Raw genomic sequence first — 144,179 nt, 5'->3', positions numbered from 1 at the left:
AACAAATGTAGAATGACCTCAAAAGGGAAAGATTTTCTGGTGTCTAAACACTTCATATCACACATGTCAGCCTTCTATTCCTGACAACAGGATGCTGCTAATGCTGCTGGGTCAGAATTGACCTCAAAAGTAGCAAGCCAAGGTAGCATGTAGAGAATACCACATTCCATCTGATATGACATGTGCACACAGATTTATAAATCACACATCCTACATGTACTTGAAAGAATAGAAAGTTGAAAAATAAAAGAAAATAATGTGAGGAGGAAAAGGAAGAAAGACGGTTCTAGAGGAATGAAAATAAAAAGAAATTGCACCTGTATGTCCATCCTGCAATGGCTGCAAGATGCTCTGGCTGTCTGGTGAACTGCACAAATACTGCTACAAAATAGACTGCAACAGGAAAAACAAACAAGCATGCAATAAATATGATCTGGAGAGTGAATAATTTTCAAAACTTCAAATCATTTCAGTGTCCGAGGCAAGCCCTTTAAAACAAATCAGTTGCATCTTCATGTACCGACAAACTTGGTTTCTCCTCACGACTTTGTTTTCTATCTTTTCATGATTTTACAGTTACTCATCATTCACACTCAGCAAAAGGCAGTCAAAAAGAAAAAAATGAGAGAGAGAGAGAGAGAGAGAGAGAATTTTAGCACTCTAAAGTACAGATGAAGAAATACATTGTACATCAGCGACACAAAAGGATATCTACTCACCAACAATAATACTCAGTTTGCTTGCTGACATGGGGCCTGCAAGTGTGACAGTCAGCACTCCGAGACCAACGACAGCTGCCTCTAGTACCTCTGAGAGAGTCACATCAGGAACCACCGTCTCTGTGTGTTTCTTGGCCATGGCTCACAGAACTTGTGTGGACAGATGCTTATAAATTTTGATGTTGGTTCATCAACTCTATCACATTCTGATGTAAGTTAATCTGTTGATAAAAATAGAAAGTGTGTTTTATATATATACTTGTATATTCACATAATCTTTCAGGAATAGTGGAGATATTCTTAATTCTCATACAGCAAAAATAGCTACTGCTAATGGTTATTTCTGTAATTAAGTGTGTGCAGTCTTTAACATGTATTGTTATCCCTGGTACACATTTTCACATTCCTTCTGTCTAAGGCTGCGCTTATCATCTTTCCCCTGTTTAAACGGCTTTCAAAAGCTGTTTCCAAAGCCCTTTCCAAAGCCGTTTCCAAAGCCCTTTAGAAACAGCTTCCAAAATAGTTGCATTTATCAACTCTTCACGAACACGATAACTGGCCTGTCACTGCACAGCTGAATTGCGCAATTCGACCCGAGGAGAAGAGGTCATATAAGGCGTGCATGGTTCGTAACTGCAGGACAAAGCTGTTTCAAAACAGCTTTGCGTTTATCTCGCTTCAAAAGGCTTCTAGAAACAGGTTTCTGGAAACCTGTTTAGGAAACCTGTTTCGGGAAGCACAAATTTGCGGCTTTCGAAAAGGCTTTCCGAAGAGGCTTTCAAAACAGCTTTGCGTTTATCATCTCGTAAAAATTCCCTGAAAGCTGTTTTGAAAACCTGTTTCTGCCGAGAAAAAGAGTTGACAAACGCACCCATAAGGAGATGTAACAAGAGATCGGATGGACAATCATTTAGAATGGATCTAAGTCAAATTACCTGAACAAACTGTTCTACCTCTAAATAATAATGAAAGTTGTGGAATGATTGAATGCATGTTGCTTTAATACCAGCCCTTAAGAACAGAAGCATTTTATATACTAGAGGAAGAAGCCCTTATCAGTCTTTTTATCCACCAAACATATCTCGAGTACTACTAAACACCTCCTGAGTCCCATATTTTTAAGAAGCTGAAGAAAGACTCAAGAAACTCTATTTTGCTACATTATAGAAGATAGACACAGAAGGGCAGACTTATTTCAAGTTTACAGAAAACTTTACCAACATAGACAAAATCAACAATAGATCTGTTGCCGTGTTGTGTTAGAAATCTTCCAGCTTGCTAGACAGAGGACACTCAATCAAAATTCAGAAACAACATATACCGGTATATGAGAGTTGATGTCAGAAAGTACTCGTTTAGCCAATGATCATCCAAGATTGGAATAATCTCCCTCCTATTATGCAACATCTCTCAACAACTTAGAAACAGAAAAACAGTCATTTTGGGGCTTGGCAAGGCCAAGGGTCAGTAAACCCCCGCCTAACCCTGGCCTTGCCACACTAAATTAGTCTACTTTGCCCATCCATCTTTACGGAAGTGTACAAAAGTCTTTGGTACACTACCACAAGATGGAAGTGCAACGCTTCAGTAAGTTCAGTAATGCAAGTTCAGTAAGTCGTAACACCACCTCGACCTCTCTACCAATGATAATGGTTATATAGGCTATTCCCTGCATCGAAATTGAGTGAGAATTTACTGCCACATTCAAACTGCCTTAACACTAACAGTAAAATACATTTTATTTTAGATATTTCTTATCAAGTGGCCGTTGACGTTGTATTAAATACTGAATGAAGTCTGTATCTTTGACTTTGCAATGTAAAATTGCCAAAATCATATATTGATGTCTAGAAAACTTCAACATTTGTATCTATTAAGCGTAAACGGTATTGTGCCCTACAGCCCAGCTCCGTCGCGTCGTGTAGTCGTGTGACGTGGTACTGCAGTGTACTGCACACGTCTGTAGCTGTTCAAGCTGACTGTAAACTGTACCATGCAAGCGCATAATTCAATACCTGGGACTAATATAGTGAAGTATAAATAATCTGCCGAACGACCCAGATAGGCTCGCTCGGCAGTTAAATCTGACATTTACTTGTTCGATCACACAGTATGTAGTTTACTGTCGACAGCCATAATCACACACCAAAGTGTTCTATATGCACCATTACAGAAGTACGACACTGTGATAGTAAACAGTCCTACTTACTTCTCTCTGCCAACACCTCCACGTCGGTATCACCAACACTGCACTGCGCTGTGTTGTACATCATAAGTGGGCCATAAGCCAGGGAGCGAGAGAAAAAGCGAGGGATCAGAGAGATTGCGAAATACATACCGACACGTGTTCGGTTGCTGGCCAGCGCCAGCGCTCTTGCCACTACACCAAAACTAGGAACTAATGCGATCAGAGACTGTGGTCATTCAAGTTACAAAGTTCAGTGGCGGATCCGGGTGGGGGGGGGGGGGGGGGGAGGTTGGGAGCGCACCAGACGCGCCCCCTTTTTTGTAATATAAAACAAATAAAATGAAAAAAAAAGGGGGCGTACATCCCCATTTAATAATATTTTGTAAAGGCCCCACCCCTAATTTGCAGAATTCCTGGATCCGCCCCTAAAAGTTCGATGCGCTATGATCAGAAAGCCTAGCTGAGAAAAATAGCAACCCAGCAACAAAACAAAGAAAGGGGGCGCTACTGGGAACATGAAACAGCTACTATTATTTTTTATTTTCAGATATAAGGTGCTGCATGAGCAATAACATAACATAAAAAGCAGAATTAAAGCAGAATTAAAGCAGAATGTTAACTTTTGTTTTAGTTTCCTTACATTTTTTTTTTAATCCTTTACTTTTTCTATTTCCTTTGCTCTTCCTTCCCCTTCTTTGCTAAAGCTTCATCATGGAGTATAACTAAAGTAACTTTCTAACTGTTCTATCCAAGCAGCAACAATTTGGGAGGGGGAGAGGGAGAGGGAAGTAGCATTTGAATAATATTACCCCCCCCCCCCCACAGCCTTTGCAATTCCAACCTAAGTCCAAATGTAATATGGATTCAGTGAAAGCAGGAATATTAGTGGAATACATCAATGAAAGTTTGAGGAACATCAAGCAATTACGCACCCTAATTGATTCAAAGTATATGAAGTCTTAATGTTTTGTGATGCTGTGATTGCTGGATGAGACTGGACTTCAGGACATAAATTGCCAATAAATCAAAACAACAATAATAACAGTCATCATGGACAGCAATTATACAGAAATTATATAAAGAATTTTTTCACCTTTTTACATAATGAAAGAACACCTGACTTACCTCTTTCAGAAACGAGGGGAATATAATATTACCCTTAACCTGTTGAGGACGAGTCCCGAGTATACTCGGGCAGGTGTCTATGGGAAATGCGTGTTGTAGCAAAATCAAACTGTTCTCAACGGGAAAAGACAAGTCACCTTCTATATATGTGTGGATTAATTATGAGTAAATGCAGGAATATTATTAGTAGAACACATCAGTGAAAGTTTGAGGAAAATTGGGCAATTTCAATCAGTGCAAAAGTTATGTTTAGTTTTTTTATTTTTTATTTCAGGCTTCAGTGCCACCATCACTGGATGAGAATACTACAAATTCAGAAATTCATAACTTTTGAAAGGATTGTCTGATTTCCCTCAAACTTTTGCTGATAAATTATGTTCTACTAATATTGCTGCATTCACTCAATCCAAACATATATCAAAGTGAGGGTTTGTCAGTATCAAGTCGATGGAAACAGGGCCGGCGCAGCCGTGGGGGCCGTGGGGGCTCGGGCCCCCACACTTTTTGTGCACCATACAAAGGAATACATAAGGTGTCATTACTTTGGGCCCCCACACTTTTTTCAACCTGGAAGTACGTAAGTGGCACTAAAATAGAAATAGATAGAGATCTTGAAGTATGGCGGCGGTAAGGTTATGTGTTTTCTCTGAAGACCTTTTTTTTATAACACCCGGAAATGGGAGGGGAGAGAATGAGCCGAGGACCTTTTTTTTTTTTTTTTTTGCTTGTTAGCTCATGAAACCCGGAAGTGGGCCCCCACAATTTTGAAAACACTGCGCCGGCCCTGGGAAATGTGTGCTTTCATTTAAAAAGTGAGATGTTTGGGGTTTTTTTTTTTGAATTCTTCATACATGATCTTTCAATTGTTGTCCAAACTATCATGAACTGTATAGTACAGAATCTTCTTATTGCTTTCTTTGTGTGTTTCCTGGGGACTCGGTCTTGGAGAAATTATGACAGTTAGTCATCTTTGTAGAGATCGAGGCATTGATTGATACATTCTAATCAAGCGTCATTACCTCTGAGACACTGTGATTATATTCTAATCATAATAGTAGTGACCATACAACACAAATTTCCAGTACATCTTTACAGTCAAACCTGTCTTTGTGGATACCTACTTTAACAGCCACAAGAAAGTCTTATTGTAAGAAGTTACCTGTACGTGAGAAATAATGGGCACCTAGTTGTCTGCGCTTCAAAAAAGACATTCCTATGTGACAAGCACTTTATGAATATTGTAAATTATATGTATTAGTAGTAGCAATAAGGAATGTGGCAAGTGATCACCAAATCTGTTTCCTCTGAGAAATGTTTCACTGTGTATAACAGCCATGAACTCCAGGTATAGCCCTTCCTATTGAAATACATTTACACATCGTTATTTTTGAAGGTAAAATCTTTTCTCATTTCTGACATACTTGTGAATGACAATTTGTGGTATTTTGTGACCTTTTGCCTCAATGTGCATTGAAAACATGCATGTGATGTCTATTACTGTTACAGATATATGATACATGAAATAAATAATTGCTAACCTGTCTAGAGTGACCACCTATCTGTAAAGGTTACCTGTTAATGCTTTCTTGGAGGTTGCTACTGTATATGATATGCAGGTTTGACTGTACTTCATACACCAAAGCCGTCATGCAAATGAAAATCCCGTAACAAGAGATAGATAAGGGAAATTCCAAATATATTCAATCATTCATTTCCTTCTGTCAAATATACTTTTTGAAGCATCTAGTCTTGCAGACGGCTGTCTCCAAGATATACACTATGATAGTCTTTACTTTCTTCACTCAGGAAATACGGAAAACTTATTCATAAGTTGTATGACAATGCAGTTCTAAGTACAATGAAAGTGCTTATCTTACATAATATCTTCAACACAGCAAAATAGAGAAAAACACAAACATGTTCCATGGTATACAAACTGTAGATTATTCAGTTATCTATTCTAATATTGACAGTAAATATTTACTCTCAACATGCTTAAAGAGGCATATGTTATTTGTCCTTCCTACTATGTATTCCCTGCTTCCTAAATTGTAAGAGGCCAAGAAATACAATGGTTTCACGATGCCATACCTATAATTATTGTATACCAGCCTTTCATGCTACACATTTAGAGGATTTCTTCTATTAACTTTTCACTAAACTGCTGTTGTTGTTGGTAGTGGTGTTGTTTTATTTTATTATTATCATTTTTTTTTCGGGGGGGGGGGGATGGAACAGGGAGCGGCTGGTATAAGTATATTCACTTTGTAAAGAGCTTCCTTAACTACAAGATGGTATGTTATGATAAATTTATTATTCACATTCAAAGACAAATGAAATGCTACATTACTGTGAAAACATAACAAGAATATATATTTTCATGCAACAGAGGAAAGTAAACTCTTTATCTAAATCATTTCATATTTGACACAGTAATAGATAAATGTTAAAGGGTGTGCAATGTACATTGTACTCAAAGCTGACCCTTCATTGTGCAATGTCTTTCGCAATACTCACTATTCAACATTAATTAATATACTTGTACATCCACTCTCTTTATACGTTATCTGCTTTACAAGAATACTACCAGCAGTTTCTTTGTCATGTGTACTACAGTATGAATAATCAAAGTCTATATACTTTGAGCCCATAGCTTTTAAGGTACAACACATGTCATTGGTTACTTTTCCCCCGATCCTTTTATTCACTGAGCTGCATATGAAAGAGCAAACACTATAGACATGCTGTACCCTCATATTCGATGTATGAAACTAAATACTCCAACTTTGAATAGCAATCAATATACAGCTACAGATCTGCTGAGTACAACCAAACAAAACAAGCTGTGACACTGGTGCACAGAGTAAATGCATATCAAAAGAGACCAACAACAAAAAAGACATACACAAAAGAAAGGAATAAATCAGCAAAAACAGCATACACACATATAGAAAAATCTATCTAAATACTTTGTATGTAGTAAGGCACGACTGAAGTGGAGTATATTTGCGCACGATGCATGCACTAGCAAGTCTATACTGGTAACCTCTACTGAAGCTTTCTCCATATGGAACAAATCAGCTCTACAGTGTATCTCATTTGAAACAGCCTGACCCGTAAAAGCAATTCTCTCTTCACTGCATATCTGATGGGAGTTACTCTCCCAGTAGCTTTTTTCAGAGAGTTTATCCACTGTAGCAAAGAGAACATCCAAGACAGACTGGGGGCAGGTCGACCTCCCATGGGTCATCTTCTCCCAGTCAACCTCGCCCAAGTCAAAAACATGCCTACATCCTACAGTTGTATGGACTCTTTCCCTTGAAGCAGAAGTTAGGGTAGACAAGTCCAACTTACAGAGTTTGTATTGTTGAGGCAAGTACAAGAAACCCAGTACATACAGTCTTGGAAGAAGAAAAAGTCCTTCGCGTCTTCACAATCTACAATCAATCAGCCCTTCAATCAAGAATCAACAAGTTTGCTCTTAAGCCTTATCAATGAAGAAGTAACAGGAAACAAAACAAAAACAGAGACTTAAATATTTTGAAAAGTTAAACTTCACATTACTAGCATGAAAGCTTTGGTCTCAAAGGGTGATGATTATATAGTGTGTAGACTGCTACAACATATACCACCTACAATTAACAACACTTCATTACCAATACCACACCACATGGCACAAACCTAATGTGCAGTGAAGCTTCAGAGCCATACAATTGCATCTGCCACCAAACAATGGTGTCTGAATTAGATATAAATTATTACAAGCTGCTTATCTGAAGTATTTTCTATCTAATTTCATCTTTCATATCTTATTCATTACCTATCAGATATTCAGTTTCCAGCAATCATACAGAGAAGATAATTTGTGGCAAATCTGAATGCTTCACTTATGATACAATGTACATTGTATCACTGAACTTTGAGCATAATACATGTATACAAAGTCTGCCCTACATTGAGTTACATTTACAATGCGTACCTGTTAATTCTAGAAATTACAGTCAACACTTTTTTTTTTCTAAACGTTGCATCTAATTCACCAACACCTATATTTTGATGCACATGGAATTGACTGAACTGAATACATGGGCAAGAGAAAGTTTCTTTCATTAGACAATAAGCTCCATTAGGGACAAGTTTACTTGATCAGGGATGACATCTCTATTCATCTATAGAGACAGTGCATTACAGCAATAAGAAAGTGCAAAATCCTGAGAAATGACATGCATGTACCTAAATTAAGCAAGGAACTACGATTTTATGGTTCAAGATACGGAACACACATTGACAAAGTCTTCTTATGATTCAAATGTAAATATCTTTAAAGGACAAGTTCACCTTCATAAACATAAGGATTGAGAGAATGTAGCAATATTAGTAGAACACATCATTGAAAGTTTGAGGAAAATCAGACAATCCGTTCAAAAGTTATGAATTTTGGAAGTTTTTGTGCAGTACCCGCTGGATGAGAAGACTACTGCAGTGTATGAATAACTTAGATGTCACATGCGTACAACAATATAAGGAAAATATAAAGAGAATTTCACAAAATTCCATCTTTTGAAAAAAGTACACATTCCCCTGACTCGTTACCGATAAATGTTATGGGTAATATTATTCCCACTGCCTTTAGAAAGAGGCAAGTCAATTGCTCTTTTATTATGCGAAAAAAGTGAAAATATGTTGAATTTTCTTTTATATTTTCTTTATACTGTTGTACGCATATGACTCACAAGCTGTAGTAGTCTCCTCATCCAGCGGTTCCAACACAAAAATTTTAAAAATTCATAACTTTTGCATCGATTGTCCAATTTTCCTAAAACTTTCACTGATGTGTTCTACTAATATTGTTGCATTTTCTCAATCCTTATGTTTATGAAGGTGAACTTGTCCTTTAATAACACAAAGTATCTTTGGAGAGACTATTCATTTGCTGATTGAATTCTCCAAGTATTAATGAATTCAGCCTCAAAATGTCACATTCTCAGTTACAGCAGCTGGTATGGCAGATTGTACAAATGACCCAACATTTCCCTAAGAATTTTCTCATTATGCCCCTTTATCAAACCAAATGACTTACAACAATGTTATCAATACATGGCTCCTTTTCAAAAGTAGAGTAGGAACTTTAGAATACTGTGCTGTGATAGACGCCAAAGATTCTGCATGAGTACTACATAGGTTTGGGTACACAACAATTGTGAACATAAATATACATGTAACCAAAAACAGCAACAAGGGAACTAAGGGCACTATATTTCAAACATTTAATCAGAGTTTTCTTTGGAATCGCTGGTCCCTGAGTGAAGAGTCCCGCTTCTCCAGTTGATGTTGGATGTTTTCTGACAGCTGCGGCTTCGTGAACCAGTCTGCGGCGAAATCCTGAATATTTTCAGGCCGCCTGCTCAGGACGTCCCTGCAAGACAGAGGCAGATCACAGGTAACATGTACACTGTACTTATTACTTTCTTGCTGAAAGCAGGCCTGCATGTAGCATACATTATCATGTTTAAACGGTTTGGATAAAATCTCAACATCAGTTAATTAACATTAATTCACACTCAAGAATTCTAATACAAGGACATGTAAAAGACAGTCATACCTGTCTTTCTTTTCTCTATCTATTCACAGTGTTAGATGTATGAGCCATTTGCAACAAGCAAATCATCAACAATACGTAAATAAAAGAATACTTTACAATAATGATAATGACAATACTACTACTACTACTACTACTACTACTACATGTACAATTTGTACTACCGTACTACTACCGGTACTAATAATAATAATAACAATAATATCAATAATAACAATACAAATAACAAAAGCAAACTACACTGTATGTATAAATGTAGTTTGGGTTATAGTAAATTTATGCTTATAGAGCAGGCTCTTTTGAGTGTTTGCACTCTTCTGTAACACAGGTCTACTGTAATATTTGTATATGTATGTATATGTAATATGTATGCTTTTTCACACCAGGGTTACAAAAAATATCAAATCTTGTCCAAGTCACTGAATTACACTATGGGTCTCTTCTGATGAGTTCTTAAAATATTTTGACACTCCATCATTTTTGTACTATTTCTCTACATTACTGACAAGCCCGCATTCTGATCTGTATCTTTCAGAATCAGAGCAAGACAAATCTTTCACCTTTGACCTTTAGGCTTTGACCAACATACCTTAGAAAGCCTGCCAAGAGTAGATCCACCTCGGGATGGTCTCTCAGGTATTTTTCGTTTGCAACACGTGTCTGCATCTGTAAGAAGAGCGAAACATGATTACCATTTTAGAGATAGAAATGCAGAAGTTTCAATGAAAGTAGATGTAAATAAGGTCTCAGAATTCCATCATCATATCAAGACATATTTTCCTTTTCGATATCCATAAAACTGATCATTCTTAGAAGTCATGATGGATAAATTTACAATTGAAGAGATATGACCAAAAATAGAAATACATGTACAATTGTATATTACTATTAGACAACTTTGTGGGGGTTGCAAGGATTTCACAATTCTAGAGACGCATCCTCAACAACGACAAAACAAGCAGATAGCACATTTATAGTAGATGTGGAGTAGACTACTAAATGCCGCATTCTGGCTTCCACTCATACTGTACATGGTAATACTCAAGAGTACTGTAATCACTAGAATGTTCTGATTGTTGCCAATTGAAGCATTATTTTGTCAAGGTTAAGTGGACTTGCTCTAGAGACACAAGATGAAGAAAGCAGCATGGATACATTTCCTTCCATCTTTAACAGTGATGAATAATAACAATAAATAATACAATAGCAAGTTTTCCCTATTCTTCTTCATTTGATAAGTACAGGCCACCATGGGGTGTATTGTATTAGTGTATTGGTATTGGTCGATGCTGCACACTGCCACTGGTCCGACGCGACGGTCCCTGACCAGTAAACATCACTGTCGGACCAGTAACTTTTTTTTCAGGAATGGACCAGTAAAAGATGGACAAACTGGGCACCTACTGGTCAGACAGACAAGTCGGACCAAAAGAAAAGATGGGTTAGTGTGCAGCCCTGCATTGGTAATTACAGCATACTAAAGCTGTATACAAACAAGATCCTTTTACATGTTCTAAATAGTAGTCAAATCAGACCACATACGGATGAGAGAGCTTTTGGTTTTAGATTCTATTCGTAGAGAATTTCAATGTGCTTTCAATTCCAACTGGTTCAGAGTTAAGTTTTTTTTTCCACAAAAATATGATAAAAGAAGTATTGAGTTTGAAACTTTAACATAAAGGCAGGCAATAACTTAATTAAGCCAGTTCGTAATCAGCTCATGACCTAGTTTGTTTTTCTCAGATGGTTAGGCATTGCACTCATTTTCAAAGTGGCATTGCATTTATAGGAAGCTTGCACGATGAGCAATTCATGGAAATCATGTTCAAACAAAGAATGAACTTGCATTTACATCAGGTAACCAGAACAGAATACACGTACCAGGTACAATGTAGTCTCTCAACAACCGTCAGTTGACATTTTTACAATAGCAGGCAACCGTTTTACCATGTTCACTGTTTTGTATTGAATGCAATAGTTGATAACAGCCTTTTTCTTTTGCACTCTCGTGTCAGGTGCATGCCAATGGCAAGCACCATTTACTATCACTCAGTAAATCATATTAAAAACTGTTAGGTAAGAATCACACGAATAATCATCACATCACAGATGCTTATCTCACTTACAACTGTAGGTCAGCTCCCTCAGTGATTTAATATCATAACAAACTAAAATGCCTTTTAGTTGGTAGGTTACAAATGACCATTTTCTGCTTAAGTTTATGCGCAGAATGGAATTACGAATTGATCTAGATAGACAAAATCTACTGCAAGAAGAAAAGGGGTAATAATCACGATGATGTAAACATTGCATTGCAAGACTAGTGCCATCCATTCTGCGTCGCCGCCTGTGCCATGACGACGATTGCCGTTGCTCCTGATCCTTTGGCCTTTTCCCTCCGGCTTTCTTGTTCCGCATGTTCCGAGTAGACTGCGTATGCTCTGAATCTGAATCTGATCAAGGCATCACAAGTCATAACCAATTACTTAGTCAGCCTCACCTTAAAATTGTTCAGTTTTTCCTGCTGTTCTGGACTCAGAGCACCAAAATCATATCCTTCCATTCCCTGAGGTGGGTTGTGGTTTGGAACCGCCATGATTCTTAATCCTAGCCTCGAATCTGCGGCTAAAGTTTCGGAATCTGCTACCTGGCAACTGTTAGTGTTAGTGCTGTGTGTGAAGATAGGCGAGCTCGGCTTTACAAATCACAATACCAACATTGGCAACAAAGATTAACTCGACCTAAATTAATGTGACAAATAGTCACGATAACTGTAATCGTACGCTTGCTTGATGTTTCCGGTAATCTTCAACTCTTCTCAAAGAGTCTCATTTAATCTAAAAATCCGTATTTACAGCAGACATCTGAAGTGACATCTGCCCTCCTGTTTTCTTCTTGTTCCGTCTGAATCCAGAGGCCAGCTACACAAGTTCCGCACACAACACACACATCATGCAATGCATGCCTACGACGGACTATCTGCTGCAGCGAGGTCAACATAAATACAACACGAGTCACATTTTAAGTCGCTTACTTCAGGCCTGGCTCAGCTGCTAGTTGCGCGCAAGATAGACTGAAGGTGATAAACAGTACGAAGCATAGATTAGTCTATTGCTCTGACACTAATGAATCAAATTTATAACATAAAATGAGACACCTACATATATAACTCTTATCATTACTAAATTATAAGTCATCGCCACTATTTATTATCATATTCAATAAATGTCTCAAAAGAAAACAATAAAACGAGGAAGAATTCGATTCATTTTTTAGCGTTGTAAAACAAAGGGTAATAGGGTCTGAATACAATTCTAACTGTTGACTTGACTCTCGGGTTGCGTTTCATAGCAACCAGCGACGATCTAAGTGATTTTTTCTTCTTGTTTACAGATACCCATCGTTTATGAATATTTAGGATCCTAGAAGTGAATAAAGTGAGTATTTTTTGTTACAATTTGGGCAGTTATGATCATACTTTGGCGGAATGACCGAGAAATCTGATGTACCAACGGCATTTCCCGAGGGAGGAGTGAGAGCGAGTGAGCATTATTTAGTCCCATTCGTAAGGATCCACGTGAGCACAAGTTTTTGCTTAACCCGCCCGCGCTACGCGCAGGATTTCAGTAGCTTGTCACATCATCTATGACAACTTGTGGACAAGCTTTATGAAACGGGCCCCTGATTTCACATTCGTACACTAGTGCCAAAACTCATATGCACTCTTTTGTCTATTGTGCAAGATATCACATCACTGATTTTATCCTCAGTGCTTTGTCATTCAGAAAGTAGAATCTAAGACAAGAAAGATGTTACTAAAAAAGTGAGGTAGCGGTTAGACCAGACACCACTCTACAGCAATGCTGATTAAGTCTTCAACATTTTGTTGTAGATGGGGAAACGGATTCTTACTAAAGTTCTCCATCTATTCGGTTCTACATGTACATGTATTTTGTTCCCATTCACCCTTCTAACTGTCGGCTGTTTTCGATCCACAGAATGCCTTAAAGTTAAGGAAAACAATGGTCTCTACTTGAGTATGAGTGAGTTGTGCTCCAAGTCTGTGCTAGTGTGATAAGGTCTCAGACAACCAGAACCAGACACAACTTTAAAGATGGCGGGTACCCACATGAGGATGGCTAGCAATGCTTCCAAGCAGCACACAATCTACCCCATGGAGAAAATATCCTTTGGATCTGTAAGTTTAAAATTTCTTCCTTTTTACCCTTTAAATACCTAGAATGAGTTTCTTGTATGTGATCATAATGTTTCTGGAAATACATTTTGTTGTCAGTTTCCCCTCTGCTGTATCATCTTTTACCTGTCTATTTGTCACCCCACCTATATTCCAGGATCCAGTCCATACAAGTGACTAGTTCTATAGAGTTAAAGTGGCTGTGTCATCCCATGCTTGTACATTTTATTAGTGGAGGGTGATAGAACATTATATAATGTAGTAACACTACAAGATACTGAAAAATTGCATCAAGCTACTAGTAAGTGTCAAACTCTGCAGTGACAATGTTTGCGCATGACAGATATTGTTGTCATTAGTAGTACATTTTACCACAGATGATGACATGAATGTTTCCTAGCTACATGGTGATTTGATGTACCTGTTACTAACAGAATTATCCCAATTTGTATGTCATTGTGCAGTATGAGAACGTTTACTGTCCCGTTTTGACGGTGGACCGTGTGATATAAAGATGAAAATGAAATTGATACTATTCTTGTTTTTCTTTCACTTTTCAGCGGGAGCTCCAAAAGCGATATGAAGAAATACTTGGACCCCTCACACTGTTTGCACCAAAGTTTGATGAAGAAGGTGACATTGCTGTAGATTTGATTTAAACCGTTGAGGATGGGCTGATTTTGCTACAACACGCATTTCCCATAGACTCTTGCCAGAGTGTACTCCTGACTCGTCCTCAATGGCTTAACTTTAATGTTATAATTGATTTACAGATGGTTCCAGTCTTTAGTTGCAGATATAGATATTGGAAGAAAAAACAATGTTGTGTTTTGCAATAAGTAAGAGGAAATGTAATGATACAGTTGATGGATATTAATAGTGTGTGTATTCTTCTCCTGTTTTTTTTTTTACTCAATAGATCAAATCTTTTATGTGTATGAACACTTTTTATACAGAGAAATTTGATGGGTAGATGATTCACCATGTAATGTTGAAATTATGTTAGATTGTAAAAGAAAAAAAAACCAGGAGTATCTTTATTTGGAACAACGTGCCATAATTTTCTTTACAATTTGTTTAGTTGTTTCGTCTTTCTCTCCATGGTTTCAGGTGTTGTGTAGTCCCAACCTTTTCATGGTTTCATACTTCCACAAATCTATGTCGTGAAAAAAAAACCAAACCCAAGTATTAGAGTTAGGGACTGTTGTCAAAGCTATTTATGATTATAAGCATGCAAAGAATGTTTTCCATAATTTTTCAATACGAAACATTATATATTTGATATTTCTAATGCTTAACTGGGGGTACGTGTTTGAAAAGATGTGTAAATAATTGTGTTTTTTTTTCTTTTGTGTAATAAAAGTACACCTCTCAAATAAATCAATAGCTTTATGTAGCAAATCAAGCCAACATATGACTCTTTGCTTGCACAGATACCTTTGATTGTAGAAGAGCTCCAGTCAGTCCATCTTTGTTTGCTTGTTTGTTTGTTTGTTTGTTTGTTTTTGTTTGTGAAATGAGTTCTCTCTGTACAGATGTGTTTCCTCTGTTGTAAATTTGACTTGTCAATGCCTCAATGTCACCATCTTTATCTCAAATTCAGCTTCAGAGAAGGTTGATCTTGAAGTGGAGAGGCCAGTTACTCCAATTGATGTAAGTCATCTTATTTCAGTCTTCAGAGCTATGTATTCCTCTGTCAGAAAAGCTCTGCATCCACATTCATCACTGTGAAGAACTTATATAAAGCTATTAAAGTTATATTCTGTTCTGTGCCCCTGATACACAAAGGGACATTTTTTTTAAAGTTTCATGTCATATCGAAATGCAGTAAAAGGGGAATTGTCACACTTTTTCAGCAACATGAAACTAGCATGTAAATAAAAGCACATGAGTGTATTGCTTGTTATATGAAATACTATTTTATATCTTTGATTTCAATGCATGGAGTAGACCATTGTTGTAGTATAACTGCTATGTGATATGCAGTTGTCTTCAGATTTGTAGTTATGTAACATTAGTGAATTTGTTGTCCTAAGGCAGACCAGTTACATGAGTATGTGCTGCCAAAGCTCTTAACTGCTGTGGCAGGGGTAAGCTGTTTGAAATGCTAGCTCAAATGTTGTGAGCATCCACGAAATTAAAAACCTGCAAAATTCATCTTAACTGACTGAGTGCGAAGAATTACTCTCACAAAATTTCCACTCTAGTAGTTGGAAGGCATAAATGAATCAAAACTGTGGACATTCTACCTTTAATCAGTATCGTACAGAAGTGCTCTGTGTGCTCTCTATCATTATATCCACCACAACACTCTAGTGAGCGAATTTCTTTGGTACTATGATTCATAAATGTGTGATTTCTCTAACCCCCCCTTCATCTTTGCAGGAGAGCATCAAGGCTCCGCCCACCACCTTTTCTCAGCTAGCCAAGTTGATCCGGCGGCGGATTGCAGCTGATCCAGAGTACACTCATCTGACCACAGAGGAACAACAAATGCTGGTAAAGATGATGCTCAAGTTTTTATCTTTCAAACTAGAAAATCACTCAGAGAGGGCAGACCCCTGCTAAGCAGCTCATTTCCACTCATACAAGCATGCTGAAAATACAATTACCCAATTTCCCAAAATAAAAGCCTTTTGTTTACGTCATCAGCTTCCAGCTACGTGGTGCCAAACCTCAAAAAATGCACAGCTTGAACTCCCGAGTTCATTGACTCTACCTGCCAAAGTATTAAAAATCCTTCATAAAATATAAACATTTGCAGATTACTCACAAAATTTAATCATCTGTTCCTTTAGTCATTCTCAACCTTTCCTGCAAGTTTCGTCCAAATCCGTTCACAATATGTTGAGATATTTTGCATACACTTTGACAAACAAGCAAACAAACGATGTCGGCAAAAACATTGCAACCTCCTTGGCGGAGGTTGAAAAAAAAAACAACTGTGACTGCGGTGTAATCCCAAATTTCCACAGTCTTCCAGGTCACCTAGGCTGTATACCAAGCCCTTCATGAAGTGGAAGGCAATATGATATAAAACAATGATTGTTTGCTGTCTGCATCCCTTTCCCATGTCTTTTTCAATATTTGAAGATTCTGAATAGCATTGTCCTTACAAGGGCATAATAAACTGTTGTTTGGGGACATTTATTTTGCATTTACATTTTTCTATTATCAACATTCATATGAATCTCTATATTTGTTGTTTACTCACCCTATCAATCTACTAGGCTGGTGTGATCATGGGAGAAGTCAACTCCATCTGGCCCGACATCAGAAGGCAGGTGGACGACCCTTTCTTGGTGAGAATTGTCTTGTTCCCAATTATATATCACTGATAATAATGTAGCCAGATGTTTCATATACATGTACATGTAGTCAGAGAACTCTTCGAATATTCCAGGCAAGAAATATTTTTTTCCATTCCGTAGATCGTGACTGCCCTACTTTTCTCATTGACCATTATTGTTCATTTCTGATGTTGCCTTTGCTCTGTGTGTCTTGGTCCTGGATCATCAGATAAGAAATATTCTGTGATTAATTTTGCTGTGGCTTCATTTCTTTTAAGAAGGTCATTTTAAAGTGAGATTCCTCTATGAATACCAATTCTTGACTGCTGTAAAGAATTTGAATGTTCGTAATTGTCCTACGTGGTTATGGTAAATTGTCCCCTAGGTAAATTGTCCCCTAGGTAACAAGACCTCGTATCTCAAAATCATGAATTTTCAGGTGCACACACACATACAAAAAAAAACCCACCAAACTTTTAAGTTTGCAACATTTTCACAAAATAACATCAATGCTTATGTCAAATAATGTCAAAACATTTGTTTTATATTACATCAGTAATTAGAACATTCAAAAACTCAAATCAGTATTTTAGATATTCATACTTGAGTTATACGGTCTTTGAATATGCCCGTTGAGATATGAGGTTGTCACCCCATGTACGTTATGTTTGTGCTGATATCAAATGATTACCATTGATCTATCACTTGATATATTTTGTACAGACTTTTGAAGAAAACAAGGAGTTACAGCGGAGAATTACTGTTCACATTGTCACAGTCTGTCAGCAGCTCTTTCAGCATTATGTGGAAAAAGCAAGAAGTGAGTAAACTGATATATATGCCAGCTGTTACTTTTCTTCTTTTTTTTGCACTATTTTGTAGGTTTCATGGAAAATGCTCTTTTATCTAACTTGTATTACTGCACTCGTTCATTGCAAGAGAGGTAAAAATGTGATTTTCACCAAAATATGCCTTTTTAGCCCTCAGAATACTGAAATGCTGTATACAAGGTTGGCACCCTTGTTAAAATTTTAAATACTAGGCATTCATATTTAAATCTTGATATTGCAAAACATAATATCTGCTTCACTAGATACAGAGTTGAAAGAGGAAAATAAATCACCGAATTTGCAACATATTTTCACCACACAAATTTATATATTATTCTAACCACCCAACACAAAGTACTACTTGTTTTGTCTTGCAATTGCTGATTAGATGTTATGAAATATACAAGTTAGATACAACACACATGTCAAAAAATGTACAGCTGTAAAAGTACTATTGACAAAGTATTTTGTCTGGCTAATGTTTTGATTTGCCTGTATGGACACAATATTAGTGTAACATGATATGATTTCATTGCTTTTGTTTTCTTTTTCATTTTGTACAGTGCTACATGACAAAAACGTGTTCAGTGGAATTGCCAACATGAGTAGACTGAAGGCACAGGTCTCGCTGGATGCCAACAAATTGTAAGTTCTGACCCTTTCTCTTCATTTGCTTTGTAATTCTTGATGTTTGTTTGCCAAACTGTTTCCGTAAAAGCCATAGACTCAGCACTGATAGTTTCAATTTTGTTGAGTGATAGTTAAGAGATTTTCTTTAACACCAATATCCATTGAGTAGTTACTTATGAAGTATCAGCTTCAATAGCATTTTTTTTTTTTGGGGGGGGGGGAGGGACTGCAGATTGGGATGGAAGTAGTGTCTGAAATTAATGGTTTTGAGGTAATGAGTTGAATGCATGACTGTTTGATGTAGTGCTGTGCTGTAAGTTCTTGCAAAATCTGTTTAGAACTTAGTGTAAAGAATGTATAGTTAGTGCCAGGGTGTTTTTGTTTATACTCATGTTGCTTTGTTGGGCAGCTTGCTCCATGAGGGATGCTACTATATGTGCCATTGGTATGAGAGCATCACTAACTGACATACAGCCATGTTTGATCAGATTGAACAACTTAATGCATACCACTTAATTGGGCAATCTAGAAGGATTTTAATCTTTTCTTTTCTTTTGTCATATCTTCTATCTCTCCCTTCTTCCTAATGTGTATCTGTCACCCTCTCTTCTCCATCTCATCCTTTCTCCCTTCTTTTCCCCTCTCTCCTCCTCTCCCCTCCCTCTCATTCGCTCCCTCTTTCTCTCTCCATCTCTTTATCCTCCTCATCCGGCATCCCCCCCCCCCCCTCCATCCACAGTCTGAACATTCTTGCCATCCGTCGTCACATCGTGGCAGACATCAGGGGGGATTACCCGGAGTCGGAGGACAGCCACCCCATCAGGGCCTCCCCCAGACCCCCTTCCAGGCAGTCCAAGGAGGACAAGGTTCCCCTTTCCTACCAGAAACTGGTAAGATGACATGAATGCCACATATATCTCTCTTACCATCTCAACAATAAGTGGATGTACAAACATTTTGCTGGTTCTGATGATTATAATGGTAGTGATAAGGATGCTGATAATGATAATGCTCATGATTAAGATGAAAATGATGATGATAATCATAATATTTACAGAAGTTATCTTTTTGCTCTTAACTGTCTTTGAATAAGATTGTATGTGCGACCTGTATTATTATGAACACCAAGTGAAAAAGAAGGAACTAGTCTGGGATGCTTACTTGACAGTAGCACCACCACTCAGCTGAAGCCAGTTCATGGCAGTTACACAATGATGTTTGAAAAAAAAGTCCAATGCCTTACCTCTCTTTCATTCTCTCTTGGCCTTATTCATAATTTGTTAGCCTCCAGTATCAAAGGCAAGTTATATTTCAATCATCATTAATCATTAATTATTATAAGTCATAATATGTATCCATGATTTGCCATTTCCACTCTGTTTCATAGAATGCTCAAGGTGCATGAAAATTGAAGCAATGAGTAAATCAGAAGTTGTACACTGTGATATTTTTGTCTATATGGCAGACATCATACACTCAAGGTACATGAGTGAAGTAGAAAGTCATGGATAATGGATATCGTCCAGTAATACATGTATATGATTATTATTTGTGTGATAGAATGACAACAATGATGCAGACATGTCATGGGAAAAAAAAATACTACTACAGTTGAACCTCTCGTATCCGGACAAGTCGGGACCGGGGCTCATCCGGATAAGGGATTTGGCCGGATACGGGAGATTCAGTGTTTATACATGTACTACACATGTACTGATGTAGCCCATTGTAGTACCACATGTAGTAATGTGTATACTGCAACCTTTTCATTGTTACACTCAGTAACAGACCCCAAAATAGAGGTTCGTGTTTCCAAGAATGAAATCATTTTCTTTTATAAATTCTTGGGATGATTTACCTAAATAATTATTAAGAAATGTATCAAGTAGATCTTGAAAATAAACAGTACGAGTCGACGAAACTACGCTTCAAAATTCGATCATCACGGCTCGGCAAAGTCGACTGTAGGTCGCCATTGTTAGATGGTCTCCCTCTCTCTCTTTGTGTGTGTACTCTGTGTGAACAATTTTTGAGTGTTCAATGTCATTCGTTGCTCAGCCAATGACTCAAAACAATGCATGTCTATCTAGTCATATCGACGGCTGTGTATGGACCTATATGTGGCAATGCGATATGAGAGGACTCGAGCGCATAATCTGTCCATGTTCTTGCGATGATTTGGGGATGCTTGGGTGTGTTAAAATGTCTGAAGGTAAGCAATTTGGAAGGAAATTTGATGTAATGTATGTTAATCATGTTGGAATTAATATGTAATTCATGTGTGTTTGTGTAGGAGTTCTCAAGGAGTTGGGAATCCCCATTATTTAAAAAAAAATCACAGCGAGATTGCGTTTGTATAATAGAGAGGTCCGGATAAAGGGAGGCCGGATAAGAGAGGTTCAACTGTATGTATGCCAAAGTTGCATCATTTGGAAATATCATCCATGATCCATCTCTCCATCTCAGATTGAGACCAGTCGGCCCAAGCGGAGGAAGCACCACCGGCCCACTGTGGAGCAGCAGATCCGTGATATGACGTCCCAGTTCCCGGCCCTCCACACAGCCAAGGTGATGGATTTCCTACCAGACCTCCAGACCATGGAGAGGGGCATGATGGCATCACCCATGGAGGAGGAGAGAGAAGCCGAGGAGGAGGATGAAGACGATGAGGAGGAGGAGGAAGAAAGGAAGGCTGAGAAGACGGAAGAGAAGCTGCCCGCTGCATCTGTTGAGGTCACAAAAAGTGAAGACCTTTCACAGTGAGTCCCTTTACTTTTCATTTGTTTGTGTATTTTTATGCCTCCGCAACGAAGTGGCCGGAGGCATTATGTTTTCGGGTCGTCCGTCCGTCCGTCCGTCCGTCCGTACGTCCGTACGTCCGTCCGTACGTCCGTCCGTCCCGTTTTGTTTTTGTCGATATCTCAAGAACCGTGTGGTGGTTTTACATCAAATTTGGTATGAGGGTATATCCTTGGGGGATAATACTTTGTGTGGATTTTAGGGTCACAGGGTCAAAGGTCAAAGGTCACAGGTTATTTTGTGAAAAAAATTTGAAATTTCATGTTTTTCTCCATATCTCGCAAATGGTTCAAGGTATCTTCATGGAACTTAGTATATATGCTTGTACTGATGGGCAGTGATTATCTAGGGAAGTTGGGGTCGTGGGTCAAAGGTCAGGGGTCAAAGGTCAAGGTCAACTCCTCAAAATATCACTACTTTCCTTAGAATGCAATATGCCTGAAGGTTTTTTTTTTAAAAACTTGATGTATGGCATGTATTACCCAATATATATTTTTGGGGAAGTTTCTTGCCAAAAGGTCAAAGGTCAAAAGGTCAAAGGTCAAGTGAAAGTGCTAAATTGCACTTTTTCCTCCATATCTCAAAAGTAACTCCAGGTATCATCATGAAACTTACATATTTATGCATGTTCAACCTAACAGTGATTCTCTTTGGAACTGTGAGGTCAAAGGTCAAAGGCCAGGTTTAGATAATGCTATTTTCCCATTTGATACTGAAATTATACTTTTTCTCAATACCTTGAAAAATTACTCAATGCATAAACTTATAAAAGGGTCAAAAGTCAAGTAAAAATCATCAGTTCCCCAAATACCTGCACTCTGACATTTTAATCATTCATCCAATTGAACCTAGTTCTAGGAAAGTGAACATTCAGCACATTTGTGTCAAACCTGCCCTTTTAATATTTTGCCAATTGTGTGAAACTGTCATCACACATTGTCAAGACATTGTACTATAGACCTATTAGGAGAACCATGCATTATGGCGGAGGCATATCAGTAGCCGTAGCGATATGTCTAGTTTTTTCTATTCTTTTAAAATGAATGAATTTTGATGTGAAGCATGGAGAATTCTACTTTATACATCAATTATCTGCAACTCTTTCCCATAACTGTGGAAGTCAGACCACTTTTTATGCCTCCGCAACGAAGTGGCCGGAGGCATTATGTTTTCGGGTCGTCCGTCCGTCCGTCCGTCCCGTTTTGTTTTTGTCGATATCTCAAGAACCGTGTGGTGGTTTTACATCAAACTTGGTATGAGGGTATATCCTTGGGGGATAATACTTTGTGTGGATTTTAGGGTCACAGGGTCAAAGGTCAAAGGTCACAGGTTATTTTGTGAAAAAAAATATTGAAATTTCATGTTTTTCTCCATATCTCGCAAATGGTTCAAGGTATCTTCATAGAACTTAGTATATATGCTTGTACCGATGGGCAGTGATTATCTAGGGAAGTTGGGGGTCATGGGTCAAAGGTCAGGGGGTCAAAGGTCAAGGTCAACTCCTCAAAATATCACTACTTTCCTTATATTTATGCAATGAATGAAGGTTTTTTTTTTAACTTGATGTATACATGTATTACCCAATATATATTCTGTGGGAAGTTTCTTGCCAAAAGGTCAAAGGTCAAAAGGTCAAAGGTCAAGTGAAAGTGCTGAATTGCACTTTTTCCTCCATATCTCAAAAGTAACTCAAGGTATCATCATGAAACTTACATATTTATGCATGTTCAACCTAACAGTGATTCTCTTTGGAACTGTGAGGTCAAAGGTCAAAGGCCAGGTTTAGATAATGCTATTTTCCCATTTGATACTGAAATTATACTTTTTCTCAATACCTTGAAAAATTACTCAATGCATAAACTTATAAAAGGGTCAAAAGTCAAGTAAAAATCATCAGTTCCCCAAATACCTGCACTCTGACATTTTAATCATTCATCCAATTGCACCTAGTTCTAGGAAAGTGAACATTCAGCACATTTGTGTCAAACCTGTCATTTTAATATTTTGCCAATTGTGTGAAACTGTCATCACACATTGTCAAGACATTGTACTATAGACCTATTAGGAGAACCATGCATTATGGCGGAGGCATATCAGTCGCCGTAGCGATATATCTAGTTTTTTTTTGCAGTTATACTTAAGTGACTTGCTGGGTCATTATGGAAGTTCTATTTTGTTTTCATTAAATCACCTGATTTTTTTTATGCCTCCGCCAACGAAGTGGCCGGAGACATTATGTTTTCGGGTCGTCCGTCCGTCCGTATGTACGTACGTCCGTCCCGTTTTGTTTTTGTCGATATCTCAAGAACTGTGTGGTGGTTTTACATCAAACTTGGTATGAGGTATATCCTGGGGGGATAATACTTTGTTTGGATTTTAGGGTCACAGGGTCAAAGGTCAAGGGTCAAGTGAAAATGTTAAAGGGACGGGACAGTACTGGTTGAGGTAAGGATTCATGTTTTGAACATTCCTAAGTGAGATAATGAAAAGCCTTTTATGAAATATGAAAGAGCATGTAATTCTAAGAAGGATCCAACGTTTATTTGATGAAAATTGGTTTTCAAATGGCTGAGATATCCAAAAAAGTGCTAATAATAAAAGGCAACATGCCCCAACTTTAGTAGTATCTCTTTGTTTCACCTTGCATGTTTTTGGATATCTCAGCCATTTCAAAACTGATTTTCATCGAATAAACTTTTGATACCCCTTAGAACTGCATGCTCTTTGACATCTCATAGAGTGGTTTCTGAATATCTTACAAAACGTGAAAAGCTAAATCTTCACCTCGACCAGAACTGTACACACCCTTTAAAATTTAACTTTTTTCTCCATTTCTCACAAATATTTCAAGATATATCTTCATGGAACTTAATATATATGCATGTAATGACTGACAGTGATCATTTAGGGTATTTATAGGTCATGGGTCAAAGGTTAGGGGGTCAAAGGTCGAGGTCAACTCATCAAATTGTCATTATTTCCCTCTCATCTACTTTATGCAATGCCTGTAGAATTTTACTTGAAACTTAGTGTATGCATGTATTACCCAATACAGATTCTCTTGGAAGTTTCTTGTCTAAAGGTCAAAGGCCAAAAGGTCAAAGGTCAAGAGAAAGTGCTAAATTTCACTTCTTCTTTAAACTTATAAAAGGGTCAAAAGTTGGGTACAAATCCCTAAATACCTGCACTCTTATTAGACAGTATAGCCATTCATCCAAATAAACCTAGTTCAAGGAAAGTGAACATTCAATGCATTTGTGACAAACCTGTCATTTTTAATAATTTGCCAGTTATGTGAAACTGTCATCACACATTGTCAAGACATTGTGCTATAGGCCTTTTTGGAGAACCATGCATTATGGCGGAGGCATACCAATCGCCATAGTGACATTTCTAGTTTTTCCTGCTTCCTTCTTCTAGTATCATGCAGTGAACATTATTTCAAGAAACAATTTCTGTAAAAAGAATTCGTGTGACACTTTCTGTAGTACCAAAGAGTAAAGAACAATCATAAAATCCCTATCTTAGCTCTTCCTGAAGAAAACTTAATTGCTCTTTTAAATTAATTAAAACCTACACAGATGACACAGTAAATGTTTTTATACATAATTTGGACAAATAAAGAAATGAAATGACATCATAAAATGGATAACACTTTGCCTTTTCCTACCCCTGGAATTTCATAAGAAGTACAACTTCATACTGATGTCATTGAGGCTTATTTTCTTTTTATCTCTCTAAAGTTTTGTTCATCAACTTGTCATTCTTCATGTTATCATTATCTTTTTGCAGGAAAATGTTAGAGTCAGATACAGGAGAGTTCAGGCTGCCTCGCTCCAAGTCTCTGCCCGAGTTCCATCCGTACGAGTCCATCTGGGAGGAGGTGGGCTTCGAGCCCCCATCGGACGAGGGAAGGCCAAAAAGCGCCACCAGACATAGGCAGAAGTACAACCTGGAGGACCCAGACCAGGCAGAGGAAGAGGAAGAAGAGGTGGGGGTGATGCTGTACTGACTTACAATGACAATAAAATAGACAAAGCATCAAATCGAGCATTAATTGGAGGATTGATTACACAGAGCTGCCAAGTCTCCTTGATTGTGTTGGAGGTTCCCTGAAAACTTTAATACAGTCAAACCTGCCCTAGTGATCACCTGTCTATAGTGACCAGCTGCATGTACCTCATACGGCCAGTAAAAAATCCCCCCCCCCCCCCCCCCCCCCCCGGAGAAAAGCCATGTTGAAGACCCTGTTTACTGTTACCAACTGTCTATAAGGGCCACCTGTTTTGTCTCTTCTTAATGGCCATTTGAGACAGGGAGACTACATTTATATCTCTTTCCTTTTCTGACAAGAGAATATCAAAGCCTCGCTAATTTAAAGATTATTCTTACCAGTTTAGATGGATGTAACACACAAATATCTCCCTCATTGCTTTGTGACCCTTATTGATCTTGATGTGTGAATGTTTGCATGCCTGGAATACATCACTACAGAGTGATAAATGGTTTCCAATATTGATTGAGTCTAATTCAAACACTCTATTGATAGTTTATTGGATTGCAGTGAGATTGATGTAGATAGATGTCTATTCCTCAGAACTTATAATAGATGATAAATTTCATTGGGGACAGGTCACTACTGCTTCATCTTTTGAATAATTGTGTTTGTAATTAGGCATTTTGGGCTTAGTGTAATTTATGACAGAACTTGCAAAAAATTTACAAGTCATTTCACAGCAATATCTCTTTTTTTTTTCAAATTCTTATTCACGTAAAATATCAGTTGTCAGGTATGATCCATCATTATGTTATACATAATGCATGAAGATAAAATAAACTATGAATTATCTACACCTTAAAATACACATAATGTTCATGAAACAAAGCCAACAAACGATGTTTCACTCAGATATGCCAATAGTGGTAGCCTCAATCAAAACCTATCTTGCCGGTTTGTTGAACATGTTCATATATAAACGTTCCCTTGCAAACTGACAGTGGTTAACTCATGATTTTATCATGTTTAATTTGATTGACCCCACAATGCTGTGCAGACCAAATCCAAGCCCACGGCTGCTTCATCAGTCAGACCTCCGCCGACAGCAGGCAGGCCGGACTCTGGTTACCTCATCAAGCAAGACCTGGAGAGGCTGTCCACCTACCGGTCAGCCAAGACGGAGCGGAAGAAGGAGGCTCTTCCAGAGGAGGAAGACCTTCCTCCTTTACTGCAGGTATGCAGAGTCATCACCATCATTATCATCATTCTCATCTTCATTGTTATTATTGTTTTCATTATCATCATCTTCTTTTTCTATGTTTTTGTAAGTCCCTTTCTCTTCTTCTACTTCTTTGTTTTCTTTTTTTCTAGTTCCTATTCTATATCTACTTCTTTTTCTTTTTCTTCTGGTTACTTTTCTGTTTCAATGTCTACTTCTTTATTTTCTTCTGCTAGTTCCTTTTCTGTTCCTTCTACTACTTTTTTATGCCTCTGCCCAAAGGATGCCGGAGATATTGTTTTCGGGTTGTTTTTTCTTCCATTATGATGTTGCTCTTCCCTTTCTCCTTCTCTTCCATGAATAGACAAGAAGTAGTGATGTTACAGTCTTTTGTTCTATCTTGATGCGGATCCCAAACAAGATACCGTATCCTTATGCAAGGCTTTTGGCAGTGGGTTGGAACTGGGTATGAGCATTGTTAGCAGTGGTTATGTTCAGAGATATTTGGGTTACGTGAGGTTGTTTAAATCCAGTTTCCATGGCAATGAATGGCTATGATGTCACACTTCGGTACTCTACTGTAGGAATTTAAGAGCACATGCTGTATGCGGAAAGGTCATGTCAAAATTCAAGTACATGTAAAGTCAGTATTGGAGTCACATAGAAAGCTAACTTACAGTGGGAAGATGTAAGGGTACATACAGTGGACAGAAGAAAAAGATACTGAAATTTAGACATATTGGCTTTGGATGGTATCTGAGTGTGTGTGTGTACAGGTATGCAAATGTAGGTTTCATATTTTATATCTAATGGGCAACGCATGCATGTGTAGAAGTGTATGTGTTCTTTGTGCTTTCTATGCACAGGTTGAAATCAGTTGTCACAGTGACGTTACTGTACCAGTGACTCCTTTGCACTGAAATTGGTTCTGGTGTGATATCAAAGATGGGAAAGCAATGCTAGTCTTCTTTGCCCAATGCTCTATGGAGTGCAGTGTAATATATTTGCAATTCTTTTCACTGCAGGCTGTGGATCACAACGAGAGACAAGACAACAGAAGGGCTGAGATGAGGAGACTACAGAGGATAGCTGAGGGAGAGGCAAAGAGGAAAGAGGAGGAGGATGTGTGAGTCTTGACAAATACTGTATACACCATATATTTAGCAAGTTATTACCTCCGCCAAGGAAGGAGGTTATGTTTTCATTTTTCTTTGTTTGTCTGTTTGCAATATAGCTCAAAAAGTCGTGCAGGGATTTGAGTGAAACTTGCAGGAAAAGCACAAGGAACAGATGATTAGATTTTGGTAGTTATCCAGGAATTTGTGTGGATTTTTGAAGGATTTTTAAAAATCTTTTGGCAGATAGGGTTAATGAACTTGGAAGTTCAAGCTGCGCATATTTGAGGTTTCCATATGCACACTAAAGTGTGTGCTCTGCTCGCCAAGGCGCTGCGCAGCATGAAGGAAGCTGATGATGTAAACAAAAGGCTTCTGTTTTGGGAAATTGGGCAATTTTCAGCATTTGTGTATGGAAATCTAAAAGGAGTTGCTTGGTAGAGGTCTGCATTCTCCGAGTGCTTTTCTTGTTTGTGAATGGGGCTCCCAGACAATTTTGTGAGTGGTTAAATTCACGATTGTTGAGTACAGTAACGAATGGAGAAAAGTATGTGTGCATGACACATATATGTTGGGATAAGTGTTAATATTTTTTAGTGTTGTTAAATTTGCGAAGAGCACCCGACTTGCAAAATTCAGGAAATGAAAACCCAGTGAAATATATGGCGTATACAGTACATACACATGTATACCATGGCCTGGTGCTTTGCACTCATCTCATGTCTTTTGGCCTTGTTTCAAAGTGAAACGTGATTTATTTTCGTATTTAACCAGCTGCAACAATCATCGGTGATACTGATAGGGGCTTGTAGCTGATTGATTGTGGTCACATGTATCACTTGTAAACATTGAAAAATGAGCAAAGACAATGGGATTTCATCCTGATAGAATCCCATTCTCTTTGTTCATTTTTCATTCATATCTTATATATCTCTGGCCAGTTTCCTTTTGTTTGCATTTCCTTGTAAACATTGTTACACTTCAGTGGTACAGGAATCTTGAAGACATTTTAAGGTTGAGCAGAACAAACTCAAGGGCAAATTATTCATCAAGGGTACGTTACACTATCAAAAAGACGATTGAACTGGTTCAAAATTTGATGGTTGTGTATGTAAATACTTTCCAATGAGCATAATAAACTTTCACAAGAAGCATAAATTCTGATTTTTAGATACATTTATTCAGAATGATGACAAAAAAATGTTGTGTGTTGCTCTGTTCTCTGAGTTGGTTTGTAGACAAGACTGGTTTGATGTTGTCAAGCACTGCAATATTAAGTAACTTCATGCCTACCAGACTTTAGTACAGTCCTAATGTGGTCATTCTCGTGACGCAACAAATGTGCCCGAATTTTCTGTGCTGACCTGAATGAGGAATTCTCGCAAACTTTTCAGTGTTGAGATCCGAGAGCCCACCCACCCGCAGCCAGCGACGGTCACCACCAGGCTGCCAAACAAGGCCACAGTCAGGACGTCGGACATCAGGGTGTCCGAGAGGATCAGCAACACGGAGGTGACCCTCGACCTCTACCAGACTGTCTTCAACGAACTCAACAATGAGGTGAGGCGAAGTCTTGATCAACTAGGACAATGAGTTTCATACAGAGAAATAGAGAAACAAAGAAAAATAGAAAAGCATTCCTAGAGTGCGGACCCCCACCAAGCAGCTCATTTCCACCCATTATGCACACATGCTGAAAATAGCCCAACTTCCCAATATAAAAGCCTTTTGTTAGTACATCACCAGCTTTCAGCTCTGTGGCACCTCGCCAGAGCAGAGCATGCGCTTTAGAGTGCGTATGCAAACCTCATATACACTACAAATAAGTTCATTGACCTGAACTGCCGGGAGATAAAATTAATGTCCTTCAAAAATCCATAAAAAGTCCTGGATCACTACCACAATTTAATCATCTGCTCCTTTTGTCATTATCAATTTTTTCCTGCAAGTTTCATTCAAATCCGTTCACAACTTTTTGAGATACTTTGCAAACAGACAAACAAACAAACAAACCAATGCCAATGAAAACATAAGCTCCTGCCTCGATAGAGGTAATTAGAAACCAGACAGACACATAAACGCAATCCATGGGCAAGGCAGAGGAGGTCAGAGGGGTTTGACAGGCTTCATATGTACGTCAATGGTATTAGGAGTACTCTGCAGAATTGATTGCTTCTCAGCACGAAAGAGAAGATAGCCCATAATTAAGGCCATGGGTTCAACATAACAGTCATATGATTTCCCTACTCTTCCATGGAGCTACTTGAAATTTGCATTCCCTTATTCTTTCACCATGTCAAGTTTGACATCCAAGAGTTGCTGAAATATTGGAACTGATAACCAAGACAAAAGAAATTTATGTTTATGATTTCGATGGTAATTATAGTCGTTGTGTTGCACATCATTAATACTTAAATAATCTGTGTAATTATGCAACCTTCCATGAACCCCAGTTCTTCTAAAATTATGCATAGATAGTTAATTACAGTCAAATATGTCCAATAATCGGCTAAGTCAATTGAAGATAAAAAGGACCCTTTTTACATCCATTACCTGATGTATGCATCCCTGTGTACATGCAGAAGTCAAATATCGCCAAAGGCGATGCATCTTCTTCAGCGCCATCAAGATTGACTTACGTGGAGTTGACTGCATGTACGTGTGTTGTTTGAAGGTTTGCATGGTGAAGTAAATGAGGGAGAAAGATTTGCGGTGACACCGTGTGTATGTAGTCCTTAACCGGATCGTTGTTTGGCAGAAGAGCCTAGAAAGAGGAGAATTGAAGAGGGAAGCGACATATCGTCGGGTGCCCGTGCATTGGCCGCTAACGCAATACAAATTGTATTGCGTTAGCGGCCAATGCACGGGCACCCGACGATATGGGGGTTGTAAGGAGGGCAAAAAGTGAAGAGTGGGGGACAGTAATGGGCTAGAAGTTGAAGTTGCACTAGTGGAGACGGTAGAGAAAGGAACAGAGAGAGAGTGGTAGGGAAGAATAGAGTGAGAATCAAGTATGTATGTGATTTCCCATAAATTTCTTTACAGGTGGACGGTAACACTATCAAGAAGTTGGATGCAAATCTGTTCAGAGGCCAAGAAATCAAGGAAGTGTACGAAGAGATTCTCAAGACACTACCCACTGATCATCTGTTTTATGATACTGTAAGTAAAAGTGATGCTGTATTACAGTGTAGGTTAATCTTCTGATTGATGTATGTACGTGGTAAGAAGAAAAACAAAGTCAGTCATACATCATTAATGAGCGAGTATTATGTTCATTACAAAACTTTTAGTAGACACCTAGTCCATACACACCATGAGTTCTTACCAGTAGACTGACATAATGGAACATGGCAAGTACAAAATTGTGTTTGGTCTATTCTCCAAGTCACAATTTGTAATAACTCAAATTTGTATAATCCTTGCATTCTGAAAATGCATCCTTTTCAGGGCTGTGTATTTTACAAAGAGCCATTGAAACAACTATAATACGTCTTACAAATATCATCTATACTCGTACATCATCAGTGAAAAAACTCAAGTATGCTGCTTATTACATTACAATGTTCTGTTCAGTGAATTGATGCAAATGTTTTAGTCAGTCAAATGTCTGCATTTTTTAGATATGGTTGAGAAGAGCAGAGATACATTTTATAAGATGATTATGCTTTTTACGCATTAGGTGGACCAACGTGTTGGTGAAAGTATTGTTAAAATTGGAATATTCTGTCAACTGCAGAGGGAGTGCATCATCTAAACTAAATGCAAGGTATCTTGTATTGTGTGGAGTTATAAATGGCATCTGTCATGTATCACCCTGATTGAGATTATGATGATGTGCAAGTGGAACTCTGAGATCATTACCCATCTATCCCTGCCTTATGTTACACTCCATTGTGTGTTTATATTTTCTCTGTCTGTAGGATAACTTTGTTGAGACGGCAGCGGGTGAGCACTCCCTCCACAAGGCTCCCCTCCTGGCCTCCACCACCCTGAACAGGGGCAAGAAGGAGCGCATCCTCAACCCGGAGCTGGTCCAGAACCAGGGGGCGCCCTGGGGCATTGAACGGGATGAGTGGTGCAACAGGTAAGTGATTGGTCCCTTATAGTCCTGAGACACATGGCAGTAGTTTGTTATTTTTATAAAGTGTTTTGCATGTATTAGCAGCTTGTTAATCCTGATTGTACATACTTGATATGCTGATTGGCATGTCTGCTAGAATATTTTCTTCAGCAAATGGCACAGGTGTCAGGAGAGTAGCTGTTTGTCATACAGTTAGGTCGAGTTTGGACAGATAAACCAAATGCTGGTAAAATAGCATGTCAAGTTATAGCCGAGTGCCTATGCACATAATAGGGATAATGGATAAGCGTTGTAGTGATTGGAGGCTGAGCATATCTGCGTTTTTTGATAGCTTACCAAAATGTCAAACTGTACGAAAGAGTTTTCAGTGGGAAATGTAAGTTTCCATTCAGCTAGTGCTGTGCTGAATACTCTAACTCATTGTATCTGTTGTCTGTCATTTAGCATATTTTTTCCCCTCATTTTTGTCTCTTTCCCCAGTCCCATCTTCAATGCCACATTTGCCAGGCAGAACCCGGCCAAACCTCACCTGGTCAACAAGAACAGCCTGATGCACAGCGTCAACTTTATCAGCGACCTCAGCATGGGCAAGGGCGGGGCTCTGGGCGGGGCCGGTGGAGGGACTGGCATGGGGGGTGGCAGCTACGGCTTTAGTGATGGCTTCGGTGGAGGAGGAGGAGGAGGAGGAGGAGGGGGAGGGGCAGGAGGAGGGGGTTTTGGGGGCATGACGGAGAGTGGCTTCGGGAGACCCATGATGATGGATGATCGGAACGCGAGGGCGTACGCCTCTTGGCTCCAGTGGTGGAAGAGCACGGTCAGCGTTGATGACTACATCAAGTACATCTCCACACAGGTATTCTTTTTTCAGAGCGCCCTCTTGTGGCAACCATAATGATGCCAGCAGGTCTGGAGACAAGTCAAGAAACTTTACAGATTTTTTAATTCTTTTTTTTTTTTTTTTTTTTTTTAGTGAGAACTCTATAGAAGAAATTTGTCATTGTTAGAACATGTTTCCATGTATAGATAAGTTTTTATTGTTGAATGAGTAAGATACGGTTTTCAAGCAACACACATACGGAGCCAATCAATTTTCGGAGTATAAGCATTCAAAGACTTTTATGTGACCAATATCACAGGTTACAACATGGGTTTGAAAGATTTACAGTCAACTTCTCCTTCTCAGATGAAGTAAATACATTTGTACTTTAGATTAAGATGATATGGCCAACCCCATGTAACATTAAAATTTTATATCCTAATGTTTTGTTGATACTGTGTATTTAAATACTTTAAAAGATGGCTGGCAGCAGAGATTGTTCAGAAAGTGGGGAAAATCAAATTTTTTGGGCATTGTTGCTAGTTTACTATTCCTTGCACATTGGATTTATAGGTTGATTTCATTAAGATATCTCTCAATTATTGTGTAAAGTTGTGTAAATCCATATGGCAATTTACTAGTCACAGTATTGTTGTGTGCGATAGTGAGTGGTAGTACTGTTTATCCGTTACCTCTAAGATGTGGTGATACTTTCACGCAGATGTTTAATCCACCATGGTTGTAGTTAGCAATGAGTAGGAATGCTAGTAGTGGAGTTTAAACATAAGACATGGTTTTCTCTTCCCAATTGCAGGAGACAGATTTTCTAGGGGCAGTGTACCATTTCTATGACAGTGACACTGAGAGTGATGCTGACAAGACTCAAGAGAAAATCAGCTCCTCCAAGCTTCAGAGGCAGAGGTGAGTTCCTGCGTTACCTGGCTCTGTCCACCTTCCCCCCCCCCCCCCCAGTTCTTTCACTAAACTGCCAACATCGTGTTTCACTAAGCTTTAATGAGATATGTGATTGATACAGATGTGTATAGAATTCTAAGCTGCATGCTTTAAGCAAACTTAGCTCAATCATTTACTGGGACTAATCTCCACACTATGTTGTATGCTGTCATTTTGTATTCATGACTGCCATTAAACTTTGTATCTTAATTGGAGAGAAAAAAAACAACAACCCTGTTATAGAAAGTGCAGAAGCACTTGTCAAGAAAAGAAGAACCATCATAGATGTCTTTTAATGCAGATCATGATGATTTGTAAAGCTAGATATCAATATATTTATGATGAAACTGCTTTGCTGTTATCTTGTTATATGAGCCAGAGATGAGATCTCTTTGATGTATTACAGCTGAGCATCCCTGATTTCAATTCAAATATGTGCATAAGTTTAATTTGTGTGATGAACACGTGATGAATCACTGGTGTTACTTCATTTTAGTTGCTTTTCCATTTTGAAAAATGCCATAGCAGTGAGAAGGGCCGACCAATAGTGGGTGAGGGACAGAAAGGGAAATGGGTGGGGAAAACTGCTACTTTTTAACAAAGAAACCTCTTGCTGACACATGTGCATTTGCTGCATTCCTCTTCATCTAGGGATAGGGAGGCTAAGTTGGACGAACTGCGCCAGCAGAAGAACGAGTTTGTGCCCGGTCAGTGGAACGTCGGCAGCATCATGCTAGGAGGTCTGGGCAAGGACCCAGAACTGGAAGGTAAGCAAACTTTGTGCATGACTGTTTTTTGAACAAATTATTTTCAAACTAGAGAAGCACTCTGAGAGCACAGACCTCCACCAAGCAGCTCATTTCCACCACTGATCTTGTTCTTCCATAATGCATGCTGAAAATCCCCCGATTTCTCAATATAGAAGCCTTTTGTTACGTCATCAACTTCAGGCTGTGCGGCGTGGCTCACCCTAGCTTTAGTGCGTGTATGCAAATCTCCAAAAATGTGCGGCTTGAACTCCCATGTTCATTGGCCCTACCTGCCAAAATATCGAAAATCCTTCATAAAATCCATACAAATTCCTGGATTACTACCAAAATTTAATCACCTGTTCCTTGTGCTATTTTCAACCTTTCCTGTAAGTTTCATCTAAATCCGTTCACAACTTTTTGAGTTATTTTGCACCCAGACAAACAAACAAATAAACAAATCAACGCCGATGAAAACAACCTCCTCCCTTGGCAGAGGTAATTACACATAGATTATTTTCAGCCCAGGTTGATTGTGGATTCTTGGAAAGCAATCAAATACTAGAGCTCCAGTTATTAGCCTGAAAGAAATTCAATATCTCATTTCTTAATCACTTTTCTTGTATTTTTGCCTCAGATGACGACGAAGATACAGAGAGCATGTCTACCACCAACATGCAGCGGGTGATTCGTCGCACCCACTCCAGGGTCAGCCGCAATGCCTCACGGAACACTGGCTCCCCGCGAGGGGGGAACTCCCCTCTGCTCGGCCGGCAGTCCTTTATGCAGTCCAGGGGTACCTTCAGGACCGCCAGCCGTCTATCTATGACCTCAGTGAGTTCTACATCCCTTGATCCCCTTTCCTCTTTCCTTTGCTGGGTTCTTTCATAAAATTATGTTTTCACTATTTGCTGAATGATCTTGTGTATCATTACGATTTGACACAGAAGATTTTTAGCCATGTTCCATTCATGCCACATCATCTACTGTATACGCCATATATTTCGCGAGTATAAATTTTTCGCGAATCAGGAATTCATGTGTATGTCACATTCGCATCGGGATCATCAGAGTCAATATTTTTGCGCGTCTTTAATTTTGCGAATAGTACCTGACTCGTGAAATTCGCGAAATATTTGGCTTATACAGTATTTGGGAGAAAGCTACACTTCGTGAAATTAGTGCAATCACATTGCTTTTTAGCTTTTCCGAATTAAACAACAAACAAACAAACAAACAAACAAACAGTGACAAGATGGCTGCTTTATCAGATCATTTTTATGTTCTTTTGGAAGTTTGCAAGCTGTGCTATATTCTTTTTTTTTTCTTAAGTTAAAATGTTACCCACAAGTTATTTGGACTAAACTTTAAAGCATTCTATTCTTAAAGATAATAAAAAGTTTTGGTACCTCAAAAGTTTCCCTGAATTTCCTTGTCTTGGTTTGTGTTTCACGTTAAAGTACGTTGTCTGTGAGAATTACTCGCCCAAAAGTGCTCTCATGTCTTAGTAATCATGCAATAATGGTTTCGTACCAGAGCCGTCGCCGTACAGCGTCGATGAATATTGTACGAAACCACTGACTGCGACCAGCAGCGTGCAGCCCATTGTACGCATAGCTAACTGCGACCAGCAGCCCCATACGCATAGCGTAATGGGGCTTCGCATTGTAGCATTCAGGATCATGACAGAATTAGTAACGGCCAGCGCATGCGCACACAAACATCTTATCCGTTGATGGCTTTGAAATTTGTGCGCATGTGATGTGTTCGCATGCACTGGCTGTAGTATTCAGTGTATGTAGCTCTCCCAAGGTCCTCTCGGCCGAGTCACATTCAGTCATCAATTCGAACAGAAAGGGACTATAGGCAGAACCAAACGTTGCCCGAAGCCTGTTTTCAATACTTCACCTTAATTGGTAAGTCTTCAAATTGAAGAATTTTTGGGATTTTAAGTTAACATTTATCCTGCAATACTAAATCTGTCATGATCCTGAATGCTACAATGCGAAGCCCGATTACGCTATGTGTATGGGACTGCTGGTCGCTATGCGTATGGGGCTGCTGGTCGCAGTTTATTGCATGATTACTAAGACATGAGAGCACTTTGGGGCAAGTAAGTCTCACAGTGTTAGTTATATGAAAGGTACTTTAACCTGAAACACAAACTAAGACAAGGAAATTCAAGGAAACTTTTGAGGTACCAAAACTTTTTATCATCTTTAATGAAAAAAAAAAGAAAAACAAATTAATTTTGATGTACACACTAAAATGATATGATCTAAGCAGGCACTCATTAACCAGATGTCAGTCTTGTTTGTGGCTGATTACCAGATTAAAGTGGGTGTGGATGTACAATATCCTTGAATATCTTATTTTCAGTCAAATTTATAATAATACTCAATAGCTTCCTTTCCGTATTTGTGTCATATGTCCTCATAGCATCCTATGTCATTGAGTCACAACAAGGATACCTTTTCTTAATGGACTGCAAAACTGCTGTGATTCACAAGGTCTGCGTATGAGAAAGTAGAAAAGACTTGTATGTATATCTGTCAAATGGTGCATACCAAATTTAATTCTTTGAAGGTAAGAGATGGGAAGAGAGAATGGATAGAGAGTTTATTGAGTAGATAGATGAAGAGAGAGATAGAAAGGAGGATTATGTGCATGTTAAAAATGAACAGAATTGATCAATGAAGCTGTAGTTGTTTGTGAGTTACGCTGACATGTGACTAAAATTGGAAAGCCAGAACTCAATTTAGAGGGCTGAATCTCACAAACACACCACTTTTGACGTGCCAAATATCCCTGAAGCCACACACATCCCCTACTAATGACCATCTCTAATAAAGGATGGGAACCCTTATAAGCGCCAAAAGCCATACATTCACCCTGTCATGTTAATTCTGCAGCTGTGCATCCTGATTAGCTAGAAAGCTTCCTTGCATACAATTGTATGTATGTCAAATTTAACAAACACTCTTGCTCCCCCAACCACATGTATGCTCATTTAAGCAGCTCTACTACATTGCACTTGTTTTCCATATGTTTAAACACTGCGTAAGTAGATACATGTGTGTCTTGAGCCATCTACAAGACTTTATAGCAATTTTAGTGCTGCACATAATGAAGAAGTTTACTGTATGCACCATATATTTCGCCAGTCAAAATTTTCGCGATTCGGGAATACCCGACAATTTCGCAAGTGGTTGAATTCGCGATTGTTGAGTCCTGTACTGAACGGAGAAGTGTACACGCGTACGTCACATTCACATCGGGATCAGAGTCAATATTTTCGCGTGTCTTTAATTTCGCGAATAGCACCCGACTCGCGAAATTCATGAAAATAAAAACCTCACAAAATATTTGCCATATACAGTACTTTGTACAGCATTTCTCATTGACAGGTAAAGAATTCAATTTGTTTATAGCTGGCATAAAGATTTAACAAACGTGTATTGGCTGATCCAGTGACATTGTTTCTTAGAGGCCAAATGTACAGTATCAACCCACCTACCTCAGGTCAGACAGATTACCTCAATCACTTACGATTGTATGTCATATGTACAATTCTGGGAGGGGATTCAATTCATTTGTATTAGACTGACCTGCTTATCATCAGATGATTTTTCAGATCACGACCTATTAACACATAACAATCATGTACCTTGGTGAGTGAATCTTACTCGAGAGAGAAATGAAGAGGGATAATGCAATGTACAGGTCTCTGATGTAAATACACCAGTCAGTCAGATGTAAAGAAACTCAGAATGTGGTCTACACCCTTAACACATCCGTACGTAATACTTCCCATCTCACCATTTACCAGAGGTCAGATACTGGGTCGGCAGCCAAGCCAAAGATCACGACACAGACTCGGCTGGAGAACATCTGGATCTCCCTCCAGATGCCGGACAACCTTCGTCTGGACATGGCCATCAAGTACAGCTCTGATGAGTATGTCAGGCTCTTGGAAGAGGTTAGTCTTAGCCCAAGGATGCTTCTCCATCTTCCTAATTCAAATCATTCTCAAGCACTGTACAAAACAGCGTCACTACGGAATTTTTGTGACCATGCATTAGGGTATGCATTTATGTTTGGTTATAACCATGTGTAAATTTACAGTTGTCAACTCGGTTGGCCTTTCCAAGAATGAAAAGGATAGGACTTCGCAAAACCTTGCAGAAAGGTTCAACACACGTAATTCTTATAAAGGTTCAACACACGTAATTCTTATAAAGGAACTCAGTTTTACATCGAAAGCTTTCCGCCTTACCATTTTCTAAAAGTAAATGGTAAAGGACACTTCTGAAAGCCTGAAGAAAACAACCATTATGTGTTGGTCTATTGAAGCAAAAAGGTTGTGGCTCCAAACTTTATTCCAAGCACCTGTGCATATTACAACAGTCATATTTCTTCTTCTTCTTATCGTATGATATATGTGTAATTAAAGTGGTAAGTCCGTTCTGCCAAGCCAGGTAAGGACATCGTCTGTTGACCGTCACATTACTTCCTACATTTACCAGGTTTTGCAAATATCTACTTTTGTTTCCCCTTCCATTGCTTCCACATCATTTCTTTCTTGACTTGCTGTAATTTGAAAGCATGCTGATCTGCTCTTTGTAAGTTAGAACCTCTGACTATTTCATGCCTTTGTCTCATCAGGCCATTGAGGCATGGCAGCTGGCGGTGAATGCCATCACGGAGAGGGAAACCATCCTGGCTTCCCTCGAGGAGTTTGAGAGATACGCATCCGACCCTGACAGGTTCTTCCAGAAAGGTCAGTAACCCTCTCATCCCCCAATCCCCTGATATCTTCAACAGGCAAGCCTTTAATTTGATTTACTTTAGTGTGATTGGAAAGGAAAAAATATGTTGTCAATCTCAAATTTACTCTTAAGTCTTTCTGACAAATAGTCTCCCTGTTTATGGATAATGTTTGAGTTGGACAAAACTGTGAATGCATTGGTAGTGATATTACTTTTGTTAAAAACAAACCAAACAGGTATGTATATATATTTTAAGAGTAGACTAGAGACTTGTCCATATCCCCTTCATATGAAACTAAGCATTCAATCACTTTTTATATCACAAATTTTAATCTTAAGAAAAGTAATAATTACATCATGATTATGGAATTGTCTGCAGTATTGTTACATATGGCAGTTTGTCACTCATTTTATGTAGGTTACAGAGGTTCATCAGTGGCCCGTTTGGAGGAGGCAAAACACAGGAGTGATATCTATGCATCGCTGGCCACTGTGGATGCCAAGGTCAAGAAACGGGTGAAGAATATTGAAAAGAAGTTTGGCGACACCGTCACTTATCAGGTGAGTACAGTGGAACTTTGCTTCAAAGAGGTCGGATATAACAAAACCCTCTTACAACAAGATGATTTTGCATGTCCCAGCTATTTATATTACTTTGTTTTTGTCCCTTGATATAGTGAGAAACCTGATGGAAAGTAATTGTCATAGTTTTAGGTCCTCATTATAACAAAGTTCCCCTGTGCAAGGGATGGAGATATATTTGGTGTAATGAGACAGAAGGAGGGAATGAATTTCCTGCATACCAACAAAATCATCTACCCTTATGGTATATTTTGCCATCACATGTAAATACAAACAGTCTAGAAGCAGTGTTTTGACAAGGAGAGATCCTGTGTGTATCAAGAAGTCCAAATTCATCACATCAATACTTTCTCACTGTCATTTCAGTTGTGAAGAAAGAGCAAATGCAGTGTTTGTGAGGTGTGATGGAGACTTGTGTGCTTTTCATGAATGACAGGAATGAAAGTATGTGTTCTTTGAGAGAAAAGTAGCAACAACAAAAAAGATGAAGTCAACTTCATTGATTGTTTGTTTGTTTGTAATGGTATATTGTTGTTTTTGTGGGGTTATTCTTGGAATGTTTGGTTTACTCTCTTTTCTAGACACTGATGAACTGCTTGTTCGAACCTTTAGGTCATTTCACAGTGGTCAGATTACATGTCTAGCATTCCTGTTTCCGTTTACAGGGTCGCACATACTTGGAGAAGATGAAACTCGACTGCACAGAGATGCTGTACTGGCTGCAACAGGAGAGGCGAGAGAGGGCGCTAGAATATTCCGCCCTCATCAAGGACGTGAAGATACCGCTCACAGAGTTGCCTCCGATTCACAACCTCGCTTCCATCTCTCAATCCACTCTCTAGGAGCTCTGTGTCCCCATATGTGAACAGCAAGATAAAGTTGTCTGAGTGTAATAGCATCAATTTGTTTTTTGTTTTGTTTTGTTGTTTTTTTAATAGTTAACCACCCCGAAGTCAGTTCAATGATCCAAGGTTTGGGAATCTTCACACTTTTAATAAAGTGTGATATTCAGAACTGCAGCTTGTGTGTTATGATGAAGAGCTTGGCAGTATTGTAAAATGCATGAAGCACTGTAATTATGATGATGCAAAAAATGAGATGGAAATGCTGGAAATTTCCAGGCAGCATCAAATCAATGTGGGAGAAAATATAAAGTCTGTAAAGTTTACCAATCAATGTTTCCCTCAGGGAGACTATGTTGGCATATTTTACGCATTGCAGTAAAATTTATGCAGTAACTGTGATCTCGTTGTTCTTTCTCATTAATAACAAAACACATGAAATTTGTCTGTTTCTTGATCATATGTGACATTATCAAAATTAAAGTATATCAGAAGTGTATGGTCAAAAGTCTCTTTCCTGTAAGCAAAAACCAAATCTATCACGGTCCAAATCTTCCTTCAACATGCCAAAAAAAGAAAAATATGTGACTTAGTTCACATCTTTGAAAGCCTTGTTAAAGTTACTGTAGGAAAAAGATGTGTAGCATGTCACTAATGAAACTAAAACAATATACTGTACATGCAAGAGTTTTTGCTGAAGTAGAAAAACTCCAAAAGAAAAATTGAATGTCAGTTTATAGTCATCTAACGTGGCTTTTGTGGGAATCTCCAAGCAGCCATCTTGTCATTGTAAGTGATGTTGCTGGCATAGAAATCTTTTGTTTAGAAATCTAGAAAATAGATAGATGGATGGATTGATAGATAGAAGATTAAGCAAATAATCATTGACTACAAGGGTCATGGTACAATCAAACATCACCGACGCGATGTTAGATTGTATCCATTGCCCGAGAAATAGGATATGATTATTTGCTTTATATCTGACATCGATTGACAAACTTGAGATTTGATAAAAATGTACTAGGTATTTCATCAACCATGCATATTTTTATCTTATAATCGTGCTAAATATTACAACACAGGCGGTATACAACCGCGGTCCGCGGCAGTCGAATGAACGAGACTATCATTAGATCTAAGACTACCTTTATCGATTGCAATCGTGGGTACGGTAAAAAGTGCTAATGAAAAAGTATATCACACTTATGTGATAGTACCACGGCGTGGATGTTGGGAGAAAAACATCTCTCTGTCACGTGTTCCAAATTCGAGTAATTCCATTGGTCAAACATATTTATGTGGGATAGAAAGAGATATATTTTACATGTACTTGCCTTTTTACCAAGGGATAACTTTCCCTGTCATTAAACATTTCCAGTGACTTTCTATCCTTGACATGTCTTGAATACGGTTATTAGGAAAATACATCTGTTACAAAAATGTACAATGTGGGACATTACACATTGCACAGCTAAGTATTATGCAGATGGTGTCACAGTTGTGTGATGGTGAAGACTCTTTCCACACCATATTAGATGTCTTATTGATGTTTTGGATGCTCATGATTCATAATATTTTGTTCAACTATGACACAAGCTTTCACTGAGGTGTCGCTTTGTTTCTTTGGGGTACACCCTTGATCCTCTAAGTACCGTCCAGGATATTGTTGAAGAATATCCAATCTATTTTTGTTCAGTCTTAGTGGTTCCTTCTTTCTTGTTTTCATCGTAGGAAGAGATAAAATTATCTGATCAGCTTTTGTTCAGTCTTGATGCTTCCTTCTTGTCTCCATAATAGGAAGAGAGAGAGGGGAGGCTGGTTGTTTTGCCAGCTTGCTATGGCTTCCTGTCTAAAGATAGGTTTCATATTGCTTTGGCCTTCACACAGCACCTTTAGACCCGTGACCTTATATGTATTGTTCAGCAAGTATCTGGAGAGTACGTTGCAGGGCAGTGTTTGTAGTTATGGCTGTATTTTCATCCTGCAGTTAGATTGCTTGTAATGGCAACCATATCAAGACTGCTCTTAGTATTTTGCAAGTGTGAACGGGGCTCTTCCATGCCTCAAACAATGACTATGCCTTCCCAAAATGTTGTTTTTCCGTCCACCGCAGATTTGAATATAGGAAGTTGGTGCTGTGTAGATTCCAACTGCATCATTAATATCCTATCACTGTATGTTTTCCATTTAAAGCCATCAAATGAAGCCGTCCTTTTATACCAAAAATGGTCTCTGTATTCATTGTAATCTTTGTATTTTTATATGTGTGATTTTGTTACTTTGTTTTTAAACACTGAACAGTTCAAAAAAAAAAGAAGGAAACACAGGAAGATACATGGAATTTAGTACACGTTCTGTCATGTTACAGTTAATCTGTAGCTATCAAATGAATACATGTATATACTTTTGTGTAAAAAAGAATCACAAAGTTTGCCTTGAGCATTTGTAACGTATCGGTATGTTGTTTATGATTGGGGTTTTACAGATACATTGTATTTGTACATATTTGTAAATAATGATATTTATCAATGCCGAGAGTTATCTGACCCCTTCATATGTAAATATATGTACATACACAAATGTATACATACGACTTCTTTATGTAAATAAATGTTTATGTCAATGCAAATAAACATCCAGGCTCCTCGCAGATACTTTCCTCTGATTCCTTTGGGAGCATGCTGAAATTTCAACTTAAATCCCTCCTCCCTTATTTTTTAATGTTATATTTCCGTGTATTTTTTTTAATGCTCATATCATTGCATCATCAGGTATTCTTCATTCTCTTCTTGTTTCTCTGGCTCTGTTTTTATAGATAGATATGTAGATAGATAGATGGATTGATAGATAGATAGATTGATGGATAGATAGATAGATAGATGGATGGATAGATAGATGGATGGATAGATGGATGGATGGATGGATGGATGGATGGATAGATGGATAGATAGATAGATGGATGGATAGATGGATGGATGGATGGATAGATAGATGGATGGAAGGATGGATGGATGGATGGATGGATAGATGGATGGATGGATGGATAGGTAGATGGATGGATGGATGGATGGATGGATAGATACAATTGTAGATAGATGGATAGATGGATGGATGGATAGATAGATGGATAGATAGATGGATGAATGATAGATGGATAGATAGATGGATGGATGCATGGATAGATAGATGGATGGATGGATAGATAGATGGATGGATAGATGGATGGATGGATAGATGGATGGATGGATGGATAGATACAATTGTAGATAGATGGATAGATGGATGGATGGATAGATAGATGGATAGATAGATGGATGAATGATAGATAGATGGATAGATAGATAGATGGATGGATGCATGGATAGATAGATGGATGGATGGATAGATGGATGGATAGATGGATGGATGGATAGATGGATGGATGGATGGATAGATACAATTGTAGATAGATGGATAGATGGATGGATGGATAGATAGATGGATAGATAGATGGATGAATGATAGATAGATAGATGGATAGATAGATAGATGGATGGATGCATGGATAGATAGATGGATGGATGGATAGAGAGATGGATGGATAGATGGATGGATGGATAGATGGATGGATGGATGGATAGATACAATTGTAGATAGATGGATAGATGGATGGATGGATAGATAGATGGATAGATAGATGGATGAATGATAGATAGATAGATGGATAGATAGATAGATGGATGGATGCATGGATAGATGGATGGATGGATGGATAGATAGATGGATGGATAGATGGATGGATGGATAGATGGATGGATGGATGGATAGATGGATGGATGGATAGATGGATCATGGATGGATGGATAGATAGATAGAGAGATAGAGATAGATGGATGAATAGGTACACTGTACAAGGATAGAAAGAGAGGAGAGAGATTCATGTTCTATACATGAGTTTTGATGATCTTTTGCCTAACTTCTGTAGCTTGATATGAAAAAAAAAAAGAATGACATGGAAACAACTACCGGTAATAATATTTGTTTTTCCATATGTGCCCATGGTATTACATTATCAAATTACTGTAAAAAATTGCAGCATGAAATTTTTGCACATTGTAGCAGCCAACAGCCTTTTTCGAGTCGTGAAATTTTTCACAAATGGGCACCCAATGCGTTCAATGTGGACGAGAACATTTGTACGCATTTCAGTTTTACAAATCTTGAGTTGGCTCTCGCTTAATTTACAGAATTTAGACGCATGCAAAAACTTCTGGTTCTACAGTATGATACACTAAACAAAACAAAACCAGATGAAGATGGGGGGGGGGGGGATATATTACAGTAAAATGAAACAAATTACTGTAAGAATGTCCTCTCCAACCACATCTTCCAAACAAAACAAAACCAGGTGAAGAGAAACGGGGAGTAATTTTATTACAGTAAAATAGAACAAAATACTGTACTGTGAAAATGCCCTCCAGTTTCGACCACATCCCCCCCCCCCCCCCACACACACACACACACACAAACACGGGTACAAGGTGTGTAATGAAAGAACTTACGGTGGGTTTTTTTTCCGTCATGTCAAACAGCAACAAACACAATGGGAAGAGATTCCTTTTTCATTACTAAGGTCGTCTGTCAACACCAAGTCGTAAAGTCAAGATCATTTCGATCGATAACACTTTGGTAATCGATCTTCTGAGGAAACTACGGAACAACGTGAATGAAGGCTGAAGTGAGTACGATCTAGTGTGGGATTTTAAAAATATCTTGCGAAAGTGCATTATTTGAGTGTATGTGGATCCAGTTAACTGTTAGGTGGAAATGAGTTATGTTACCTCACTGGTTCAGTATTGCCCGAAAATGCTGTCTTTCAGAATTACAGTAGCAGAGAGTTGAACGTACCTGGGAATTCTTGTGCGCCGATGCTGTGTAGTCCCATACGTTAATATATGTGCTGTGCAGCTAGTACTCGTTATATTGCGGTGACGCCGACGTAGTCGTAGTAGTGCCCCATATCCATATAGCCAACCAGCGGCAATAGGGGTGTTCTTATTTTTCACAGCCCGGTGATCCAGCAATGGGTCTTCCCTTCCTTCAGTCCTGGGCACTACTCTTGGCCATACAGCTACTGAGTATCTACTGGAGTCCGAGACCAAGTGCAATATCACTGATGACAGGTTAACCTAGCTTGTGTTGATGTAGACAGAAAGATCCGTCTGTCCGGAGGACTCTTTTTTTATATTTTGCCATTAACGCTGTCCTCTGTAGACAGACGGAAGGTATCAGTACCCATTGCTGTGTGGATTTTCTTAACCACTGTCTCTATGGAAAATTGGGTGAGGTACCTCACCCTTCTCGATTGCGTCTAGGTCTAATTCACGGCCCTAGGTCGGCAAATTTAAGCTTGTATAGAGTAAAATATCCCGTTTGCGGCAGTTTAAGCATTGTTACGGGTTTTTCCAACTTGTAAACAAATCAGGCAAATTATTGTCAACAATTTCATATATCATAGATAAGATTATTCATTAACGCAATTGTTTTCATAAAAGAAATTTACCATTGACCAACGCAGTTTTCATGATTTACCAGGGCAAAACCCGGCACAATTTTCGCCGATAAGGGCGATATGCGACGTAGTATTTCTGCTTGCGGCACGATGTACAATCTCTATGCAATACGCGCGTGCTCCGCGATCTTTAGCTGAACACCTTCACATGTCTCGCGAACATTGCGTAAACGCCAATTCCCATTGCGAGAGCACGTGAAAATAGCGGGCGCACATGCATTGGCCGCAAACAAGATCGCAATTCTGGCGGTGTTGTTGATGTCTTTCTCGTGTTTTTCTGAATTTTTTCGATGGTAACATCTACTTTCCGAACAAAAATGGCGGCCCACATCGGCTCGCGAAAGTTCTATTTTATGTGAGGATATGTTTTCAAAATCCATGAGCATCGGGAAAACGACAAAAAATAAAGTTTCTTGGACCATTATTTCTTAATTGTTATGTTAAGAAGTACCGAAAATTTTATTTTGGATGCGATATGTTGTCATTTAGGTGAGAAAATTTCACTTTCGTCAGAGATCGTGCCCATTTTATCGGTTGGTTTTTGTTGATTGCTAGTGTGTTAGTATATGTGTAGTGTGCATGTAACAGTGCAATGCTGTGTTTAGTGGTATATTACCGTGTATGTTGTACCTGCCGCGAACGGCTGCACGGCCGCTTACTGACGCAGTTACTCTAGTGAAATTAGCTTTTTAAGAATACAGTCATTACACTCACCAGATTAATGAATAATCCAACATTTTAGTAGAATTTTCAACGTAAAACACAGCCTGTCGCGTCGTCACGTTCAAACTGCAGAAACATACACTATGAATCTATTAGCCAATCACATGCGAGGTAGTTTCTACGTGTTTGTTTTACTAAAACATGTATGGAGGTGTATCCTATTACCGAACGATTTTTATTTAATTTCTCCAGACGGGCAACATTGAGCTTCAATTTAGCTAAAGATCTCCCAGAAGATAATCAAAATTCTGATAAATTTAGCTGTATCAGTATTATTTGAAAACTAAGCCACGCACTTAACAAAATCTGTATTTGAAATAACCCTTCCACAAAAACCGTGTCTTTTTACCGACGCAAATCGTATTGTATTTACCGAACATGCCCCCTCTGTATGGGGAAATTTAGGCATTGCATTTTCGGTCAATGTTATTAACGCAGAATAACAAACACCAACATTTCAGCGATTATTACTAAAATTTTCTGTTTTTTGCTGCAGTTTAGCAATTTTCTGCACCGGCCTCCCTTGTGAGATAACAGCGCGTGCGTAGTGCTATGGATGCGCGCGTATACGAGTTGTTTTAATGGGCTTCCATTGAAAATGTACGCGTTCGGTAATAGGATACTGTTCGGTAATAGGATACCTGCGTATACCTCGCATGTGATTGGCTTACAGATTCAAAATGGCGGCTTACTGCTTATGAAAGGCGATGTTGCGATATCGATAAAATTTCTGCATTATAACCGAGTTTATGTGAGTATTTCGATTGCAAAATGTGAGAAATTTATCCCAAATATTGCTGCATAATGTGTCATGTCATGTCAAACTGTTTGAATGTAAAAAAGCTGTCTGAAATTTGGTTTATCGTAACGTTTGATCTGTGCGCGACTGCTCCACACAGGAGCCGCAATCATTGACTTCGGTCTGTATACGGAGGGGATCCGTGAAGCCAGACGCAGTCTCCGTGGAACATTCCCCGACGGACAGATACAGACCGATCTTTCGGTCAAGTGTTGATGGAGCTGCTATTCAAAATATCAAAGTGCCACCGGCGCCAGTAGGCCTGCCTAAACTAAACCAGTTTAGCTGTGCTGCAACCAGGGCAAAAGACAAAAGTTCCGGGCGCCAATAGCAATGGCAATGTACTTTTGTATTCATCCCATGTAAATGTATCAGATTTTACTAAACCAAACTGCACTAAAATCAGAGGATCATTAGATCTACTTATAGCTTATTTCCAATTCATCATGTGAATTTAAACCGAAGATGAAGTGGTTTTCAGATAGCATCAATAATAGACAACCAATAATAAATGGCAATATTGATGTTAACTTTCACCATGTTGTTGCTCAAAACAAACTCACTTTTCGACTTTGCACTTTTTGAGAGATCACAGCATACATTGCCTACACAATCTAGAGTAGACCTGATAAACAGGGACTCGACACAAGAGCTAAAGTTCAATGATTGTAGCTAACTGAAAAAAGTTGGTGAATACAGAAATGCATGGAGAAATGCATGTGTATGCTTTTCTTTCTGTTTACTTTATTCTTGAGCAATGTAGGAACTGCATTTTCTCTTCTGACTTCATCCAACTTGCCATAAATAATTTTGTACATTGATTTTTGATTGATAATATCAGACAGCTAACTTCGGTTTCAGATTGTGCAGGTAATGTACGCCTCGATCGCTTGCGAAGAGCAAGTTGTTTTCAGCAACGTCATGAAAGCCAACATCTATATTGACGCTCCCTGTGCCCTGATGACCAATTTGGTTCAAATTTATGTGAGAGATTGGACATAGGCAATTAAATGCATTCTGTGATTTTGATGCAAATAGGGTTTCTAGAATTTGAGATATCTACATGGATACGAAAGTAAATTAGCACGAAGTTCCATATGATTGTGACCATACAAAATAGAACATGTCTTTGAACACAAAGACTCTGACAAAAGGCATGAGATCTCCAAGTTTGACTCTATCTTTGAGGCCATCTTTTCAAAATCTCCCACTCTCCTGCTTGAGTTTGGATCATGCTCTAACTGTGTGTCTCGGCCAAAAGAAAACAATGATGAATGAACATGCCTTTATAGGTGACTATGATGGTATTATATACCCTACACCTACATGTATAAATGTGCGAAACTGTAATAGTTTGTAAAATGACAATCTTAGTCCTGTAGGCTGTTGGGCTTAGGGTGAGTTAGGGTCTAGGGCTTTTTTTTCATACATTTAGAATTCACCCTTCCCTCCCCACTCCCCCTTTCCACCCCCCCCCCAAAAAAAAAGAATACAAAATCCAGACTCCATTTTTTACCTAAACGCCTTCAAAGAGCCACCCATATCTTTTTCTGAGTTAGTCTACCGCATGTGCATATCAAAGCAACGTCTTGCATACAATGTATAAGATTATTATTATCTTTAATACTGTCAGAAATCATGTAATCGGCATCTGCAGTACATTTCTGTTGTATGTCATACCATGGTTGATCTCTGCTTATTAGGTTTTTGAAAACCTCATCTTACTAAATTATCTAGAATGGCTGACGAATCCAAGCAAGATGAAATGGAGACCAAAGGCAGTGATAGTGTTGTGGCTGAAGAAGTGACTGCTAGTGATGACAGGATAGAAGACTTACTGCCAGATGTTGGCAGTGCGACGCAGACTGATGTGGACGGCAGCCATGTATCTAAAGCAGCAGAGCCAGATGAGAAGGGTGATCACGGCAAGGAGGACGAACCCGCAAAGGAGGACGAAGATGAGTGGCTGGACGTCCTTGGCAGCGGCCAGCTGATGAAGAAGGTTCTGAAGGAAGGCAAGGGGGAGTCCTCCCGGCCAGAGAGAGGAGCGTCGGCCACAGTTCGAATGCTTGCTAGGCTTGAAGATGGGACAGAAGTTGAACAGCATGACAGATTCACCTTTACTCAAGGGGACGGAGAAGTTCTACAAGGTAAAAAGAAAAGTTTGTTTAGTGTTTTGTCCAGTCAGGTTGTTTAAAGTGTGACCTCCGGGTTATTTTCAAACTTTTACAATTGAACAACTGTAAATTAGTTATACTGGGTACAGAGTTTCAGAATCTGCAGTGATTTGGTTGAGAATAAGAATGTTTTTAAAATTTAGAACAAATTGCAATAAACAAGGATGATGGCATTACAGCCTCACCATAAGAATGTATGAGTTGGGGCTCAAGGAAGCAGAACAAAAGCTGTAGGCATGCATACATTATGTGTATACACAGGTGAACTTGTTAAGCAAGCGGTATTGTAATGGAATTACACTGCTACATTTCTGAAATATGTGAGGCTCTATGTCATCATCATTGTTCAGTGAGATTTGTGTAGTTTTTTCAAATTATTAGTTTCTCAGCTCACAGACCACAATAGATTCAACCAATCTATACATGGAGTTGTTGATTTATGTACTTCATGATGTGAAATTTTTGAAAATCGTCTGGAATACCCCTTTAATGATTCTCACTCAGCCTCAAACCCTACCCTGATAAATGTTCTCAGAACACTTGTTGGGAAAAGCCCTAAAAAAATACCTGTAGTCAATTAGCAGTTTTACAAGTACATTAAGCAGAGAACTTGACATCGTGAATAGCATCATGTCTCATCAAGAAGAAAGTAACAAACATTAATTTCCCAATTGTGAAATATAGTGTTGTCTGTCTACAGCCACTTGTGGATTTTGAACCACACACTTTTTGTGTGCCTGTTTCATTGCAGCTGTTGACCTTTGTGTATGTCTCATGGAACTTGGTGAGATTGCAGAAATCAGAAGCAACTCAAGATTTGCATACAGTGAATTTGGGAAGTAAGTACCTGAATGGAAAACAAGTAAGTAGCTCAAATTTTAAACAAAAAATCTGTTTATCTCCAGTGAGAAAGTCAATTCACCCTCTCTTGAAGTCCGATACCTGTTGTAGAATGCAGATTCCACTGTTTGAGTAAGCTCATCTCCACCTGTAGCTGCTTGCATGCACTTGTCTTTCAGCTCCCACTGTTAATCACGTGGAGAAATGTTTATTTCCATGACAATAAACACACTTATGTCATTACAATGCACTCTCGTTATATCGAACACAATTATAAGGAAATTCTGGTTACAATGGAATAGAAATTCAGGCCGCAATATTATCCACTCTATGTTTTTTATTGCTTATTTATTCGGTTATAACAAAATTTTGATATAGTGTAAGAAAACTGCCAGCCCCGAGGACTTCGTTATGATGGGAGTCTACTATACTTTCTTATGACCCACCAAGCAGATCAGAATGATAGCATTACTTTGGCAGCATGTTAAGGGCTAAACCGAGACTGGCCAAGCTGAAGACCAAATTTCTGTGACAATATGAGGTTTTTGATTTGAAGTAAATGTCAGTCATAGAAGTCTGCCTGCATATTGCACTTCATCATCTTCATTGGACATACAAATAGTAAACATGTAGGAGAGTAGTGAAAGTCACAGCATTTCATGATTTTTTTCATTCAAATGTTTTTTGCTGCAGAGAGCCACTGGTCCCTCCAAACACAGATATGGTATTTGAAGTAGAGCTGCTGGAAACGAACCTGCCACCTTCTGCTGCTACCATGACGATCGAAGAATGCTGTGAAGTGGCGTGAGTGTTTCACCAGTGTTGAGAAATGTCACAGATGAATGGGCACAGTGGCTAAATTCTGTGCTGCATACAGACTGGCAAAACTTGGACTGCTATAGCACTGCAGACTGGGGTACTACCGAGACTCCAACCCCAAACATCTTTTAAATCGGAGATTCTCCTGCCTGGACCCAAAACAAATTGGAGACTGATCACAGGAACATGCACATAATATTATGTGTGCATGGCACACATCATGAGCGCAAATTGCAATGTCTCATGCAGCTGGGGTTCATTTGTATATATCTGTTTAAACATATTCAACAATATTGTACATCATAAAAGCTTCCAAAAGTCATTTCAATTCTTATGGATTTTGTTTATCGTTTTTGGAATTTTTAAATGTATTTCTTTGGTTTTTATTGGAAATTGTTACTGACCACTTTTGTACCATAATTAGCATAGAATTAATCAGTCAAAGTGATTAATAGTAAAAATAGTCGGTTTCATGACAGAGCACTGTTTTCCATAGGGAATGTACACAAAATCACACAATTTCCCCACCCCCGGCCCTTTTAGGGTTAAAGGTTAAAATGTGTATGGCATTAGGTACAATTGTAAGCATGTAAAAAAAAATGCAAACAATAGTTTTTGAAGGAGATGGTTGTAAAATTTTTATGAATATTGAAGGAAGAAAGATTCATCAAAATACAGAAAATGAATAGGGACCTAAATATCAAAAGGCTCAATAAGCTGCTTTATAGAAGGCATGTAAGGGTGTTTGATAACACAACTAATGATTTGCCATCATTTTCTTCAGTTTATTTCCTGTAACTGCATCAAACTCCTTTCATGAGACAGTTCAATCATAACATAAAATACCCCCATATGATTTATTTTGATGATCTATTTGTTGTGAAACCAAAAGCTAAAAACTCAAGAGTATGTCAACAACAAGACTAATGTAAATGCATGAGTGTAGTAAGGTCTGCACATTTACTTTGAAATATTGACCAATGTGAAAAAAAATAGTCCATGACATTCTTTTCATTTTTCTACATGACAATTTTGTAGTTAGTCTGTCAACTTTGATTTGCCTTCTACTCAAGGTTTCAGTTTGTATTTTGTGAATTGTCATTTCTGTATTTATTTTCAATGGACTGAAAGAATAATACCATACTTGTTGTTTTCTTTTCATTGAATCCTCTTGTCTGCTTTGATACAGAGACAAGAAGCGTGAATATGGCAATGAACTTTTTGGCAGGAGAGACTACTCTGGCGCGATCAACTCGTACACTAGGTAAAGATTTCTTTATTCCATGATTTATTTTCTGTTGTTGTTTTGTTTTTTAATGTTCCTGCTCTGAATATTTATGTTATCCTTGTTTGCATACATGTGGATTAAGGCAACAACTGTAAGATTTTTATGAAATAGAAAATATGTGAAAAATGAAGCCACCCTTGTAGGTAGTCGGGGGATAAAAAGTGCAGACATCCTTGTGGCACAAGTATTGAATGAGCGTAGAGAAAAGGCTTTGGCTTACTTCAGCAGACGTGCAGTCACTTCCCATATACTTCTGTCCCTCTTTGGACTTCTTCCATTGATGTCTTTTGTAGTGTAGTTGCCATGGTGATGACAAATTAGTCTTTAACTCAATGGAAGTTGATGTATGTGTAGTTAAATGCACTAACCGCTGCTGGATGCTCTTCCATCATCGTTCTTGGAGTTTCGGTTTTCTTTCCCAATATGAGTCTTGTTTTACTGTCTAAATGTCTCTACACATTTTTTATTTCATACTATACCTGAGATACAAGTATTGCTGAGATGAGTTACCATCATACATCAAGATGTCTCACATGAGATGTACAGATGACTTCATATACATGTATTCCTATGTGGAGTCATTGAGCAATTTCTAATGTGTGAGTCATAAATAGTGATTGTGACATGTTTTATCTGTTTGTTTTTCATGCAGGGCCTTAAAATTTCTTGAGGATGTGCCTGTAAGTAATGTCCATTACACAAATTTATTTATCTCTTAAAGGGTGTGTTTACAGTTCTAGTTGATGTGAGGATTAAGCTCTTAACGTTTTGCGAGATATTCAGAAACCATCCATGAGATGTCAAAGAGCAAGCAATTCTAAGGGGTATCAAAAGTTTATTTGATGAAAATCGGTTTTGAAATGGCTGAGATATCCCAAAACAAGGTGAAACACAGAGATCCTAATAAAAGGCGTGGCCTGTCGCCTTTTATTATTATCACTTTTTTGGATATCTCAGCCATTTGAAAACCAATTTTCATTAAAGAAACGTTGAATCCTTCCTAAAATTACATGCTCTTTCATATTTCATAAGAGGTTTCTTATTATCTCACTTAGGAATGTTCAAAACATGAATCCCCACCTCAACCAGTACTGTACAGTACCTTTAAGCACTTTAATCAAATTGACATTTCCTCGCATTAACCTGTTAGCCATAGAGAGCAGTCTTATAATGCAAACTTGCCAAGTTTTCACCAGATATCATCAGACAAGTTATGATTACAGCTAATGTCAGATGTTATCCTAAATTACAAATGGGGAAGTTCATTATGAAAGTATACATGTACAGTTAATGTAGTACTCATTCTAAAATGTCTATTAATTTGCTGTGAATGCTTCAATTATTGTACACTCACCTTACAGCAAAATATCAAATTTGTAAACTTATCAGTAATGTTGAAGAGTAAACTTAATGATGTGGTAGCTTTACGAGTCATCTATTCAAGTTTGATACAATTACCGGTACTAGATATCATTTGAGATCCAAGATGTCTTGCAAATTCAGCTGCTTCCATGAAATGATTTCACTGTAACTTTTCACTATTCACTGTAACTTTTCACTATTCACTTGCCATGGTCGATTTTGACAACCCCCAAAAAGGCAAAGGATCCAGAATTGTGCGTGGCCAACCACTGGTATCATATTCATTTTTGATAAACTTTGTTTTATTTGTTGGTTCTTAGGCAAGTTCAGGAGAATCAAAAGAGCACCAGCTGAATGATGTGTTAATCAAATGTCACAATAACTTGGCAGCTGCACAACTCAAGGTGAGACTTGGTAATCCATGGTTCTGACCCCCCCCCCCCCCCCCCCTCCATTTGTACATCCTACCTCTGATTCAGTTTGAACTGTACTTGTCTGTTATACTGTGTTAAAACATGAATACAGGGGAATTCAACCTGTTATGCCAGGGCCCCGTTTTATCAAAAGATAAAATCAATTTTAGATTTTCTTATCACACAAGTTGCCATAGGCTTATAGTTGAAATCAACTTTATGATCAATTTTAACTCTTCATTAAAAACAGGGCCCGGGAAATATAAAGCAAGTGTCATGCAAAAATATGTGATATGCCTCTGTGAGTGGGAGACCCAAAATTATGCATATATGTTAAAGGCACATTTTTATCTCCTCATGCACTGTATGTGAAGTGATCAAATTTGTATCTTAACATATTCTGAATACCCCAAATCTGTAGTATGTTATGAAGAGGGTATGGTTTGCCTGTACAGTTGACAATATTAAATGTGGTACAGTGATTGATACGAAAAATAAAAAGTACTTTTCAAAAAAGGAAAGATACAGACCTACGGTTTGATCAGTTGTTTGTTTGAGTAGAATAGTACATGTAGTATTTTTCCACATTATGCTGTGAATTCTTTGATGAGGAAACAGGAAACAAAAATCTGCTGCCAGTGAAAGTGATGATGTATTAAATGCTGCCCTCTACAGGTGGAAGCTTACTCTGCTGCCCTCAAGTCCTGTAATGCAGCCTTGGAGCTGGATGCCAATAATCTCAAGGCACTGTTCAGAAAAGGAAAGGTCAGTCTGAAACATCACCAGTGCTTTCTCTCTCTATTTCTATGGAACACAACTCAAGAGGAATGTACAGCCAACCTTGCTTCAGTCGACCTCGCATAATTCAAATAATCTCCTACGTCGAAGGTCTTTTAAAGCCTTCTTCTCTTTATATTCTATTGATTTTAATCCCACATAAGTCAAATTTTCTTGAAGTTGAAGGTATTTTTTCAGTCCAAATAGAATCGACTTGGGCAAGGTAGACTGTAATTGACAAGCATGTGATAAGAATACAGTTTTGATATCCCGACACAAATACAGGAATACACATGCTCTCATGCACACACAAACATGCCCACTATTAAATGTGGTTTGATGTAAACAGAATATCAATACAATTGTAGTCTTCAGATTTTTCTTTGATGTTTTCAATAGAATCAAAATTGAATGGAATTCTTGCGGTCGGCTACACGTCACTTCCGGTTGACTGGAGTGAAAACAAACAGCTTGCAAGCGCTAAGCCTGCATAATGCGCATACTGCATGCTGTGCATGTGCGACGCGTATAATTTATGTGCAATTCTACGCAGACATGGGGACTGTTTTTCATTATTCATTTTGTCATTTGTGCCATCATTCATGAGATACATGCATCATGTCTTGCCAGCAATATTCTAATAATCTGGATCCTGTCGATCGATCGGTCCCGGTATTTTACCAAGTTGAAGGCAGTCGGACTGGACCTGTGCCCGTATGAAATCGCGGCAGGACTATGGATCAACGACCCGACAAAATGGCCAGATGTGCAGTAGAACCTCTTTGAGTAAGCCCTACCCCGATATCTGCGCTTACTTAGTACCTCATAGAAACTTCAGGTAGGTCTACAGGCCTAACGTTAATACTGTAGTAGGCTTAGGGTAGAGCCTAATTTAGGGTAGGCCTAGGGCCTAATCCTGCCGCCCGCACAGCTACAGTAGTACAGCTTGCGCTAGCGCTATGCTCGCGGGGCGCCCCGGCAGAAAACACGTACAGCGTTACCACTCCAGGCTCACGCGACTGTTTGTTTTCACTCCACCGCTATCCATGACCCCGTGACACGCAAAATACCCGGATGTCCGACCATGAGAATTGAACCCACAATCGCATTGACAGAATTGAGTAAAATGCAGAATGACAGGAAAATACACTGTAATGTAGCAATAGCAGAAGTGATTTATCGAGGGGGTAGGAGGTTTTTGTCTTGAAGTGCATGCCACGTTTCTTCTTTGATGACCTTCACTTGCTCTTGGCTCTAGTCGCTTGACAACTTTCAAACCTGCACTTCAGCATACATTGTAACGATGCCATGTAGATATTTTCTCCTTTCCCCCATCATGGCAAATAAACCTCATTTACCAGTTTAAGACACTTGAGGATCTGTTTGTAACATAAACTTTGATATGCTTCTCCCATTGATGCTAAAAGCGGAAGAATGGGATTCATTTTTCTTGGCATTTTTGTTGCTTACTTTCTGGGTTGCCCTGTGAACAAAAATAACATAAATTATGTTTATGTTTATCTCCTCTGTGGCCTATGTCTTTAGAATGCAAGTGATCAGTAACTCTGACATACTACTTGTTGTTTTGAATACTTACTCTACTTTTACCTCTTTTGTCTTCAAAATTATTGTCTCTTTGTCCGTAGGTATTAGCTTGCCAGAAAGAATTCAAAGAAGCGATTTCAATGATGAAGAAGGCCCTGGCATTAGAACCAGCAAATAAGGTATGGAAGGTTAATGTATGTTTTCTGTTTGATATTTTTTCCTCTCCCTTTTTTTTAAATTACATGTATGTGTGTCTATTGGAAGACAAACATTTACACAATAAAGTCTACTTCACTGGAAATCTTGATGTGTAGTTAGCAGGGGCAGATCCAGGAATTCCATAAATGGTGGGGGGCACGAAGCAGGTTATATTTCTGGTGCCACTTCAGGGTTAAATCAGGTGACGAGCAAAAAAGAAAAAAAAGGCCTTAACAGGTATTTTCTCATACCACTTCCGGGGTTAATCGGCTGTCAAGCCCCCCCCCCCCCCCCCCCCCCCCCCCCCAAAAAAAAAAAAAGGCTTTAAGCACAATTTTCTGATGCCACTACTACAATCAGCTGACAAGGATAATCGTGTGGATATCATGCATACCTTTTTGTTTTGTTTAGAAAAACAAAAAATAAAAGGGGGGCACGCCCGGTGTGCCCCCCCCCCCCCCCCCCAAAAAAAAAAAAAAAAAAAAAAATTCCACCACTGATAAGTCTATTTCCCTTTGATGTACATGTTGCTCATGAAATGTTTTCATGGTGTATAGAGAGACAGCTGGCAGCTTTGCAATGCAGAAATGATGCGGTGCTTCATTGTGTAATGTGTAGACCTAACTGGAGAAGATACTGATGAAACACTCTGAGGCTTTTTGTGTAGCAGCTATGATTGCCCTGAACACAGAAATGATTGTAGTTGCACCACTGGAAGAAAGAGTAGCAGTTGTATTTACACACAGTGTTAGTGGCAGTAGTAGTAGTAGTAGCAGCAATAGTAGCAGTAGTAGCAGAAGTAGAATTCGTAGTAGTAGTAGTAGTAGTAGTAGTAGTAGTAGTAGTAGTAGTACTAGTACTAGTAGTAGTAGTAGAAGGAGTAGTGTAGTAGTAGCAATAGTATTAGTAGTAGTAAAGAGGAAGTAGTAGTAGTAGCAGCAGATGCAGCAGAAGTAGTTGGTCATTATTTATTTATATTGGAAAACTAAATGCAGCCTCAGCATTTAATGTTGTTTGGAATATGACAAGAATATGAATGGAATTTGCATTTGCACATACATGTAGACTATCCACCAAGAATTGGCCAAGTTGACAGTGAGACAGGATCAAGAGATGCAGTCAGAGAAGGCCATGTACCAGAGAATGGTGGGCGACATGGCTGGAGCTTCTGCAGAAAAGCCAGCTGGAAAGAAACTTTTCAATGTAAGTGAACACTTAAAGGGGCAGTCCAGACGATTTTCATAATTTCACATCATGCAGTACATAAATCGACAGCTCCATATATGGATTTGTGGCATTTGTTGTCACCGTACCAGTGGTCCTTGAGTGGTCCATTAAGCCTCAATACTCTGAAAAATCTTAAATTACACTGAACAGTGTTCATGACACAGAGCCTCACATATTTCAGAAATGTAGCAGTGTAATTCCATTACAATACCGCTTGCTTAACAAGTTCACCTGTGTAGAATCCATGCATGCCTTCTTCTTTTGTTCTGCTTCCTTGAGCCCCAACTCATGCATTCTTATGGTGAGGCTGCCATGTCATCATCCTTATTCAATTTGTTATAAATTTTGAAAACATTCTTATTCCTCATCTCTATCACTATAAATTCTGAAACTCTGTACTAAGTATAAATGATTTATAGATGTTCAAATGTAAAAGCTGAAAATCATCTGGAAGTCTCCATTAAGCCTAAGTTTTAACATGTCATGTTCTTGCAATTGGCTCATGGCAGTGACAGGTGCTTAGTACAAACAACTCTCATAATAGGGAAGTCCTCCAAACCAGCAGTTTTCTTTGATTATGTTGAAATTTCATTATAGCCGAACACTAAAGTATGTAAAGAGATAAAGATGAAAGTGTGGGGATGTTAAGAATTACTTTGTTGTAACAAGAATTGTGTTATAACCATGTTTGTTTTAACAGGAGTGCACAGTGTGTCAGTTATTCATGTTTTGGTTCTGAAAGTAAGGTGTTTCATCAGTGTGGAGACGGTTTCACAATCATATCTATTCTGTTATACTTGTATGAGACCACTTCACAATCTTAAAAGATTGCCGTCTATTCAGTGCCAAGAATATGCCATCCCCTTTTCAGACAAACATTTAGGACAGAACTAGGCATAATGCAGTGAGGTATATTCTGTCCCTTTTCTTCCTTCCTTATGTAGGCACAGACAGTTCTCATTGGACTATCCATCGTCATAGTCATCGTAGCAGTTGTGGTAGCTCTCCACCTGACGTAGGCATTGGAACCCTCCAACGCACTCCAGCAGTGTGGACCAATTACAGATGCATGCAAACCAGCGATACAGCAAGAATTCAGCATGCACCCCAAGCATATGTTCCAGAAGATGTCAACTGTGTGTCCCCCCCCCCCCCCCCCCCCACTCCTTACCAACTTTTGAGTGCATGTCAACCATTTTAATTTTGTGCAATTGCAATGATATTTTACGATTCTGTTTACTCTTCTAAAGACTTTTCCATAATATAAGAGCTTTACTGTCTGTCCATCATTCCTTATGTACAGCTTATGTTTGCATTATTAGTCAGTGTAATGATTCATTGGTCCATAAATTTCACTTTTGTTCACATCTATTCTTAGGCAAAAGTCTACGGGTGGCGTAAAAGTGGAAATTTGTGTGCATTTGCGACATGAAACGAGTGCAAAAATAGAACATGCAAATTATTTACTTGTTGCATGTAATACTTTTTTTTTATATCTTAATTCTGTGGAATTAAAAACTCATAAAATTCGTCTTAACCGACCGAGTTGCAAAAAAAAAAAACCACTCATGCAAGAACTTCCTGTTTCACAGAAAGGAGAATGTTTTTGTCGTTGTTTTAATTTCTGTCTGGCATCTCCTCTCAAATACTTGTATATGTGCCTTCCAGGTATTTTCACACCAATTACACATCACACTTTCACATTCATGTGGTTACCAGGTACACTAGGCCTCAGGTAGATGAAACTGGGTCACTTTTCATGATAATTTCAGTATTTGTGGAAAAGTGAATCCTTCCAATTGCAATAATCAGAGAGTTCTTTTTTTTTAGGACAAACTTGACCATTTTGTGGATAATGCGAATAACTTGGCAGATGCATTGCTTCCTACACACGATAGCAGTGCATTGTGTGCCTCAAACATGTTTGTAAATCTTGAACAGGTGTAGTACGCCGTGTGCATTTTGTCTTTTGTCTTGCCGAAAATTGTTTTCAGAGTTTGCCAGGGGTACATTAATTGTATGTAAATGACTGTACACAGTGTTTTCTGCTGTGCCATGTGCTCTCTTGAATAGTGCATTGCTTCTCTGTGAAAGTATCTTATTTCAGTCTGATTAAGACCAGTAATGATGATAATAACTTTTCTTTTTCTTTTTTTTTCTTTTTTTTTTTGGGGGGGGGGGGTTTGTGTTTTGCTTTATTCTTTTTTTTTATAGAAAATTGCAGGGTGTCAGGGCTATCTTTTACTTGGGAACATCTTCTTAGTCAAACTGTGCATACGAAGATGATCCCCTGCATTTCCAATTATTTCCTCATCTCTTTATTTGACATGTTTTCTCTTATAGTACAGGTTTGTATACTTTCAATATAACATTGTTGTATATCTTTACTTTTCATGTTTTCCTCTGATTTTACGACATATAATGTATATTGGTGCATTTATTCATATAATTATGCAAACACTGTTAAATTTTGTTGTACTGTATTGACAGGGAATGCAGGGAAGGAACTTACTTGAACTGAAATTGTCCATGATATGAAGCTGCTCACAATGATTCTAATTTTTGTTGCACAACCTGATAACAAGAGATTTTCCTTAACCCATTGATGAGTCCCGAGTATACTTGGGCAAGTTTCTATGGGAAAATGCGTGTTGTAGCAAAATCAGTCCTTCTTAATGGGCAATCCACCTTGGAAACTGAACAATTCAAATTGATCAGACAGACCAACAAAGGTACAAAACAGGTGTAAGAATTTCAAACTGCTCGCGTCACCCGAGAGAAGCATCCATATATTTCAGTGCAGGGTGCTACATAAGCACTTGCCCGATTGCCCGGGGCAAGTAAAATTTAAAGTCAGGCAAGTGTTTTGGAACAATGAGAAAAAATGCTTGCCTGAATTGGGCAAGCAAAACATTTTGAAGTCACCTTTCCTTCCCAACACTTACATGAAGTAGTCCCAATGCAATCCAACATCAACACTCTATTAAACCAAGTTTGTTACTCCTCACATGAGCTGTTTATTCAGATGATTGTATTCTATCAAGCCCTTGACTTTACAAGCGATTTTCTATATCATTTCTTATGTCTTTGGACTTTCTTTTTGGGCAAGTAAAATGCATCTTTGGGCAAGTGTTCTGCGACAATTTGAAAATCTGCTTGCCCGGCCGGGCAAGTGGTAAAGAAATGTTATGTAGCACCCTGCAGTATATTGCAACTTTTCTTTTTATTTAGCTTTAACCCTTTCTTTGCCACAAACTTTGGACTGTGTGTACAATGTTATGGTGTTCTTTGTGCCAATTGGCTCCCAAAGCACTCAAAGGGTTGACTGGAAGTTAATTTTTGGATGTGTCAAGGTGGCCTCACACTATGCGGTTTTTTCTTGTGACTGCTTGCGGTTTCGAGAAGTCGCACGCGGTTCTCGACCGCATGCGACTTCTCGCGACTTGGAGGCATCCGCAAGCCTTGCGACCTCCTTGCGGCTGCTGTCAAATTTTGAACATGTTCAAAACCTTGCGATCGTCTGCGGTTGCCTCTGCGAACCCTTGCGACCGGCTGAAATTTCGCAAGCCTTGTGCTCACACTATGCGGCTCGATGATTGCGATCTGGCAACCGCAACAGATCGCAAGCACTGCGATCGAGAAAACCGCATAGTATGAGGCCACTTAAGATTTCTAATCTCTAACGATGTACATGTGCAACTCGATGAATTTGTGTGTAGAATTGATTCATAGAAATGGATTGGAATGGGAAATTGAGATTCTATGTCTAATTGAAGACATCTATGTTGTACGTAAAGAGAGATTTCGTGCCACATTTAAACAAAAGAAGAAAAGGAATGAGTGAATCATTAGGTAATCATGCATACCTCCTGATAATATTCTAGGTTTGCTCTAGGTGTGATGCGAGATGAAATGACCTGACATTACTGGATTATTTTCCATTCGTAACTTGGAGTGGATAAGTGTAAAAAATGAAATATAATGTTATTAACCACATGTCGCAGTTATTCAAAACATCCCTTGAATTTAGAGGTGCTCAGTGTTCAGAAAATGTGATGACATAAGTGATCGAAAGCACCTCATATTGTAATAAAAAAACACATGTTGTACCTTTTTGAAGACTAATAATCAAAACTACAACCAATACCTGTTTGAATGATAATAAACAAAACTGCAGGACTTTTGTAGACAAAAATGAATTCTTCTCTAAACAAAGGTACACAGAAACCTGTCATGATTACACAGCCTACAATCTGTCCAATGCATCAGTAATTAAAATATCTGTATGATTCTTTCACATCTCCACAGCCCTAACATAGTAAATGACGCGATAAAATTGCAAGAATCATGCATTTGTTTTGAATGACTGTGACAGTCACAAGTTTCAGTGCTTCCGTAATTCCCTTATTTACAGAATAAGGGACATCTTCAGACATTTTTGTTATAATGCTGTAGAGACTGCTGGCACTATGAAAAACTTTTTTTTTTTTTGCCGGTGTATTATTTTAGATAACATCATCTTATAGTGCCAGTAGAGGAAGTATAGGCAAGACATGTATAATCTTATGTGTGCTTGATCAAAAAAAAAAAATGGTCATTCCAGTGACATATCCCATCTGTGTGTGTATGTTGGGGTGGGGTGGGGGGGGGGGGTGGGGGGAGGTTGAGTGTTCTAAACAGTTTTGTTAGAGTGTAAATATTTACATTTCATTCTGGACCTCTATCTCCTCAAGTCTTTGGCAACTACTTTCGATACCAAGTTGGTCCTGCCAAATCCACCCTTAATGGAGTTTCATGCGACCGTGGAAATAAAAGATAGTGGTGAGTTCTGGCTGTTGTTGGTATTGCATGAAACAGTCAAGACATCTGTTCCGCAATATTTGCAAGGAATTCTGCTATTTGCTGGAAAGGAGATTTAAGTGACTTAAATTTGCTATTCTTCCAAGTCAATGATGAGGAATGAAAAGAATAGGCAAATGACTTGACATGCAGACTTTACAGCAACACTTGGAATTGATAATCAGCATATTTCATAAGTTATCTTACTGGCAAACAGTGTATTATTTTACATGCTGAATGATTTATATGTTACTGTCTTATGTTTGTCAACGCTATGTATCATTTAAGGCCAAAATAACCAACTCCCCCCTTTCCAAGTGGTCTTGAAAGCCCCAGTTCAGGGGGGGGGGGGGGGGGGGGGGGGGTAAAAAATGACATGACAACAATACCCAGTAGGGCAGCATGCAATGTGAGTATCATAAAGAAATATCATTTTTGTCTCTGGCTTCCCCGATTGTATGTGAAAGAGCCGGAAAAATAATAATAAAAGAAATGTAGGCATGTCTAATTTGCAAGTATTGATGCTCTCATTGCTATAGCCTTGATATTTATGGACAGTTTTGATATGTCATACAAAATAAAATTAAAAAACATGTAATATTGTTTATTTGAAGTCATTAAAATTGCAAGTTGTAATTGTAATTGAACATTTGTCCGTATTACTTAATATGTTCAAAAACAATGATGGAATAAATGAGCTGAAAGAATAAAAATATGAAGGAAATGTGGTTTTCAAACTAGTCAAATGACAGTTGGTTCGTATGCCAAAGGTCAATGGTGTCATTGCTCTCTACTCTTTATGACTTATACCATGTAAATGCACGTCGACCAATATGTGGATAATACCCATGATCATCACTTATATAGCCAAAAGAATTTCTAAAATACAAGTCATATGTTTTATTAAAATTTTCAATTACTTGTACTTTTCCTCAGATTACTTGGATATGCCCTCAAAATGCCTTCCAAACCAAGATTCTTGTCAATGACATTATTAGTCGATCATTACTGAAGTATTAATATAGGCGTTTTCACATCAGCCCGATGTTTCGAAATAGCGCGCTATTTTCTGACTTGGGAAATTAACCCGATCACGAATAATAGCGCGCTATTTGATAATGTGAACACAAATTAGCGCGCTGATTGTATCGCTCTGGTCGAGAAAATTTCTCGAGTCCAACTCGGGAAATTTCTGAAATAGCGGGATAATTGGCGATAATGTGAAAACGCCTCAAGAAATTAGCGCGATGCATCTTATCATGCCCAGCGTGTGTGACCCGATCAATCGAGGCAAACTGCACACAAAGCATGAGAAATTTTTGAAAGTGCACACATTACTGATGCTGTTTGCACATGCTCAGCTGTCGAATTAGCTCGGAAAAAATTTCGGGCTAATTCTCTTCGGGCTGATGTGAATAAGAAATGAAATAGCGCGCTAATTCGCAATCGCGAAAAATATCTCGAGCTGGGATTTTCATCGGGCTGATGTGAAAACACCTATTGATTAACAAAAGACATTGGAATGCTCCTTCCCCTACTTAGCATAACTTGTATATTTTTGTGCTTCTTCTTTTATTGATCATATTAGTAACTTGGTAACATAAGATGATATGTCAAGAATGTTTCAGATCACCTGAACAAGTAGTGGTGATATTGATTGTATGCTGGCATGCAGTGTTAATATGGAAAAATACATTGTAGCCTTTGTAATGAAAGGTATACATTGTGCTATGAAGGAAAAAAAATAGAAGGAAATACAGATGATGGAGGAACAATAGTAATCTGTACGTCTTGGTGTGATGTTTGGCGATGTGCTGGAAAAGAAAAGTGTAATAATGTGTTGTTTGGATATGTGATAAATATGTACAATGTAGATCAAAACAGTTGTGATGTACAGACCAATGTAGAGTACCAAAGTGATGGTGTCACATATCTTTTGTTACATCTTAGGTTGGAACCAAGTGTAAACATGGTTAGCAACAATAGTGTTTACAGATTTTTGGGCCAGTTGAGGTTGTTTAGAGCCAGTTTCCATGGTGATGGATGGATTATGGCATCACACGGTGGTTCTCTATTCCTTCAATAGGGAGCTTTAGATTTTGATGTGCGGACGTTTGAGACGACGAGTGCACGTTATGTTCTCCTGTCCCCTGCATCGCGTTGAAAAATAGCTTTAGATTACGCTGGGACGCAACGTATAAAAAATAAAATCGCGCCCCCATATGGTCAGTGCATGAAGTAGTTCTCTACGTTGCAAACTGTGCGGACGTAAAAATAGCCCAGTACGCGTAGTGAAAAACTCAGGCGACGCAGGCTAAAGATAGATCGACTAGACGCGCGCTTCTGCGCACGCTCAGAACATGTTTTTTCCCTCTTAACGTCTGCGTGTCTAAAATCTAAAGCTCCCTCTTAAGAAGTTGGAGTACTGTAGAACCAGAAATATTTGTGGCATGAAATTTTCATGAATTGGAGCTGATGCCTTTATTGAGGCCACCATGATGTGTATATCAGACAAGAACTTTCGTGTGCAGTTTTATTTTTCACAAATCTTGGCTCTTTGCCAAACTCACAAATATTTCATGCACACAAAAATTTGTGGTTTTACAGGCTTGTAGGCATGAGACCCGACTATCACTTATCATAACAGCACTCATGTGACAAACCAGTCGCATCATATGCTCACATACACATGTGCGAAGTACACATTTGAATTAGATAGGTCAAGATGTATCAACAGGCAATACTATATTATATCAACAATCTAAATAGACATCTATGCACACATAAAGTCTTGTGCAAAAAGCAGGCCGCGCACTGGCCAATACTGTTGAGTTCTTTAATTTGTGACCATTGTAAAATAAGCCAATTTGTGAATGTTTATGAAAAAATATGCATGCAAGGGGTGGGAGAGATTTGAAAATTAGACTACTCATGATAATGTTTACATAACAACAGTGCTGTATGAAAGACTCGTATTCTGGCCAAATATGTAAATACACCCTTATACATATGTACACCTGATCACCTTCATATACCCATACCCATTAAAGGTGCATAGTCCTGGTAGTGTAGAGGGCGCTGTTGATGATACTGTCGATTACCGTTAGCATTGATACGAAGATTACCGAAGTTAAGCTGTCATCAAGCGTAAAGTGCGTAGGTGTTGCTAAGTAACGTTGCCTTTGTTGTCTTCTCTGCGCATCGCGCAGTCTGTAGTAATGCCAGGGTGCGTGCATGTGCTTGTTATCATGACATCACAAAAGAAGTTTGCTAAAGCTGTCATCCCCCTCGGCCGAATCATGAGCCGAACTGTGATCCGACCACCGACTACAGTGAATTGGACTTCTTTGGACGCAGGGAAAGTGGGCCAAAGCGTAAGCGCTAAAGAGGAGTCAATAGCGTAGGTCTCTATAGGAAACTTGCGCCGTGCGCCCGCATATGCATTTGACTAAAACACCGGGACCATGCACCTTTAACCCTCATGCACCCAACCACCCTCACACATCCAATCACCCTCATAAACCCAACAACCCCAATATACCGAACCGTCCTCATACATGTACATCTAACCACACTCTACACCAAACCATCCTCATACATCCTACCACCCTCATCCACCAAGCCCGCCTCATACACCCACTCACCCTCATACACTCAATCACCTTTGTAGACACTAACATCCTCATGCACCCAACCAGCCTCATACACTTAAGGGCTCTTATAGTTTGGGGTGAGACCTAATTGCAGGTTTCTAGCATTTTTTGGTGAGATAATGAGAAAACTCTTATGAAATATGAAAGAGCATGTAATTCCATGAGGAATTCAATGTTTATTTGATAAAAATTTGTTTTGAAATAATAACAACAACACAGGGTACTTATAATGCGCCAATTCCACGTAACTAAGGTGCTCAAGGTGCAGTAGAAAAGAAAATTGACCTAGAGTTATGAAGTACAAAAATCACTACACAAACATGCACATAAAAATGAATGACACAATAATGATGAAAAAAAAGAACTTCAGAAATGGCCGAGATATCCAAAACAGAGTAATTCTAATAAAGTGTGGAACCCACCTTTTATTACATTATTGCTTTGTTTTACTTTGTTTTTGGATGTTTCAGTCATTCCAAACCTGATTTTCATCAAATAAACTTTGAATTCCTCTTAGAATGGTATGCTCTGTACTATTTCATAGGTGTTTTCTTGGTATCTTACAAAGAGTTAAAAGCCCAATTCTCATCTCCACCATTACTGTACCATCCCTTTAACCCCCTCATACACCCAAGCCCTCCCTTCATTCACCAACCACCCTCATACACCTACTCACCCTCATTGTAATGTTTGTATTTCTTTTTTACTTACCCTGTGGAAATACATAAATTGTAAACCCAACCACCATCATACACCAAAACACCCTCATACACCCAACCTTGATGAAACCACACGTGAGATGCAGACTTTAACAAGAGACTTGTGTGCTTCTACTGAATATCAGAATTTATTGAAGGCGTGTCCAGTCACTTGCTATAAACATAAGTTATCAATTATACACACATAAACAGTAAAGTGTTCAAAAACACACTTGGCATCTTAATATTCTAAAGATAAATGTAACACACGTCATAGAAGTTATTGATAATACAGACAAGATATATTTGCATACACAGTGCAAATGACCATGACATATGCAAGGTATGTGATAGTGTTAATTTCCTGTCTGTCCATTTCATTATCTTTCTCTCAGTCTCTCGTTCTGTCTCTCATTCTCTCTCTTTCTCTCTCTGTTTATCTCTTCTATATTGAAAAGTTTATTTGATTTACTAACACAAAATGATTCCTACCTGGACAACATGCTAAACTACAAATGTCTGTGTGTGTGTATAATGACAAACCCTTCACTTTATGACAATAGATTCCATATAGCTAAATACATATATTTGTACATTTTTTTTTTTGTTCACTTAAATCTAAGACATCAAAATGTAACACACTGAAGACACAGCTAAACATAAATAGAAAAAGTCAAAGCAGTTTGAACATATGCAAATAGCAGTGGCAATACTGAAACCAAAAAAAGCATTAAATAATTGTATATCAATACTGTGAAAAAAAAAATATGAAGGCAAATTATGAAAAAACAGCAATGCAACATACATGTACATATTTTGTATGGTTTGGATTTTTTTCCTCCTTTCCAAATGCCTGACCAGCTTCTTTCTGAAGCAGACATTCACACTGTATCAATAAATCACAGTTTACAGCATCAATACACATTTGTGCACAATGTATGTGATACATAGTTCATTGCATTTGGTCATCAATGCCCCCCCCCCCCCTGTATTAATACATGTATCATGTTTGCATCATTGCTTAGTCTGATTACTGAACCCACACTGAGTCATATTACCATGAACTCTTTTATATGTACAATACATCTCCATTTGAGTGTCGATTGACATGGAAAACCCCATAGCATTGTACACACCGTCCGAAGTCCCTTGCACAGGAAAGGCCAGTACAAGTTAGGTATGCTGCCCCACACAGTCCCAATGTCATACTAGGTCAAGACTATGATTCGATCATGGGCACAAAGTGGACGGCACTAAACAACAACCAAAAGAACAGAAAAACACAGCTGATTTATTCTATGCTGTTACATATGCTTCTCCTCTGGTAAATTCTATCACAACTTCAAGTCATCTGAATGGCCTGAATATGGTATAATAGCCGCGAGGTTGGAGCCAGCAAAGCAACCTATCAGATGGGAATTTTCTACCCTGTCTTCAAAACGTTGGGTAACATGTATCAATGTTACTGTACTTTACAACACCATGGCAGCCCGAAAGGTCACAGATAAGTACTCCTACCTACTTGTCACACGCACTTTTCTGTTTCATGACAATGATACACAACGAAACGTTGGCATCTGCCCCTCGCGTGGAGTCAACCCTTTGATAACACAAGCGTTTGTGGGTAAACAAGCAGCCCAAGGCATTTCTCAGTTCAGCTCACCTCTATTGAGAGCATTTCAATGTATTACCATGGTTATATACTTACAGACTGATAAATAATGATGGCACTGGATTACATTGTGTCATACATAAATGTGTGGATTTTGGGGTGGTACACATACATACTACAAAATAATATAAGGCTAAAATTGCTATATGTGCGTGTTGTGCTAATAGACTGTATACAATGGCAACACTTCCATACAGCATTCCACAATGCAAAACAGTTCACTCCTTTTTTCTTTTTCTTTTTTCATGGATGGGAGACCAAGCACAAACATACAATGTAGCTTAACTATCCTCATGAAGTCACCCACACATATTTACTATGACATGTCATACTTGTACGTCTTAAGGTCATAGAGTAGATACAATGTAGCAGAATTGGTGTTTACTACACGGTGTAGGGAGATGCACACTGCTTTATTAACTTTCTGGGAACAGTTCATGACCGACTTGAAATTCCTGTTGATAGGCCTTGATTCTACATGATAAAGCAGGGCGAGGTCTCAAGTATTAAAGCAATGATGTTGTTCAAATGTTTGAGAAGTATCATTTAAAAAAGTCATTCAACCTCGGCACTTGGTTGGTCATACACACACCTAAAAACACACACATTATATAAAAAGAAAGAAAGAAACAAAACAGTGTATGGTCTCCATGCTGTAAGAGGGCAAATTTGTTGATATTGTCGGCAGAATGAAACCCAAAGATGAGCATTGACAAATGATGTTTAATTGCTAACTCCTATAAATACAACAATCATAAACAAAAACATGCTGACACGTATGACTATTGCTACCAATTTTTACTGGGTGCTATGCTGTCTCACTTACTATGCCAAACATGGATAATTAGGTCACAAGTTTCATGACTGAAACTGTACCAGCAGCTTTGGGGTAGTCAACTGCATTAATGAGGACACACTTCATGCTAGCAATCCTCACCTCATAACATTCATTTCAGTATAGAGCAAGATAAACCTATAGTACTACACAGCTGAAAGAAAAAAAAAAGTTACAGGTCACTGAGCATGAAAATATTGCCTCGCACACTATGGAGTATGTTAAAACAGCAAAATAGCACTCACAAGCAGCACAAGAAGTATTGTCAAAAAAAAAAATCCTCACTTTAAATGTCACTAGTGTGGGAGACGGCTGTTGTGCATTAAACAATAATGCAAGCAGTTTCTTAATCAGATCCTTTGAAAATTGCACCAAAACAGTGTACATGGATTATTGTGTTTCTTATGGAAAGCATATAGCTTCAACCGTAATGAGCAAAATGCAGGAAAAAAAAAAACATGAAAAGAACAAAGAATGCTACAATTACTGTATTCAAAACCTCACATGAAACAACCAACATAAACGGCTTTTGGGAACTTCACTGGCTCTCAGAAAAAACATTTAGATTGAGAATAATCAGTATCTGTTATTTCTCTGCATTCATACTGTAAAACTTCATCATAATTGTAAAACCAGAAATTTTTATGTGCATGAAACTTTTGTGAATTTTGCGAGGAGCCAAGATTCGCAATTGTTTCTGGTTTCACTATACTTCAAGGAAAAGCAGAGGAAAAAACCAATGATTTCACCACCAAAGACATATTACCTACACTGTAGATTGACATTGTTTTTGGACCACTGGCAGTGATGTTTCACTTTTCGAGAGGAGGTAGTTTGTGTGATATGTACACACCATTTCTCTAAATACAGAATTCCTCAAGACTACCCCTACCCTCCCCCCCCCCCATTACGTCGAAGTCGTAAACTTCGCATCCTATTCTTTGCCCTAGGATTGAGGCAGTGGTACTATAATGTCGTAGCGAAGATGTATGTATCACCATTTGCGTGCGCTCACAGAATGCAGTTTGTCTGTACCAATTTGACAATACACAACTCTATGTTTGCTGCAGGCAAAATGCCACAGGGTCTTGAAATACAGACTGCTCACTCTTCCCACTACCCATCGTTCAACGACAGCGTGTCAAAAATAGCCTATCTGGCAGCACGCCATGGTCTCGTAAGTTCGATATTTAGTAAATTGCCGCCTAATGAGCTCAAGACATCTTGCATGTATCACACAAGATTGTAGGCCTACATGTATATGATATAGATACAAATTGTGTTTGTGCATGTATAATGTACACAAATCCAGCATCCGTGTTTCTGTACACACAATCTGTGTGTTATTCTCTACTAAACATATGCAATAATTTCTCTATTAAAGAAAGAAAAGGAGGAAAAAAAACAAAATGAAGCAAGATCTTGGCTTGTGATGCTAGTGGGGAAAAAAAGTGTGTGCAAATGTGAGCCATGGAAATCAACTGTATCCTACTTTTTTTTTTTTTTTTTTTTTTTTTGGGGGGGGGGGGGGGGGGGGGGGCTCAGCCATGTTTTCAGTTCATGCAACACACAGCAGGGTGAAACCGGTCCAGAAGAACTATTTTGTTCTTAGTGTTCTTTATATAATACATATATTTATATAATATACTGCATATGAACATATAAAGTACATACAGTGTACATAGGCCTACACGTCATATACCATATTGTGTGTGCAGGAGTTTGCTGGAGATAGCATAGGCAGGAAGTTTGACATTTTCACACACGTGCCAATCGCAGACTGCTTTAATATAGGGTGGGTCTTGTGGGCGGCTTGACCATGGCCAACCAGTGAGTCAGCATGATGGATCTCCTTGGTGCTACGTCACCCCATTGCCGCTCCAGTCCCTCTGGTCCACAAACCCAGGACCATCTCACATGGGGCAGACTTGGGTGTGGGGGGGGGGGGGAGGGGGAGGGGTCTGCAGTACAGGCAATTACTGACATTGACAGATTACATCAGCTTTCCTCTAGAAATGTTAGTATGCAGGACTGCTAATATTCTCTCATCAAAATAATGGAGGTTACAAAGAGGGAGATATTAGTATTTCATTGTGTGTATCTCAATGGGCAAAAATCAGTCAAAGATGGAGACATTAAGTTTATCTTGTTAATAAATTTAAGAAATATGTATGTTTTCAGGCAGCCTTCCAGAGAGTCGGAGAGACTCTGCTGCTGTGGGTATGTTCACAACAGCTCAGCTTTACAACAAAAAAATCATTTCTATTTGGGGCAGTGTGGGGCAGTCCACTTTTCCATCATATTCCAGGCATCTTGATGAATACATCAGTAGTGTTTTTCCTTTACTTTCTCAGTTTATCCTTACTTTTCTCAGTAGATACCAAAACATGATCAGGTTGACAACGATCAGACATGTATCTATTTGCAATACTTTCATTACATTCCACTCTTTCCCCACGACACCCCTACACCTTCACGTACCTCCTCCTCCTCGCCCCCCCCCCCCCCCCCCATAACCAAAAAGCAGCTCTACGGAGGCAAATCACTTCTACTCCCCCCTGGATAATGCATTGAACAGATCTGCGCACACATCCATGCATCTCTTACAAAATACAAACGATGCAGAAAAAAACATAACGATGTACCCACTAAACAGATGGTGGCGGCGAACACTTGAGACAGAGTGCTGCTCAGTATGGGAGAGGCAAAGAAATGACAGTTATCAGACTAGAGTTCCTCAAGTGTGACTTCCAATGTTGTACAGTCAAACACGGTATATGACGCAGCAGTCTTGGGGGGGGGGGCAGATATCCATGGCTGTGTGTGTGGTGGTAAGCGTTGAGGGTTGTGGCTCAGACCTGTTCCCATCCAGTCGATGGTATGGTCTGTCTGTCAACAAAATAAGCAACCTTCATTGTCTGGTGACTGATGGAGCATTACTCACTGGAGAAAATCTGCCAGGACTGGGGGAAGGGAGTTCCCCCCTCAGTAGGTGTTTTCTAGAACCCCTGTAAGCAGCTTTCAAAAGACTATATTGGGAATGCAGTCATTCAGGGGTCTAACATTTCACATTCTGCATGATACCCTGTAGCAGACATCACTATTCACAGTGTAAATCTTTTTAGGTGTAAGAAGAAAATGCTTACTGCTTTCCTGAAATAAAATGTTGATACTCATATTGGAAGTGCAGCTTTCTCATCAATATGCTATGACAAAATGTTGAGCTTCAACAAAGTGAAGGAAATATCATGACTACCAGACATGTTGCAGTGTTATGTGAAAGGACATGTGTGAAACGCACAAAGAGGACAGGCGCTCATTACACGAGTTAAGCCAGCTGCAGTATCGTCATTCCCTTGAATTGTGTACCCAATTTACGGCTTTAAAGTGATTATCGACACACAGGCGGGAGAAAACAGACAGGAACAAATGGTATTCCAATACACAAGTGATGAGAGTTGTGAAGCACTCGCGTCACGAAGCACCGGCACTGATAAGGGGAAGCAATTTCCATGGCAACAGATTGTTACGGAGGAAGCGCTAAAATGAGGTGGTCACAGAGTCACAAAGACCTTTGTGGGCAGTCCGACGGACGGGAGGTGGAATGATAATAGGATGAATGCCATGCCCAACGGCTGCATGTGTGGGGAATGCATGCAAAATTGTTCTTGTATGTCACGGCTCATAGCAGTTAATGAGTGTAAAATGGCAAGAGCCATGGGATGCTATTGGGGAAGAGGGGTAGCAGGGACAGGTCCCTGATGCTGATATTACGATGCCCCCAGCGAATCTGCTACGTTGAAGAGAAAAGCATCATGCTGGCTGATAAAGAGACAGAGACAGCAGAAGGGAAAGAGTTAAGAGAGAGATGAGAAAGAGAGGGAGAGAGATTACATAGAAAGAGACATCTTTAAAAGAGAGCTTGCTATTGGTGTCTTATTTTTTGCAACTGGACAAATGCACTGAAATTCCATAATCCTTTAATACCTCCACATCCCCCTAGCATGGATACCAGAATACACACTATTATGTTTTGAAGTAATTTCTTGTCATTTGTTAATACAGTCCCCACATTACAAGTGCTTCCTTTGTGGAGAGAGAGAGAGGGAGAGAGTTAACAAAGAAATATATCCCTGAATACTCCAATCCACAGTTAGTCTCGCGACCTTTAACATTCAAGTTGGGAAATACATCAACACAAGTGCTCTTGAGAAAAGGGTTGGCAACATGTAATGGCCACGCAGTATATTATTCACTGACCTCTTCCATGCATTTACAATTCACCACTTCTCGCTGCCACAGCATTCTGTACGAGAGCCGGAGCCAGCCACGTATACAACAGGATGCAATAGAACAGCCGGGAGCATTCTCTCCCCTTTGCGGGGAGCGAGGGCTCATCGCAAACTCCCCGGCTGATCGAGATTGAGGGTATCTCATTGGGGTTGTGGGGTCAGAGAGCAGCTTGGAGTGGTGTACATCAATCCACCTGTCCCTCAGTCAAGGACCGATGTTTAACCCTTTACATGCTGTGAGAGCTGATTGACAAAGAAAACCCATAGTGTTGTCCATACTGTCCGAAATTCACAGCACAGAAAGGGTTAGGAAGGGAGATTGCCACAATTAATGATCATGTTGACTGTACTGTGGGTTGACTTTTTTACACCATGAGAAGGAAGTCCATCGTATGACACAATACAACACTTCTCACTCAGTAAACAGCTTCAGGAAACTGGTAACAAGTTGCATTTTATCAGTGATATTACAGCCCAGGTTTTTGTCAGGATCCACACATGGTTTATATTTGTTATGTACTTAGAATCTCCTTTCCATCAAATCTAGTCAAAATAAAAATGCGAAGGATTTAGCAGGTGAAAGCAATTTGCTTACTATTATAAAGCAAATTCATCAAACCTTCTCTAATTGCATCCCTATGGTAAAACACCTCAGCAAATAATCTACAAATGGAAAAAGCACAGCAAAATGTCTACTTGTGATGCAAATACAGCTCACTCCAAAGGCAACAATACAATCTGCATTCAATACAGTTCTTCCTGTTGTTTTTGTTATCACTTTCTTTCTATTGCTCCTTGGGAGATGACACAGGATATGCGTGCTGGCTACGCCCCATTGTCCTGTCGCTGTCCTCTGTGAGGGTTGGGCAGATGACAGAAGCATCACACCGCATTTCCTGTCTACTCATCCTCCTCCTCTTTCTCATTCATGTGCAAGACTTCCGCTGCAGAACTCTCTTCAAAGTCTCTCATGGTGCACTTTAACACCCTCTCCTCCCCCCATTCTACTCTACTCTACTCCCCATCCCCATCCCCCCCCCCCTTTTTTTTTGGGGGGGGGGGGAGGGGCATTGTAAAAACAAAGCATGTACTCTGAAATGACATCAGTGTACTTCTCCATGCATGACAAAGACTATCAAAACTTTCCATATATATCCACTGGGGATGTGCTTGATTCTGCACAGTCTAAAACCTGCACCAAGGAAACAGGAAACAGCCCGTGGAAAGGGTAAAGATGGTTTAAATGCCACATAAAATTCATATTCTCCATCTCAGGTCTGCTGTACATACCACATTCACCTTCAGATTGCTCTGCTTTTGTTTTGCCCTGTGATGAATACCAAGATCGGTAGTTTCAAAAAGTCGACGTGCACTTATGCCATAATTCCCTATCATATTATGTAGCTGGAGACATTGTCATTGCACTGATAGCTCGGATACCAATGAAGATAACATCTGAATATCTTATCTGGTGATGCAGCAATTGCCATTTGTAAACACCATGTACAATAGACATTACAGAAACTGTAGCTGATGCAGATTGTTGGAACCGCACCACATCCGATATCCATCACAGTGATATGGAACGGAGTAAAATCAATCCAGAAATATGCCATAGCTCAGTCATTCCTGATATGGCTGATTCCACAGCTTGGATGTAGAACAAGATAGTTAAATACTATCTGTTTGACATAATATTACTGCTTCTTTGGAATGATACACCATACAACAATTAATAAAACCATAGTTTACACCGCCTCATCCAAAACAATGTCTCCTAATGAAATCATCAGGATCTAACCTCCCCTCCCCATTGTCTATTTCACGTGTGTTTTCGAGGCTTTGGGTATGCAACGCAGAACAAGAAATCATAGAGAGGGCTGAGCCAAGGAAACGGGGAGGAGCTGAACTTAAAGGACAAGTTCACCTTCACAGACATGTGGGTTGAGTGAATGCAGCAATATTAGTACAACATATCAGTGAAAGTTTGAGGAAAATCAGACAATCCGTTCTAGAATTATGAACTTTTGAAGTTTCTGCTCACTGAAGGCTGGATGAGAAGACTACCATAGCTTGTGATGTCACATGAGTACAACGATATACACAAAATATAAAGAAAATTCAACATATTTTCACTTTCCTCGCTTAATAAAAGGTCTTTTGACTTCCCTCTTTCAGAAGACAAGGGGAATAATATTACCCTTAACATATGTCCGTGACAAGTTGAGGAAATGTACACTTTTTTCAAAAAGTAAAATTTTACGAAATTCTCTTTTTATTTTCTTTATGCCGTTGTACGCATATGACATCATACACTGTAGTAGTCTTCTCATCCAGCAGTAACTGCGCAGATACTTTAAAAATGCATAACTTTTGAACGGCTTGTCCGATTTTCCCCAAACTTTCACTGATGTGTTCTACTAATATTGTTGCATTCACTCAATCCACATGTATATGAAGGTGAACTTGTCCTTTAAATAATTAACCATAAACTGGCTTCCAATAACATTGGGACTACATGGTGTACACAATGTACGATGCTCTAACACGTATCCACTGTACGGCACAACAATACCTAATTGGCTAACAGGGACGGAGTTTGGGGCTTAATGCATGTGACAGGGACCTGTGTTTCATTTCGTGCACGAAAGCAGCCCGCCGCACACTTTACACAGGGAGCGTGCACACACAGCTCTGTAAATGTGACATTCATTACCGGCCGATTAGCCGAGTGTGCAATACATGCTCAGCTTGGAATGCCGGTATACTGTTTTATTGTATCCTCAAAAATGTAGAATGCATATGTGGTCTGCTCCCCCGCATGATAGCGAGTTGCAAGAGAAAGCCACCCCCTGAGGGATGTACGAGGATATCACACTCGCCTACCAACAACCTGCATTATGTGTTATGCCTACTAATCTCCCCTTTTACCTCATGCAAGTTGCAGAGATTTTTGTCATCAAGTGGATAAAAAGGATGGGGGGGGGAGGGGCGATGGAGAGATGGCGGGGGAGGGGGGTGTGGTAGAGATGGGATGGTTATGGTAATGTCATTAAACCTGAAGCTATGCCTCCGTACTATTAGTGAGATATTCAATGCATCTGCCACCATGTGAAAAGTCAGGAAAAATGATTTCCAGGACATCTTACATACACCCGTGTATAAATTTCATATCTAACAGTAGGCTTCTACCAAATGTTGATAAATTAATGCATGGTAGAATGCAAGTATTAAAGAAGTAACCGGCTGCAAAATGATTTACACCCTAAAACAATCTTACAAAATTATTTTGAAATGATGCCACCAAATGTCTGTTATTTTGTAATATGATTGAATTCACCCAGAAATTATATTATGAAGATTTATCATACCTTAACCCGTTGAGGACGAGTCCCGAGTATACTCGGGCAAGTGTCTGTGGGAAATGCGTGTTGTACCAAAATCAAACCGTCCTCAACGGGTTAATATAAAAAAAAAAAAAAATCAAATGTCCTCATCGAGCAAGTTCTCTTGCAAGGTCTGATAGAATGTATTAACTGTCACATGAAAGAATAACTTGTAATATTTCTCATTATAATTCCTTTACTTCAAACTCCAATGCGTCCCTGACACCCACAAGAAATACGAGTTGTGTACTTTACCCACATTGTTACATGTGCAGTGTATACATACACAGAGAAACTTTCTCTAAAGACTAAATGATTCCAATAATCAATACACAGCACACTTCATCTACAAATTCAAATATATGCAAAATAATATCATTTTGATTAAGCATTTGATAATCTGTCCAGTCTTTGTTATGATAGCCATAATATATTCAGCTCATCGTACTCATATGAAATCAGCTCAATTAGAATAAAGCATGTTTGTGCTTTTTTAGACGTCCTTTGATTTTACAACTGAAAAATTGTGCTGGTCACACCCCCTGCCTGCATTTGGTAGCCATATGGACAAACGGACATCATTTCCTGTCAGGAGAAACTACCCAGTGCCAATCACTTTCCATACATGAATACATGTACGAGTACAATGTACACGTGTATGTACTATAATGAGGGAATAAATGGGGAATAATTTGTGGAAAACTGTGCCACCTGATGAGTGAACACATGCAAATCATACTTGAGCTTGGAAACTAAATACAATGCACACTCAAAATAGAAAAGGAAGCGAAACAAGGGCTTGGTCTTGCACACGTAACATCTCACCAAACACATTACAATACTAATGTACAACCTTACGTTACACGAAACTGCACTGTAACATCCCTAAACCATTCATGAATTGTTTCTCTGCCTCGTCATTTCTACCTTTCACTTTTCCCTCCTGCTTCTTCAAAGATGTATGATGAATGTGTTTCATCACCAACAGAGGAAATGTCAACAGTTGCATGCATACTTGAGCTTCCATGCCATGGCATGAGGGCATGTTTGACAAAACACAAATGTTTGGAGTTTTTCCAGCACTCATGTCTGACGGTAAGTAAGTATTCAATCTTAAAACAGCCATAGCAAGAGGGAGGTAGTTTGTATTGGATGGTAGTCAGCCTAAGCTACCACATACTCCAGAGATTTGTTGGGGGGGGGGGGGGGGAATGGTTGGAAAAAAGACTCCTCAATTTAAAAGCTTTGTAGGTGCCATCACAACTGATACTTGTGTACAATTGCATAAAAAATAGTACACTCAGATTTGCAAGTCCTGCAATGACACAGATTATAAGTGCACATCATAGGGAATGAACAGCAAATTGGGGCAGAGTAGCATGTGGGGTTGCAATTCATTAACATGAAACATGAGTGCAAAAGGTAATTGATTTGCAAAGAGAATGTAACCAAACTGCAGTATGCCAATATACAGTGCTACCCTACAGAAATAATATGACATACTCTTCATAACACAAGATCCGCACCTCAGTGTATGGCCATTTCTACATCTTTCATTGCAATAAATAATACTAATAAAGCAAAGTAAGACCATAGGGCCTACAGTGTGTACATATTTAACTAATAGGCCGTATCAATAAACTGCTTTTATTAATATTCACAAACCAATGTTACAAGTATACATTTATGTTTGATAGATTATATAAGCTTCATACAGGTGTACAGTTCAATGTACAAGAAGCAGGGGGGTGGGGGATGGGTGATAAAGAGGGGAAAGGGAGGGACCAACCACCACCCCTGCCCCCCATAACCATATTTACAGATGATACAAGGGATCCGGCTATGATCATGATGCAGCAGCGTGTAGACTGGGCAGCTCCTGAGTGATGAAGTTCTTGAGGCGCTCCAGGTACTGGCCGAAGAGCTCCACGTCGTTGTGCCCCGCCCCCTCCACCCACAGCGGCTCCACGGTGTGTTGGCAGCGCTCGTAGATGGCGAGGCCGTGGGAGAAGTCGATCACCTCGTCCTCCGTCCCATGGATGACCAGAACTGGTGATGCCACCTTGGACACCTTGTCAATGCTGTACAGAGACAGGAGAGATAAAAGTTACAAGATTGATATTATCATTAATCACGGTAGACGAGTGACAAATACATGTAATCTACAAAACTTTTTCTATGATCCCAAACTGTACTCGTCCTTGACACTTGAAAGCGGGCAATATTGTATAAGCTGTTATTTTTGGGAGGGTTTAGTTATTGCCAATTTCGAAAATCAGTATTGGACCACAAAATTCAACAACATGTGAAAATGTCACCATACGCTACGTATGGTAATATCATTAAAAGCACTGTTATATTACGGCATGTGTTAATTCACGAAAACAACATATTGTGAAAATGTCCATTATCTCCTAATTCGAAAAAATATCTGTACACGAAAATAACAGCTGATACAGTATCTAAATACATTACTCTGGCTTTTTTGTTTTGTTTTTTTACTTTGAGCTACTATCAGTACCATGAGGCAACTCTACTTGGTTTCATACTTGTGCATCTCCTTTTCAAGATATTGTGAGAGAAACACTTCTTGAATTTAATTCATTACAAACTACCATATTTTATAATAGAAAAAGAAAAATGATGCACTGAGTTTTTTCAAGTAAAAAAAGAAACCAGTTTCTCGTCCTCGCGCGCATCGATTTTGGCCACCGCATCGATTTTTTTACTATTTACTATTTTCAAAATGGCGCTGAAAATACCAAGAAATTCATAATTTTCGTCCCAGCCCGCTCCCCGCCCGCATCGATTTTCAGTTGCCGCATCGACTTTTTTTGATATTTACTATTTTTTCGGCCGCCGAAAAAAAAAGAGATCGACAATTCACCTACCAATCGTGACGTCTCATTTCTAATTTTTTACGCCTTGCGTCCTCTACTTAGCTGTAGACTGTAGTACAGCTGTAGCTTCTGTGTGTAGTGCGTATGTAATAACGCATGCATTTCACACTGCGAGCTCGGCCGATCGGCAAGAAGGAATGACCCACAAAGCAGTCGAACTGCACTGTAGTTGGATGGGCGGCGCGGCGGGCCGGCCTACTGGGCTGTGATGTACAGCGCACTCGGTACGTCGTGAACGCTATAGCGGCAACATTTTTGCGAACAATCGCTGATATTCCACGCATATTTCGCGCGTTGTTCGTATTTTTCCCCGTTTCTGATATTTTAAGCGGATGAATTGTACTGTACAAATGCTTGTGAGGATTGTACGGTATCGAGTTTGTATACATTTTCATGTCATTGTGACTATGTACATGTGTGTGCAGTGTCGGAAGGTACGGTGCCAGCAGGGAGGTCCACACCTCCCTGGTGCCAGCGCAGTGGCCGTGCCGCACCGTATATCGGCAAAGAAGACTAGTGTGCGTGTTTTGTAGCTGTCCAGGGTCCCCATCCCCTGGTCTGTCACGGCGATTCATTCTATTTTGAAGAGAAAATGAATGAGCTTTTCCAGCAAATGTAGAATTATTAAATGGGTGTATCTACAAAATAAATAACTTTTCCACGGATTCTGGTTTGTCTCGTATTTCAGCGGGATACTTTTCTTCACGATGTAAATTCACGGACACAGCCGTGAGTGGTATCATCTGTAGTGTGTACTGTTATACAATCATTCATCATCCAAATAATGAGTGATTATCAAATGTCTTTTTAGAACATGAAGAAACATCTTTAAACGTTTAATGCTAGAATGCCATATCAGTATCATTTTGACATCCATCTGCAATTGTACAAGCCAGTTTCCAGTTGAATGTGCTACAATTGTACTGTGAAGAACTGCAGCATACATACCAGCTGTGTGGACACAAAAAGTCACAAACACCAATAAATAAAGCAGTGTTTTGAATATCATGGAATTTATTTCAGTCGTACATTTGTTGAAAGACATGTTTTATACCTGTTTCAATTAATAGCACAATACATCAGAATTGCAAGTACACTGGTATCAGAAAAGCCATTACAACACTAAATACCAGTATTAAGATGGTCATTTTCCCTTGACATCTGTTATGGAAAGAAAAAGCAAATGTATTTTTGCATGCATGAAGTTTCATTTCAAGCATGGCACATATATCTATTTGTTTGAAAATGCACAGAGTGCAGGCAAGACGTACACTTGGGACCTGGTCTCATAACACAGCTACCAGAGTGATATTTCATTTCATAAATTGAATATAGAAAATTGTAAAGCCCCCTCTCGTTACCTTTCTCAGAATTACCGGACGAGAAACACATATTACTTTCATTTTGACGATCCTTGAAAAAATAGTAAGATATCAAATAGTAAGGACCTCCCTCATCGCCTTGCTCAAAAAACCCGGACGAGAAACTACTTTCTTTTTTTACTTGGCCTAATATGAATGTGTATAAACAGCATAGCTACAAATGTATGCACATTATTGACTTGTAGCAAATAGAAAGATGTCTCTTTCCAAAAAGTCTGTCTCAGAGTCAGTAAGTTTGAATGAATGTACTTGTAGCCATACTTCCTGTATGTATGTGAGTGACATATCAGAAAAGAAAAAAAAAATGAACATACACGTTGTACGGATACCTGTATCAACCACTGAAAGATAGGAATACTGGTACCTACAATGTAGTATGTATAGTCATGTACAATTGACATCACTTTAAAGGACAGGTTCACCTTCATAAACATAAGGATTGAGAAAAGGCAGCAATATAAGTAGAACACATCAGTGAAAGTTTGAGGAAAATTGGACAATCGATGCAAAAGTTATGAATTTTTAAAATTTTTGTGTTGGAACCGCTGGATGAGGAGACTACTACAGCTTGTGAGTCATATGCGTACAACAGTATAAAGAAAATGTAAAGAAAATGTAAAGAAAATTCAACATATTTTCACTTTTTTCGCATAATAAAAGACCACTTGACTTGCCTCTTTCTAAAGGCAGGGGGAATAATATTACCCATAACATATGTCGGTAACGAGTCAAGGGAATGTGTACTTTTTTTCAAACGATGAAATTTTGTGAAATTCTCTTTATATTTTCCTTATATTGTACGCATGTGACATCTAAGTTATTCATACACTGCAGTAGTCTTCTCATCCAGCGGTTACTGCACACAAACTTCAAAAATTCATAACTTTTGAACGGATTGTCAGATTTTCCTCAAACTTTCAATGATGTGTTCTACTAATATTGCTACATTCTCTCAATCCTTATGTTTATGAAGGTGAACTTGTCCTTAAAGGAAGGATAAAATGTAATGCGTTCACTCGTAAATTTATGATGTTAAAGTTTTATCACACGAACTCTCAGACAGGACAAAAAGAACATTGTCTGCACATGTTAACTATCTTTATGACAAGCACCTTCTATTGACGCTATCAAATTGAACCTTCAACCTACATGTACATGTATCTCTTTAATCTACATTGATAAGTGTTTTAATACACGCACATAGTATATTTTTGATAAATATGTTTGTTGTATGGTGTGTGTTTGTTTGTTGTTGTTGTTCTTGTTTTTGGGGGAGGGGGGTTCTCATATGTTTTGTGATAATATATTGTCTGTAATGCATATCCTATCAATTTTCTGGTCTTCACAGCAATATGAGTACTTTTTTTAGGTAGAATAAGCACTTGATAAGAGTCCAATGTTGTTCTTGTTATTATTATCATTATTATCATCATTTTCATAGCCCCACATGTAAAAATGATATTCTCATGACTTCACAGACAGAGCCCAGGACAAATAATGAAGTACATTATGTATCATGCTGATACACACCATACACTTCTACATAAGCATATGGCCAGCTGCTCTGATGCAGTTCTGCAGAAACTCACAGCAACCTCATAGTAACAAAGGACAGGCTGGGGTGAGCACAATTAATACACATGAAAGGATAGGAACACCACAAGTTGATTAAATTTAAAGTCATTGAAGTAATCACATCATGGCTAGATCTACAAAACAAATTATCTCTGAGTGAAAATCCGTGCTCCATCAATCACCCCATAATGTTATCGACAAGACAGACGAGGAATACAAAATTGAAATTAAAGACTACAGGTTGATGAGTTGTACTACAGCGCAGTGTACAATACATGTATATTTTTGTCCACCCATATGTTAAATGAAAAGCTGTCCTAAAACTCCATGATCTCTACATGTTCTGTGCAGGGGTAGCAGAAATGGGGCTGCAATCAGCACAGCTGCTTGTGGATTCTGGGCACATTTGCAGACTCACCGCTATTTGGGAGCATATGCTCAGTTAAGGTGATTCAGCCTTTCAAAGGTCACGGTGAGGACAGTTTAACAGCTCACCCCTCCTCTGATATTTTCACTAGCATGATTTGATAGCTTTAAAGTACACATGAAAACAACATCAAGGTATGTAGATTGTAAACTGAAAATGGCTACATCTACCAGAATGAGGTTGTCCTAAAGAAAGAGTGATAACAGTCTTGCAGGCCAAAGAAACTTTACAAGCAAATTTCTGAAAATAACGAGACAGCTACTGTACACATACTGTATTACAGCATGGCCACTGGAATGTCTACAGATCAGTTCTCATAGCATACTATTGATAAAAACTAGCAATTTTAAGTTGTCATTTTGAAGTCTCCTTCGTAATTCTTTTTGTGTCAACTGCTTGAAAGCAAAATGATCAAAGTACATTGTACACTGCACTATCACATAGGGTTTTTCTTTGTAATAACATTCAAAACTTCAAAGGTGCCAAATTTTGTGTCTTGGAAAAATGAAAAAGTTTGTTTTCAGGTATATCATGAGATAGGAGCAGGTTTTCTTTCTATGCTAAATTTTGTGATGTTACATGAAAACATTGACAGATTAATAACACTAAAAACAAGTACAGAGTCATACTATATCCAACAGTGGACGTTGTGATAAGCAAGGACTGTACACATAACTATGCACCCCCTGTAATGTAGTTGCCCTGGGAAATTGGGCAAGTGGGTTTCTAGCACCATGGATCAATATTAACTACTACAGCACCTTTGTTTCTGTCAGAATTCACACTGTGCTTGCTTTTGTCATGTGAAAGCAGGAAATACATTCACTATTCAGTAAACTTCTTTACATCAATTAAAATAGAATGAGAAACACAGCTGCACTACAGTACACATGCATTTTGTATATACACTACAAATAATGTACACTGTATTTTTGTATGTAGGCCTACATTGTACATGTATGAGCAATATTATACTGATTTACACCGTAGGAAATTAAAGCATTTTAAATGGAAAATGGCATGGTACATGTAAATTTGTAGTACAGTATGTACAAATGATGTAGCACTACCACTTGTATGTTTATTGTTAAGATTCTGTTCTTAGTGTAAATCATTCAATTCACTCTTCTTCCCCCGTATACCTATGTGACTCTATTCCCAATACAATGTACACATACAAGCCAACACGAAGTCTACGTTCATCATCAGATGCACTGTAATACTCCAAACACCCAGAATAAAACATGGGGGGGGGGGGGGGATCAAGCTTTCTCTGTTATGGGACCAAAACTGTGGAATCAGTTTCTATTCAGTTAAAATGTACATCAACTACATGTATCACCTACAGAATCATTCAAATCCAAACTTAAAACATATCTCTTCCTCTCACACTGAGGATTATATAACTGCAATCCAGGATGTTTATAGAACAATTATGTTCTTTATCTGGTAAAGCTGTATGTGTTTGTTTGTTTGTTGTTTATTTTCTTCTCTGCTGTCTTGTTTGTACATCATAGGCCTACTTGTATGTATAGATAGAAAATCTTTCCATTTTTTTGAAGCCCCATGAGCACCAAAAGGTGGACTTGTGAGCTACATCTGCATACAAGTAGCCACTATTACTGTTACACATGCAGAACTTTATATGAATAGAGTACATACATTGTTGATATATATTGTATAATGTACTGTCAGGGTCTCCCTTCCACCTCCCCAGTACTTTTACATTTACTGTACATGTACAAATAGGTACAGAACAATTGCACTAAGTTCACATGATAGCAACATGAAAAGGCTGAGAAGCGGAACTGTCAAAGGACCTTTGGCACCACTGGCATTTCATTGATACTCAAACAGGATTCCTTCCTGATTCACCCACAAGATGCATGTACCCAGTACATGTAGCAAACTGTACACAATGCATTATACTGTGCCTCCATGTGTAAACATATGGTTCCCAAGCTTATTCTGGGAAACCTTCACAGTACATCAGTTTCATTAAAAGCAATCCATTATGTTTCAGCACATCTAGGAAGATTATTGTTGCAACAATAACTGACAGCAGGGATTACAATTGTATAAATGTCTTTATACAGTGTTTGTTGTAAGTGTGTAACGAAAGGTTCCCTTCTTGCAATGCACATCCAAAAAATCACAGCTGTACAATATACATTGTACAGTGTATACAGGTAAATTGCTAATGTGCTTTAACAACAATACTTTTGTTTGACAATATTGTGTGGTCTTTGCTGATTTTATGTAAAACACTACAGTCATTCTACTCTGATGGTTTGGCAGTGACGAGCACAGAAACATGCACAGAATAAACATCTGTGCACAATTTACAAAAACAAAACAAAACCATAAAAAGCAACGAGGAAAAACAAAACAACACAAAACAACACAAAAAACACTCTTTTGATCTACCATAGCATATTTGTACAATTGTATGCCAAGTAAGTCATGTTGATTAATTTTTGTATGTGTATTTCAGATTGAATATTCTCCCTTCCTTCTTGCAGCATGGCTACTACCCCGCACTTCAAACCTTCCGGCAGCATCTGAGCCGTACTGGAACAAATTTGTGTTGACAAGTCAAAACTGACGGCCAATTTGGAATCTAAATGATAAGGGGATGATAATGAACAGACTGCCGGGGTAAGGCTATCTGTCGCATGCAGCAACCAACACACACACACAAACACACACACACACACACATACACACACACACACACACAAACACAAACAGACACATATGCACATACAAACATGCACAAACACACACACACACACACACACACACACACACACACATATATACACACACAAATACATACTACACAGAATGATAGCCAGAGGAATTCATTTGAATGTCAGCTTGCACGTGCTGGATCTTGAGCTGTTACTGCATGTACAGTACATTGTAGCTTTCCATCTTTCCATCCACAATATATAGCAAGCTGTAAGCCTTTGCCATACAGCGTGAAGTGTACAGTAACAGGCCACTTCTTGTATGCAATTGACTCATATATATTACACTGTAAATCTACAGGTGAACATGCAGCCAGTAGAGATCCTGTATGAGTATGTGACAAGAGAAAGTTAACAGTTACTGTATGTTCTGTATTATGTGTATAAATACGCATGGTACATAATGTATCTCAATACAAACAAATAACATATCAAATATAGTTTATAAATCTAACTTATTTATGGAGACCAATATCCCATTTTACTGCTAGAAAAAAAAAAAAAAGCTGCACACACCAAACACAACCTCCAGGAGGTGTACATCGTACACTGTACATGTAGCGCTGCATCGAACCCCCTCCCTCCCATTGTACATGAACAATATACATTGTATGTCCCACTGCTGAACTTTGTTGAATCAAAAATCCAGGACTTGACAATTGCATGCAAAACATTCTTTTCATAATTAATTCATTTTTGTTCTTACCTGCTCTTGAGAGCATTTCATAATGTAACTCATTTGCTCAATTTTCCACCAATAAATAATATTCATTTAGATGGTCAGTTTTTCTGTTTTCATTTGTTACATACTCAATTTGATAAGTCAACGCTGTGCATACATTGGCACTGGTCAGATGGTCCTTGACGAGTAAAAATCACTGTCGGACCAGTAAAAATTGGAAAACTGGGTACCTACTGGCCCGACAGAAAGGTCGGACTAGTAGGGGAAAAACTGGGTTAGTGTGCAGCCCTGGATAAGTCGATTATTACTATTGAATCAAATAATTGGATGTAGCCTGATGTGAAGCTGAAGTATAGAAGACGAGTTGGCATGATAAAACCACGGATTCTTTCCATCTCAGTGGTTGGACACATAAGGATGAAGTATAGTCTCGGAGTATTAAATGCAAATCGTACAAAGAGTGCACTCGTGACATGGATTGAAGCTTTTCCTGGATCAGTGGATGTGTATTATAAATGCACAATAATCTGTAGGTATCTACTGTGTTTATGATAATCTCAAGCCTTTGTCCATGTCTTGATAGGGCATACAATGTACAATATTGTAACCCTGGTCTGTGGAAGACAATCATCAAAAAGGAACAAAGAGTAAACATGGCATGATTTTAGTACATGGGGCTTCTTGCTCTTACACAAGTTGTATCTTGTAGGAAGTACACAACATTCCTCCCCCGCTCAGAACAAGCTAAAAAAAAGAAAATACTGAAATCTAAGAAATCATTGATTTCTTCATGAATGCAGAATTGAGGAAATTCCTGTCAGAAATTTTCTGTCAGGAATATGGATTTCCTTCTTGAAATTTTCACATTCCAAATCATATTAAAGTAAAAGGAACTACAGAGCAGATCAGTGCAAAGGCAAATGGAACCTTGTGAGGCAAAGACATTGTCACCCACATACAGTACATGTACACTGTAATATTCATGTGACAGAGACTGACTCCTCTGTTCTATCATAAGCATATGAAATTTTTACCTACAGAAAGTTCTATTTACCTTATATTCTTATGCACATGTTCATTCTTTGGTTGTTTTACTTTTTCCAAATCAATTTGAAGGTGATGATGAGTGAATATGCTTGAATAGTAATACACACACACAAAAAAAAAATGGTGTGTTGAATCAAATCCTCTTTAAGTACTGTAAAACATGATATATTCGCGGCATGAATTTTTCGCGAATTGGAGCCGACGGCCTTTTTAGCGGCGTGAAATTTTCGCGAACTGCCACTGGCATTCAGTGCATATAGTGTACAAAAGAACTTTCGCGTACATTTTATTTTCGCGAATCTTCACGCTCACGAAATTCGCGAAATTAAAATGCACGCGAACATTTCTCGTTTTACAGTACACTGTACCTACAAAAAAAAAAAATTAATTCAGTCTTTCGAAATTTTGAAATGCAAATGTTAAAAAAGCATTGTACATACAGAAATGTATAAAGTACATCGTATACAGCAAAAAATATATTTATTACACAATGACAGACAATCATGAATGACGTCTACACTAATTTGGTCTTTGCAAAGTTCAAGGAGTCTGACAGCTTTTTTGCTGAAGAAATGCTTCTTTAAGTACTTTTGTTTTCACTCAGGGTGCAACAAACCTATCTCTAGTGTAACTGCCTGGAGCATACAAAGGTATAGGACAAGTACATATACCAGGGAAAATGAATTGGCACTTGGCTGCTTAATTAGTTTAGGGTACAGAGTCGATTGCCCAAACGCCTATTTAAACAAGAGGGGGTAATATCTTGTGGAATGCAGTCTTGGTGCAGCTGAAGTGTGCCATACAACATTGTATGTAATTCATGTTGTGGATCATTCATCCTTGCGCTGCTGACCCTGGCGACATCTGAAGGATATGAGTCACAATCACCAATGTGAGTTGCTAGGGTACAATGTACTACAGAAAGGTTGTGGGGTGCAACCACAGCACAGTCACAAAACAGAGCAAGGACTCTTTCTGAATTCACAATAATGCCTGGTGCACCCAGTGCAACTGAAACCTCCAAGAACCACTGAACAGCATACATGTACATTACAAGTACATGTATACATGTAGGCCGACATTCCAAATTACCATGAAATTAAAATCAGTGACTTACAATGTAACGTTTACAATACGAAGAAAATCATCCTTAACAACATACTCTATGACAAGCAAGGGACAAGCAAGGGCTAAAAGTGTCCACTTGTAGCATATATAGTTTAGCTATAGGGCCTACCCCCTTGCCCTGGTGTAGTAAATACCATTTCAACAAGTCTTACTGATGTTCTGCTATTTGTAAAGCTACAAATGTGTAAACACCTCTTTTATGATACTCGCTCTAAAAATTGACTTGAAGCTTTCCTTCATACTGTAAAGTGTTTTTTTTTTTTTTTTAATGGCTACAATGTGTATGATATGTACCATTGTACACGTACTGTACAAAAAAAAAAAAGAGTAAAAACTAAAACCTGCCAGACTATTTGAACTTTAGACATAATTCACTGTAAACTTCATTATCTATCATTGTCAACTACTCTCTAATTTCTATGCTGTACATTTTGGGCATTTCAGACATGTACAAGTATATCGCTACATGTGTGACAGTGAGCCATTTTTTAACTCTCCAATCTCCATGCATGTACATGAAAAGTGCACAAATTTGTATGCAATATATGTGTGGCAATGGAACAGGTGGAGCACTATTTTCATTTTAATCTTTCCACTGGGATCATGATTCATCAGGCTGCTGACACTGAATCATTTCCATCCTCAAGATGCTCAGGAAAAGACACAAGTCACAATACAGAGAGTGTAGAATAAGATTTCTGACACAGCTCTATGATATATAAACCCATACAGTTCTTTGTATTTAATTTAAAACAATGTAATTCTGTTTGAGGCAGCAGCCAATGCATGCTTGAGAAAAGTAAGTCTACTAAGTACTCTTAAATTAAAGCAAAAAAGCAAAAAAGAATCCTCAATGTTCATACAGTGCACTCCCGTTACAACGAACACGGTTATAACGAAATTTCGTTATAACGAAGTAAATCTTCTGGTCCCAAAATTATCACCATTAAAGTCTATGGTACAAAATTCGCTTATAACGAACACGGTTATAGCGAAATTTCCGTTATAATGAAGTCTTTTCCAAGCGCTACAGACAAAGAAAAACAAAAGAAATGTGCTCCATTATAACGAAATGCGAATTGCTTTCAAAAATACGTAGCGGAACAAACATATATAGCGTCTCTGCATGGGTGAACGCTTCACGTCATTGTGTGTTCGGTCCTTGTGTCACGCACAGTTTCGGAGGAGAACTTGCGTTTATTATTGTAATACAGTTATCCCATCACATTTCACATATACAGTACTATAGCTTTCCAGTGTATGATGAGTACTCAGCAAACAGAATATGACGTATATACGTGGTTTCCTTATTTTCGTTATATATTGTATTTGTTCGGTTATAACGAAATTTCGTTATAACGAAAGAAAACTGCCGGTCCCGAGCATTTCGTTATAACGGGAGTGCACTGTACTGTCAGCGGGCAATTTTTCATGATGGGAGACAGGGTGGTCCACAACTTGAAATTTTAGCATGTTGCAAGCTCAGAATCTGAGAATATTGCAGAAATTGAATATGCGCGGAGCGCACATGATGAGTACGTAGTACGCAATATTTTGCTGCTTACATTCAATGTTCTCTCTCATGTTTTGCACACAAATGTCTAAAGTACCTGGTAGTTTGATGTTTCTTATGTTATGCACATGTTTTGCACATTTTTGAATACTTTTACTTTGAGCTTGTTGCAAATTCTTGAGGATGTTGCATAGCATGTTGCTGGCTTTTTAGGATGTTGCACAAGAATTTTAGCATGTTGCAGCGACATGCTAAAACCCCTCGTGGACCACCCTGGGAGATGAACAGAGGGGAAATATACTGTCAAAGATAAAAGTAAAAAGTTTACTTTGGTGATCAATTATGTAGGGCCTAGATGTTCTTTCCCTGGATGTTCACCTTCTATAATTGACCACGTGACTTTCATTTGAAAAGAATAAATCAGACTGCAATTACAAAACTTGCAATAATAGTGTGCATATTGTCCAACTGTACTTGGCAATATCTGCTTTGACACCAGCAATCAACAGCAGGAAAGGTACGGTAGATTCACCTGAATGTGTACATGTACATGTACACAGTGGCAAAAGAAAGTTCTGCAACCAACCCTGAATGGGATGACATTGTACATGTTACGTATACTATAACTACATTTGTATGACTACACAGTGTTAGTAACAAGTCTAGATGTTATGGATTTGCTGTTGTTGTTGTTATTGTTGTTGCTCTCTTCAAAGGTCCTGTTTACCTTTGGAAGCAGTGATTTAAAAAATGTTCAAGATATCACATTTGATGCATATGTGTACATCGTAGGTCTGTTGTATCACAAAACTTCCTACAAAATAACATCGTACCATATAAAATTTTAACAATAAAGCCTAAAATATAAGGAGATATCAGTGTACTTCTCAATAAACCGTAACTGTACACGGTTTGGTCTGGAAACATTTTTATTATAACTTTTGTTCACATTTTGCCTATTTACCAACACTTAACATCGATTTAAACAGATTCAATTTTTTATAGTGGTTGTTTCTATCCCTACTAACTCACATTTTAGAACTATTTTCAAGCACTAATGCTGAGTTTTTGTTTCATCTGCAAATGGTACATGTAAATTATGCCTTTGATAGTTTAAATGGAGCTCTGCCAAGTGGGCAACTTGCTCCAAAAAATAAATAAAATACTTAAATAATCATTTACATTTACAAAACTACATAAATATTTCATTCATTAACTCACTTTTATTCACATTTTAAGTTCAACATTTCAAATACAGAGTTGTTGCAGAAAGTAAAGTGGATAAACAGATGGTGCATGCACGTACACACACTTTACAGGGTTGAGACAAAAAACAAATCATTGGCTGGTTATTTATAGGTCACAACCTTCCTGTCTGAAAACAGATAAGCTTTTAAGCCGAGGATTTTGGTGCAGTCTGTAGCTACAATGTATTCAATGTGTTCAGAGCTTTAATACAAGGCATGTATCACACAAATTTGTTGCACACAGTGTTATGGCAGACTTGTTTTGCTAACTCCATCACCCACTCATATGGAACATTTTTTGTTATCAGGTGAACTATAAAACCTGACTGGCAACCATACTGTAGTAACGGGGGCAGTGATTCCGCTCAGTCGTCAGCCTCAAGATCCAAAGGACCTGGGTTCAATACCCAAGTCTAACTCAACAATGTTGCAAGTAATTATATCATCCCCTCTAGTATTAAAGAGGCAAAACACTCTGTCCCTCAGATACTGTAGGACATAAATGAAGGTCACTTGTGTGAGAGAGTCACAATTCATGAACTGTAAAGATCCCACTTCATTCATTCATAACTCCATGGTATTGGTAAAGACCAGGGTGCATCCAACCCGATGAACGATGAACAAAGTGGTCCTGCCTCACATGCAACTGGACGCAATGCAGGGGTGGATCCAAGAATTCCGTAAAAGGGAGGCGCCTTTACAAAATTAAAGGGGGGGGGGGGTGCACAAGCCACCCCCCCATCTTTTTTTTTTATGACCGGGTACCTCCGCCAAGGGAGGAGGTTATAAATGTTTTCATTACCGTTTGTTTGTTTGTTTGTTTGTCCGCGTGCAAAATAACTGTAAAAGTATCATGCGCTGTACTTGATAGCTTGGCTATTTCCTCATTTCTGAAAGATAAACAAGGCTATTTATTATGGTTATCCTGCATTATGACCAACACATTAGTCTGTACTGTGTGAAATGTGTACGGTATGTAGAACACTTGTCTGCTATATGTATATATATCTCAGTTGCAAAATTTAGAGAAACACCATAATCCCACATGATAACCGGTATAATGCTACATGACTCCAACAGTGGTGATTTACAATGTACAATGTAGTAGCCAATATATAATGTATTTGTCCACTTGTACACGTAGATGCAACGCATTCTGAAGGTGCCACAAACAGCAAATCTACAACCGGTATACACAATATAGAGTGTCAAGAGTACATGTACTGTACATCAAGCAATATTCCACTCCCAGTGATTCAGAATAAACTTTTACATAGCATCGTACAGTAGGTGCAGAACCTCTCTGGTAAACAGGGTTTGTTTGACCTCCATGTCAGAATGGAGGAGAAAAAAAAGATTCACAACATTCATCACAGAGAGTGGTCAGTGGTGGACAGAGGTCAATCAATTCAGTGATGATCTTGCAAATTGCTCTTTTAGGCAAGGCATCATGGGGGGATCTCACATTGACATGCCCGATAAACTACTGTACATGTACTTGTACATTGTAAGCCATTATGGTAACTCCTTGTACAGCGTGTACTACTCAAATGGTCACTGCTGCATTCATACTTGTCAAAATGAAGTACTCTACTTTGGATTTCTTGCTTCGTAATATATGCAGTAGGTACATCATGTGAAGAGTTTCGCATCAGCTACAGCTGTAGGTGACCAAATTAGCTATACTTGTTACGAGTTCTCACATAATCATCACTAGATCTGCAGGGAACACATCTCTGTGAAAACATGCATGACATTATATGCAACATTTACTTGGACACACAGCAAATATTGTCCAGTCAGAAATGATCTTAACAACAAAACATCACCTACAACTACAAGTACACTGCACATCAATGCAATTACTTGTGATTAAACAAGAATGTTTTAATTCATGAAGTTTTACAATGGAAATTTGCTGTTGTAGTGAGAGCACCTTTAATACAATGCGTTACAGTTGCCTTAATATACATACAAGTACCTGTATGGATCTGCCATGTGTACGTTGTACATTTCAAATGGTCTGGTCATCACGGCCTTGACACATAACAACTCATTCCATACAGTGTTATAGTGTGAAGCTTGTGAGTCACCCATCTTAATGACCTCCTTTTCCACAATGATTGAACAGGCTTCTGTGTGGGACTGGGACTTCAGAACAAACATTTGCGATGCATGTACAAAGTGTTATGGGTCTACCTACAGCATTAGTAGTACATTGTAAAATACTACACTGAGGTATGTATATCCCTACTGTAATTTTGTAAAACCAGAAATTTTCAGGTGCATGACATTTTCACAATTTTCGTGAGGAGCCAAGATTCATGAAATCAAAAATGGATGCAAAAACATTGTCCACACTTACACGTATCTGCATTGAATGACAGTAGAAATTACAATTTGTAGCATAAAAATTCATGCCATTAATATTTTTTTTTGGAAGTAGGCCTATAGCATGAAATACATTGTATTGTGAAAGATTCAAATTTTGTTTTATGGAGGATAAGACTACCAATGTATTCAAAAGGCATTGTGTAATTATCATCTGTAAAGGCATGTGCACTTGCTTCCCCCTAAAGGACATGAAAATTTAAAGGTTTGGTTCCAAACTCCTCATATTAAAGGCATCATAATGTACTATGTACACTTGTATACCACTATGCACGTCGTACATCATATGTTGCTAAATATTGAACAGGACAGGGCTCTTACACAGACATGATACACAGCTACTATGACTCACCAAGAAACATGTACAGCAACCACTCAACAGCATGACTTCCTAAAATTTACAATAAACACGTAGTTATATCACACTTTGAAGGCTGCATCAAAATAAATGTAGTTTCAACTATTAAAGCCAAGGCTGATCAATAATGAACATGACATACAATGTACACCACTATGTGACATAATGTACAAGTATGGTATTCATCCACCAAGTAGTTGTACAATGTCCATTTACAATACACACATACAATTTGTAAATGGTGTACATCCAACAAGTGTAGACCTGCAGGCTGTACATTGTACTCCTAAAAGGCAATTACTTGCATGTCTTGGCTTTGCTTCGTAAACGAAGATTTAGGGGCATTGACGTCCACGTCTGGCGCAAGCTCGCTGGTGGCTGAAGAGGCCAATTCGTGACAGGCACAATCGACCACAACGGCTGCAGGGGAATGACAAGTCCGGGTTTTGTGTTGTGGCAACACGGTTCTTCCTCCTTCTTCGCTTTTCTTCGAGAGTAGCCCTACGGTTGTTCTCAAAGGAGGACACTGATTGGTGGACTGTTTGTCGCCAGGACCCTCGGTCAGCGGCAAGGGATGACCACTGCCGATAGTCGATGTTGCAGGTAGATAGAGACTTTTTCAGAGAGTCTTTGTACCTCTTCTTTGGTGCTCCTCTGTTACGGTGCCCAGTGGAGAGTTCACCATAGAGAGTGATCTTGGGTAGACGGTGATCCTCCATTCTCGTGACGTGCCCTGCCCATCGCAACTGCGTTTTCAACAGCATGGCCTCGACACTGGTGATCCCTGCTTGTTGAAGCACATCCACGTTTGTGATGTAGTCGCTCCAATGGATGTTGAGGATAGAGCGCAGACATCGTTGGTGGAAACGTTCCAGGAGTCGTAGGTGGTGTCTGTAAGTGACCCAGGACTCAGAGCCATACAGGAGGGTGGTAAGTACCGCAGCTCTGTAAACACTGATCTTTGTGACTTTCTTGAGGTGCTTGTTTTTCCAGACACGTCTGTGGAGTCTGCCAAAAGCACTATTAGCCTTTGCCAGTCTATTATCCACTTCCTTGTTGATTTTTGCATCAGAGGAGATGATACATCCCAGGTAGGTGAACTGTTTGACTGCCTTCAATTCTTTCTCACAGATTGTAATGTGGGGTGGGCAATACGCTTCCTGGGGGGCAGGCTGATGGAGAACCTCTGTCTTCTTCAGGCTGACTTCGAGACCAAAGAGCTGAGATGTCTCTGCAAAGCAGGATGTTACACGTTGCAGGGCAGCCTCTGTATGGGTTACGAGGGCAGCATCATCGGCAAAAAGTAGCTCTCGAATCAGTTGCTCTACAGTCTTGGTGTGGGCCTGTAGACGTCGTAAGTTGAACAGGCTACCATCGGTGCGGTATCGAATGTAGATGCCGTCCTCGTCACCGAGGTCATCCGTGGTCCGTTTAAGCATCATGCTGAAGAAGATAGTGAAGAGAGTTGGTGCGAGGACGCAGCCCTGCTTCACACCGTTTGTGATTGGGAAAGGTTCCGAGAGTTCATTTCTGTTTCTGACCTGGCCACACTGATCTTCGTGAAGCTGCATGACCATGTTAAGAAACTTGGGTGGACAGCCAAGACGCTCCAGGATCTGCCAAAGGCCTTTCCTGCTCACAGTATCGAAAGCCTTTGTCAGGTCTACGAAGGTGACATATAGGCCCTTGTTTTGTTCACGGCATTTTTCTTGGAGCTGCCTGAGCACGAATACCATGTCAGTAGTACCCCTGTTCGATCTGAAACCGCACTGGCTCTCTGGCAGGTGGAGTTCTGCCACATCAGGTACTAGTCTGTTGAGAAGGATTCTTGCTAGAATTTTGCCGGCGATGGCGAGGAGAGTTATCCCTCGGTAGTTTGAACAGTCAGACTTTTCACCTTTGTGTTTGTAGAGGGTGATGATGACAGCATCTCGGAGGTCTTGTGGTAGCTTACCCTGTTCCCAGCAGCATAGGAAGAGTTCATGAAGTTTTGAAAGCAATGCAGCTCCTCCATGCTTCCAAATTTCTGGCGGGATGCCGTCGATGCCTGCAGCCTTGCCACACTTCATCTGGTTTGTGGCCTTGATGACCTCTTCGAGGGTGGGAACTTCGTCTAGCTCTTCTTTCACAGATTGCTGTGGGATCTGTTGAATTGTCGGTTCGTCGACAGAGCGGTCGGCGCTGAAGAGGGTCTGGAAATGTTCTGCCCAGCGATTCAAGATGGATGTTTTGTCAGTGAGTAGTGCCTGGCCGTCTGAACTGCGCAGGGGGCTGACCACTTGGTGCGAGGGGCCGTAGACTGCCTTTAGAGCTTCGTAGAAGCCCCCGTAGTCACCGGTGTCGGCACAGAGCTGAACTTTCGAGGCGAGGTTGGTCCACCACTCATTCTGGATGAATCGCAGCTTGCGCTGGAGATTGCTGCAGGCAGAGCGGAAGGCAGTTTTCTTTACAGAGCATGATGGTTGTGCAAGGTGGGCCTGATGGGCAGACCTCTTCTTCTCCAGTAGTTGATGGATTTCTTTGTCATTTTCGTCAAACCAGTCTTTGTTCTTCTTTGTGGAGAACCCTAAGACTTCTTTAGAGGACTGCAGAATGGCAGTTTTCAGGTGTGCCCAAAGCGTTTCAGGACAGGGATCTGTGGGAGGGTCTGAACCTTCTAACTTCAACTGAAGATTTGACTGGAAGTTGGCTCTCACATCGGCTGACTTCAGACTACCAATCTGGATTTTCTTCCTGGGCGGACCTCCTCGTTTTGGCTGTGGCTTGAAGTGAAGGCTGAGCTTGCATCGTACGAGGCGATGGTCTGTATGACATTCTGCACTGGGCATCACTCTGGTTTGCACAACATCTCTGAGGTCACGTTGGCGCACAAGGACATAGTCTAAGAGATGCCAATGTTTGGACCTGGGATGCATCCAGGTTGTCTTGAGGCTGTCTTTCTGCTGGAAAGTGGTGTTGGTGATTGCGAACTGCAGCTCTGAGCAGAATTCCAACAGGAGATGTAAACTTGCATGTAAACGTCTACTAATGACCCTAGTCAATGAAAGAAGGCGATTGAAGATATGGTAAACATGTACAAACATTGTATCTTAGGTTGTAAACCAGTATGAAAACTGCAGTGACATTTAAAACTGCTATAAAATCAGGATTTATAAAACTAAAGATACAACTCCAATTATTCACAGAGATAGTAAATCTTGTTTTCAGTCCCACATGTACATTTTTAATGATGGCTTGAGATCTTGCAAAAATCAACGAAGTTGAAAATTCTATTGTACTGAATTTAAAAAACCTAAAGTTTTCTGAACATCCATGGCATTTGTGATACTGACATCAAAGATTAAATACCATGTCCTCCTAAATCATGGAATTGCCCTGTGCTGTGGTAGAATGCTGATACCAGGGCGATCCATGGAGGGGTTTCATTACAGTTACAGGAACTTGCTGATTTCTTTTCTTCATCTTCTTCTCTTTTTTTTTCAAGAAGGGTTCCACACTGAGCATTGGCTTGGAAGGGGGGGGGGGGGAGGGGGAGGAGTAGATAATCTGCTGATATACATAAACTTGCAAAATATGAGTCAAGAGTGTCCACAAATGTCATAATATTGCTAGCAGGTGTACTTTCGTACTGTATGTGGATGGCAGCTCATTCACTGTGGTTAAATGCTCTTTCATCAAACTGTGGTCAAATGTGCCATAACAAAGCTATGTATGGAAGATGGTGCCAAAGGGCATTCTGGGAGCCTTCAAGCTTCCTAGGCCCATGAGCAGGCCCTGGACCCTTGCTACGCCTACAAGAGACGTGTAGGACATGAAGGGACATGTACATGTCATTTGAAACAGACAAATACATTTTCACACATTATGTAAATGTTGTATTTGTAACAAATTGAGACTGGTATGCTATGTCCATTTAATTGTCATCCTAGTAGGTCCTATGTACCAGCAAAATAAAAAAATAAAAAACGAATGGTATGGATTTTTTTATTTCTTGGCTACTTTGACATAAAACTGTGTATATTAAATGTACAATGTATAAAAATGAGTGTTTCAATTTAGGTACAACTGCTGCACAAATGTGCTTACATTTTTGTTGACATGGGTAGCTCTATGCTTTTATAGCCTTTTAAATTTAATGACCAATTGTGTCTGGATGGGAATACTGTGTAATTTTGTATGCGGTTTAGCATCTGGTTTACATATGTACATATGTCAAGCATTTACTTTGAATAATGTGGGTAAAACTGCCATAATCTGTACATTGAATATCTCTCTCCAACTCTTTCATTGTCATGTTCGGCCACATCATGTACAGTTGTAGTTGTGATGTGTGTGCACAGGACCATGTCACAAGTTCAACTGGTACAGTATGTTCATCTAAGTGCTGCAATATGTGGCTGTCAAAGTGAGGGAATGATGCTGCACAAAAGAAAGACTTTGTCACATGATTAAAAAAACAAAACAAATGCTGTCAAGTCCTAAAATTATCTAGCCGCGGGTCTAATCTTCTTTTCACAAATGATGAATTTCAGAAATCCTAGTGAACTTGAGAATTGTGTAATGTGAAGACATCTCACCAAAGGAAGGTGAGATGTTTTCATCTCTGTTCGCTTGCACCTTAAGTACAAAACTGCAAGTTCAGCAGATAGCACCTTGGCAAGGCTTCCATACGTCCCCCACACCAATCCCCACCAGCCACCACTAGCCTAACAAATGTGCACATGAATGCATGCGTGCATCTGTCCACACAATGGGCCGAATGCATAAAACAAGCAATTGCTTGTAAGCAATTGCTTCAAGCAAAAGCACAAGCTCGAGTAGCAAAAGGTCTAGCTCAAGCAATTGCTTACCGGTAAATCTATATGCATAAACTTTTGCTTATAAATGCTATTACCTTTTGCTTGTCCCGCACAAGCAATTGCTTGCGTTTTCAACAAAAGGGACTTCACGCCTGTGCGAACACAAGAACAAAGGCGAGTGTGACAGCATGTATTTGAAAGGGCATGTGTGTGAGGAAACATTTCCTGACATAGCAGAAGAGCTATGAAATGCAATACAAACACATACACACACATCTATACACACACACGTAATACTGGCTGATTCCCATCACTGCGGCTTATAGTAGCCCGGATCTGCCAGATCGCACGCCGGGAGAGGTCTCCTTGCTCTCCACCGAAGTCAGACATCCTGATTTTCACCACATTTTGCGTGCTAACCACTGGACATTCCCGGTGTTGAAATGAAAAAGTGTCTTACACTACTCAAGAGTAATTTCTTGTAGTTTTATACCACTCCTTCACAAGTGTGGTCTTTCTTTCATGAATATGAAAATGATTAAAAAAGGGAACGTTCCGGTTAAGCAAAAGCTCAAGCTCATTTTACAGAGCTTGGAAAATCGTAAGCAATTGCTAGCAAGAACTAGCAAAAGGTACGTTTTATGCATACGTTTTTAAGCAAATGCTTGGTCTCTAAGCAATTGCTTGAGGGCAGCAAGCAATTGCTTGTGCTTGCTAGCAAAAGCTTCTGCTCGCAAGCAATTGCTTGTTTTTATGCATACAGATTCGAGTAAAAGGCTAGCACAAGCAATTGCTAGCGTTTATGCATTCGGCCCATTAATACAAGGATTGGGTGGTATCGATGGTGTAAGAATGGTAGGCAGTGGTATGGCAAAATCAGTGTGTGTGGGGGGGGGGGGGGGGAACGAGGACAAATCGCACTGGAAGTCTTTGAGTTGACAGCGCCTTTCCGATCTAACGTTACACAATTCAAAAGACCATATCTTTACTATTTTAATAGTCAGAGTCCATAAAATAATTTGCTTTCTGTCGTAAAAAGACGTGACTAGATGATGGTAGGACATACAGCTGTATTTAAAAAATAATTATTTACCTTGGGAATGGATCAAACCACCATGTTCTTCTTGTATCTGGAAATGCTACTCGCATGCCTGACATGAGAGGGGAATGTAGAATCACAGCAGCACTCTCGTAGCGAGATGCTAAATCCACAGTAGGAACGGTTCCAATGCTCTGTCCATAAAGAATGATATTCTCCGGACTGATTCCATAGCGTGACCGCAAGGCCTGCCAAGCTGCCTCGATGTCAGCATAAAGATTGCGCTCCAGTGGTTTACCGCTGCTGCTTCCATAACCAGAATAATCATAGCTGAAAATATTACAGTTTAACCTGGAGCCTAGTCCGATGTAAAAGCTGCTCATCTGTCCAATATCCACAGCATTTCCATGACTGAACAGTATGGTGTATTTGGGGTTGGGAGCACAGCGTACAAACATGCAGGCTATCCTATTTCCTCTCTTGTTGCGGGTGTAAAACACCTCGATTGATTCTAGTTCTCTGTCTGAGAATTGCCATTCTGCCCTTTCTGTCAGGTGTAACGTTCCACGGGTGCCCGTGTCATCAGTGACGATGGAGTAGGTTGGTTCTGGTGGCAGGAATGCCAGCTTTGCGGCTATACGAGAGGGACAAGGAGGACAACAGAACAGACAGCACAACTCACTGAACGAAAGCCCGTTCATCTTTGAAGCGGGTTTTCACGATATTCCTACAAACTAACGAAAGATCTAACTTTCCGACTTGTACATTACCACTCAACTCTGAAGATGCTTGCAGTCAACTACAGTCAAATTCTTCAAACGACGGTATATCAGCAAATTAATCGGTCTTTTGTGCTAACATACGACTCCGAACACACCACTTCAAGAGAAACCATACAAAAAAGTGACGTCCAGTGTTGAGTGACGTCACGACTTCCTGCAATTGGACTGCGCATGCGCACTTTCGGTTGACTCACCAATTTTCGCCCTAACCCATTCACAAAAAGTAAACATACCGAGCTACTTTGTAAGTCGATATTCAACTATTCGCACGTGGGAGAGATATTTATGACGAATAATACTGTAGTACACACAAAGGGTAAAGTCTTTGTAACATGAATTCCACAAAGATACATCACAGTACCACACATAATAAAATGCCATTATATGGTCAGTCCTATCATAAGCAGTGTAGAAATGGAGGCATGACAAACACGAGAGGATTTTCCACCACCTATTATGGTGGGGCAGGAGCACCAAAGCAGTGGCGGATCCAGAGGGGGGCGCAACCGGCGCACGCCCCCCCCCCCTTTAACTTTCGTTAAAAACAAAGAAAATAAAAAGAAAATACTGCAATGAAACCCGGAAGTGGCACCAGAAATATTAGTCACGCCCCCCCCCCTTTACAGAATTCCTGGATCCGCCCCTGCAAACATTACATTTCATTAGTCTGACTTGAAGTTGAGTGTGATTATATGGGCACATAATATGTGCGTTTACATATCATGTGTAATGTTGACTTTTTACCGCTTCTCAAATTGTGGGGTGTGTGTTTATCTTTTTTTCTTTCCATCAAACAGGAACCTCTGTCTAAAACATTCAAGTGCACCATTCTCTCGAATCATGTACACACACACACACGCACACACACACACACACACACACACACATATATATATATTGTATATGCAAGCGCTGAGATATATAATCTTAATTTTTACTATCATACCAGTGGTAATATATAAAGTGGCAAAAGTACGATATTAGGTGAAATTTCGCTAATTTTCACGGTCAGTGCAATGGCAATAATTACTAAATTTTTGAATTTATCCCTTTTAGTCATAACTTTCATAACTTTAATTCAGTTTAATTCAATTTTATTTCAAATGAATTCATCAGGAATTTTCTACATTATTTTAGGTAGATTATAATTACAATATATAACAAATTAACACAGTCATGTCTTTCTCTTTTTTTTTTCAACACTATAAGGCATACAGTTTGTACACCCGAACATACTAGTAATTGAAACTAACGCGTACAATGGGCTGTTAACAGAAATTAAAGAAAAAGAATAAGAAAACACGTCGATTGGGAGCTACTCAGGATAGTGAAACAAATGATCTGGTTGAATTATGGTATGCATTGTGAATGTGAATGCAGAAGACTGTCGTAAAATATAGCATATAGAGTGAAGATACAACAGACTTGAAAGAGATGCGGGGGAAACATACATCATGTCTGCTATTTATCGAAAACAAAAGAAAAGAACCAAAAAAAAAAAGCCAGATTGACAGCTATTCTGGCATCACATTGCGATGCCAACAACAATATTGTATAAAGATACTAGAGAGTGAGGTGCGGTGAGTGCTGTGCAAGTGAATGTGCTCAGCAGTCGCGCGGTTCGCGGTGCCTTTTACAATACATACTGTGTTTCAAGTGTAAAGGGACTTCGGGGTGGGGGACTAAAAACATTTTAAAAAAATCTTAGACCATTTTATGGTTTAATAGTAAAATATCGACTAATCCCCATAATTTGATATATAAATGTGCTTTTTCATGTTCTCTTTGAAAGAAAAAAGTGATATACACGATTTCATTCATAGGGTAGTAATTTGTTGATGTATATACTTGAACATAAGAATATCGGTTTGATAGGTATGAAAATCCTACACTTTTAATATTTTCAGTTGTTTGAGTAAAGGATTGATGGGCTATATAGATAAGCTGAATGCCAAGTAGTCGGGTGGTGGTGTTTTTTTTTATGCAAATAAAATTTAAAAAAATCAATTTTGGATCACAGTTACCCCATACAATACTGCAATAATTGATGTAAATGGTAAAACTAAAGAAGACAAGATTAAAAGAACGCTCTTTGTCAAAATTGGTTTCAACCTAGAAAGAATACCAATCACTTTTGAAATCGAAGCACATTTTTTTTTTGAGCATGTTCGTTCCAAGTCAAAGTTGAATCAACTTCTCTTTTCTAATATTTTTTCGGTGAAATAATGAAATATATATATATATATATATATATATATATATATATATATATATATATATAATACGAAAGAGCACTCCGAGAGGAACTCAACATTTATTTGATGAAAATTGGTTGTGAAATGGCTGAGATATCCAAAACAGAGAGATCGTAATAAATGGTGGGACCAACCTTTTACTACGATCGCTTTGTTTTACTTTTTTTTTATTTTTCAGCCATTCTAAAACAGATTTCATTCAAATAAACTTTGAATCCCTCTTATATAGAATATACCTGGTCTGTACTGTTTCATAAGTGCAGTTGGTATTTCGCAAATCCTCATGCTCCACCAATACTATCATCCCTTTACGGGTTCTCGCCTTTGACCGCCATCCAAGCGCTCTGAAAAAAAAAGGAGAAGGCTGGATGATTGAAGGCATCAGGATGATCATAGAAGGACGTTGATGATGACACGTATCATAAAAGCAAGTAAGCAGATAGCGTCTTACAAATGACACGCCAAGTCTTAGAAATGACAACCCCCCCCCCCAAAAAAAAAAAAAAAACAACAACAACAACAACAACAAAAACATGCTATATAGTCAAAAAGAACACATCACATTATGAAAGGCCTTGCCTGGGATCCAGGTGGTTCAATAGAACACCAGGTCTTAAAAGTGAAGATTAACGAAAAAGTAATCACAGTCATCATGTAGAAAATCAAGGTACCGTTGTACGTGGTATTCAGTCGTCCGCTTCGGCAATGTAACCAGATTCATGCATGTCCGGTTCGCAAAAGTTGTCCATAACAACCAGAAAACATTGCCAGAAACTTACTCTATCTAACGTCAAACAAGTACATTTCCATCTACAGAAGTAAATAAGAAGAAGGGGCTAAATCACATGGTAAATTATTAGGCTGTTATAGGAAAAGAAACTTTCTTGAACTAATATAAATACCACCCTAAAGAAGCGGTCAGCTTGTGGTTAGCACTGAACGCGGATGATTATTGCAAAAACACCTACACGGAGTGCATGGCGAGTGTTTCGATGAACTCATGCACACTTTGGATATAATAATTGCTAATAATGTGACCTTTTTAACATTTACAAAGAACACCCTTAACATGCCTAACACGGTGTTCTGGAATTATGCGAAGAACGTCCTGAAAGTTAGATAACTCTAAACTCAATTCTCACACGAAGCAATGTATCACATGCATGTAAAGAATAAGATAAGGACGAGAAATGAATGCCATCTTTATAAGACTATCAATACGGGGAGATCAAAATAAAATGTATATATAATATTAATATTCCTGAAGAGGGAAAAAAGTGACAACTTGTCATATACTTTGTACATAAAAATCTTGAAATTTTTAGGTGGTCGTAGATCTTTTTGTTTTGCTTGATTTTGTTGTTTTTTGTTAAAACGCAGCAATGATCCCAAATCTCAAATCCTATCTCACTGATCATTATTTAGATTCATTCATTCTGCTGGGATATCCTGCTATATAGCAGAATAATTGAATTTCCTCATATATTGGTTTTTGTTTTTTCTCTTTCACAATCAATGGAAAATTGTGAGGTGATGAATGAAGTGCTTTGCAAAGTTTAGCGAATCCTTGAAATTCCATAACTTCCTTTTGATTAGATCTTGATCAAAATATTCACTATTGTGCTTGTAATATTTTACTGTTTCTTTCCAGACTGTATACTTTTAACTGGTTAGCATTTTTCCTTTAACTTTTTTTTTACTGAGCCAAAATGATGAGAAAATAAACCTACAAAAAACAAACAAGACAGAGAATCTACTAGAAACGCAGTGTCTTACAAAGACATATATAGAAGTTTTCTTTTCCCTTTGACAGTGAAATCTGATATAAAGAAAACCATGTATGTGCCACAATCGTTTGGATTTCATGAGCGGACTATTGACACATTATTATTGAGAATCGATATTAGTAGCCTTCGTAGATTTCGTAATCAATGTTGTTGATGTGTGCGTGTCGTGTGTGTTGTTTGCGTGGGCGTGGGTGTGTGTGTTTGTGGGGGGGGGGGCGATGACAGTTAGTACAGTATTACGGGCATTACATAATTATTTTGTTTACCTTGCAAAGCTGTCCATAGGGATTGAGGGATGGGATGACTTTAGATTGCATTCTTGCAAGAATTAAGAGATCGACGATGTGGACATTATAACATTTGAAGTGAGGCAATGTCATGTTTTACTCTTTGTGACTATCCAGGCATGCCAGGGTTTCTCTCTCCCTCTCTCTCTCCCTCTCTCTCTCTCTTTGTTGAAGTTTACGCCTCGTTCATAATTTCGCTGCAATTCAAGTGCCTTTCCAATCGAAGTTGGCTTTACAAAATTAAGTAAAAAGTAAGGCACCACAATCAAAGAATTTTCATAAATATCGGACCCAGAATAAAAAATTTGCGAAGAGAAAATGTGAAGAGAAAGAGTTCATGGAAAATATTAACAATCTTTACTCCCTTTCACATCAAATTACTTGTAATGAAATGACGATTCAATCGCCGTAAACTATTCATAGCAGACATTCTATTGTTAAGTCACTCCAACGTCGGGTACAGTCACTGAGTTACCTTCAGTCTGTTAAAATCATAAGGAAAACTTTATTCCTTCGCAAAAAAAAATGATTTTCTGTCGCATTATTCGCAAGAGCGATATTTACGAGGAAAGGAATGTACTAAACAAAAGAATAGGCCCTATGGTATACACAGCATGATGTGAGAATATTATGTGCACAAACCAGCACAAATTTGGACTATGACGTCATCGTCTCATCTAATTAGGCTTATTTTCATTAACGTATAGTTCATAGGAGATTTAAACTGCCATGGCTTTTTTTTTTCTCCAGTAGAATGAAGCCTCTCTATAATACGATTGTTAAGCACGGCCTCTACATGACATAATAAGTCTTAAAGGGGAAATCCGGTCCAAAAATAAATTAGTCAGATGCAAAAGGGTAAAATCTTACGAATTCAACGGTAAATTTTTGACTGAAATTGGATGAAAAATGAGGCAGTTATATGAAATTTTGAAGTTTTGCTAATTTCTGCAAAACAGTTCTTGTACAGTGGATATGAATATGTCAATGAGCGAGCTGACCATGTCATAACCTCACAATTTTCCATTGATCGTGTACAAAAAATGACGAAAATTCAATGTATCTGTCATTGAAGTCTGAAGCATGTTTTTCCTGGTTGAGTAACTTCAGAATAGTGATCAGTTATCAGGAATTTGAGCCTCGGGCATAATTACGTTTGAATAAAAAACTGGATATTTCACAATTTTACGTACAAACCAGAATGGCAAGTTGTGAGGGGATGACATGCTCACTTTGACATTTGCATATTCATATTGACCGTTCAAGAACTATATTTCCTGAAAAATTAGCGAAACTTAAACATGTTGTAACTTCCTCATTTTTCATAAGATTTCAGTCAAATTTTTCACTGTTGAACTCGGAAAATCTTATTCTTTTTTATCAGACTAACTTATATTTGAACTGGATTTCCCCTTTAAAGAGATGGTACAGTTTCGGTTGAGACGGGGCTACAAGTTTCCAAATTTTTATGATGATTTTTTTTTTTAGATAATAAGAAACCTCTTATGAAATATTAAAGAGCATGAAATGCATATTGTAGGAGGAATTCATTCAAAGTTTATTTGATGAAAATTGGTTTTGAAATGGCTGAGATATCCGAAACAAAGCAATCCCAGCTTTTAACTGGTCTGCAGGGTAGGCCTAGACTGGGAAACCATTTATTCTAACAGGACCTCAAAGTTTATTTGATGAAAATCGGTTTTGGAATGGCTGACATATCCATAAACAAAGTAAAACAAAGCGATCCTAATAATATAATATCATTATATTATCAGGATCGCTTTGTTTTACCCTGGTTTGGGATATGTCAGCCATTCCAAAACCGATTTTCATCAAATAAACTTTGAGGTGCCATTAGAATCGTCATAATGCTCTTTATATTTTCATAGAGTGGTTTCTAAGTACCTCGCAGAAAGTTAAAGGCTGAATCCTCACCTCAACCGATATTAATGGGACTTACTATTGGCAATATGCCTCGTCTAGCGTGTAGCCAGTATAGACTCATCGGGTGCTGTTCGTTATTCCGAAGCCAGCTCCATTCCGAAGGTTCGTTATTCCGAAGGTTCGTTAATCCGAAACACACAAATTCCCTATACCTATAGAGGTTCGTTAATCCGAAAATGAAAAAGGGTTCGTTAATCCGAACATTTGTGGCGTTGTTCCGAAGGTTCGTTAGTCCGAAAATGAAATAAGGTTCGCTATTCCGAAGGCTCGCTAATCCGAAAATGAAATAGGGTTCGTTATTCCGAAGGTTCGTTAATCCGAAAATGAAATAGGGTTCGTTATTCCGAAGGTTCGTTGATCCGAGATGATATAGGGTCCGTAACGAACCTTCGGAATCAATGAGCTTTGTTTCATTTTCGGATCAACGAACCTTCGGAATAACGAATCTTCGGAATAACGAACCTTCGGAATAACAAACCTTCGGACTAAAGAACCGTCGGAATAACGAACCTTCGGAATAACGAGCTGTAACCAAGTTCATCATGACAACTGTATTCTGTCCATGGGAGCATTGTGGGTCAGTAGATACTTCTTTACAAGAGATCTTGAGTCCAACCTGACACAAACGTGGGGGAACGTGAGGTTTTACCAACAACGCCCCCCCCCCCCTTCAACTGGCCCAAGAGAATGTACAGTATACATCCCTACAAGATTGTCTTCATAAACGTGGGCCTCTCTTTTTCTGAACAGTGTAATTATCATACACAACAGTTTCAAACAAATAGTTTCATCTAGATAAGGCACTTGTTCACTTTTCTCTTTTCCCATCACTTTCATATCTGTACTTTGTATTGATTTGAGTCGATTTAGTGTATATCTGTAAGAATATGTGATATTGGAAATTTATTTAAGATTTGATTCAATTTGAATTTGAAATTAAAAAAAAATGGGGTACACCTTCTATATGACAGTCCTCTGCCGGAAGATCACCATTTACAGGAATTTGCAAAGATATACAGTGGCGGATCCAGAGGGGGGCGCAACCAGCGCACGCCCCCCCCCCTTTATTTTTCGTTAAAAACAAAAGAAATAAAAAGAAAAAAATGAAAAGAAACCTGGAAGTGGCACCAGAAATATCAGTCACGCCCCCCCCCCCCCCCCCTTTAGAGAATTCCTGGATCCGCCCCTGGTATAGACTAAATTTAATCCATGAGTTATACAAATTTCGATTGCATTATGAATGCATTAAAGTGTCACGTACATGACTATTTATTGTATATAAAGCATATAAATCACGCTTATGTAGCCAAGAACGTAAATAATCTGCAAAGATACACCTATTGGAAATCTCTGCCTATTTCGAGCTTTTATTATAGTCAGTTGGACTAAATTCAAATCATGTATTAATTCAAACTATATGCCCCTTCGTGGATTTGGGCCAGAATTAGATTTAACGAAGCAGCTATATTCTGAGGAAAATATAACACTTCAATGATGCATGATACATTGCATATGGCTGGAAATGATGGGCATGATTTCAAACCATCCCACCATCCTGATGATGACAGGGCATTCTGAGTAACCATGGTGATTTGTTATCACTCCCCGTACTGAGTATGATCTACATCTTCCATACGAATCGTCATTCCCGTAGTGAGTGATTTCATTTGTCCTTCTTATAAGGCGGACCACTTAAAAAACAACATCGACATCATACACGACCTGGTTGTCAACGTCATAACTTTCGGAGAGTTAACGCTATGGAAGGATTCCTTTGATGCAAGCGGGTGTAAAAAGATGGAAAGTATACAGTTATCAGATAATGTCACTTATGCATGAGACAGGGAGATTACAAGCCGGAAATTACGCAGCAGACAGATTTGTGAATTTGTGTACGCAAGTGTAATTCTCACGTGTTGATTGTTGGTGTAACAGGATCCGAAACCTGTGTACTAAAAATAGTTTGACACCCTAAATAAATCGCTATCTTCGAGTGTTTGCCTGTTGATTCGAAGCACGACCTTCACTGTGACGTCATCTTCTCTCGGTGTAATGTCAAGACTCACCATGCATAATCATTATGTCATACCACTTCGCCTCAACCTTCAAATCTCGAATTGCAATCTGTCTTAGGGCGTTTTGCAAACGTCATTGCACTTGCACTTGGCAAGCTTGCCGACTGCAACATCACCCATGATCGAGAACGGTGCGCGCGAGGAACAGATTGGCTTCGTTCCCATGTTTGTAGGACAGGTACAGGCAGATTTTTTATATCATATTCGCTGATTACGGACAGGTGCAGAATATTATGAAATGCTTGACCGAAAGATCGGTCTGTATGTAGTCATCGGGGATATGTTCCGCGGAGACAATACGTCTGGTTTCACAGGCCTATCCCTCCTACAGAGGAGAGCTGTAAAAGTTTAAAAAAAATGATGATGATGAAAAAAAAAAAGATTAAGAAACTCCTCCGGACGGACGGATTTTTCTGTCTTATGAAATGCGTGGATATTATAGTCAAGATTCAAGATTCAACTTTATTTTCACTTCCATCAAATGAACCAAGAAATTATATATACATTGCATATGTATAGGATATTTGTAATACTTGCAGACTGTAATTTGACAAGGTACATATGAAAATGAGAAGTAGATGAAAAAAAAATGCAATCACATCTTTGTTAATATATACATAAAGCGTATAATACAAGTCAACTAAGGATGAGGATGATCGTTATTCACAATCAGTTTTACTCACCAGTTATTGATATTTTCTACAGAATATCCTATTACAAAGAGTGCCCGAGGGTGAATAAAGTGGCACGAAGCGCCAGATAAAGCTCTCAATGAATTCTCTCAGTACTTGGGTCCATAATACAATACTGACAATACACGAACTATATAAAATCGGTTGAAGGCATAATACCATTTGCAGATGAAACAAAACCCAGCACTTTGAGTGCTTTGAAATAGTTCTAGAATGTGAGTTATGAATAAAAACAACTAGTGTACAAATTTGACTCGATAAAATCAATGTTAAGTATCGTTAAATATACAAAATGTGAACAATGGTTATAATAAAAATGTTTCCAGACTTAACCCTCTACAGTTACAGTTTATTGAGAAAAATACAGATATCTCCCTATATTTTAGGCTTTATCGCAAAAGTCTTATATGAAAGGATGTTTTGTGGTATACAACAGATCTACACACATGCATTGTCTTGAAATTTTTTTAAAAATTAAGAGAATGTCACATCGAAGATCGATTGAAGACGCGGTTGGCGAACAAGAGAGTTGAAGAAAACCAATGTACAGTAGATTGAGTTGATGTTGCTTGGTTCAGGGATCTTATTAAAGTTTGAATCTTGTATGCCTACAGTCTTGTTTAAAACTCGTTATTCACCCAGGTCTGTTTTTACCATTCACAACCATGTTGCATGCATGCGACAAAAGTGAAAATAAAGTTTCAATTGAATTTAACTACAATATGCATCGCTATAGATATCGTCACTTTTTATGTATCCATATAAGCCTGTTATTCATTCTAGATATCAACCTCATCCACAATGACTTTTTTTTTTTTTGCTTGTACTAGGTGTTTCAAAAAACATTTCCCACTTTTGATCGTTAATAGCTAAAAAACTATTCATTCGATAAAACTGTCATTGATATGAGTAATAGCTGTATAGTGTACAATTTTGTTAAAGGTAATTTGGATGTGAAAGCATAAATCAGTTTCATTAAATTTAAGATTGATTTTGAAGTAAGGTTTCAGATTTTGGTCAAATTTTAGCCCTCTGTACAAAAATGAACTTTGCACAGGAACCAATGATGTGTACGTGAGTGTGTGCCGACAATGGCCCTGAACAATGGACATGCCTGAACCACCTGTTCACGAGGCATCAGTCTCGCGCTTCCAGGCACATGAATGCTTAATCAATAATTCATGTGGATTGCCCTGGGCACTGCTAGTCTGAATTCATGCACGGTAATGGGTAAAATGCATGCACATGGAAAAAGGAAGCACATGTTTCCATGGATTGTGCTTGCAAACACCACATTTCATTCCAGCTGGCAATCATTTTCAAATTTTGCTTCACATACAGCTGTATCACTAAATCTGGGGTGCAAATAAGCATAAATGATCTAACGTTCTTCATTTTAATCCAACTCTGTACTAACAGTGCGATAAATTGTCGCTTTTTCGATAAAAAGAGATCATTTTTGGTAAAGAGTTCAGCAGCATTTTTCATTGGGGCGATTTGTTTCACAGTAGATTTATTTAAGGCTCTATATATACACAAGTGTATACTCTAATTGATTTTCTTTGCTTTCTGTAACCATGTTTACGACAGAACGAAGGTATTCATTGTAATTTCGTTTTTCAGAAGTAGGGAGAGCACTGTCGCCACTCAACGACAGTATCGGCAGGCGTTTGACTTAATACACAGATACCGCCAGAGGCTGAATAAAGACTAGTTGTGATAGTGGAATTTCTCATGAATAAATAATGAAGCATTCAAACCCTGGCCATTGTTCAGGACCATTGTCAGGGTGTTAACCACACACTCCCATACACACCCATTGACCCCTGTGCAAAGTGAAGTTTTGTACAGAGGGTTGAAAATAGAGCAAAATCTGGAACCTGACTGTGAAATTAATCATGGATTTCATGAAATTGATTTATGCTTTCATATTTAAACTACTTTCAACAAAATTGTACACTATTCAGCTATCACTCATATCAATGACTGTGTTATATAATATATAGTTTTTTAAATATTAAGAATCAAAAGTGAGATATGTTTTTTGAAACACCTATAGTATTTACGAATTAGCGCAGAGCGATATTCAAGGCCACATCCTCCCTGTCTCAGTGTGTTTATAGGCTTTACATTTGCATAGTAGGCCTATGTGGAACGACCTCTTTCGTACACAATAAACTTTGCCACATTTTATACTTTGGGATATTCATTCATAGTTTAGATCTACTTCAGCATGGACGTCACGGGGGGGGGGGGGGTGCGCTGGGTGCGAACGCACCCCCTTCAGACAAAAATAAAAGCCAACAAGCATACAAACAAACAAACAAACAAATAGAAAAAAAACCCTCATTACCACTTCAGTCTGCGAGTGACCCTGCCACAAGTCCTCGGACGCTGAATAACCACTCCGTTATTTTTTTTTTTTCGTTAATATTCAGCACCAAGGAGAAAAAGTTCGCGGGGAAAACCAATTCGCACCCCTGGCTCTGTCAACACTGATTTTACACACATCTACTCTCTAAAAAATATTCACTCTTGAAGGAGTGAATACAAAAAAGAGTGAAATTAGAGTGAAATTGGAGTGAATTTTGAGTGGTTTTTTAATGTTCATTTTCACTCTATAGTCATTTTGGAGTGTCCTCAGGGATCACTCGAAGATTTTGGAGTGATCCCTGATCATGAGGTCACTCTAAAACGAGTGAAAATGAACATTTTCAGTCAAAATTCACTCCAACTTCACTCTATTTTGTATCCACTCCTTCAAGAGTGAATATTTTCACTCGATTTGTTTTTTTTTTAGAGTATTGTACACTCAGTCAACCCAATTTACAGAAGTATCCAGTAATCATGCACAACACTCTTCGCACAGCCAATCCAGGATTCTTGAGCAACTATAGGCAAAACAAGTTACACACCAATGTAAGAGATTGGGGATTTGACATTTGACTGTATGTGCTAAATGGAATATTCACCAAAATATTATCTAGATTATACAAAAATATACACTCGTTCAATTTGATGAATATCGGAGAGTCTGTTAAAAGCTGTGAATTTCCAAAATTTTTTCGCTTATCATTAATAGCGGTCGCATTGCCGTCATCTGATTTTCTTCGTATTCATTGATCTGTATTCTAGGGCCAACAAACATTTTTGCTTTTACTTAGCTTAGTCATATTTTCATTTAAGTCTACAAACGGGAAGAATAACGTCATCTTTTACTTTTTTTTATATTGAATGTTCATTATTTCTGTTCTTTTTTTTTGGGGGGGGGGCGGGGGGGGGGGGGGGGGGGGACGGGTCAATGGAAATGATTGTCAGCTCATTCATTTGAATATTTGTATCTAAATATTCAAAAAGAAATGTTTTGCTAAAACTAACGAATCTTTCTTTCTTTCTTTCTTTCTTTCTTTCTTTAATCCGATTTGGATCAAATTCACACAGTTGTGCTTGCAAAATTTTGTTCTTTCTTTTCTGACTAACATTACGTTATAAAAGAATAACCACTTGATGCATTAATGTTTGTATTTTATGTTGCCCTCTCAAGAAACATTATGTTATCTAATTTGAGCCGAAACGCGTCATTTTTAACATTTCAAGAAGTTATAATGATTGACAAACTTGCTATATTAGACAGCACGAAATGAGTTTTCATGGATAAACGGACTCTAACTGAGACACATACAGAGGGCAGCAGACATTATTCTCATAATCGGTAGTGGTGGTGTGTCTGTATTATGTGTGGTGCAGGTATGGTGCAATCATACACCCCATCGTAGGATCTTCGCAATGGTACGTGTGCAAGTGCATGGCAGCTGGCCAGACGATTTTGACGGGAATTCCCAAGTTTGATTCATCCCATTTTGCCTTATTTCAGCGTGCAGTTGAAGCTAGTCATACATCTGTGTACACGTTCTGCGTCCGGATTCTTCTCCACACGTTCATGCCTAGTTATTGCCATATTGGTCTGGTAAGAAGAGCTGACAGAACCAATAAAGTAAGACAAAGTTTGATACAGTATAGGTACCGCGCAGCCCGACAGACTCGGGTGAATCTCCCTCCTGTGTCCGGCTGGTTTCATACGGGCCTCCGTGACCATGTTGCTGCATGTGCATTTTTCAATCTTATGTTATACTGCGTGCACATTTAACTATTCTTCTACCCTCAGGATACCTATGGAGCTCTAGCCCTCTCGTATGATTTGTGCGTGTTTTATTTTTACTCTTGAGATATAGACGAAAAACTAGTGTAGTAACTCAGGCTCAGTTTTCTACTTTTTGGGTAAACTCGAGTCTAACCCCGGTACCCCAGCCCAGGCCCGCCAGGGCTTATACTATAGGGCGCTGCTTGTGTACTAGTAGTTACACAGTCACAATTATTGCTGTCGCAGTTAATTAGTGTAGACTCTAACTCTAGATACAAATCTTTGTAGACGTGATCTATGTGATGCCTGATCAGCATGTTGTAGTGTTGTCGGTTGCATGATCTAGCCAGATCTCCCAGACTGTGCTAGGCTGTTAATTAGTTAGTAGTGTAAGCTGTTGTTGGTTTATAAATTTATTTAGTTGTTGACTAATGACAGGTAACATAACTGGAACCTACAAACATGTAAGGTGGTGTGTTGAGCTAGTTAGTGTACCGGTAGTACGGTAATTTGTAAAACAAAAGTGTTATCAATTGACAATTAAGTTAAACACTAACACAGACAGTTGTTCTGTTTACCTGGGGCCCGTTGCATAAAAGTTACTATATGGTAACTTTGCCATCCAGTGGTAACTTCCATGGAATTCTTGATTTTGATTGGCTGTTGAGTATTGTTGCTGATCTCGACGATATTTATGCATTATGAACTGTACATACAGCTGTACATCTTTATGAGGCATTTGATCAGTTAGTCAGAAATATCTGTTTGTCCAGAGGAGTTTTTAATAAAAAGAGACATACATGTACCGTTGGGGAGAATATCTATGGATGTATACACTTTGAAGAACTTGAACCAATATTTCCTGCTGACAAATTCTATACTTTGTCCATGATCCACTTGACTACAGCATGAACTCCATTTGACCCCCTATGACCCAAGGTAGGGTTTCGTTTATTACCTCCGCCAAGAGAGGGAGGAGGTTATGTTTTCACTGCCGTTGATTTGTGTGTGTGCAAAGTAGCTCAAAAAGTTGAAGATGGATTTGGATGAACTTGTAGGAAAGGTTGAGAATGACACAATGAACAGGTGATTAACTTTTGGTAGTGATCCAAAAAATTTTGAGGATTTTATAACGAATCTTTGATATTTTGGCAGGTAGGGTCAGTGAACTTGGGTGTTCAAGCGTTGCATTTTTTAGGTTTTCATATACGCACCAAAGTGTGTGCTCTCGTTTCTGCCAGGGCGAGGCATGCCACGCAGCCTGGAGTTGATGTAACAAAAGGCACCTATATTTGGAAATCAGGTGATATACAGCATGCCTACATATTGATGGAAATCACTGATCGCCATGGAAAACAAGATCAGTGGTGGAAACGAGCTGCTTGGCAGAGGTGTATGCTCTCAGAGTGCTTCTCTAGTTTTCATCTGAAAATTTGACAATCTCTGTACCTGTACTCTATCCGTTCATTTAACAGAAGACATGGCAGCATCTCCTTCACTCATTCAGTGGTGCACAGAAGAACTGAGCAGGATTTTGTTATCAGATACGTCAGATGACTTCACGAGGTATATATTCTTTTTCCATTCATTTGTACAGCATTTTTACAAATCTGTTTAAAATTTCTGTGTGCAGTTGTTCTCACAATTTTCAGACAAAGAAAATAATATGCCTTTGTGTTTAGACATCTGTGTAGTGATTGAGAGCATGTTCCCGTAATTCTCGCTATCGCCAATGACGTAAAAAGTACCCGGATGTGGCTTTTTCGTCAAGATTTAGTGCAGTAGGCGGCTGTACCCGAGCCAGCCAGTGGCCAGGCCTGTCATACTCGTACACTTTAGCTATAGCCCCCGCTTACGCATTGCCCTAGGCCGACCTTGCATTAGCATGCACCACCGCGCGCATATTAGTTAAGCTAACACATACCTGTACATCGTACTGCTTGATCATGCGATCGATGTGCACATCACTGTTCAGTCATCTCTGCATATACGCTGAAAATATGCTGGAAAATATTCACCCACCTGGATATCGTCATGGAATTCCCATCTTTTTATGCCTCTGCCACGAAGTGGTGCCGGAGGCATTATGTTTTCAGGTTGTCCGTCCGTCCTTCCGTCCGTCCTTCTGTCCGTCCGTATTAAATGAATTTTGTGGACAGGGTAATTATCAAAATCTTTTGAGGTATTCTAATGAAACTTGGCATGTATGTGTATTAGGGGGTGAAGTTGTGCCTATCAACTTTTGGGTCCACATGCTGAAGGTAAAAGGTCAAAAGGTCAAGGTCAAATACATAAAATTTCACTTTTTCCACCATATCTATGCAATGACGGAAGATATTTTCTTGAAACTTAGTGTATACATGTATTGCCCAATTAAGATTCTCTGGTGAAAGTTTGAGTCATGAGGTCAAAGGTCAAAAGGTCAAGTAAAAATATTAAAACTTTACCTTTTTTCTCTGTACTTCGGAAATTGTTCAAGGTACGGTATCTTCATGGAATATAGCTAACATGTAATGACTGGCAGTGATTATCTAGAGAATTTAGGGTTCATGGGGTCAAAGGTCAGGGGTCAAAGGTCAAGGGCAACACTTCAAAATTTTACTATTTCCCTCATGTTTATGCCATGCCAGCAGGATTATTATTTTTTTTTTTTTACACTTGGTGCATGCATATATAACCTAATAGAGATTCTCTGGAAAGTTATTTTTTCCTTTTGCTTTTGCCCAAAAGGTCAAAGATCAAGTGAAAGTGCTGAACTAAATTTTTCCTCCATATCTTGGAAGTGGCTCAAGTTATCTTGAAACTTACTACATATTTATGCATGTTCTGCTTGACAGTGATTATCTTATGACTTTTAGGGTCAAAGGCCAGATGAAAATGGTAACAATTTACTATTCAATACAGAAATTGCACTTTTTCTCCATACCTTGAAAATTACTCAATGCATAAACGTATGAATGGGTCAAAGTCAAGTTAAAGTCCGTAAATTCCAAATACATGCTCTCCTATTCATCCAATTAAACCTAGGTCAAGGAAGGTGAACATTCAACACGTTTGTGTTAAACTTGTCATTTTAATATTTTGCCAGTTTTTTGAAAATGTAATCACACATTGTCCACATGTACTATCTAGACCTATTAGGAAAATCATGCATTATGGCGGAGGTATACCAGTCACCATAGCGACATTTCTAGTTTTTTATCTGTTCTCTGTCGAAGTGTTACAAACACAATCGGGAACGAACCGTGATCTCGAACTTATCCTGTCTCCGAAGCAATTTCTTAAGCAAGTACTACTACTAGTAAGTCGCGCGTGCACGTACTGCGCTGTGGAGTCACCCGCAAACTTCACCCACGCGGCCACGTCACGTCTCGTATGCCAGAAAGGGACCTATTTCTGTGGAATTTGTTCATTTATTGTCGTGCAAACAACACATGGCAGCTTCGCAGTAACAACCCATAGTCGTATTAACAGCAATTTCTTAAGAATGGAGAAATTTCAAATCATATTAAAGCTGAAATTCATGTCGAGAAAACAGTAAGTACACGTAAAATACAGTCGGTTGTGTGTGTAAATAGCATTAGTCACGTATCACGCGCGTACGAACGGAAGTGACTTTGCTACCGGACTATCCCATAATGCACCGTAAATGATGCTTTAATCAACATCCGGGTACTTTTTACGTCATTGGCGATAGCGAGAATCACATTAGGCTCATTGATACAGGATTAATATCTTTCACTTTGTTGTTGTTGAAAGCTAACTATGCTGTAACTCAACAGCACAAAGCACACAACTGTAGGCAACGAGATGATTAAGTGTCATAGTAAAAAAAAAAAAAGTAAGCTGTAGTGGACAGTGTCAGCACGCTTGAGCAATTATTACGTCATCTTTGTCATTGCTGTCAACAGATACATGCTTGCCATTGAAGATGACACTGAGCTTGTTGACTACCTCAAGGACTTGCTTCACTGTTCCGATGAGCAGAAGACCTCCTTCATTGAGGAGCTAATGAGGAGAAGGAAGGATGCAAACTCTACCATCCCTCCAAATTTCACAGTGAGTATTCACAGGGATGCCAAGTTCAACATTTTTTTTATGAGTGAGATTTTCATGACTCAACGTCTTGGCACGCGAACGAGGGTGTGGGAGGGGTTAGTAGGGAGCTTTTTCAATTTTTAGCTCTTAATGGTGCGATCAGGTGCATACTTAAGTGACTATTTTTTACTTATTTTGAAAGACAAAAGGGAAATATACCTTCAATTGCAACTATCACTTTAATCCTTTGAGCTATGCTCATTATTAATAGGCCCAAGTTGCAGACTTCACTCAATACGTGAGAAAAATGGGTGCCATGCGTGAGATCGTGATACGGACCCTAAATGCTTGAGTCTCACGCAGAATGCGTGAGACTTGGTAGCTCTGTATTCATCATCTAAGCGTCTTTGTGTGTTTGTGTTGTGTGTGAGTGTACAAGTATGTGTGTGTGTGTACAAGTGTGTGTGTGTGTGTGTGTGTGTGTGTATATGTGTGCATGTGCTTTATATTAAATGAACTTCAATCAAATCAGCTCTTGTTGGATGTCATGACTACCTACCTTCGGAAACTACTTGCCGGAGTCCCTTCAGAGGAGTGTCCTTACAGCTGGACCTGCATGTCAAGACCAGTGTTTCCAAGATATCTTTGTCTAATGTGAAGATATAAAATGATGCATAGTTTCCTTGCAGCCTGGTATACCAATGTAAAAATCTTTTGAGGAGATTAACATTTTACAAGTTTACAATGTATTTCTTACAGTATAGACTTCTTGGTGTAGCTAAACATGATACTCATTTTGTAGCCTAACCAGACACAATGGTTGCTCATTGAAAATGTATATATTTAAAAGTGAATTAACTTGGCATATTTTTCGTGTTGAAATTTAATTTAATATTAGATGATTATGCCTAGTTTGCTTATGAGGTCATATTGAGCTGAAGTAATGCAAGCCTCCATTTCATATGTTTGTGATGTTTCAAGGTGTACAGGAAATCTGCTGATACAGAGGACCCGACTTGGACGGAGGCTAGAAAACACAAAGGGAAATCCAAGAACAAGGAGAAGAAACAAGCAAACCAAAATAAAGAGAACACTCAACCAGCAAAGACGCAGCAACCCCAAACAGCTCAGGTAACCAAATAATGATTATAATAAAAGAAAAGAAAAGAAAAACAAAAAACAAAAAACAAAAACACAAAAACTATAAACAGATGTGCCAATGGCCCATCGTACTGTTTATAAAAGGTGATATAGATCCTAATGAAATGATTGGCTGAGAGCAATCATGTGACCAGTCTTTCATTTTGCCAAACATGCCCAGCAGGCATAAGTTTTTGCTAATGGCCGGTACTAATGACCAGTACTAACGATCGCTCAGAGATATCACTGCTCAAATACATGACTTTGTTCATTCAGTTTGCTTGGTAGGCCTATGTGAATGAGCGAAATTTCATTGTTATGTTTGCTCACGAAAATGGCTGGTGTGCAGCAGAATTTTATGAAACAACAAGGATTTTCTTCATGTTGTAAAGCAAATAGTACACATCTTGTTCGGGCTTTAGTATAATTACCCACACTCTGTACCTGCAAAACAGTCCAAACATCTTCACCTTCATCTCAGGCATATTAGACTATTCCAAAGGTACGTTGTGTGGAGAATTCTTACTAATGCCCTTTCCATGTGTATTATTTGTATGCTGTCCAAGTGCAGCTTTTAAATTCTGGAATTGGGATGTTACAGTGGGAGTTGTTTGCTCTTACCAGCTTTGACCCCAGAGTAACTAGTGTGTGTCAAATTTCAAGCTAACCTCCATCGTGAAATCGAAGGGAAGGAATGAAATGTATCCTCGAATTTACTTTCAATCCTTTCTATTTACTTTAATTTGTTTTCATGTCTTGAATTCATGTTCATGACTTGAATTTACTGTCGTTCTCATAGTCATACAGTCTTGTGGTATTGTTGAGATTACCAGAGAAAGAAAAGGAGAAAAGACAATTTCTCTTGTACCTTTACAACCCAACTGTGATGTCAGTCAGCATGATGACATAAATATGATGCAGGAGTTAAAGTTGACACCATGCCAACAACGCTTGAAACCATCAATTCCTCTAGAAATTGTGCAGCAGACATTATTATCAAAATGGCCACTCCGAATTTCACTGAAGGAATGATTAGATGAGTTGGTTAAATCAAACTGCACAAAATCCGAACAAAAAATCTTCATGAATTGCCAGTTTTGAGTCAGAAGCAGGAATTTTAATCTTTTAAAACTGTGTTGCCATTTGACATAATTAGTCATGAATTTAACAAGTGGGAGACATCATATCAAGAGATTTTTTTTACTCTAGATACCTAATAAAACACTGAAAATGGATAAACAAAAATGATCACCAAAACCCAGAAAGATTTGGTGTCTCAGACTTGGTGGGTCAACTTGCAAAATTAGCTAAGATGTGAAAGAGCCTTTTGATGAAAATTGCATGAAAACCGTTGTTCTCAAACATCCTATGGGAGGGTCTGGCTGGAATCGGTTTAAAGTTCTTTGTTATGTAATTCCCCCTCTGTTAGATCGGGGGGGGGGGGGGGGGGATTGGGAAGAAGGTCAGGAGATTGAATCTGTTAATTCCCATGAGCTGCAGTGACAAAGTTTTTCATTTTCCTCTATTAATTTCTGGACATAATTGATAGTGAACAGGTTTTGTTTTCTCTATGTTCTTCAACACGCCACACAACAAAATCTATTAGCACTTACATGTAGTTACCAAGAGAATGATGCATCAAGGCATGAAGCGATAGAAGTCCTTGAAGCAGTATTCATTTGAATAGTTAGGTCAAGAAATGTAAGTATTTGACAGAGTTATTTATTTGAGTAAAGGACTTCAAACTTGGTATTCTGATTATTGATGAGCTTAAGTACATGACTTAGTCAAAATTTGATTTATGCTGAATATTAAATTGATAACTAGCCCTGTTTCCTGTATCTTGGAGTGTCCTGTGAATGAATGTTGGTGCTTATGAAGAGTAATCCTGGTGCCTTGTTCCATTAAAGTATTTTATTTTGTTTTCAGAGACAAGGCTTGAAGAAATTGTATTAGGTTGTGCTGTAGGAGTAGTATGCATTTTGGCATTTTATGATTTTGATCCAACCTGATTACAGCCACCTCAACAGAAACCAGTCATGAATGGCCTGCCACCGCAGGACGACCACGCTCTGGCCCTGCAGCAAGGTGCACGCCGCAAGACCAAGTATGTCGCCCTCTACAGTCAGGAAGGGCAGGCGCGGACGACCATCCACATCCCCGGCAGACACCCCTGCGAGTGCCAGGCCCACAAGCATGCCCTGGTGTCAAACTGTTTGGAGTGTGGGCGTGTCGTGTGCAGTCAGGAGGGCTCGGGACCCTGCCTCTTCTGTGGGGCTCTGGTATGTCGGGATCAGCTGGTAGATTCTGCGGAAGCAGTCTTGTCTTTAAGCAAGACAGTGTTTATTTGTGTGACAGAATGCATCATACAGGCTTTCTCTGCTCAATTGCCTATGTCAGTTTACAAAATGTGTGCAGGGTAGAACCGTACATCGTCTAAGTAAATGGCACTCCTAACAGGTAATACTCACAAGGCAGTACAGGGAGGATTGCGTGCACACCAACCCTCAAGATATTTGTGGGTGCTATTAAGACATTAATTTGGCTTTAATAATAAATATGAAAGTGTGAAATGCAGTTTGTTCTTATACCTTGCACTCAGTAGATTCAGCCATTTATCTGGTAAATGTGTGGTTAAGGGGTGGTATAGCTTTGGGTGGGATGGGAATTCATATTTTAACTTTTTGAGAGATGATGTGAATCTACCTATATGATATATTAAAGAACACACAATTCTAAGAGGAACTAAAAGTTTATTGCATGAAAATCGCTGTTGAGATGACTAAGATATACAAAAACAAAGTGAAACAAAGTGGTGCTAATAAAAAGTGGGTCCCACCTTTTACTAGGCCCTCTATGTTTTCAGATATCTCAGCCATTTCAAAACTGATGTTCATCAGATAAATTTCTAGAATTTTATGCTCTTTGATATTTCATATGAGTGGTTTTCAATTATCTCACAAAAAGCAAAAACCTAACTACCCATCTCAACCAAAACTATAACATCCCATCAACTGATGACTTGTGCAATTTACCATCTTGCCTAGCATAAAAACTTAACAAGATGAACCCATATTCTATCCACTGACCATTGAGGTAGTGACAGGTAAAAACACAATACAAAATCAACCATCCATCCATTCATTTATCAATTTATCAATCAATCCATGCATCATATTGCCTCTGTGTCAATTTATCCTTCATCTATCAACCCATCTAACTTTCCATTCGTCCATTCTGCCATTTGCCATCTTTTCGTCCATCCATTTACCTACCCACCCATTGACCCACCCATTTATCCATCCATTCATTTATTAAATCAATCTATCCATCCATCTATCTATATCTATCCATCCATCAATCAATCCATGTTTCATATCATCCATCATAATCCACCCATCTAACTGTTAATTCATTCTTCTTTCTTCCATCTTTTCATTCATCTATCCATCCATGAATCATTCCATTTATCATTCATCCATCCACCCATCCATCCATTCATCCACCCACCAATCCATCTTTTCATCCATTAATCTATCTGTCCACCAATCCATCTATTCATCCATCCATCCACCCATCTATCCATCCATCCGTCTGCCCATCTATCAATCTATTCATCCATCCATCCACCATTCCATCCGCGCATCCATCCATCCATGTTTCCATCTACCCATCCATCCTTCCAATCATCCATCTATCCAATTCATCCATCTCTCTATCCATCCATCCTCATATCCACCCTTACATCCATCCATCCATCTATCTACCTATCCATTTATCTATCTATCCATCCATCTATCCATCCACCTGTTGCAGGTGTGCAATAAAGAGGAGCAGGAGATTCTGGCGAGGAACTCCAAGAAGAGCGAAAAGCTACGGAAGAAGTTGATGGGCGAACTCTCAAAGCCAGTCAATGGAGACGGGTCAGCGACGCAGTCCTTGTCCAGCATAGACAAGGCCATCGCACACAAAGAACGTCTCATTGAATATGACAAGACCAGGTCAGTGGTCACAACGCTGCAATAGTTACGTTCACACGCAGTTGTCAAACTTAAAGATTACGTTGAAAACTTAACTGTCGATGATTAGCTCCACTCATGCATTCACGACGTGGGTTCACAAGGGCACCTAAACTTTAAGTTACAACTTACGAGCGAGCCCCACTCGATGATTACAACGGAAGTGCAGAGTCTTTGCTAGATGACCTTACATACAAAATAGCGCAGTGAACGACACATGAGGTTCACGCTAACTCACAAGCTCGTTGATTATTGTGTCCACACGGAACGAGACTACGATCAGGACCCCCATGGCTCATGGAGAGAGCGTAAACCCTAAGATGTCTCGTGGTTCTAATCGACTAAACTTTGAGATTGTTAACTTTCGGGTGCGTCCACTCGGTGCTAAACTACAAGCTAATCATCAAGAGTTGAGTGTTCGACCTAAACTTAAAGTTTAGGAACATTGTGTGAACCTAACTTACGATATTATCTAGGAGGCATGACCTCTGATGTCAGGACCTGATTTATGAGTAGTTTTCAAGTATAGCAGTCAAAATATTAAATTACTTTAAATTTCATGCAGGTATCACACTGCACAAACTTTGTAAGGATTTCCACACTGCAAAATGTTATATATCTTCTGTATAGGTGAATTGCAAATCTTTGATATGGAGATTGTGTGGTCTACGTTTGATACATCAAGATTAATATAGAGTACCAAAGTGATGATGTCACAAACTTTTGTTATAGCTTGGGTTGGAACCAAGTGTGCGCATAAACACTCTGGCCAGGTGAGGTCATTGAGAACCAGTTTCCATGGCGATGAATGGCTATGACATCACACTTTGGTACTCTGTATAAACCTGTGAGGAATCCCTTTTGATCTCTTCCAGCGAGAGGAGGACCCAGGTCATGGACGACCAGTCCGACTACTTCTCCAGTGACTCCAACCAGTGGCTCAGCGGGAAGGAGAAAGGCGACCTTCGCCGGAGGGAGGATGAGCTTCGGGAGCAGCGGCACGGCTCCAGGCTCCAGAAGAAGTTCACCCTGGACTTTGCTGGTAGGAAGGTGGTGGAGCAGGAGGGTGGGGAGATGTACAACCGGCAGGACGAGGTGGTGCAGAGGGTCACCTTTGGCAACAAGACTGGTGATAGGGAGGCGTCGAGGGAACCCGATACCACCATTCTCAACCCCACCATTGTGAGGGAACCCCCCAAGGTATGTAATTTCTGGTGGTGCATGCTCGTTCGGCCGTGAGTGCTCGCAACAGCCTTTCACTATTTTTGATAAGGAAACACAGTTGTAAAGCAATGGAACCAACACAAATATTCACTGCATGAAACTTTCGTGAATTGGAGCAGACAACCATTTTTTGGCAGCATGAAACTTTTGCTAATTGCCATTGCCATTCAACGCATTGTGTAGACAAAACCTTTCACGTGCCTTTTACTTAACCCTAACTAGGCCGGGCTATTTAGGTAGTTGATAGAGCCGGGGGGGGGGGGGGGGCTCCCAAGCCCCCCCCCCCCCCCCCCCCCCCCTCCAGATCTCGGCCGTCGACTGCGCGATCGCGACAAAAATTGGCACACACATTGCCTATGATGTAATCTAAAATACCATGAAGTTATTTTTTTCAAAAAATTATAATTTATGCAAAATTATGCTAATTTATGCATGATGATGCATAAAATCAGACTATTTGGTATAAATCACAAAATAAAGCTCAAAACAGGCACATTTTTTGTGTAAATATTCTTTTTAGTGTCCTTAGCAAATGTAATTAAAAAAAATTGTGATATCAGAAAAAATTCTTAAGTATTTTATTGTTTTTGTGAATTTCTTATGTATTTCCTTGTTTTTTTGACTTTATGTTTTTCATTGTTTTTTCGATGAAATTTGTCCGCGACATCGCTCCGAACAAGAAAATACGTTATTCATTAATTTTAATCAATAAGACACCAAAATAATCATGCTTTTATGAAATTTGCCTGTAAGCACAGTTTGCATTGAAATTGTACACGAATTAACGTTTTTGAGCAATTTTTGGTCTGACATGCATGTACATATTTTTGCGTAACTTTGGAACCGCGCGCCCGGGCGTCGCAAATTTGGTGTCAAAAGATGCGGGAGACTCGAAAGAAAAAAGTTATGAAACGTCGCGGCGATAGCTTTTTGCGATTGCGATACATCGCGCGGAACGTCGAGGGGGGGGGCCTCGGAGGCCCCCCCCCCCCCCCCCCCCCCCCCCCCCGGCCTAGTTAGGGTTAAGCAAATCTGAGCTCTTCACAAAACTCATGAAAGTTTCACGCACATGAAAATGTCTGTTTTTACAGTAGTTGCAAACAGTCACAGAATGGTTGTTTGAATAGGAGATGTCAGTGAATGTGTCATCTGATCAGCATGTGTACAAGTACATTTACGACTGGGGTGTCATAAGAACTATCTCTGTCAGGCCTTGAAATAGGATTTTGGAGGGGCAAGGCCATTTAGAAAAGGGCACTTTTTCCAAGAGGCCAGCCATTAAAGGGCACTTAGGTCAGTCAGAGGGGCACCAAGGCCACATTGGAAAGGGCATGTTGGGTGTTTATACGTGATGTGAATGCCCCATAGAGCTGTATGCTATCAACCATGCTGCTACACTCCAGCAGCGCACGCACGCATAAGATCTCTCCGCAGCAGACGACGTTAGGCAGTAGGCCATATGCAATACGATGTAGGTTCTGTAATACAGTACGTTCTCAACACATACGCCACGCTCGCTTTGGAGCACTTCCAGCGCCATTTAGCTTTGAGCATGCAGGCATGAATGCAGAGCGAGAGAGATGGCAATGCTCGCAGCCGTCAAACAGGCCTGGCGTTTTTTAGCATGGCTTGCGACCACTTGCTCCGGCCCGCCGCTGCCTAGCTAGTAACTCTATGGCTGCTGCGCTGCGGAGGCAGTTGGGATGGTAAAAGCCGGTCGGGCGTACATGTACGTACACGTCGTCTCGTATCTCGGAAAGATACTTTGAGTTTGAATCAGATATATTAGGACGCGAGTGAACTGAAGGTATGATATTTGAGATCAGGAAAGTTGTTCAAACTTATTAAAGTGTAGACTTTGAGAAAGGGCATATTATACGTCATAATTAATAACTTTCATTCTAAAAGGGCACCACGGCCACAAGAAAAAGGGCACATTTTTTTTGGCTGTAACTTTGATCAAGGAAAAAAAGGCATTGCGGCCAACGAGAGGGGCACCGACGGCCATGGCCGTCGGTGGCCGTCGGTTAATTCGAGGCCTGCTCTGAAGATGAAAAGATGTAACGGCATGTTCACTAGAGTTGATGTTTTTCCTGCTTGCCATATTCTCTCAATCAGTTCCAAGTGAAGCAAATGAAAAGATAAGATTTAATGGATGTTCAATCCTTTTATGTGCATCCAGGTAAATTTGTATATATTATATACAGTTAACTTTGCTTAAGTCAGCCTTGCATAAATCAAATACACGTAATTGCATAAGTTGAAGGTCTTTTCAAGTCCTCTTCTTTTTATATTCTATGATTTTAATTCCTCATAAGTCAAAGTTTTGTAGTGTCTAAGTCCAAGCTATTTCTTCAGTCTAAAATAGATTTGACTTTATAGGCAAGCTTGATTGTATATGATATATTCATTAAGAGACAAACTTTAAAAAAAAAGAAGAAAGTCAGTGTTTCCTATGAAAATGAGGCCAAAGAGGTGAGTTTCAGAAAAAGAAAACATTGCCTAAACCTGTTAAGGAAGGGCTAATTTTGCTACAGCACGCATTTCCCATAGACCCCTGCTCGAATATACTAGGGACTCATCATCAATGGGTTAAATGTGTTTGTGGTCCAGACTGTTCTTACATGTGACTGTGTTAATGTTATGCAAGAGCATCTAAATTGTTAGCATGCATTTTTATTCAACAAATAATTCTGATAAAAGAAATCCTCTAAAATAAGTAGCAGAAAAAAAAAGATTACATTTAGTGTCATTTTTGCCTTGATCACCCATACTACTAAAAGCGGTTATTTTCGTGAGGGTTTGATTTTCACAAGGTTTGATTTTCACAAATGTTGTGATTCACGCCAAAATATCGTGAATGGACAGGCATTAGTGCACTTAAAGTAGCCTGAAGTTAAAATCACAAAAACAACATTTCATAAAAATGGACTAACAGCTTTTACAGTATCAGCCACTGCGCATCAATGCTCGTTCCTTCTCCACATTCTTGTATTTTCTCATGGTTGTACCAAGGAGGTTCAAGAGAATGGAGTCACAACTCTTATTCCCTTTGAAACCATGTTCGAAGCCGCCACTCAAAAATACTTTAAGTATGTACCAAACTGGAGCTGCCACACAGATAGGAGGACAATTGATTCATGTGTCATTGCATAACGACCAGCTACCTTCTAGGAAAGATACGTCTTTATGATGGTAATAACTTTTCGCCATCCCTACTTATGGAATATGAGCAATACAAAAAGGCATAGACAGGGGATGCGCGGATAGAAATCACATAGAAATTGATGAAATGAAAATCAAGTTTACTGGACATGGGCATGTCCGGGCACAAATCTGACATATTGATTTACAAAGAACTATTCTCGAGGATTATTCCATATCAGTTTTATTTGTTGGAATTTAGCAGAAAAGTTTTAAAATCGGCATTCAAAGAGGGTATACTTTAAAACACTTTCACGACATACGGCTCTGATTTACACTTTTGCAGGTATTTCTGGACGAGTTTGAACTTTGTTTTAAATATTTTATCATAAGGAGAAATTTCATGTCATTTAATGAATAAACAAGCAAAATATACCCGATATAATGTTAGAGTTCAAAATCCTACTTCTGATTACCCAGAATGATGGCAGCTTCAAACATCGATCGTCAAAGGTACAAATGCACCTGTGGAATTCTTTTGTGCATCCATAGAAATCTGACAACTGTTTGAATAATTATGGCCAGTTGGAACTCCAGCTCTAGAACCTCCTTGGTTGTACATGTGTCGTGTTAGTATATATTTCACAGACTGAAATGCTTTTATGCATTCCTCACTGCTCCAAGAACTTGTTTCAGGTCCATGTAGCATTCACCTTCAGAGTCCTCTGATGTTGTTAAGGTCTATCGAATATTGATTATTACATGCAAATACATGTACACCATCAGTTTACTGTAATCGTCAATATTTTTGCACGATTGATTTTTTGCGCTGAAATGGCTCAAAAATATTTGTGGGTTCGTAAATTCACGCTGTGCGATTGTCAACAGCACAATCAGATGATAGCAAAATATATGCGAATATTTCTGCAGGCCATTTGTTCCGTTAAATAATGTCCTGATTCTGCAGAATGAAAAACGTGGGAAATTCATCTCACCCAGCCAAATTACTCATGCAAAAATATCCACTTTATAATACAATTTGTGATGTCATATTTGAAGAGCAAAATGAAGATATATGTATATGTATGTGATACATAATTGGATTTCAATGCCCTTTGGCTTTAAGGTACTTGATCATGTTTTCCACTGGGAGGAGGAAATATAGAATATCTTGCTGAGTGTAGATTTTATATGAAAAATATGTGTGTTGGTGTGTGTGTGTGTGTGTGTGTGTGTATGTCTGTATCTATGTCTGTGTTTATGGTTTTGTGATGCTTGGTCCCACGCGATATTTCATTGGACAGCTCATCGGACATGTGCAATGTTTGCCACAGGAAAAAAGATGTGCTTTTGGGCATCACATTCAACAAGCTGCACATATCTCAGTGTAGCAGTTTATATGATGACCGTGTTGAGATAAGAAATGATAACTAAGAAATTCCATAACCTACATAAACTTACACGATGACCGCAGTTTCATTTTGTGTAAGATTCACGGCAAGGGTGGCTATGTTTTTCTTTTATTTGTGTGGTGATTTTTCTTACATTTTCATGCTGGGCAATCTCAGTCAGAATTGATGAGACCTTTCTTCATGCTGGTCATACAAAGAGTATTTTTGTAATCATGTATATTGAGGTGTCGCTTCACCTGCTCTTGGCATTTTTCCTGCCAGTGCTCTTGACATAGATATTCTGGACAATCAACCCGTTTGATGGATTGGTTACCAGCCCTAAGGGTGGAACTAGTCGATGGAAGAACTAGAATACCCTGGAGATATGTCAGACAGGTGATTAGAGGTATTTTCAGAACTTAAAGAAAAAGAAAACAAAGCTGGCTCTAAAACAATGCTCATTTACTGGGTCAATGGTTGGCCCGGATAATGTCACTGTTCCTAGGGACTGTACAGCATCCTCCTTGCCTGCTAATAGATTTGTCTCCCTCGTTATGGCTTGTGGCCATACGGTGAAGCTCAACAGCGTGGGATCCAGGAGGAATTTGTCCAGTTACATCATCAATCATCACAAACCACCACCATGATTGTGACAATCATGGTCACAAAGGGGAAGGCTAGTAACTGATCAGTGGGAATCAGTGAAATGCTGGGAGATGATTGTTCCAATCCTTATGGTTCATTCAAGAGTTCATTGTATATCTATTGTTGTGTGAAAATGATTTGCTTCAGAACGGTCTCATATTCAAGTAATGTGCAGATTAATGCTCCGTCACTGACCAGGGACGCTAACCTGGAAGCATTAAACTGCACATTACTTGAATATGAGACCATTCTGAAGCAAATCATTTTCACACAACAATAGATATACAATGAACTCTTGAATGAATCCAATAAGGATTGGAACAATCATCTCCAAGCATTTCCACTGATTCCCACTGATCAGTTACTAGCCTTCCCCTTTAACTCTTTATGCATCACGGTGAAATCCCTTCGTGTGCCACATTATTCTGAGACGGCAACGGAGACATATGCTTTTGGAAAACATTTTTTTTTTTTTCAAATCCATGTAACTTTCATAGATTTTGTTACGCTGGACATGTAATAAGCAAAGTTGCAGAGCAAATGACTAGCTTTTTCTGTGCTGTAAATTTTTATGGCAGATCTATAATTCTAATTACTTTTTAATCAGTAGCTTTATTATTGTGTAGACATTACTGTTGCACACAAAACAGTGACATAAACCGAGAATTTACTTGCAAATCTAATAGAGAACACTGATTGATATTCAGTCATCCCACAATGAGAGCTACTTGTATTAGAGGAAAGGAACCATGAATGAAGCTTCCATTGTACTGTGACATTTGGCGATTTATTGCTTGGTTTGGGTGGGTTTGAGCGTTTGAACAAAATATGTGAACTTGGCAGGCCATCAACTGAGTTGGGCGTGTGAGGCATAGATCCGTTTGTATGCCATTGGGACTTGAACCTGGGAGCTAATATGCCTAAGGCCTTGATGAGTACTTCTAAAGTATCGTATCAGACCTTTCTACTCTCTTTGCTGCTGTAAGATTAAAATCAGCATCAGCAATAAGCATTACCTCTAAATAAAAAAAACTAACACACAGACGAACAGTGTGAATTTCATGTTGCATTTTGTTATCCATGTGATGCTTGAAAAAAGTATCTTGTAGCACACGCACCTATAATAGGGAGCTTTTGATTAAGGATTCAGTGAAATCTGCAGGATGCAACCAAGTTGGAACGTCCTTATCCTTCATGGATCAGTCCATCGTCCCTTACAATCGAGAGGATGCAGATTTTCAAGCTCATAACAATGCCAATGGCAGAAATTTGCTCATGGCACTCAAAATCAACATCTGCGTCCTTAAATCAAAAGCTCCCTAATATGCTGAATCTAGTACATACAATAACTGTGATGGCAACGTTGTCTTCTCTCTGAACCCAGTTCGTCTCCAGTATTCCCAGTGGAGGCCTTCGATCTTCGAGCAGCTCCGCGACAGACACAAAGACGGCGTCTCGAGGCAACCCACGGGTACAGGACCGCGAGCTGATGGAAATGTCAGACGAGGGTCGCTGTCTCAGCATGCACCAACCCTGGGCCTCTCTGCTCGTGGCGGGAATCAAAATGTAAGTCCCTGACGTCTGTTAATCTGTCGCCTCAGGGGTGATATCGATGTTTCTGTTTTCCTTTCTCAGCATTTAGGAGAAAAGTACATGAAATCATATCACATCATTTGCATGGTGCCGGATATCTGTGCAAAAACATTTGAAGGTGCAAACTCCTTCAAGAGAGTCAGGAATTGAATGCCTGGCAAGGCCTCTGAGTTTGTTTGTTTGTTCTCTTTCGGTGGATTGGAATCTTTAGAGGCTCAAAAGAAAGTATCCAATCTGCCTCAAACATGTCCATTGTCCACTGTGTGCATAAGTGTTTCTTGGGGAATTGAATGTTTTGTATATTTATCTTTGAAAGTGAAGAGAAGGCTCAAAATGTGGGATAATTGTTCTGACTCTGCCAATCTGCATATCAAGTTTTTCACTTACTTAAAAAATCCTTTAAAAACCCTTTCATTTGGGGGGGGGGGGGTGGGGTGGGTTGGCCATCAATAAAGAAATGTAGATATTATGACAGTAAAACATTGGGAAAGCCACTCTCTTCTTACATTAAATTGAGTGGAGTTTTCCCTCAGAATTTTCCCTGCTTTCCCCCTTCCTCTCAGGCATGAAGGCAGGACCTGGTACTCCCCTCACCGTGGTCGACTCTGGATCGCTGCGGCCGCCAAGGACCCCGAGCAGGAGCAAATCGATACGGCAAAAGCAGCTTACAGGCATCTCAGTTCCGATGGTAAGAAACATCTTGATGAAATCCCTAAGGCTGACAGAAGAAAGGAAAAAATGTCAACACAAAAATTACGGAACAAAAGAAGCTATTTGTGCAGGTTGTGGATTTGTGGTGCTATGTGTCAAAGAATCTCCACTGACATGTAGTATAGTAAGTTTATGAAACCAGTCAAATTTGTAATGGGCAGCCATAAATGCATCCTGATAATCAAAGCTAAAACTTAGATTCCCATGTGACTGCAGAAACTTTTGATTTGTGCTCTGAAATGAAGACATATGCATAACAAATGTGTGAAGTAGCGCTTTGATAGGACGATTTCAGTTGGGTAATGACGAAAATGCGAGATATTATCCAACAAGGTGCGCTGGAAGTAATGCAGTCTCAGAGCGTACCTGATCGTGATGTTGTAATACTTAATTACATCGATTACAATATATGGGGCCACAGCTGTATCCATTGCATGAGAGTGAATTGCATACAGCTCGTTAGCTGGATGCGGTTCAGTACTACTGCTAGGGCACGATTCTGTCATCACATACTAGTAGCATTCTATATACCCACTACTGAATGAGGGCACTTCAGGAATAGAAGTCGGGTACACCAACTTTTCCTATTTCACACTTTTGATCTCAAGATACTCCAAAACAACTCATTATCCCAGCAAATTGCATCAGCCAGACAAGGTGCTTGATGAAGCCTTTTGATGTAATATGAGCAAATTTCAAATGATGGGAGGGTGAATTCTGAGCCCTTCTGAGAACTGTGTCTTAGCTTTAACACTTCTCTTGCAGTTAAGCTCTATCACGGTGATATACCATTGTTTATTTCCTCTGAAGAATGAGAAGCCTCTCAACCACTAAATTTAGATCTGATTCTTGAATTGACTACACATTTTACAAGATGAAAGTTTTAATATTTCTGACTCGAATTGGCAAAGTTTTGTTGATTTATCCCTGATTTTGCACAGATTTAATGAACTTAAACAGCTCCATCTAGTCTTTGTCTAACATAGGAATTGGTGTATGCTGTAAGATTTGGGTGCCAACTTAATGTGGCTAAGATGATTATTTCTGTACTAAATTGTACTAAGTATCTTGATAGGTTAAGTAAAGATATTTTTCGTTGGTTATTGCCATGACATTTCAATGCTGTTACCCAGTTTGCTATCATGCTCTGCCACATTTCAGCACCTTATTGACCTGTTTTCATTCATGCAGACCTTCAGTTTCCGGAACACTTCCCCGTCGGCTGCCTCTTGGGGTGTGTGGATGTAGTCGACTGTTTATCACAAGAAGATTATAGGGAGAAGGTGAAACAACCTCAATGTTCTTCTGTTTTACACCGGACGCTAAAAATCTTCACATAAATACCTACACAGCTACATGATACAAATGATGCACAGGTGTGAGTGCATCAGTCTGAATTGAGGGCATAAGGTTACTATGGAATATTTCACCCACGAGGCGAAGCTGAATGGGCTTAGACTAGATTCCCAGAGACTCCAACTCTCCCGTTTTCGACGGGAGATCTCCCGCCGAAAACCCGTTTTTGCAAAATCTCCCGTTCTCCCGTTTGAGATTTAATTTCTCCCGTCCTGGATCAATGTCTCCCGTTTGAGAGGATTTCTTACTTATTGCTATCGTATGTTGCAAAAATAAGCCTTTAGATAGCACCAGAGAGCATCTATAACCCTAGGAACTTCGCGCTTCGCACACATAAACTTGGGTCTCCCGTTTGCTAGAGGTTTCAGGCGGGAGAATCTCCAGATCAGAAGGTGCTTGGGGTTGGAGTCTCTGGATTCCATTGTCACTGCATGCACACTATTTGTACTGATGCACACAAGACATGTGCATCATCTGTTTTATAAGACAGGGACAAATTTTTTTTGCCAGAAATGAATTTTTTGATAATGTAATGTGATGGAAAATTTAGCTCGACGCATTTCCTTTTGGCTTGCCATAGATGCAACCATGCATCCAATAATTAAATGATGCAGTGTAAATTTACTGGATGCATGGATAGCCAGCCAGTAAGCGTCTCTTACTGAGCGCCCGAACACTTGCGTAGTGCGCAAACTCTTGCTGCAAGTGCGCGATAACATGTTTACAGTGGCTACCTTCAGGAAAGCAACGTGCAGCTGGTAAAAATCAACACACAACTTCCGATCAACGAAATGGCAGGATTTTTGCTGCCCATACACATACTATAAAGGAAGATGCATACATATAATGTACATGCGTTTTCTCAGTAGTGGACAGAGAAAAATTAACGTGGGGCTAGCCTGTGTCGAGGACCCCTTGTTGAGGTGTTCATGTTCATAATATAGTTTTGCCTCATGACTGGTGACACAGGGTTTTTAGGGTGCCAGGCCCTTCTGGAAAGGTTTTTGACACCTCCATTGGTGCTTCCAATGATCTATGATTCATTTCCGTGATGTATCAAACTTATTTCGAGGATAAGTTTCCTTGCCTGCGCTAAGGGCCTTAACTCTTTATGTGCCACGTTCGCACGTCTGACTCGGTCGACGGCGTGCCAACTTCGCATATTCTGCTCAAACGCACAAACCCACCCAAACCGATCGATAATTCGCCAAATGTCACAGTACAATGAAAGCGGTCCTCGCGCTTTCATTCCTCTTACATATGGCTCGTATTTTATGTGGTGATTGATCATCAAGCGGTGTTTACTTCTGGATTTGCATGTAAATTTTAAGTTATTGTCACTGTTTTGTGTGGAAAAGTCATGCCTTTTCAGTAATGTAGCTGTTGGTCATTTGAAAGAAAAACAATCATAGATTTGCCATACCATTCACATCAGAGTAAAGCGTGACACTTTGTCTACAAATTTGCTCACTTTGTGCCCGAGTCAACAGAAATCTATACAAGTTACGAAGATTTGAAAAACAGAATGCTTTCCCAAAGCATGAGTACATAGGTGTGTAGGAATAATGTGGCACACAGGGGGTTTCCACCATGGCATATAAAGAGTTAAGATTTAAGCGCTCAAAAAATCACACACACACACACACACACACACACACACACACACACAAAAGTATGGTTACACCATCTTAAAGAGATTTCAAAACTACTTCATGAAATATGACACAAACGTAAATTTGATTTAGGGATAGAAATTTCATGCCAGGGCCCTTCTGATAGACAAGCGATGGTTGTTTAGTAAAGAATGAAGTGCCTTTCAAGTTTGCATTTCAAATCTTGCATTATGTTCATCACAGTATCACTTGGAATTTGGAACACACAGTTAACTTTGACACAGGAGTACAACAGGATGCTTTGAATTTAAGTCTGAATTTTCTCTCTCATCTTTATTTTCCCCTTCTAGTACCCAAAAGGGGAGTCTGCCTCACCGTTTGTCTTCATCTGTGAGAATCCACAGGAGTTATTAATCAAGTTTCAGGTCAAAGGAAAGCATAAAATATGTAAGTATCACAATCCTTCTCCATTTCTGCCTAGGAAAACACATGACAGAGATTCCCTTGTCAGGATATACTTATAATATATAAATTATGTTCACTGCCAATTTTTCCTTTTTAGAGCAAATAACAAATAATGCAATAACATGTGATATACATCTGTTTATATGTGATATGAGTTGCTGTGAGTTGTTTGTTGGTTTGATACATTACAGGAAAGTAATGATCTTCTCTCCATAATCCTTCATACTGTGTTGCCTTTCGTTTTTAGATTTTGTCCTTTGTTTCTTTGCCACAGGGAGACTGGATGGACAGATGCATAAGGCAGCAAAGCAAGGACTTAGGCAGAGTCTACAGAACTCATGATAGTGGGTGCCAGGTTAGAGGTTGACATGGAATCTGCACTTCTCTTCTTCTTCTAGAGGACCACTAAAAGCCAACACATATGTATGCCTGAACTTCTGAATGCAGACGCTCCTTGCAATTATAGAGCGATGAAAGTATATTCACATGGATCAGACAGAGCGGTGGCGTTAAAAGGAAATAGGATGAACTGATGATTACGGTGTAGGATATTCACTCTGCCTCTATAACAGTAATTTTTCTTTTATGCAGCAATTGTACTTCTTTCCTGCCTTTCAGAGTCTAAGCATTCATAGACTTCTCTCCCTGTTTAATCTTTGCAATTAGAGTATCCTTGTTTGAGTAGATTCACGACTTTGTAGTGCATCTTTGTTTTTGCTTTTTTTTCCTGTCATTGGTATTATCCCTCTGCTACTAGTACTTTTGATTTAAAAAAAAATCTACCAGAAGATTTCTGATGCCTGTGAAATCTGGATCACTTCTTAACTTCTAAATTTGTGTATTCCAGAAAAAAAAAAATCCATCATTTTGCTAGAGTATTATCCAACTTCAGAAGTTTGCCATAGTTTCTTAGAGCCTCTATTATTATACAGGAAAGCCTCTTCATAAAGAGCTGCTTGGTACCACTAACATATCCTTATCAAATCTGCAATCTTGTTGTAGTAGGGGTAGAAATAAAAGAATTTGAAAGGAATGGGACTTGCAAAATTACCTCGCTACATCAGGTATTGCACTCCATCCAACCTCGTTATAACAAGGTTCCACTGTAACTGTGCCAGTGAGATTTTACACCAGGGGAATTGTCTATTGGTTTATAAGCAACAATGTGCCAATGTGTGTGAAAAGGCAGTTTGCCAATCCAGGGGGCTGTTTCATAAAGCTGTTCTTAAAGTTAGGAGCGACTGGATCAGTTCTTGTACTAAATTATTGAAATTCTGATATGTACAAATGTATAGCACATCACAACTGGTCACCAGTCGCTCGTAAGTTGTTTGTAACTTTAATAGCAGCTACTAATTGTATATGAAACACCCCCCAGGTTTGCAAGCGTGATTAATATAGACAACACCAAGCAAAGCTATGGAATCTTGCCGCAAGTGATGCTGTCTTTGTGATCCAACAGAGGGTTTTATTTATTTATTTTTTTTGAAGATTTAAATGTTACACGCTCATCGAGGCTTTCAGATGCATGGCTTATTTCAGGACAATTTTGCCATGATGATATATATGTGGATTGAGTGAATGCAGCAATATTAGTAGAACACATCAGTGAAAATGTGAGGAAAATCTGACAGTCCATTCAAAAGTTATGAATATTGTTTGAAGTTTCAGTGCTGCCAAAGCTAGATGAGAAGACTCCTATAGTTTGTGATGTCACATGCATAGAACAATATAAAGAAAATATAAAGAAAATTCAGCATATTTTCACTTTTTCTCAAATAATAATAGCACTTGACTTGCCTCTTTCAGAAGGCAGGGGGAGTACCTGTCTTAAAGTAACATACACATGTTGAGGGAAGGTTTACTTTAAAAAAAAACCCTCACATTTTGTGGAATTCCCTTTATTTTTACTTCATTTTGTCCTCTAATAGTTGAGCAGAATTTGTTCTCCTCTGAAAAACAAAAGAGAGATAAGAAGTAAAACAAATACATTTTTGAGTTACATGTTATACTGTGCCTTCTTGGGGACAAATTTGCATGGACTTCAAATCTTCATGAAATATACATCACTGATCGCCTTGAGTCATGGATTACCATAAAATACATCGATTGAGTGGTTTGAAGAACCACTATAACCCTGATTTATAGACCTGATCACAAATACAGCAACATCCGAAAAACTGATGTAGTCTATATGACAGCAATTTTGCTGCAACCTATCAGTGTTGAATGTTTCTGTAGTTATTCTAGCAACTGCAGTCTTTATCACAGGTCAATCATTTAAAAAAAAAAAAAGAAATGCTCTTCTAAAATTGATCCCAGAAGATGGCACACAGCTCTGCCCTCCTGGCAAGCACTAAACCTCAGAGCAAAATTGGCAGTCATTATTAAAGGTGCCATGGTCATTTTTGACCCTGCATCACAAAACCCACCAGAGGTCATACAGGTTGACTTTGCGGTAGAGCTCAAAATAGTATTTTTGGTCAACTTGGCTGATTTGCATTTATAGCGTTTATTTGACAGAGCTGTCTCTGTTTTGTTCAAGTTTGGTGTTGGATATCATGCAATCAAATATAAGTAGTGTTTTCAGCAGGATTTTTTTTTCTTAAACACTGGAGTCATTCCCCCCCCCCCCCCCTCCATATTCCAAGTTAATTTTCTTCTTTGGTTTTCTCCTTTTCCACCTATGGAGTTTTAGGAAAACGAATGTGACAACCCAGCAGAAACTTCTAACAATTAGACAGAAGAAGCAATGACACTTGAACGTTATCATACTGCATAGAATGATTTGATATGATCATAACTAGGAATTTAGTGAAATGATTGTCCAAAGACTGAGGTGAATTTGATATTACAGTTGTTGCTGGGGAATATTAAGTTTCCTGTCATTTCACACACAATAAGGAATGACTCAATGTGCACTTGAATGAATAGATCCACATCTTTAAATCTCTCTTTTTTGAAAGTAGTATTCCTACTTGTTTGCCCAATCCGTGTGTATCGATTTCAATGGATTATGAGTATCCAATTTTGATGAGTTATTATGATATATGATTAGAAAGCTTAGAATCTCTCCTTTCAGAATATGACCTTAATTGCAAACTCTTCTCAAATCTGCTGACTCTCTGTGGGTTTTGTTATGCATGGTCCCATTTACTGCTGTACATCGTCTCTTGAGATTCTTTGAGTGTGAATGGAATCTTGGGCTCAGTCACACAGCCCAAAAGTTGCGTAAACGGATGAATCATGCATGAAATTTGGTTGTGCGTGCTTGTCTGTCGAGAATTTTCGCTGATTTATGCGATGGAAATCACCGATGAATTTCGCAGAAACTACGGAAAGATCACACAGATATTCCTATTAAACAAACCATGCACTTTCAGCGCATAGGCACGCAAAGGCCCCAAATAGGGCGAATACGAGGTTGTGCAGAACGACTGAGGTCCACGGAAAACCACGCATAATCTGCGCATTATCACTAATGAACTGCGTATGAATCATGCATGATACGCGCATGAACGTGATAGCGGCAACATTTTTTGCGAACAATCACTGATATTCCAGGCATATTTCGCGCATTGTCCGCGTAAGAACTACGCAAACTACGCAAATATTACGTAAAACATTTGCACATACTGCGTTAACTCTTACGCAGAGCTGAGTTTTGAGCTGCTCAAAACCTGGAATCGCGTAAAGTGCCGATCCGGTGCTCATCGGCGGACAACTACAAAGGTTCCACTTCAGACAAACTCATGAAATGCACAAATTGTGCTTGTATCGCGTAAGGCTCGAATTTCTTGCGTGATTCATGCGTTTACGTGACTTTTGGGCTGTGTGACCAGGCCTTTAGATCATGTTATCCAAAACATCATTCTTTTGTTCAAAACTTTATATCATCTAACCTGAAATGATATTTAGTAAATAGCATGTTACCGACGAATTCTTTGTGAAGTGTATGTGTAACAGTTGATCAACAAGCAACCAAAGAAATCTCACTGTTGAACACATGGCCTTTACCTATATCATTGCATGTGCATGTTCTGTTCCTAACCGTCAATGGAGTTATCCAAAATAGTCAAGCAGCTTTATGCAAACATATTCCAAAATTATGCAGCTGGAATAAGCATTGACAGAACATTGTAGATATGATCAAGATCTACATGTCTTTGTTGTTTTGACAGACACAGAAGGAAAGAGAGGGAGAGAGAGGGAGAGAGAGGGAGAGAGAGAGAGGGAGAGAAAGGGTACATCAGAAAGTAGGAAGACTTGTGCTTCAAAACTTCAAAGAAAACTGGGAATCAAATGGCTGGGATGTGTCTGCGATATCTAGCTATAGGTTGTTGTGGCCATTACAAATTCTGAGAATGAACATTATTTTACATGACATGAGCAGTGTTGGTTGCTATGGGCAGTGGAACGAGATGCTGATGTGAAGAATCCTGGTTAGCTACTTGCAAAGTTTGCAAAGTATCTCTAATTGAACAGTGAAACATGTGCATTGTGTAATACTGTTGTAGCATTTTCGCCAAGCTCGAATTTTGCATTCATTTGCAAATATGCTTGAGTCACATTAAAGTACCGGTATCCAAACAAATTCCTGGGATCGTGAGACTTCCATGGCCACATTAGAATGTACCTGGGTACTGGTATATTTACATTTGTCTCCAAAATTATGTTGTAAGAGGTGGAAAGGATGAACAAAGTATGATGGAAACTCAGAATGAAGAAGTTTGGGGGATTCAGGGATATTGTTCATGGTATTATATTATTCCTATGTACACTTGTATTAAGTAGTCAAAAAAAAATATTAAAAGAAGACTGTTCCATACTGATCAAAGAAAAGACTTTGTAACAGGTATATGTTCAGTATGGTAGATATCTTTGTACCACGAGTTTACTGTGTCTTGTGAACATTATGGATCAAGTTGGTGCTCAGTGAATTTACAGCAGCCATCTCTAACATTTGAGGTCATAAACTCTTAAATGAGATTTTGTGCAATAAAGTGTTGGTGTGCATGGTATCCTACTGACATGTGCATGTATGCAGCTCTTTAAGAAGCTTCTTTGGAGTTCATTTTGTTATGACTTGGCTTTTCAAACATTAAATGTCTGAAACTTCTTCCCAAACTCTGGTCAAACAACAGTATGAACATTTCCTATCCATGAGGTGCCGATTATTCTGGGCAAACTTCAATTCAGAAGTATGTGACTTGAGAAACACAGTATATTCCTTTAACTATTAACCCTAACTAGGCCGGGCTATTTAGGTAGTTGATAGAGCCGGAGGGGGGGGGGCCTCCCAGGCCCCCCCTCCAGATCTCCGCCGTCGACCGCGCAATCGCGACGAAAATTGGCACACACATTGCCTATGATGTAATCTAAAATACCATGAAGTTAATTTTTCAAAAAATCATCATTTATGTTAAATTATGCTAATTTATGCATGATGATGCATAAAATCAGACTATTTGGTATAAGTCACAAAAAAAAGCTCAAAACAGGCACATTTTTTGTGTAAATATTCTTTTTAGTGTCCTTAGCAAATGTAATAAAAAAAAATTGTGATATCAGAAAAAATTCTTAAGTATTTTATTGTTTTTTTATTTCTTATGTATTTCCTTGTTTTTTCGACTTTATGTTTTTCATTGTTTTTTTGATGAAATTTGTCCACGACATTGCTCCGAACAAGAAAATATGTTATTCAATGATTTTAATCAATAAAACACCAAAATAATCATGCTTTTATGAAATTTGCCAGTAAGCACAGTTTGCGTTGAAATTGTACACGAATTAGCGTTTTCGAGCAATTTTTGGTCTGACATGCATGTACATATTTATGCGTAACTTCGGAACCGCGCGCCCGAGTGTTGCAAATTTGGTGTCAAAAGATGCGGGAGACTTGAAAGAAAAAAGTCATGAAACGTCGCGGCGATAGCTTTTTGGGATTGCGATACATCGCGCGGAACGTTGAGGGGGGGGGGGGGGGCTCGGAGGCCCCCCCCCCCCCCCCCCCCCCGGCCTAGTTAGGGTTAAACAATATGCACACAAGACTCCAGAGGACAAAACTTGCATTTATCTCTGCTCAATCTTGTGTCACTGTTAGAAACCTTGCAATGACTATCATGTACTTTTTTGCTTGCCAAAAGGAATGCATCCGTAGGACGTGGTTATAGGTTGTATCGTTGTAATGTGGAAGAGATTATAAACAAGTAAACATGTTTGAATTGCATGGATCATACTCTTTATTTTTCATATCTTATATGTCTTTTTCTTTGTCGGAACCACGTGGTGTGGTGCGCGCAGAGGTGTCGTGTATCATTCCTACGGAAATAAAAGGAGGTAAAGAATATGCCTTTCAGAGCTCTTCGACGAAAATGTGTGGCAAAGTTCTTGCGTCTCTTGTCATTCACCGACGGTATGATGGATTGTGCGAGGCCGCCAGGTACCGGTCTGGCTTGATTGTCGGGAGACCTCCCGAGAATTGCCCAAGTCAGTCTGACCGTTTCAATAATGTGGCTGTGAATCTATGCCTTGTGATGACATGAAGTAGTACAGTATGTCCCCCAAAAAAATTACCATCGGATTTTTGCATTGATAACACCCAATATAATTAAACAGTCTAAATGCTACTTCATGTTCTTAAAATGTAACATCTCAGCTCTATTTTGCAGAAAACCCCATTCAATTTGGTCAAGCGGTCACAGAGAAATGTGGATTGTTGTAAAGCATGTCATGAGTCTGATTCTTACAAGTTTAGCACGTGGATGCTCGTGGAACTGCATATTAATGTGCAAACACAATAGACAGAACTTGGAGGGAAGGAGTTCCTGACATGCTCTACAAAAATCCTCTTTTCTCTTTGACTACTGAAGCAAATTGAATGGGGTTTTCTGTAAGATGTGGGCAATGAGTTATAGTTTCATACCCTGAAATTATGTTTGGATTGTTTGATTATTTTTTAAAGTTATCGTTGTGGAGGGTACCGTTGTTTTTTTTTTTGTGGAAAAAAGGTACAGTGCGAAATAGGATTTGTATATTACCTCTGATTTCAAGATTGTTTTTTGTGCTGATTGCACATGGTGAATGTGATGAGGATGATGATGATAATGGTGATGATGATGATGATGATGATGATGATGAAAATAATGAAAATAATGAAAATGATAATAATAATAAGAATAATAATAATGATAGTTATAATTATAATAATAATAATAACATTAGTTACAACAATAACAATAATTATAATAACAATGAGATAATGATGATAAAATGATCCGGGAAAATGATAATGATATGGGTAAGAAGACTAATAACAACACAAATTAGCCGCTTCGCTGTTGTAAAAGCGTTTTGCATCCAGACGGTTCTATTTCAATTACTAGTACAATGATATGTATTGCGCCAGCGTTATCTGGTCCCGATTTGGTACTCCTGGATCAAGAGAAAAGCCGTGCAATGGGCATCGCATCCCATGGAAATGATACACGTTCCAAACGGAGTACAGAGTGCCAGTACCAATTTACCGCTCTCATAAATTTCTGACGCTCATCCGGCTCATGACCGTGTCATGGGGGCGTTGTTTCGCAAACTCTAACTTGTAACAAGGATTTGCCGTTAGAGCTCCCCGAGTCCTCCAGACAAATTGACTTTGAAATTGATTTTACATAGTCACTAGGAAAAAAAATGAGACTTTTTAACATAACATATTTTGAGGGGTCTTTGCCGTGGAAATGAATGTCTTGTCCTTGCGTGGATTTCTCTGAATTTCACTTCCTAAGTTATACGGGTGAAAGAAAAGATGGAACTGATTAGATTCATGAAATCTGCACATGATCAAAGAGAATTTTCAACTTTTACAGATTTGAGGAAGAAACGAATTTGATCTTTAAAAATTACTACATGTGCATCTGGCAATTTACAGGCTATTGATTTTTTTTTTTAAACCGAAGCAATTATGGCATTCTGTTTAAAGGGATGGTACAGTATTGGTGGAGGCGAGGATTGCGCTTTTAAGTTTTTGCGAGATACCAAGACAC

At 39.0% G+C, this 144,179-nt stretch overlaps 6 protein-coding genes across 6 annotated transcripts in view; 3 read left to right on the top strand and 3 right to left on the bottom strand.

Moving 5' to 3' along the window:
- Window positions 1-858, bottom strand: part of LOC139745520 (dolichol kinase-like) — a 9,821-nt gene extending 8,963 nt beyond the window's left edge. Inside the window, exons 1-2 of the mRNA XM_071655910.1 lie at window positions 720-858; window positions 318-393 (exon numbers count right to left, since the gene is read on the bottom strand). Of these exons, the coding sequence (XP_071512011.1) occupies window positions 318-393; window positions 720-858 (215 nt within the window). The remainder of the gene's footprint in view (window positions 1-317; window positions 394-719) is intronic.
- Window positions 859-8,985: 8,127 nt separating this feature from the next.
- On the bottom strand, window positions 8,986-12,527 carry LOC139745529 (RIIa domain-containing protein 1-like). Its single transcript, XM_071655920.1, has 3 exons — window positions 12,132-12,527; window positions 10,221-10,297; window positions 8,986-9,448 (listed from the first exon to the last, which is right to left on the bottom strand). Exons 1-3 carry the CDS (start codon window positions 12,225-12,227, stop codon window positions 9,304-9,306), a joined length of 318 nt encoding a protein of 105 aa, XP_071512021.1. The 5' UTR covers window positions 12,228-12,527; the 3' UTR covers window positions 8,986-9,303.
- A 1,239-nt stretch (window positions 12,528-13,766) lies between these two features.
- On the top strand, window positions 13,767-40,503 carry LOC139745552 (coiled-coil domain-containing protein 87-like). Its single transcript, XM_071655947.1, has 23 exons — window positions 13,767-13,829; window positions 14,387-14,459; window positions 15,430-15,479; window positions 16,212-16,325; window positions 17,057-17,128; window positions 17,840-17,936; window positions 18,510-18,591; window positions 19,316-19,466; window positions 21,043-21,335; window positions 25,168-25,372; window positions 26,442-26,606; window positions 27,617-27,717; window positions 29,101-29,266; window positions 30,752-30,868; window positions 31,630-31,793; window positions 32,271-32,643; window positions 33,422-33,528; window positions 34,213-34,328; window positions 34,948-35,144; window positions 38,140-38,289; window positions 38,976-39,090; window positions 39,498-39,640; window positions 40,327-40,503. Exons 1-23 carry the CDS (start codon window positions 13,767-13,769, stop codon window positions 40,501-40,503), a joined length of 3,291 nt encoding a protein of 1,096 aa, XP_071512048.1.
- Window positions 40,504-45,203: 4,700 nt separating this feature from the next.
- On the top strand, window positions 45,204-59,340 carry LOC139745528 (peptidyl-prolyl cis-trans isomerase FKBP8-like). The gene is made up of 11 exons (XM_071655919.1): window positions 45,204-45,220; window positions 49,314-49,726; window positions 50,505-50,592; window positions 51,287-51,397; window positions 52,602-52,676; window positions 53,353-53,380; window positions 54,383-54,466; window positions 55,151-55,240; window positions 56,899-56,976; window positions 58,061-58,198; window positions 59,167-59,340. The coding sequence occupies exons 2-11, from the start codon at window positions 49,315-49,317 to the stop codon at window positions 59,239-59,241; spliced, it is 1,179 nt and encodes a 392-aa protein (XP_071512020.1). The 5' UTR covers window positions 45,204-45,220; window position 49,314; the 3' UTR covers window positions 59,242-59,340.
- A 19,756-nt stretch (window positions 59,341-79,096) lies between these two features.
- On the bottom strand, window positions 79,097-101,932 carry LOC139745548 (alpha/beta hydrolase domain-containing protein 17B-like). Its single transcript, XM_071655939.1, has 2 exons — window positions 100,893-101,932; window positions 79,097-79,678 (listed from the first exon to the last, which is right to left on the bottom strand). The coding sequence occupies exons 1-2, from the start codon at window positions 101,537-101,539 to the stop codon at window positions 79,444-79,446; spliced, it is 882 nt and encodes a 293-aa protein (XP_071512040.1). The 5' UTR covers window positions 101,540-101,932; the 3' UTR covers window positions 79,097-79,443.
- Window positions 101,933-116,281: 14,349 nt separating this feature from the next.
- LOC139745527 (activating signal cointegrator 1-like) lies at window positions 116,282-136,551 on the top strand. The gene is made up of 11 exons (XM_071655916.1): window positions 116,282-116,367; window positions 118,713-118,860; window positions 119,821-119,970; window positions 121,998-122,261; window positions 123,796-123,980; window positions 124,874-125,198; window positions 131,787-131,968; window positions 132,559-132,683; window positions 133,898-133,989; window positions 136,026-136,122; window positions 136,415-136,551. Exons 1-11 carry the CDS (start codon window positions 116,282-116,284, stop codon window positions 136,480-136,482), a joined length of 1,722 nt encoding a protein of 573 aa, XP_071512017.1. The 3' UTR covers window positions 136,483-136,551.
- The last annotated feature ends 7,628 nt before the right edge of the window (window positions 136,552-144,179 follow it).

The sequence above is a fragment of the Diadema antillarum genome, unplaced genomic scaffold (genome assembly GCF_040938485.1).
Source record: "Diadema antillarum isolate AM-2024a unplaced genomic scaffold, OU_Dant_1.0 seq00001274_RagTag, whole genome shotgun sequence".
NCBI classification, from domain to species: domain Eukaryota; kingdom Metazoa; phylum Echinodermata; class Echinoidea; order Diadematoida; family Diadematidae; genus Diadema; species Diadema antillarum.
Note: the sequence above shows the minus strand (reverse complement) of the source record. Positions and strands in the feature narration are given on the sequence as shown.

Bases quoted from the DNA above. Each gene is read 5' to 3' on its own strand.
- LOC139745548 (XM_071655939.1), bottom strand. From the start codon at position 101,539: ATGAACGGGCTTTCGTTCAGTGAGTTGTGCTGTCTGTTCTGTTGTCCT. The intron at 79,679-100,892 runs GTAAATAATTAT...GTCTCTGTACAG, and splicing joins TGGTTTGATCCATTCCCAAG to CATTGACAAGGTGTCCAAGG.
- LOC139745529 (XM_071655920.1), bottom strand. From the start codon at position 12,227: ATGGCGGTTCCAAACCACAACCCACCTCAGGGAATGGAAGGATATGAT. The intron at 10,298-12,131 runs GTGAGGCTGACT...CTCTTCTTACAG, and splicing joins AAAAACTGAACAATTTTAAG to ATGCAGACACGTGTTGCAAA. The intron at 9,449-10,220 runs GTATGTTGGTCA...TCTGTCTTGCAG, and splicing joins CTCTTGGCAGGCTTTCTAAG to GGACGTCCTGAGCAGGCGGC.
- LOC139745528 (XM_071655919.1), top strand. From the start codon at position 49,315: ATGGCTGACGAATCCAAGCAAGATGAAATGGAGACCAAAGGCAGTGAT. The intron at 51,398-52,601 runs GTGAGTGTTTCA...GCTTTGATACAG, and splicing joins GAAGAATGCTGTGAAGTGGC to AGACAAGAAGCGTGAATATG. The intron at 54,467-55,150 runs GTGAGACTTGGT...TGCCCTCTACAG, and splicing joins TGGCAGCTGCACAACTCAAG to GTGGAAGCTTACTCTGCTGC.
- LOC139745552 (XM_071655947.1), top strand. From the start codon at position 13,767: ATGGCTAGCAATGCTTCCAAGCAGCACACAATCTACCCCATGGAGAAA. The intron at 21,336-25,167 runs GTGAGTCCCTTT...ATCTTTTTGCAG, and splicing joins AAAAGTGAAGACCTTTCACA to GAAAATGTTAGAGTCAGATA. The intron at 33,529-34,212 runs GTGAGTTCCTGC...CTCTTCATCTAG, and splicing joins TCCAAGCTTCAGAGGCAGAG to GGATAGGGAGGCTAAGTTGG.
- LOC139745527 (XM_071655916.1), top strand. From the start codon at position 116,282: ATGGCAGCATCTCCTTCACTCATTCAGTGGTGCACAGAAGAACTGAGC. The intron at 118,861-119,820 runs GTGAGTATTCAC...TGATGTTTCAAG, and splicing joins CCATCCCTCCAAATTTCACA to GTGTACAGGAAATCTGCTGA. The intron at 131,969-132,558 runs GTAAGTCCCTGA...CCTTCCTCTCAG, and splicing joins CTCGTGGCGGGAATCAAAAT to GCATGAAGGCAGGACCTGGT.